Here is a 144,179-nt window from a genome sequence, read left to right as displayed (position 1 = left end):
TAATTGAAATACATGCAATTTATTTTGCTCATTTCACAATCACATCACTTGTGTTTCCTTTGCTTAGGTATCTCATTGTGCAGATGTAGTCTAGCATATCAAAGAATACGCAGAAGTGCAGCACTGCATGCAACAACTTTGACACTTACAGAAGCCTCACCTTCTCCATGCCTTCTACACAGTTCTACATATACATCATAAATGCAAACAGTACAGAATTAATTATACATGTTAAATGGTTTATTTTTGCTGTTCTCAGAATGTATCAAAATTCACTAAAAACAGTGACTTGAAGGTATTCATCATGTAACAGCGGGGAAAAAAAAACACAATCAAAATGATTGTGTTTAAAAAACCCATACAACATCAGAAATCAAAAATCAGAACTCCTTAAAGTTAACTTACTTTCCATGACGTCCAAGGATGTCCTATGAATAGCTTACACTCTTTTGTGCTGTTATTACTTTCAGCCCACCACTTTCTGAAAGAAAATCTCCATCGTTTTTAAAAACATGTTACATACAATAAATGACTTCTTGCTCTCTACCACAAGATTCCACAAGGCCAAATCTTGTCAGAGCCATGTATAACTCTTGGATTTCTTGTTAGCCAATCCCATCATTTGGCATTCCCGCAACTTTCAGAATTAAAATGTTGAAGATCATTTTCACAATCCTGGAATAGTAATATCTTCCCCTTCTTGCTCAGTCATGTTCTACATTTCCTATGACACTGATACTGCTTAATATGAAGCAGACTTACACTACCTCTATGACTACAACAATTATTTAATTCTCTACATCACTTTTAATCACAAAGCAATGTAAAACAGTAGACAGCATTGCAGACTTACATTCCCTCTACTCCATGTTTTGATTGGCTGCTTCAATTAGCTTATAAAAAGAAACAGTTTTTCTGAACTCATTAAAAGTGCACATATATCTCCATGATGTCCAGTCCTATGATTAGAAGTTATGTCTCTGAACTACACTTATCCTCAAGGCCAAATTGTGTAGGAGCCATTAGAACTTCTTGAAATTCCACAGAGCACAACCCGAGATTATTTCCCTAAAATTTTGGTTTTAAAAACACCAGGTAAGAGTTTTTAAGGTCATACGGCAATTTTTTTTTGAAAATTAAAACAGAATCATTGCAGAATGACCAGCCATTTCTAGACTTTAAATAAGCTGTGTAATGTCCTGATGATATTGAAGGGCCGTCATGATATATAATTGCTATAGTTACAAAAGTCCTTCCTGATATTGACAACTGCGAAGCTACAAAAATTTTTATTAAAGTTGTCAATTTTGTTCCATCAGGCCTACATCGTTGGAACATTAAAATGACGTACTGGCCATATGTTCGTATAAATAATGTGGACATCATTTCAGATTTACATTGGCTACACTCCATGTTGTGATTAGCAGCTTTTACTAGCTTATTAAAGGAGACTGATTTACTGTCTGGCAAAGTTAAATATATAAATCTTTCTGAGTCTACACTAGTAGTACTTGATATCATACAGTTCTCGCAGTCATGCTGCCATTGATAAGAAAGCCCAAACAGCTGATCTACATCTACACCTTCAGCATGTAATACATCAAGCATATACATTAAAAACTCCTGACAATCTTGCTGAATATTTTGAGAGAATTGTGTTTGGCCTGAACATCTGTCTAACAGATTTCGAATTTCAGACACACTTTCTATGTTTCTTCTATCAGTGGTACATTTCTCTAACACAGAATTTAACAAACCGCAAAATCTTTGATCAGAATTGACCACAATCTCTTCTTTTACATTTTTTAGAGAAAACAAAACATTAATTACTACATTAGCATAGCAGTTGACACCAGAACTGTTTTCAAACTGAAAACCAACAACATCTTCAACAGAATCCTCTTTGTTTCTGCTTGTAATTTTAGGTTCATTCACTTTTTGTCTTTTTGCTACAACCTCCCCAGTATTGTTCTCATTTCTTCGTTTCCGGCCTACCAGACGTTTCTCAAACAAAGGAAACTGAGGCAAATGTGGCGCATACTCTCTTCTTAATCTATTGTATTCCTTAACACAATCTAGATCTGCACAAATGTTTCTGACATCACACTCAATCAAGTACAATCCCGATAAAGTTCTAACTCGTGACAATGCCACATATGCCATACCCTCCTTGAACACAGAACTGCCAATATTCACCAATGCACTGTCTACACTTAAACCTTGCGATTTATGGATTGTCACCGCATATGCCAAGCAAACAGGGAACTGTTTACGGCGAACATATAAGTCTTTTACAAGCAAAAATCTAGCAGAACAACGAGCAATTAGCTGTACTTCCTCAATGCCATCAAATTTAATTTTTAAAAATTCAATTCCATCTCTATTTCTGTATTTCACAAAATCAACAACATTACCCATTGATCCATTTACCAGACCTCTTTCAACATGTAAATTCCTTCTTAAAATTATACGGCAGTTCAAGCACACATTCAGAGTCTTTTCAAAACCTGCAGTTTTAGATATACTCTTCTCTAATGAATCCAATTTAGTTTTCAGATTCTCAGACAAAATAATTGTTGATCCCATATGCTCTACTCTATCAATAGCTTCCAGTTTCACAATCTCTTGCTTTTCTAAATGCAACATTTTGTTGTTAAATTTGGCACATTCTGCAAGAGTTGGCATCAAACATATTCCAGATTTCTTTTCAGTAATTTTCTGAAAAATATTCTCAGGCACAACATCTTGTTCTGGATATAAATTTGACAGTAATCGTGCATTTAAAACTTCTTTCCCATGCTCAGTCACTTTTCCAATTCTAACATCTTGTAGAATAGTCTTGTAAACTTCATCCTTCGCCTGACGCATATTTTCATGCAGTTCAGCATAATTGAAGTTTAACCATATATTGACGTTGCCAATGCTGCCTAGGCACTTCCTGGTATCTTCATGCGTGAGCATTTTGAACACAGGTTGCCCTTTCACTGGTGTCAGCTGCAGAAGATCTCCGAAAACAATGATGTGTTTGCCACCAAATAACACATCATACTCTGTTTTGAGAACTTCTTGCATCCTCAAATGCACAAAGGCAAGCATGACATTGGAAACCATGCTTACTTCGTCAATGATAAGAAGTTTCATTTTCCTCAAGATTCTTGAAACTTCAAAACAAGCATCTCCAGATAGCTTGTGATATTCTAATTTGTTGTCATGCTCCACTGGCAGCATCAGTAAACGATGTAAAGTAATCCCTTTAATATTATGTGCTGCCAGTCCAGTTGGAGCAGTGACAACACAAGACAGCGATGACTCTGTCCTTTCCTGCAAATAGCATGAAATTGCTTTAATGAGGAAACTTTTTCCAGTTCCCGCTTCTCCACTCACGTACAGTCGGACAGGCTTCAACGACGTACATGAGCACTCTTTCTTATCATGACTTAATCCATGATCAATTTGCATGGTAACTTCGTCATATATTTTCCTCTGCTCAACGTTGAGTTGCCTTTCCAACTCTTCTAAGTTAACCGCATCCTCTTGAGCATGTGCCATGGCTCTTTCCACTTCATTCATAGCAGTGGCAGCTTCATTTTCAATAAGAGGTCCTCCTAGTGGATCCTGACTCAATGAAGCAGAACTCTGACTGTCCTGAGAACTGTCTCTGGCAATCTCGGCTGCAATCGTTGCTTCCTGCTCAATTTCCGCATTCAACATTTCTACATATTTGGGAAAAGCAGGACATTCTATGGTCTCCTTGGCGGCATTGAAAGAGTCTTCGTAACAGAGGAAATCTCCAAGCAGTTCCTCTTCTGCACGCCAAGGCTTGAAAAGTTGCAAAAGTGCTAAATAGAAAAACTCCTTTTTTTCAGGAGATTCGCCACTCAATTTTCGATGGTTTATCAAGTGGCATTTTCTTTGCTTGACCAGACATCCCTCACTTCCTATTACAGCATACACTCCTTTCTCAGTATCTTCTTTGATGTTCCTCTTGAATATGTAATTTTGCAGAACCTCATACAGACAAACATTCTCTAGGTGACTGCTTCGATTTGGATAATATGTATCGAACATGTTTGTCTTCAAAATGTCGGTACTGTTTGGCTCCTTTTCCGCCAAATACTCAATTTCCCGCACAGGTTTGAGAACTCGATTACGCGTTGCAGCAAGACCAAGACTCGCCCAAACGATACTCCTGGACTTGGCATAGAGACTTGCTGAAGACAACCGGTCAGAACATTCGTACGCTCCGATTTCTCGATGCGACAACATCTTCAGACTGAAACTGTACAACTTCTTGCTGAGGCTCTTTTCATGGGAAATGTCCTCCCACATATCCTTCAATTCTGTCTTCTCTTTTTTGGTGATGTAAGACATCACATACCGAGCCACAGCCATACAGTTATCAGCCACAAACTGTATATCCATGTTAGCATTCCACATGGACAAAATCACCGGGTTGTAGTCGTTGATGTACTTGGACTCTTCATTCCTCTTCAAATTGTATGTGTTTTTAGGTGATTTCTTCATCACATTATGTCGCAGCGAAGACATCAAACTGTTTACTCTTCCTTTAGAAATCACCGGTCGTGGAAAGCCGAAACGACATTTGGTGTAGAACTTGTCCTTGTTTCGGAATTTACGACGGCAGTACTTTCCACATCGATGGCTTTGGAAACGCAGAACTTTTTCTCTTAGGCTTTTCTTCTCCTTTGCGTTTGGAACAGCACACGTAGAATACTGTTGGATGAAACTCATCACTGAGTCTTCTGGATCCGTTCCAAATTTAGGTGCATCCTTGATCCACAACAACATATGTATATGAGGAGCACCTCTTGCTTGGTACTCCTTTCTCCAGAAGAAATCCAACACCTCTCCAAGAGGTGGATTCTTCTTATTCATGATGAAAGACATCATAGCTTCAAATCTATGATTGAAGTACCTACATACATTGACTGGATCCAAAGAGCACAGTTCTCCGGGTGTCTTGAATTCAATGTTATCTACGTTAGCATTTGCCTCTCGTAGAAATTGAAGTAAGTCTTCCCAGCCATACTCGGCACAACTCAGAGTGAGGAACCATGTGGGAGTACCTAAGTTCCTCAGCATACATTTTAAATCACCATGACGACGGTACCAGTACTCATTAGTACCACGCTGACACGCCATGAGATTAATCAGGTGAGAATCCAAAATACTATCTTGGACATTCACTTTATCCATAAAATCACTTGCCGAGATGTTTTGCATGTGTATACCACTTTTCAAGATGTGGTTCACTGCATATGACAGTCCAGACAGATCGCTTTCAAACAGGAGATGAAACAAATAAGGAATGCATTGTCGAAACCTAGCATCTCCTGCATACAATCGCAAAGTCCGGTATTCAGAAGCAGGAATTTGATGAGGTCGCTCATCATATCTTCCTCCCTGACCTGTTGGAAAAAGCTGTGGGAAACACCGAGCTTCCAAACTTTCCTCCCAAACACTAATGGGACTCCCTTTGGCTTGTTTCATTTGAAACAACTCAATAGCATTCCCCATGACTTCCTTGGAATGCAAAGGATGAACACTATAATGTTCATATATTTCCTCACTAGTAGAGGGTTCTACTTTCTCAATTTGACCAGCACACAAATCGCTATCCTCTTCCTCACTTACTTCCTCTTCTGCAACATATACATTCTTATAGTATTTATTATTTTTTTTTCAAATACAATGTTGCCTTTTTAACTTTCCTAACATCTACTAAATCTTGCCATATTTTCTTATTCTTTGTCGGAACCCCATTAACTAAGATAACCAGAGGTTCCTCTTCCACTTTTTCTACTCCAATTGTGTTAATGTTTTTCTTCAAATCTAGAGGCAAATAAACAACTCTTCCCTTTAATCCTCTCTGTAAATCTGATGGAGGCAATTTCCCTGTCTTTGGCTCCATTCTTACAATAGCCTGAAAGGGATGGATACTTTGAATCAAAATAGATTCATAAGTATTTAAGTCCTTCAATTCAGAAGGAATCTCAACCAATTCCAGATTATTATGAACTGCTCTAGCAGGCATCTGGTTTTGTTTTAATTTGTTACAACAATAAGTACACACACGTTGATCCAATCCCAAATCAAAACAATTTTCTACCATCAAGTATGTTGCAAAATCCTTCCATTCACTATTATTTTCCCTTTCACTTTTTGCATATAAATCCACTAACTTAGTCTGATTCTTATAATAAGTGCGTCTACAACACACACAAGTGAAATTAGGCCTCTCACTTGATTTCATGTCAAACGTCGCAATTTCCCTCTGGAAATTATCTGTACTGGAAACATGTACACTATCTTCCAAATGACCCTCTACTTCTTGCTCAATTTCAACATTCTCCTCTTTACTTCCAAAGTAACAAAACTCAATTTCTTCACATATATTCTTCACATCTATTTCAGAACCATGCAAAAGAGCAGCGCATAATTGTTTCAGCATAATTGCTGGACTCTTAGCATAATACAACATTCTAACTAATTTCCTCACTTTGTTATGATGCACTGCTAGCATCCTGAAATGATGAAAAACACTCTGGCATACTCTCCTGGAAAGACAAGCCAGTGAATGACCATGCAAACCTGTCACTTCTCTTACTCTGCAAGGATCTAATTCTTGCAACAACCTCATTTTCTGCTTCAAACTTTTTTTGTTAAAGGACCGTACAAAATCACAAAGCAAATTGATGGAATCCTGTCGCACACTGCAAATACTACTACACTTCCAGGTGTACACAGGACCCTTAGCACGTCTTCCTAAAACCTCATTACCTAACAACTCTTCTGCCTCTGTTGTCACAAGTTTTTCTTTTTCAACTGGACAACCATCTTTCACTTCATAAGCACGACCACTGATGTCAACTGCATGCACCAAATCATTATCCTGGAAATAACTCTCTTCATTAAAAAATGCCTCACAGCTTGAACTATGCATCCATTCTCCAGAAAAAACTTCACAAAAATTACTACGATTAACTATTCTCTTCCATCTACTATTTCTTTTGAAATCAAAAATTGCCTTGTTTAGTTAACTAATTCTATTGATTATCAAAATAAATAACTTACGTTTAATTTCAAATGCCTGATCAATAACTTTCTCAACTTTTTTTTTTCTCTTATAAAAAACTAGTTTCTGTTGACCTTTCTTAATATTTTTTAACAAATTGCCAATTATCCTGTTGCGGAACATTCGTTTACGAATCTCCCTAAACTGTTGTTTCCTTCTACTATCATGCACAGATTTATCTCTTGCTCTAGCAGTAACATTTTCCATTGTCCTTTTCTTTCCATTTGATTTACTCCTCGTGTTATGGACTGAAACATTTTCTGTAGTAATATTTTTTTTATTACAAATATTTCTTATGAAATATTTAGAGCTCTTACCCGGTGCTTTCTTCGTGGCTTGAGAAATCTTTTTGTTAGAGGACTGCTGCATTTTTTTTTCTCCTGCTGTCTTTGACGTTTTGCAGCCTTTATCTGTCTTTGTGTTGTAGGCATATTAAAATCTTGAAATGATCTGCAGTTGAATCTGAGGAAAAATATAATAAAAAATGTTAATAAACATTATTATCAAACAGTAAATCAGTAATAGTGATCAAAAACATAACACACTACTTGACATTTTAATTTGAAGATTTTTTAGTCATTGCCATTTTTACAATACAGAAATACCAGAAAAGAAATGACATTTATATTTATGTTACCTATGCTATTTTATATGTGAATCTGATCTAATTTTATGAGCATATTTTAATATTTTATTGAAGACACTACACATAACCTGTTTTTGAAGGTGTCTTTATTTTTAAATTAAACGGTTTACCTTTTTACTTTTTATTGATTATAAATTTTAAAAATAAATGTTTATAATTCCAAAGGCTCAAGCAGGTCAGCTTCCCATCCTATATCATATAATTCGGACAAATCTGCATCCTCATCACGCTCTTCTTCATCCTCAGGATTTAAATCATCCAAGGGATCAACATCCACTGATGTTTCAATTACGAGTTCAATGATGAGGTCAAAATCAACTGATTGCTGATTGTCGCTCATGTTGATGTTGTCTTTATCTTTAAAGAAAGATAACAACAATGAGATGTTGCAGAGTAAGAAACAAATCTCAGAGATTATAATAGTAAAATTGTTTAACAAGATTAACATTTTGCAGCTATTATTTAGCCATGTCCAGCAATGCTGAGCAGGTGAAGCCTATGTCTAATTTTTCACTGAACAGGACTCATCTCTTCTTAACCTTGGATAAGCCTCAACGACTCTGTGTCCCCTGCACATACTCAAATGTTAAAGTGCAGATTTATATTAAATGGCACATCCCCAGGCATGCACCAGTTAATGTGCACCACTGCTTTACCACCCATGGTGTGCCGCATTTACAATCAGATAGGAGAAAGCTGCGTCAAAACCCTGCGCCTGATTGAAGCTGGCATAGGTCTTGACGCAGCATTGTGGAGATGGGGCACCCCTGAGCCTTGCTGGAGCTGCATCGCACTTGCGATACAACTCCAGCAATGCACCACCTTTACGGCACAGATGCGTCACGCATCTGTGCCGTTTTTGCCCCATGCTGCGCCACATTGTAAATGCAGCACAACATGGGTGGCGGAACAGTGGCGCAGGATGACTGTCACATCCCTGGTGATGCGCCAGTCATCATAAATCTATCCCTAAGCTTCTTATCTTGTTACAGATGAACTGCCATATGTATCATCAAAATATTTTACATTTTCTAAATAGCGAATTTTAAGGAATAAATAGCGATTCTTTACCATTCCTAATTTGCGATGAGCAAATTGCTAATTGCAAGTTACCCATTCATTTCCATGGCCTAGGAGGCTAATATGAATGAAGGTTTAATTTGCGATTAGCAATTTGCTCATCACAAAGTAGGAATTTTTCCAAGGGTGCAGGGGTGTCTCAAGAACACCTGCTGCACCCCTGAAAAACAAATTTGGGGGCATATGGCACACATACATGCCCTAAGGGCATGTGTTGGCGTCATATGGCACCTTTTGTTTTTTTGAAAAAAAGCTTTTTGAAAAGAATTCACAAATTACCACTAATTTACCACAATAGTTTCCAAATCCTTAATGTCATTTTTTACATAGTTTTTGTTTGATACATTGCATTTAAGTAGTCACAAAATTTACAAATGCTTCAGTGCAATCGCAAAATAAGGAATAGCAAATTTTGCTACTCCTTATTTTGCATCAAAGTTGTTTGATACATACCATTTGTCTAATTAACATTCGCAAAGGCCGAAATTCATAGAATTTTGATCTTTGCAAATGCTAATTAGCTTGATACATATGGCCCCAAGTGAGGCCTGTCTTGCGACATGGTGCATCTTTTGCATTACTGCTGATTGGGTTTTATGTGGTACGTTTTTTTTTTACACCATGACATATCTGGCTAAATGCATCAATTTTTAATGTTGTCACCTCATAGCAAATATTTTGCACCACCGCTGCATCATAAAAGTGACGCACAGTGGCAGAAAAAAGGCATACACCTATCATAAATCTATCCCTAGCATTTTAAATGATTAATCCAGGATGACAATAAAGTGTGTCCTATCCAGAGGTTTGTTTAAGGTGAGGCCTACTCAGGATTGCAGATCAAAGTTACGCTTGATGAAGAATACAGAGGAGATAATACATATAAAGGACTACCAATGAAGTAAGTAATGTGCACTTTATTGCACCAGTCATCATAAATGTATCCTTAAGCTTCTTATCTTGTTACAGATGAACCACCATATGTACCATCAAACTATTTTCCATTTCCTAAATAGCAAATTTTAAGGAATAAATAGCAATTCTTTACTATTCCTAATTTGCAATGAGCAAATTGCTAATTGCAAATTACCCATTCATTTCCATGGGCTAGGAGGCTCATAGGAATTAAGGTTGCAATTTGTGATTAGCAATTAGCTCATCACAAAATAGGATTTTTTTCAAGCGTGCAGGGGTATCTCAAGAACACCCTGCTGCACCCCTGAAAAAGAAATTTGAGAGCACATGGCACACCTACATGCCCTAATGGCATGTATGGGCGTCATATGGGACCTTTTTTTTTGTTGAAAAAAATGCTTTTTGAAAAGAATTCGCAAATTACCACAAACTAGAAGTTGGTGGTAGTTTCCAAATCCTTAATATCATTTTTTACATATTTTTTTTTTGATACATTGCATTTAAGGAATCGCAAATTTTGAATTATTGACATTTTAAGTAATTTCCACATGTGCAGTGTTTTCAAAATATAATTTGAAAATCGTTTTTGGGGAAAAGTAATGGTTTGCAAATTTATGACAAGGACATAATGGTGTATGCTTCTCCATAAGGCATTTCAGTGTCTCTAATGTCATTTTTCCCATATTACATTATAAGACCTTTCCCCATGAAGCACATTCCTTGTAAATATGCTCCCACCTGTGCATTGCAAATTTAGATTTTGACTGTTTCAGTCACATAGCCATGTTGAAAGTGACCCAAAAAAATTGCAAACGTTTTAAAATAACACATTCATGTGTCTTAAGGACATTTTAAGTCATTTCCCCATGGACAATGTTTTCTAAGTGGCACAAAAGAGGTATACACCTATCATAAATCTGTCCCTAGCATTTTAAATGATTAATTCAGGATGACAATAGGATGTGGCCTATCCAGAGGTTTGTTTAAGGTGAGGCCTACTCAGGATTGCAGATTAAAGTTACGCTTGATGAAGAATACAGAGGAGATAATTCATGTAAAGGCCTACCAATGAAGTAAGTGATTTCTACTTCATTGCGCCAGTCATCATAAATGTATCCCTAAGCTTCTTATCTTGTTAGACATCAACCGCCATATGTATCATATAACTATTTTGCATTTCCAAAAAAGCGAATTTTAAGGAATAAATAGCGATTCTTTACCATTCCAAATTTGCGATGAGAAAATTGCTAATTGCAAATTACCCATTCATTTCCATGAGCTAGGAGGCTCATATAAATGAAGGTGCAATTTGCGATTAACAATTTGCTCATCACAAATTAGGAATTTATTCCAAAGGTGCAGGGGTGTCTCAAGAACACCCTGCTGCAACCCTAAAAAAGAAATTTGGGGGCATATGGCGCACATAAATTTTAACAACATTCCTTTACCTCAACAACGATTTTCAAATCATAACTTCAAAACACTACACATGGGAAAATTACTTAAATTGTCCTTAAGACACATAAAAGCGTTTTTTGATTGGCTTTCCTGCATGGTAGGGTCACTTTTAACATGGCTATGTAACACAAACATTCAAAATTAAAACTTTCCATGCACAGGTGGGAGCATATTTACAAGCAATTTGCGCCACAGAGAAAGGTCTTACATTAAAATGGGAAAAATAACATCAGGGACAGTTAATTGCCTTATAAAGAACCATACACCATTATGTCCTTCTCATGAATTTAAAAACAATTCCTTTTTCCCAAAAACGATTTTCAAATCATAATTTCTAAACATTGCACATGAGAAAATGACTTGAAATGTCATTGAAACACATGAAAGCGTTTTTTGATTGGCTTTCCTGCATGGTTGGGTCACTTTTAACATGGCTATGTAACACAAACATTCAAAATTAAAACTTTCCATGCACATGTGAGAGCATATTTACACACAATTTGCGCCACAGAGAAAGGTCTTACACTAAAATGAGAAAAATAACATCAGGGACAGTCAATTGCCTTATAAAGAACCATACACCATTATGTCCTTGTCATGATTTTATAAACAATTCCTTTTCCCCAAAAACGATTTTCAAATCATAATTTCTAAACACTGCACATGGGAAAATGACTTAAAATGTCATTAAAACACATGAAAGCGTTTTTTGATTGCCTTCCCAGCATGGTTGGGTCACTTTTAACATGGCTATTTAACACAAACATTCAAAATCTAAATTTTCCATGCACATGTGAGAGCATATTTACAAGCAATTTGCGCCACAGAGAAAGGTCTTACACTAAAATGAGAAAAATAACATCAGGGACAGTCAATTGCCTTATAAAGAACCATACACCATTATATCCTTGTCATGAATTTAAAAACAATTCCTTTTCCACAAAAACGATTTTCAAATCATAATTTCTAAACACTGCACATGAGAAAATGACTTAAAATGTCATTAAAACACATGAAATCATTTTTTGATTGACTTTCCAGCATGGTTGAGTCACTTTTAACATGGCTATATAACACTAACATTCAAAATCAAATTTTTCCATGCACATGTGAGAGCATATTTACAAGCAATTTGCGCCACATAAATCATAATTTTCTCCTTAAAGCACACTATTCTCTATCTAAAATAAAGAAATATTTTCTCACCTTAGCAAATACTTTGAGTTTGAAAACAGTCTAAGAAACACACCAATTTGTCTTCAGCAGAGCAAAAGGTATGCACTCCAGAGTCTGCAGCTATCAAAAGCACAGAAATGCTGTAATTCTTCACACATATTTCTCATGTCACCCAATCAAAACTCTTCCCTCACTTTTTTTCAAATGAAAACCCTTCCCCCCTCTGCCATTTCTGGCTATTTTCCATAGCAACCACCTCTTGGAGAAACTCTGGTGTTTGCAAGTTCACACAACAATGTTGCAATTGAACTCTGAACTCTCAGTGCACCTGCATATCCAGTGCTTTCTTTCATTTAATGATTTTTTATTGACCACTCAAAATACATCTCTCAAACAACACATCTGTACACCCTAACTTTCTGTTTTCATCAATCAAAATCCACCAATCACTGTTACTGCTTCATGAACACAGAAACTCCATAGTTTTTTTCATTTCAAACTCTCATTTTTTCAACTGCCATTTCATTGCCACACTTCATCTGACTGCAGGAGAACCTTCTCTCACCATGTTTTCTGTCTGGATTGTTGGTCATAGTTATATTCACTGGGCTCAAAGGTACGTTGAAAGCAGGAATTTACCTAACCTCAATTTACAAGATGTGGAAATTAAGTGGTTTGGCCACAGAGGATTAAAATGTCACCAATTAATACCATTGGTGAAAACCTTTATGCATTTGCCCAAACCTGACCTGTTAATTGTGCACTGTGGAGGTAATGACTTGGGCACTTTGACTGGGGTAGGTCTGGAAATGCTTTTAAAGGACACCTTTGAGCAATTGATGGCACTTTTTCCTCAGACTGCCTTGGTATATTCAAATATATGCCAAAGACAGAAATGGAGGTGGTCCAACCAATTTTGTCCACAAATTGAGAAATCGAGGAAGCATGTAAACAAATCTGTTTCAGCTTACATGAGAGACCATGGAATGGGCTCCCTGTACAACAATAACTTGCGTTACTACATGCAAGATATCTACAGAGGAGATGGAGTTCACTTCTCAGATGAGGGCAACAGAGTTTTCACTCTGAATTTAAGAATGTGCATTGGTACCTACTTATAAGTACCTAAATGTACCATAAACCCAAAAGCTCTTCTCAGAGCTACCCTACATCTGATCACTCACAATTATTATTTAACTCTAACATTTTTCACTAATTTTCAACAAAATACGCTACCGGGGCCGCTACCCGGTACGCGAACCGGGAGCTAACCTCGCGAATTTTTTTTTGAAATTTTTTTTTTTTCGCACATATAAGCCTCCTCAGCCACCCTCAGAAAACCTAGGGGGTCAAGATAACTCTACCGTGCCCCCTTCTACCCATTCTGAACATTATTTGCCCTCCATCTTGTATCTTAATTCGACCGAAACACAAAATGGTGGACTCCTGGAACGCTTAAGGTCCGCGAACCGGGGCGCTCAACGGTTCGCGTACCGGGTCGCTCCCTGGGAAGCGCACCATCAAAAAAGGTGGGAAAGTAGTTCACACAAAAGCCACTTGAGATAATTTCACCAAATATAGATTAGCTCATACTACATACCAATCCCTACCATTTTCACAAATTTGATTGGAATTCCATTTAGCCATTTAGCCTGTAGACCTCTCTAAATACCGTGAGGTAAATTACTTCACAAAACACATCTGAAGTGTTGGAATTCACAACCAATTAAAATGTTACTTTCATTTTCTACTTTTTTTACCTGACATTTGATTGGTTATGTACCCGAATATATATAAAGGAAGAGAAGGAAACACAGCCATTTTGACTACTACTTCCTGGTGTACATTTCAATAGGATTTTCATTAATAACTTCAACTTATTTTTAAAGGTAAGTTGTTATTTTTAAAACTGAAGTATATTGTGCACTTTAAGTTAATATGGCAAACTTTTTCTGTTAGTTATATACTATCCCTCTGTAGTACTTATAAATTTAGATACAATCACTCTGATACTATACACTGCCCAAAGATAAATTCACTGTTAAAAACTGCCTATCTAAAATTAATCCCAACATTGCCCTACCTCTACTAATATATATTTTTTTTATGCAAATTTCAGGGAAAATGGAAAGCGAACAAAAAATTTCATTTGAAATTGTCCTTCCAGAGTCCAACACAGAAATCATTGATCCAAATGAGATTGAATTTATGGATGAAACTTGGGACCAAGAACTACTGCAATGTGTACAAGCAGTAGATAACCTCCTTGCAAACGAGGACATTTTACAACCTCAGAGACTACAATGTATATTCCATGATAATTTTGAAATTTCTGACAATGAAATGTTAGAAAGTTTAATAAAATATGAAACACAATAAAAAATGCTTAAAAAAAAAAAAAAAAAAAAAAATAATCAACAAAAACAACAATCAATTAACATACAGCATTTGAAAACTCTATCATTCATTTTTCATTGCAGTACGCTGCCCAGAACGCTTCCCGGTTCGCGTACCGGGCGCTACCCACGCAAAAAAACAAAAAAAAAGTTGTTTTTTTTTTTGCCCCGCGGGGCCCTTTTAAAGCCTCCACATTAAACCTAAGGGGTCAGGGAGGATCTACTATGCCCCCTTATGGTTATTTCCCCTTTTGTTTTGGCCTCCTCTTGTCTCTCAATCCTACCGAGAGACAAGATGGCGGCCGCTCCGGACTGTTTGGAATGTTTACAGACGCCGGAGAGCCAATCAGCTTCGCTACGCGAAGTTTTGGTACGCTCCCCGGTCCGCGAACCGGGAGCTGCCCAGTCCGCTGTTACAGATATATATCTTTTTTTAAATGTTAATTTCTCAAAATCCACTGGAGCACATATATTGAGACCTACAAAAGGCACATCGGGCTACCAGTCTCTACAATTTTGCCAAGTTTCGTGCAAATCCATTCAGCCGTTCGGGCTAAAAGTGCGACAGACCGCCCTATGGAAAACTCAATGTTAAAAACACGTTTTGGGACCCCCCTTTTTTATCGGCCCCCCCTGGACGAACCCCCCCCAAATTTCCAGGGGCTGCTCAGAAACAAAATGTTCCATTTTCCAGAAAATTTCAGCCAATTCCGTCCACAAACGCCAAAGTTATTAGACATAGAATTTTCAAAAAACCCATAGGGAAAAAATCCTAACTATATATACCTACTGGCGACCGCCAGTAGGTAATATATATATATATATATATATATATTGATTTAAATATTTATATATATTTATATGTTCTTAGGTATGGTTCTGTCAGACCTAGGAACATATATATATATATATATATATATATATATATATATATATATATATATATATATATATTACCTACTGGCGATAGCCAGTAGGTATATATAGTTAGGATTGTTTTCCATAGGGAAATCGTAACATTCTATTGGGAATAACTTTGGCGCCGGTTGAGGAATCTTCCTGAAATTTTCCTTAACTTTGCCTCGCGGCGCTCCGCTCCTTCCCTGAAAGTTTGGGGGGGATTCGTCAAGCGGGGGCCGAGATAAAAGGGGGGTCCCAAAACGTGTTTTCTCCATGTTAATTTCCATAGGGCGGTTGGACTCACTTTTAGCCCGAATGGCTGAATGGATTCTCACCAAACTTGGCAAAATTGTAGGGACTGGTAGCCCGATGTGCCTTTGCTATGTCTCAAGATATGTGATCCAGAGGATTTTGAGTAATTTAGGTTCAAAAAAATATATATATCTATAGCCGCGCCCCAGTACGCGCACCGGGGAGCGCTCCGGGCGCGCCACACAACTTGCGCACGGAAAGCTGATTGGCTCTCGGGTGTCTGTAAACATTCCAAACAGTCCGGAGCGGCCGCCATCTTGTGTCTCGGTAGGATCGAGACACAAGAGGTGGCAAAAACAAAGGGGGAAATAACCAAAAGGGGGCAGGGTGGACCCCCCCTGAACCCCTAGGTTTGATGTGGGTGCCATAAAAGGGTCCCGCGGGTAAAAAATGTTTTTTTATTTTTTTCGATTTTCGCGAGGGGAGCGCCTGGTACGCGCACCGGGGTGCGTACCAGGGAGCGTACTTTGGTGAAAAATAGTGACAATAATAGTGCAAAAATAATCATTTTGAGTGATTACAGGTAGGGTAGCTCTGAAAAGAGCTTTTGGGTTCTGTGGCTGTTTTAGGTACCTACAAGTACGTCCCACACACACCCACACGCACACAACCCCACACCCCCACACACTCCCCACACACACCTCACACACGCACACCTCCACCCACACCCAAGCACCCCACACCCCCACACCGACACCTTACACATCCACACCCACACCCACACTTCCCACGTACCCACACTCACACACACACCTCACCCCCAACACACACACACACACACACACAGATACCTCACAGACACACCCCACACATCCCACACATACACACACATCCTAAACACATACCCCCCACACCCACACACCCCCCACACACACCTCACACACCCACACCCCCACCTACACCCAAACACCCCACACACCCACATCCCCACCCACACCCACATACCCCACACACCTATACACCTCACCACCCCAGACACACACACACACACACACACCTCACAGACACACCCCACACATCCCCCACACACACCTCCCCCCCACACATGGGGAAAACTCAGTGAAACAGTAAAATAATAATTTAAAGTGCTTAGAGGTAGGGTAGCTCTGAATAGAGGTGTTGTGTTGTGTGGGTGATTTAAGTACCAACATGTAGGTACCAATGCAGAGTCTTAAATTCAATGTACACCGTTTTTTCTGTAGATATCTTGCATGTTGTTACAGAAGTTATTGTGGTATATGGAATCCATACCATAGTCTGTCAGGAAAGCAGAAACAGATCCTTTAAGTACTCCCTGAGAAGATCTAGGGGATCATGGGTAGTCTACCCTGCTCCCTTATGATGTTTTATTGATTGCACAGTATACTGTAAGTTTCACTTTATACTATAATATAAACATAATCATTTTGGTACTATTTCATGAATTACATATAAAAAAGAATAATGTCTAGAGCAATTTTTAATTAATAAATAAAAATGTATTGCTCTGATTTTTCAAAATGTAATAACACTTCCAACATTATTTCGTCAGGAATGTCCTAATTTTCAGTCCATGATTCGATTTCTTCCACACAATTAACAAATTCTTCGTCTAGAGACTGATCCATAAAGTCCAAGTCTTCCTCAGGATTGTTTTGAAGAACTATTTCGAAAGAAATATTTGCTTCTCCTTCCATTTTCTTGCTGTAAATTGTATTAAAAATAAATATATCAGTAAAAATAGGGCAGTGTTGGGTTTAAGTTCAGACAGGTAGTTCTGATTTTTTAACAGTGAAGTTAACTTTGGGCAGTGTATGGTATCAGGCAGGAAGTAGAAATATAAAAAAGTGCCTGTGAAGAAGCGTAAGTAAATTCATAATTATAGCAGAGAAGCCTAAGTCAATCCATAAATATAACAGAGGACCCTATCTCTATCTATAACTATAGCAGAGTGACAGTAAATAACTATCAGAAAACGTTTTTACAAATTAACTTAAAGTGCCCCTTACAAATGAACAACTTACTTTACAGAGAGGTGAAGAAGAAAAAATGCGAAAATCCTTTCAAGATGTACCTCAGGTAGTTGTAGTCAAAATGGCCGTGTTTCCCTCTCATTTTTCATTTATATTCATGTACATAACCAATCAAATGTCAGGAAAAAAGAGTAGAAAATGAAAGTAACATTTTAATTGGTTGTAAATTCTAACACTTCAGATGTGTTTTTGTCATGTAATTTACCTCAGGATATTTAGACAATGCTACAGCTCAAATGGCTCAATGGAATTCCACCAAATTTGGGAAAATGGTAGGGATTGGTATGTAGTAGGGCCTATTCTATATTTGTTGAAAGTGTCTCCAGTGGTTTTTATGTAAATGAACTTTTAAAAAATTTTGGGAGCGCTTCCCGGTGCGCGCCCTGGTACGCGTACCGGCAGCGCTACGGGAGTCCTCCATCTTGTGTTTCGGAAGAATTGAGACACAAGATGGAGGACAAACAACGTTGGGAATGGGTAAAAGGGGGCACGGTAGACACTCCCTGACCCCCTAGGTTTTCTGAGGGGGGCTTAGGAGGCCCATATAGGCCCAAAACCCCCAATTTTTTAAAAAATTTTCGCGGGGGGAAGCGCCCGGTACGCGCACCGGGAAGCGTACCGGGGAGCGTACTTTAGTGAAAAACAGTGAAAAAAGTTAGAGAAAAATAATCATTTTGAGTGATCAGAGGTAGGGTAGCTCTGAAAAGAGCTTTTTGGTTCTGTGGCTGATTTAGGTACCTACAAGTAGGTTCCAATGCACAGTCTTATATTCAGGAGGAATATTCTATTCCCCTCATCTGAGAAGTGTACACCATCTCCTCTGTAGATATCTTGCATGTTGTAACGCAAGTTGTTGTTGTATATTGAACCCATTCCATAGTCTCTCATGTAAGCAGAAACAGATTTATTCACATGTTTCCGTGCTTTCTCAAATTGTGGACAAAATTGGTTGGACCACTTCCATTTCTGTCTTTGGCATATATTGGAAAATACCAAGGCAGTTTGAGGAAAAAGTGCCATCAATTGTTCAAAGGTGTCCTTTAAAAGTATTTCCAGACCTACCCCAGTCAAAGTGCCTAAGTCATTTCCACCACAGTGCAGAATTATGAGGTGAGGGTGTGGCAGATGCAAAAAGGTGTTCACCAATGGTATCAATTGATGACATCTCAATCCTCTCTGGCCAATCCATTTAATGTTCACATTTGGTAAATCAAGGTTGTGAAAATTTCTGGTAGCTGCATACCTTTGAGCTCAGTGGATGTAGCTATGTCCAATAATCCAGACAGAATACATGGTAAGAGGAGGTTCTGGTGCAGTCAGATGAAGTGTTGGAATGAAATGGCAGTTGGAACAGTAGGAGTTTGCAAAAAAAAAACTGTGGAGTTTCAGTGCTCTTGAATCACAAGCAATGATTGGTGGATTCAGAAAGTTGAAAACTGAAAGTTAGGGTGCATAGTTCTGTTCTGTGAAAGAAGTAATTTGAATGGTTCAGAAAAAGTCATTTAAAGAAACATTGCACCTCATAAGCTGGGGTATTGAGATGTCAAACATCCTTGCTGAGTTCATTTGCAACATTGTAGAATACACTTTTAACCCTGAGAGCTCAGTGAGGAGGGAGTTGCTATGGTAACAGGTAGAAAGGGCTGAGGGGAGGGAAGGGTGTTGGTTTGAAAATAGAGAGGGAAGAGTTTTGATTGGTTACCATGAGCATTATGTGTGTAGAATTAGAGGTTTTCTGTGCCAATAATGGTTGCAGTGCCTGGAGAACATACCTTTTGCTCTGCTAAAGAAATATTGGTGTGTGTATCTGACACTGTTCTCAATCTCCCAAAGCATTTGTAAAGGTGAGTTATGATTCATTCAATATAGAAAGAGAGTTCAGATTAAGAAGCACATTGAGTTTCTTTGCTGTTGGTTTCTGTGATGCTTTTTGAAAATGCATGGTTTCAATATTTGCAAGATAGAGGATTTGTATTTTGTGAAATAGTCATGTTTCAGTAGTGAAGTTGAATGGTTGTACATAGGAGCTGTGCTCTGTATCTAAAATGTTAATTGAAAAACGATTTTAGTGCAAATCAATGAGTTTCAGTAGTGAAAATGAATGCTTGTAAATAGGATCTGTGCTCTGTTCCTAAAATGTTAATAAAAAAACGATTTTAGGGCAAATCAATGGGTTTCAGTAGTGAAAATGAATGCTTGTACATAGGACCTGTGTTCTGTTCCTAAAATGATAATTTAAAAACGATTTTAGTGCAAATTAATGGGTTTCAGTAGTGAAAATTAATGCTTATACATAGGATCTGTGCTCTGTTCCTAAAATGTTAATTGAAAAACGATTTTAGTGCAAATCAATGGCTTTTACATTTTTAAGAAGGAATAAATAGTTTGTGCATAATTACATAAAAATATTTGAATCTTTTACAAACATGTCACCTGTGTTACCTCAGATTGGGAAGTAGACTGAGTTTCTTTGCTGTTGGTTTGTGTCATTTTTTGGGTAATGCTTGGTAGGAATGTTTGCAAGAGAGAGGAAATGTATTTTGTAAAATAGTGAGTTTTCAGTACTGAAATGGAATGCTTGTACATAGGATCTGCACTCTGTTTGTAAAATGTTATTCAAAAAACGATTTTGGGGCAAAGCAATTGGTTTTAGATTTTTGAGAAGGAATAAATAGTGTGTGCATGATTACATAAACATATTTGAACCTTTCTCAATCATGTCACCTGCGTTACCTCAGATCAGGAAGCAGACTGAGGGGCATATTATCAAGGGGGTTTATCTCTGCTTTTTTGGCTTTAAAAGCCAAGAAAGCGGAGATAAAATTATCTCCCTATTACCTAGCTGTCGCTAACACCAGTGACCGACAACATCTCCTTACAAACAGTAAGCCCAAACGGGATGCGAGTCTGGTGTTTGTCACTAGACACTCCCTTTTGAACAATCAGATCCGTCAAATTCTGTATTCAAACTGGCATCTATTAAATGTAAATAGATCCATCAATGATATAATTCCAAAACCTCTTTTTGCATATAAAAAGAACAAAAACTTAAAAGATCTAGTAGTGAGATCACGAATGCCAACAACAAAGGATAGCACTCTAAGAGACATTATTACTGGGGCTCCAGTAATAGGTAACCACAAATGTGGAACTTGTAAAATCTGTCCTGAAACAATTGAGACGAATGAGCTACACTTTCATGGGACCAGCATTTCTCTGACTTGCTTAACAAACTGCAAGACAAAAAACATTGTATACTTGCTAATCTGTCCATGCGGTAAAGGCTATGTGGGAGAATCCTCCCGCTCAGTATACACTAGAGTTACTGAACATAAATCAGCGATTCGCACAAGAAAAACGAATGCCCCACTAGTAGCTCACTATGTAGAATTTGACCATAAGCCATAAGAAATAAAGTGGATAGTGTTAGAAAAAATCGTGGCAAAACCTGGAATATGTGTAGACAAAATCCGCCGCAAACGTGAAGTCTATTGGATATTTACACTTGATACAGTAAGATCCGGATTGAATTCCGAAATCCCCTGGGAACAAGCAATTATTTAATTGTACCCAAAATTCTCCTTGATTATTCACATATTACAACTAAGGTTGTGCTTTTCTGAATCCAATTCCATCACCTAATAAATTAATCTAAACCTCTCACATTCATGTATACTACTATATCTATATGTTTAAATTACCATCTATAATATCCGACGTTGTAATGTTGATGAAGAGACTAACAGAACTTACAATAAAAATACTTAAGGTCTGTGCGTTGTCCGTCTTTTATTTTTATCACTGATCGAGCAGATAGCGTCCTTGACTACCATTGAAGTCTAAACACATACGTCAGATGCGCGCGTCAGCTCACTACCTTTTAGCTGACTCACACTAGCTCTACGCGCATGTGCCTGTATATGTCCACTATCCCCCTCCAGAATTGATTGGGCAGAAATCGTCTCCGAGTACTGACGCATAACATTCTCATACGTCATTTACGCGCATCAGCCTACCATCACTCCAGCTGATAATTATTAAACGAAAAACGCGCGAAATTGCAGCTATATATCAACTCCCGCATCACATATCGTTTTGTTTTCTCACCATACGGATGGAGGCGAACGTGTATGGATGCCAGCAGAGTCCCGTATAGTGCAATTAAACTAAAGGTATGGTTCAATATCGGTGCACTCTAGTTCATATCCAATATCGGATAAGAGGCAACAGTCAACAGAAGAGTAGAAACTTAGTATTGTGTTTCGTGTCATTTTAATCCCTCAGATAAAGCTCACTGACAGACGTTAAATAGCGGGAATACCCATTTAAACAAAGAAATAAGCGATAAAAACCATAATATCAGGTAAATAGCAGCTACTAAAACTATCTCTTGTATTACATAAATTCAAGTAGGAGCAACTTAGTAACGAGTGGCTAAAAATGTTTTCCGTTTAGAACAATTAACATCAAGGTGGGGAGTGTTGGCTGGCTTCAGTTATTAAGCGACTATAGAAAAACGAGTGAATCCTTTTTAAACTCACAATAAGGCATTGAAAAAGGTACTATTTATTACTTTTTTTCATTGTTGCATCAGAAGATAGCCAATATATCTATATGTAAATGCAATCAGTTTACCTTTACGCTTGGTTACATATAGAGGAATCTTTGTGTACATTTGTCTAATTAAATAATATCCGCAACAGATAATTGTTATATATCCTATCTTTAGTTTAGATTACTACCGTAATTAATGACAACCAGTTTAGGTTCATTCTTAGCTATCCATCTAGGAACCTGTGACCTATAAGTGTGGTTTCCTTTAAAATAAATTGACTCACTGAAGGTACATTACACAAGATTTATGCTCTCTGTGCAACGTAGAACAAATGATTCAGTTTCAGTTAAATACTGTTCACCCTTTATCTCTTCTTATTTTAGGCTGATATGCAGCAGTGAAATTAGAATATATTCCCGGTTCTCCTTAGAAATAGCCTATTAAGTATCGCCTCCTATACGTGGATACCAAAGATCGTGATCCAGGACATATATCCTCACAAGGTATCATTTACAACGTGCTGTAGAAAATCAACTTATCACCATCGAGTAAAATTAATTTTTCTGTTTCTAAGCAAAACTCAAACCTAATCAACTTGTGTATGTTTATATCTTTATCTATAGTATAAAAGAAGTACACATATATGAATATAGAAGAACCAGGTATCACTAAATATTATATCTGTAAGTGAAGATCGACATCTAAAGTGTTCTCTGTTTAGTATATCTACATTCTACTGTTTAATTATCTATTCTATTCACCCAGAACTGTTAGCTTATAATAGAAAGGGCAGATATTTATACAGTATGTCATGATATAGAATCATGTGATGTTATATAGTGAGCAGCACATAGGAATGGAAGAGATTGTTTTCTTGTCAAACTCAACTCGAGATGAAATGGGACGATGTAGATATGGAAATTTTTCACAGTTAATTATTAAGGATATATGGAACACATTGATAACCCTTTATTGTTGTTACAAATATCATGTATTGTAATGTAATGAAAAGACCCTGTAGAATGGTGAAAATATGTAAATTGCTGTACATATATTAGCGACCACTTATACTTATACATATATATGTTTCATGTTTTGTTCCCACTTAGGTTTCCTTTAATTCCAGACATTGTCGTGTCTCTAATATGCGATTGACGGTCACCTGATGAAGGCCACTGGCCGAAACGCGCGTTGTGTTCTATTCTACCGCATTGCCTTCCTTTACATGTCCATCGACCGAATATACCGCATAACACTGTTTATTTCTTATTTTTTTGTTATGTGAATATATGTAATGTATATAATTGTATGTAATTTTATGTAAAAAATACATTTCTAGTCCATGTTCAAAAAAAGAAATAAGTTAAAAAAAGCAAATAAAATGAACATAAGATTTTGATACATCATCAAGTCTCATGGAATACTCATTGATGGTCGCTTGATGTCATAAGGGCTTCATAATTATTGGTTTGCTATTTTATTCTTTTTTTCCCTATATGCTAACACCAGTTAGCGACAGCTAGTAGGAGATAGCGACCATCTTGGGCCCCACTTTGCATGTCAGTGATATTTATCACTAATGACATGCAAAGTGGGCGTGCCAAGATGTTAGCGACTGGAAACAGTCGCTAACATCGCTATCTCCTATTACCAACCTTTGGAGATATTCGCGCTAAGCGCGAATATCTCCAAAAGCTAAAAGCTAACACCTGCTCTGAGCAGTTCTTAGCCATGTTATCCAATGGGAGGTGGATAACATGGCTAAGAGCATTAGCTCGGTAATGCATGAATACCGCTGACTTTTCAGCGATATTCATGCATTGCGGCTGTTAATATAATAATAATTATCGCTATTGCTTGGTAATATGCCCCTGAGTTTCTTTGCTGTTGGTTTGTTTCATTTTTTGGGTAATGCTTGGTAGGAATGTTTGCAAGAGATAGGAAATGTATTTTGTAAAAAAGAGACTTTTCAGTACTGAAATGGAATGCTTGTACATAGGACCTGCACTGTGTTTCTAAAATGTTATTGAAAAATCGATTTTGGGGCAAAGCAATTTGTTTTAGATTTTTGAGAAGGAATAAGTAGTGTGTGCATGATTACATAAAAATATTTGAACCTTTCTCAATCATGTCACCTGTGTTACCTCAGATTAGGAACCAGACTGAGTTTCTTTGCTGTTGGTTTGTTTCATTTTTGGGTAATGCTTGGTAGGAATGTTTGCAAGAGATAGGAAATGTATTTTGTAAAATAGAGACTTTTCAGTACTGAAATGGAATGCTTTTACATAGGACCTGCACTGTGTTTCTAAAATGTTATTGAAAAATCGATTTTGGGGCAAATCAATGGCTGTTACATTTTGGAGAAGAAATAAATAGTGTGTGCATGGTTACATAAATAAATTTGAACCTTTCACAATCATGTCAGCTGTGTTACCTCAGATTAGGAAGCACACTGAGGGCCTTATTTATGAAAACAGCGATGCGTCATTTTTCACTGCGCACTCCTTGTGACACCAATGATGCGTTATATTTAATGTATGACGCATCATGTTGCAAGGACTTACAGATAAGTCAGTATTTCTGATGTATCTGTAAGCGCAAAAGTGACGAATTGCTGGAGTGTGTCACAAAAGTGACGCAACTCCAGCAATGCATCCTTTCACATGGGGAAAGCCCCATGTGAAAGCGTTTGCCTCAGTCTTAGCCTGCTGTGAGGCAGGCGCAAGATTTTGATGTAATAGTTTCCTAAAAGTGACGCCGTGAAATCTCATAGATTTCACTGTGTCACTATTACGAGGCTTTTTGCGGGGGAGTGCCCCCTCTGTGTACATTACACCTGACAGAGGTATAATGTGACGCAGAGGTTTAAAAAGTGACGCATCTACCTACATGCGTCACTTTTTAAATATGGCGTAACAGGGCACATGTTTTATGCCGCTGATGCGTCACAAAAAGTGACGCATCAGCAGTGCAAAACTGACGCAGGGCCTCATAAATGAGGCTCATCTTTTTTTGCACACTACTCCAGTTTAGTCTTGTCCACTGCACTCTTTGACACAGGCGTCAATTTGACTCTTTCACAATGATGTTACCTGTGTTAACTCAGTGTAGGAAGGACATTGAGTTTGTTTGCATAGAGGAATTGTATTTTGTAAAATAGTGAGGTTTCAATAGTGACATGGAATGGTTGTACATAGGACCTGTGCTGTGTTTCTTAAATGTGAAGTGAAAAACGATTTTGGGGAAAATGAATGGCTTTTACATTTTTGAGATGGAATAAATAGTGTCTGCATGGCGAAATGAATAAATTTGACCTTTTCAGAATGATGTTACCTGTGTTAACTCAGTGTAGGAAGCACATTGAGTTTCTTTGCATAGAGGAATTGTATTTTGTAAAATTGTGAAGTTTTAGTAGTGACATGGAATGCTTGTACATAGGACCTGTGCCGTGTTTCTTAAATGTGATGTCAAAAACAATTTTGGGGAAAGTGAATGAATTTTAGATTTTTGAGAAGGAATAAATAGTGTTTGCATGCTGAAAGAAAGACATTTGACCCTTTCACAATGATGTTACCTGTGTTAACTCAGTGTAGGAAGCACATTGAGTTTCTTTGCATAGCGGAATTGTATTTTGTAAAATTGTGAAGTTTCAGTAGTGACATGGAATGCTTGTACATAGGACCTGTGCTGTGTTTCTTAAATGTGATGTCAAAAACGATTTTGGGGAAAATGAATGGCTTTTACATTTTTGAGAAGGAATAAATAGTGTGTGCATGATTAAATAAATATATTTGAACCTTTCACAATAATGTCACCTGTGTTACCTCAGATTAGGAAGTAGATTGTGCAGTTGAGGTGAGGCATGTCCAGAGGTACAGAGGAGGGGAGGCCTATGTTCAAGACTGTAGTGGGAGAGAGGCCTTTTCTGGGAAGCATAGGTGGTGAAGCCTGTGTGTAAGAGTGCAGTGGACTAGACTTCATGAAGCCTATCCCCTACTGCACTCTTAGACACAGGTCTCACCTTCTTTGTACCTGTGGACAGACCTCTCTTACACTACACTCTTCAATACAGGTCTCACCTCTTCTGCACCCCTGGAGAATCCTCACCTGATCTGTAACCCTGAATAGACCGTTTGCTTTTTGTCATTGCTTTGTTGTTTGGTAATAGTGGTCTATAATGTGCTATTTTTTTCTTTAACACAGATTGAAATCAAGATTTCAAGAGTAAGGAAAGATGCCCTCAAGGGAAAGGAGAAGAAAAGATGATAAGAGCCGAAAAACAAAAACAGCAATGGAATTACAGCACTCTTCCACAACAAATACTTCAAAAAACAGGAAAAAAGCTCCTGGTAAGACAACTAAGTCTTTCCTACGGAACATATGTAGATCAAAAAAAATGTTGGACAGCATGTAGAAAAAGAGAATGAGAGAGTAAATTTTAAAAGGAAGGAGATGCCCTCAAAAAATCTTACTACTGGAGCAGGAGAGAATAATACGTATAGGAATAGAAGGCAGAATCAGTTTAGAGACATTCGTAAATGAATGTTTCGCAATAGGGTGGTTTTAAATTTGTTAAAAACATTAGGAAAGGTAAACAGAAAGCTGCTTTTTATAAGAAAAAGAAAAGTGTAGAGAAAATTGTTGATCAGGCTTTTGAAGTTAAGAAAAATTATTTATTTTAATAATCAATAGAATTAGGACACTTAACAAGACAATTGATGTTTTCAAATCAAACAGTAGATGGAAAAGAGTAATTAATCGGACTGATTTTTGTAAAGTTTTTGCAGGACAATGGATGCACAGTTCAAGTTGTGAGCCATTTTTTAATGAGGAAAGTTACTTCCAGGAGAATGATTTAGTGCATGCAGTTGACACCAGTGGTGAAAGACGGTTGTCCGATTGAAAAAGAGAAACTTGTGCCTAGAGAACCAGAAGAGGTGTTAACTGATGAAGTTTTAGGGAGACGTAGTAAGGGTGCAGTGTACACTTGGAAGTGTAGTCATATTTGTAGTGTGCGACAGGAATCAATTGATTTGTTTTGTAATTTCTTACATACATATAGTAAGAAAAGTCTAAAGCAGAAAATGAAGTTGTTGCAAGACTTAGATCCTTGCAGAGTGAGAGAAAACACAGGTTTGCAAGGGCATTCACTGGCTTGTCTTTCTAGAAAAGTCTGTCAGAGTGTTTTTCATCATTTTAGGATGTTAGCAGTGCATCATACCAAAATGAGGAAATTAGTGAGAATGTTGTATTATGCAAAAAGTCCAGCACTTAAGCTTAAACAATTAAACAGTGCTCTTTTGCATGGAACTGAATTAGATGTGAAGAAGATTTGTGAAGAAATTGAGATTTGTTATTTTGGTGAAAAAGAGGACAGTGTAGAAATTGACACAGAAATTAAAGGTAATGAGGAAGACAATGTACAGATTTCAAGTACAGAATAGTTTGACCAGGAAATTACCAGGTTTAAGGTGAAATCAAGTGAAAGGCCGAATTTTACTTGTGTGTGTTGTCGACGAAGTCATTATAAGCATCAAACTAGATTAGTTGATTTATACGTAAAAAGTGAAAATATAAATAATTATGAGTGGAAGGATTTTGCAACTTATTTGTGGGTGGAGAATTGTTTTGATTTGAGTTCTGATCAGCGTAGTTGTAAATATTGTTATGATAAGTTAAATCAAAACAGAATGCCTGCTAGAGCTGTTCATAATAATCTGGAGTTGGTAGACATTCCCCGTGAATTGATGGATTTAAATACATATGAGTCTATTTTGATTCAATGTGTCCATCCTTTTCAGGCTATTGTTCGCATGGAGCCTAAGATAGGGAAATTGCCTCCTACAGATTTGCAGAGAGGATTAAAAGGAAGAGTTGTTTATTTGCCTCTAGATTTCAAAAATAATATTGATACAATTGGTATAGAAACAGTAGAAGAGGAACCCTTAGTTATTCTAGTTAATGGGGTTCCGACAAAGAGTAAGAAAATCTGGCAAGATTTAGTGGATGTTAGGAAAGTCAAAAAGGCAACGTTGTATTTAGTGAAAAACAATGAGTATTACAAACATGTATGTTTTGCAGCAGAGGAAACAGCTGCAGATGAAGACAGTGATTGTTCAGCCAGCCAAATTGAAAAAGTTGATGTGTCTAGAAGTGAAGAAATATATCAACATTATACTGTTCATCCTTTGCATTCCAAAGAAGTAATGGGGAATGCAATTGAATTGTTTCAAATGAAAGCAGCAAAAGGAAGTCCCATTAGTGTATGGGAAGAAAGTTTGGAAGCTCGTTGTTTTCCACAGCTATTTCCAACAGGTCGAGGTGGACGATATGAAGATCGACCACTTCAAATTCCTGCATCTGAATATCAAACTGTAAGATTATATGCTGAAGATCCAAGGTTTCGTCAATGCATTCCCTATTTGTTTCATCTACTGTATGAAAGTGACTTGTCTGGGCTTTCTTATGCAGTAAACCATATTCTGAAAAGTGGAGCACATCTGCAAAATGTTTCGGCGAGGGACTTTATGGAGAAAGTGAATCTGCAAGATAATATTTTGGAATCTCATCTAAGCAATCTCATGGCATGTCAGCGTGGTACAAACGAGTATTGGTACCATCGTCATGGGGAATTGAAATGTATGCTAAGAAACTTAGGAACTCCTACATGGTTCCTCACTCTTAGCTGTGCCGAGTATGCATGGGACAACTTACTTGAATTTCTACGAGAGGCAAATGCAAATATACAAAATATAGAATTCAAAACACCTGGAGAACTGTGTTCTTTGGATCCAGTGAATGTATGCAGATATTTCAATCATAGATTTGAAGCTATGATGTCTTTTATTACCAACAAAAAAAATCCTCCCCTTGGAGAGGTTTTGCATTTCTTCTGGAGAAAGGAGTATCAAGCGAGAGGTGCTCCTCACATACATATGTTGTTGTGGATTAAAGATGCACCCAAATTTGGAACAGATTCGGATGAGACAGTGATGAGGTTCATTGAAGAGTATTCAACATGTGCTGTTCCGAAAACTACAGACGAAAACAGTTTAAGGCAACAAGTGTTACGCTTTCAATCCCATCGTTGTGGAAAGTACTGTCGTCAAAAATTCAGAAACAAGGACAAGTTCTACACAAAATGTCGTTTCGGCTTTCCACGACCAGTGATTTCTAAAGGAAGAGTAAATAATTTGATGTCTTCTCTGCGACATACTGTGATGAGGAAATCACCAAAAAATACATACAATTTAAAAAGAAACGAAGAGTCCAAGTACATCAACGACTACAACCCAGTGATTTTGCCCATGTGGAATGCTAACATGGATATTCAGTTCGTTGCTGACAACTCTATTGCTGTGGCTCGATATGTGACGTCTTACATCACAAAAAAAGAAAAGACAGAACTGAAGGAAATGTGAGAGGACATTTCACATGAAAAGAGTCTAAGCAAGAAATTATACAGTTACAGTCTGAAGATGTTGCCGCATCGAGAAATGGGAGCATATGAATGTTCTGATCGATTGTCATCAGCAAGGCTCTATGCCAAATCTAGAACCATCATTTGGGTGAGTCTAGGTCTTGCTGCAACACGAAACCGAGTTTTAAAATCTGTACAAGAAATAGAGTATTTGGTGGAGAAAGAACCAGAAAGTACAGATATTTTGAAGACAAATATGTTGGATACATACTATCCAAATAGAAGTTATTACCTTGAGAACGCTTGTCTCTATGAAGTTCTGCAAAACTATGTTTATAAGAGAACCATCAGAGAAGATATCAACAATGGAATATATGCTATCATTGGGTGTGAAGGATGTCTAGTGAAGCAGAGAAAAGGCCATTTGATTAATCATCGAAAAATGAGTTGCAAAAATCCAGAGAAAAGGGAATTTTACTATTTAGCTCTTTTGCAACTCTTTAAGCCATGGCGTACAGAAGAGGAACTACTTGGAGATTTTCTCTGTTACGAAGATTCTTTTAATGCAACCAAGGATACCATAGAATGTCCTGTTTTTCCAAATTATCTGCAAATGTTGAACCAGAAATAGAGCAAGAAGCCACAATTGCTGTAGAGATTGCTAGAGACAGTTCTCAAGATAGTCAGAGTTCTGCTTCATCGAGTCAGGATCCACTAGGAGGACCAATTATCCAAAATGAAGCTGCCACTGCCATGGATGAGGTGGAAAGAGCTATAGAACAAGCTCAAGATGATGTAGTTAACTTAGAAGATTTGGTGAAACAACTAAATCTTGAGCAGAAGCAAATATATGACGAAGTCACAGAACAGATTGAACATGGATTCACTCATGAGAAAAAAGAGTGCTCATGTACATCATTTAAACCTGTCCAACTGTACGTGAGTGGAGAAGCGAGAACTGGAAAAAGTTTTCTGATTAAAGCAATTGCAACTTATCTGCAGAAAAGGACTGAATCACCGCTATCTTGTGTTGTTACCGCTCCAACTGGGCTGGCAGCACATAATATTAAAGGGATTACTTTACATCGTTTACTGATGCTGCCAGTGGAGCATGATAACAAATTGCAATACCACAAGCTATCTGGAGATGCGTGTTCCGAAGTTTCGAGAGTCCTGAAGAAAATGAAACTTCTTATCATTGATGAAGTAAGCATGGTGTCAAATATAATGCTTGCTTTTGTGCATTTGAGAATGCAAGAAATTCTTAGGACAGACTATGATGTCTTATTTGGAGGAAAACATATTATTGCATTTGGAGATCTACTGCAGTTGACTCCAGTGAAAGGACAACCTGTGTTCAAAATGCTCACGCATGAAGATACCAGGAAGTGCCTAGGAAGCATTGGAAACGTTAATATATGGTTAAACTTCAAATGTGCAGAACTGCTTCAAAATATGCGGCAGGCAAAGGATGAAGATTATAAAAATATTCTACAAGATGTAAGCATCGGAAAAGTAAGTCAGCATGCGAAAGAAGCTTTACATGGACGATTATTTTCAAATTTGTACCCAAATGAAAACATTCTTCCAGAGAATATTTTTAAGAAAATTAACGAGAAGAAATCTGGCATATGTTTGATGCCAACTCTGAAAGAATGTTCCATGTTCAACAACAAAATGTTAAAGTTAGAAAATGAAGAGATAGTGAAACTGGAAGCTATAGATAAAATAGAGCATATGGGAGCAACAAATATTTTGTCAGAAAATTTGAAATCAAAATTGGATTCATTAGAGAAGACTATATCCAAAACTGCTGGTTTTGAAAAGACTCTGAATGTGTGTTTAAATTGTCGTATCATTTTGAGAAGGAATTTAAATGTAGAGGTCTGGTAAATGGAGCAATGGGTCATGTTGTTGATTTTGTGAATTACAAAAATAGAGATGGAATTGAAATTTTAAAAATTAAATTTGATGGCATTGACGAAATAGAACAAATTTGTCGTTAGTCAGCTAGATTTTTGCTTGTGAAAGACTTATATGTTCGCAGAAAACAGTTTCCTGTTTGTTTGGCATATGCGGTGACAATCCATAAATCTCAAGGTTTAAGTGTAGATAGCGCTCTGGTGAACATTGGAACTTCTGTGTTTAAAGAGGGTATGGCATATGTGGCATTATCACGAGTCAGAACTTTATCAGGATTGTACTTGATTGAATGTGATGAAACAAAGATTTGTGCTGATCTAGATTGTGTTAAAGAATACAATAGGTTAAGAAGAGAGTATGCTCCACATTTGCCTCAATATCCTCTGTTTGAAAAACGTGTGGTAGGCTGAAAAAGAAGAAATGAGAATAATTGCAGTGAGGTAGTAGCAAAAAGACAAAAAGTAGATGAAACTGTAATTGTAAGCAGAAAGAAAAAGGATTCTGTTGAAGATGTTGTTGGATTTCAGTTTGAAAACAGTTCTGGTGTCAACTGCTATGCTAATGTAGTGGTTAATGTTGTTTTTTTCTTCAAACTTTACAAGAACAGATTGCTGAAAATCGGGATGAAACACTCTGCTGTTTATTGAATTCTGTGTTTGAGAAATGTAGCAGTGATAGAGCAAAAATAGAAAGTGTTTCAGAAATTCGAAATCTTCTAGACATATGTTCTTGTCAAAATCAATTTTTCACAGAATATTCAGCAGGATTGTCAGGAATTTTTAATGTATATGTTTGATGTATTGGAAGGTGTAGATATAAAAAATCTTTTTAGCCTTTCTTATCAATGGCAGCATGACTGCGACAACTGTACTTTATTAAGAACTACTAGAATAGACACTGAAAGATTTATATATTTGAGTTTACCAGACTGCAAATCAGTGCCTTTTAATAATCTTTTTAAAGCAGCGGATCACAATATGGTGTGTACCCAATGTAAGTCTGCAATGCTGTCCACATTATTTATACAAAATTATGGTCAATATGTCATTTTAATGTTCCAACGATGTAGACCTGATGGAAGTAAATTGTCAACTTCTATTAAAAATTTCGTGGCTTCTCAGTTATCAATATCAGGAAGAACGTTTGCAACTGTAGCTATTATTTATCATAACGGTCCTTCAACAACATCAGGGCATTACAGATGCTATTTAAAAAGTCGTAAAGTTTGGACCCACTGTAATGACACTCATTTGACTTTCAAACGTTTGCCTTTTGACTTAAAAAATTCATACCTGGTGTTTTTAGAACCAAAATGTAAGTAAAGGTAATTGGCCTATGAAGACGGGAGCAGTTAATAAAGGTTATTTTGCTGTTTAATAATATATTCTGAGTAAAAGTGATCCAGGTAATATAAAAAATTGACTTGTCATATAGGTACTGTAAGTGCATCTCAAAGTAAGTGATATCAGTATTATACAAAATGATGATCATGAGTGAGTCAGAGATGGTTTTACAAATACTTAAATATTGTGAAAATGTTGTATGAGCCTTTCTTTCAGAACGTCGGAAAAACTGTAATTTCAGAGTTTCTTAGAATTAATTTGAAAATATACTCATACATCTGACACTATTTGGCCAAAAGGTAAGGTATAGGAATGAGTAAAGAGTCATGACTGAAAAAAAGGAGTATATGAAAATAATGAAAATATTTCAGATGTTCTTGGAGCTTTTCTTCTAGAAAGTCGATGAAATGTATTTTTTAGTAAACAGCAGAGTACTTTGCAACGAAAAAAGGACCTCCATGATATACTATTTGGCCTAAAGGAAAAGTAAGTCAATCAAAGATTAGTGTACATTTGTCATTTGTCAATATCTAAGGTTTTTTTTTAAACACAATCTTTTAGATTGTGTTTTTTTTCCCGCTGTCATATGATGAGTAATTTGAACTCACTGTTTTAAGTGAAATTCAATATATTCTGAGAACAGCAAAAATAAACTATGTAACATGTTGTACAAGTTATTCAATACTTTGGATTGTGTAAATTAAATTGTATTCCCTTGTCTGACACTCACTTTCCTTTTTCCATCCTCTTTCAGCTCTTTTTACTCACTTATAATGTCTTTCTCTCACTCTCTGTAACTCCCGTTCCTTTACTCCACTTCTTTGACAACCCCTCATTCTCATTTCAACTGTCTGCATCCCCTCTCTCTCTTGCATAACTTTTCAGCTTTCATTCTCTCTGCTTTACTTCCCTTTTCCGTATTTTCCTCCTTTGCTCTTTTAGTAATTCCTGTTTACTCACTCAGCAGTATTGTCGCACTCTATCACTATAAATCACCCACTCTCCCTCGCTTATCTTTGTTTGCTCCTTTCTTTTGACCTTTTCTCTCTATTTTTCGTTCACTACCTCTATGTCCTCAGTGCCTCACTCTCCTTGTGTTATGTTCACTTGTGTTTATCTACCTTCTATCATTTCTTTTACAACAACTTCACAGCTCCTCTCTCATCGTTCTTCATCCCATTTCGTTTACTCTGGTTCCATTACTATCCCTCATTTCCTTTCTTTCAATGTCCTTCTCTTTACTTTCATCACAAAATTGTTTTCTCTCAGTACCACTGTTTTAGTCGTCTTCTCCTCTCTTTCCTTTTTTTGCTCCCTTACTCATTTCCTTTGCTCACTCATTGTACTCCACCTCACTCAGTTTTTCTCTTAGTGTGTCTGTCTACTAACTTCCTCACTCCATTTCCCTCAATCGTTGTATATTATCCTCTCTCCCTTCATCCCTTCACTCTATGACTGTTCTTCACTTACTCTCAGTTATCTTCTATTCCTCATTCTTCTAAATGCATCCTTAATTATACTCTTTTCTGTCTCAGTCATTATCTTTTTACTTACTACTGTTTCCTGATTTAGTTTTGCTAACTCACATTGTTTTAGTATCTTTCTTACCTTCAGTTCATTTCTCTGTTCTTCTCTTCCTCTCTGTTAGTGAAACTATATGCCTTACTCTTAGTAATTTGCTCTCCTTCTATTTCATGTTCTCTCTTTTTGTCCTTCTACCTTACTTTATTTCCCTTTCTGTGTCCTTCACTCTTACTTTATTTCTAAATACACTGTTATGATTTTTAACCTCTTCATTTGTATCTTTTAATTTAAAATACATATTTTACTAATTATAACTTATTTTTTCTTCTCTCTTTCACAGATACAAAGTGTAGTAAAAACATGTAATTAAGTTTACATTAATTATATGGTAAGTGTGACTAAAAAAATGTAGTTTGTCATCACCCTTTGCTTTAACCTCACTAATATTTTCTCAACGAACGTCACTCCTGTTTCTTTACTCTGCTTCCCTCACTTATTCTCCATGTTTACTCCCCTATCACTATTTCCCCTCTCATATTCAACTTCTTTCAGTTCCCATTCTTTACTTCACTTACCCTCTGTTCCCTTCCTTTGCTTCTTCACTCATTCTCTTTTTCTTAATTATTTACTTCACTCCTACACACACACCTCATCCCCCTCCCAACACATACACACACCTCTGACATACACCCCACACACACGCCACACACATCTCATACACACACACCCCCCACACACACTCTTCACACACACACCCACATTCCATACACACACATACATCCCACACACATACCCCCCACACCCACACACCCCTCACACAAATCTCACACACCCTCACCTCCAACCACACCGAAACACCCCACACACCCACACCCACAGACACACCTTACACACCCACACCCCGACCTGCACCCACTGACTCCCTATAAGTCACACACACTGCATTACTTACCTTTCTTTGCTGTTTCACTCAAACCTATTCAGGCACTGTTTCCTTTACTCTCTTTGTCCTTTCTCTTTGTCACTCCCCATGTCTTATCCTAATTCAATTTTTCACCCTCTTTCACCCCTCTTTACTTACACTAACTGGTCTTTTCTCACCCTCCTTCACCGTTCTTCATTTATCCCGGTTCCGCCACTACCCTTCATTCTCCATTTTCTACTGTCCTTTCTTTTTCTTTCAACACCCACTCACATTCTCCCACTATCTCTACTTGTCAGGTCCCCATTGGATTCTGGTAGGAAGCTGGGATTTGGAGTCAAGCGCAGAGTTCACAGCCTATCAGCTTCCGTTTCTTCAGTTTGGAATTGGAGACAGAGATTAGCTCGTTCTTGGAACTTGTAAAGTTCCACTACCCTTCCTGGTTGTGCCGCAATGCTTTGACATTAGCGTTCTAGTCTTTCTGGCAAGGCGGCCATTTCGTGCGCTCGTGTTCTATACGCGGCGCACTTCAACTGAAGAATTTCGACGGTTGGACGCGTCTAGAAGTGCGCGCCCAAACCTTCATAGTATTGAGTCCCAGAGTCATTCTGTTTTGACATTATAGTTATTTCATAGTCCTTAGTCTCCACAGCCCCCATTTCCAGAGTCCCTTCGTCATTCGAGAAGTATCGAGTTTTCGAGTTCGCACCTTCTGTGAGTGCGTTCTGAAGGAAACTCTCATTCCCTCTGCGCAGTTCATCATCAGAGTGGTAAGAAGTTTCCATGGCGCTCTCCGCAGTGTAGTCAGCACTACGTTTCTCTGAGAGCTCTTGCATCTGTAAATATTTATATTTGGAAGTCAAGAAACCTTCCCTCTGTGAAGTGATGACAGTCTTTTGAACTTTCTAAGACTAAGGCAAGTTGGCATACCAAGACTCAAGCATTGTACATAGTTGCCATTCGCTAGCCGATTGAAAAGACTGAGAACTGTATTCTATCTGCATGTGTTGCCGGAGTGGTGAAATCTTCAAGCAGGAAACTGAATCTATAAATTGCAAGGTTCTACAAGTATATTCGTGTATTTAAATGTATGCATATGTTGAATACAATTATATACCACCTGTGAAAGCAGCTTCATTACTTCGTGCAAATCTAGCAACAATTCTCAAGCAGTATTAGCGATTTTGAGAGAGGCTAATGTCCACACATCTTCAGGTATAAGGGTTGAAGTTCAGAGTGAGTTTAGAAGTAACTAGGCAGTTGGTGGGAACTGTACTAATGTTGTGCTTACTGTTTTAGGTGATATTCAACTAGCTGTAGACGTTGAAGAACACACCTGTGTGGCAGTCTCTCTTGTTTATCCACTTCCCCTTTCCCTTTCATTTCTGGACTTAGAATTTTCTGGGTTCAGAGGTGTAGGGGAGTAGGGAAAATATCTTCTGGGTATCCAGCCTTCAGTCGTCAGCTCCCACGGAACCATAGGAATTCAGGTACCACTTCTTGACAGATTGAAGTGCCTTAATTTCTTCCTTCTGGGCGAGATGGCTGAGGGATTAGATGTAAAGTCCTTGTCAGCAATTCTAGAGGGGTTGCAGAAACAATTAAGTGAAACCAGGGAGGAAGTTAGAAAGTCTAACCAGGAGGCTAGTTTCTTGAGGCAGAGGATTGATGAGCTTTCAGTCAGCCCTAGTCCTAATTTTGGGGGAATAAAATCTCCGACCTTAGCTCCTTCCCCTTCCTCTTCCTCAGCTTTGACCACTCAGGTTGTGCATGCTATGTCCCCTACAATTCCTTTGGCCCCTCCGGAGAGGTTTCAGGGTGATCCTCATAAGGCTCAAATTTTCTTGACACAGTGCTCGCTGCATTTTTTATGCAAACCTATTTTGTTTAAGGAGGATCAGTCCAAAGTGGCGTTCGTGCTGTCCTACCTGAGCGGTGACGCAGCCGCTTGGTCCCTGCCTTTGGTCTCCTCTAATGATCCAGTTTTGTACAAGTTTGAAGATTTCAAAGCAGAATTTTTGAGAATCTTTGATCGAAGAACTATCTCACAGATTACGGACAACGAACTGCTGGATTTGAAGCAAGGCAATAGAGAATTGGTGGTTTATCTGGCGCAGTTCAATAAACTTATTGTTGAAACCAATTGGCCTTCTGAAAAGAGAGCTGTAATTTTTTATAGGGGTTTAAAGGATGAACTGAAGGATGGATTGGCTCAAGTTCCAAAGAGGCCGACAGAGGTATCAGAGTTAATTGATTTAGTCCTGCAAATTGATCAGCGCTTAGCGGAAAGACGCAGCGAAAGACGAAAGGATTATAAACCCGTTCCACCTCGATTTGATCGTGTTCGATCGGAACCAGTAAAGAGCAGTGAAGGAAATTCAGGAGAAGAGCCAATGCAGATTGGCACAGTCCGAGGTCCCCTGTCTCAAGAGGAGAAGGAAAAGCGACGTGCAGGAAAACTCTGTATGTATTGCGGGCAGTCGGGTCACTTTGTTAAAGAGTGTCCGAAGAGATCCAAAGCCAGCGCATGGGTAAAAGACAGGCTCCACCAGTAGTCGGAGTTGCTCTGGTGGGAGCAGCCAAAGAGTCAACTCCCAAATCTCAGCTTCTGGCCAACACTCTCCAATCATCAGCCCCACATTTAACCTGGTTTTGTAAAATTAAGTTTGGAGGTACACGAGAAGAGGAAGTTTCTGTGATGGCGGATTCGGGTGCAACAGGAAACTTTTGCGACATCCAGTTTGCAAAATCTTTAAGAATTCAGTTTGAAAGGAAACAAAGACCTGAACCAGTGCGTGCAGTGGATGGCACCACTTTATCCTCTGGTCCCATTGTCTTCGATACAGAGGTCATCACGGTGATCGGTCCAGGGGAGCATCGGAGTAATATCAGTTTCAACTTAATTGACGCTCCGCAGTTTCAAATGATCTTAGGTTTGCCTTGGCTCACGGAGCACAACCCACAAATTGATTGGGCCAAACGAACTGTGGAAATGAATTCTAAGTTCTGTCTTGAGCATTGTTTTCATGATCATTCAGCGTTTATTCAATCCACCCCATCGTCGAGCCTGGCTCCTCAAGCGCAGATGATTTGCGCCGTGGAAGTTCCTGAAATTCCGGAGGAATATTTGGATTTGAAAGAGGTTTTCAATGAGAAGGAAGCTAAAAAATTACCCCCTCACAGGGAATATGATTGCAGGATTGAGTTGGAGCCTGGAGCATCTCTACCCTGTAGCCGTATTTATGCTCTATCGGAACCAGAAAATCAGCACTTAAAAGAATATATTGAGCAGAGCTTGGCTAGTGGTTTCATCCGGCCGTCCCAGTCGCCGGTATCCTCTCCTCTCTTCTTCATCCCCAAGAAGGACGGGTCCCTGAGAACCTGCATCGACTATAGGGCATTAAACCTGGTCACGAAAAAGAACCGTTACCCTTTACCCCTCATTTCGGAGCTTCTGGATCAAGTGAAGGATGCCTGTATATATACCAAATTGGATTTGAGGGGTGCATATCATCTGGTGCGGATGGCCGAGGGAGAAGAATGGAAGACTGCTTTTCGGACTCGGTTGGGGTTGTTTGAGTATCAAGTAATGCCCTTTGGATTATGCAATGCCCCAGCCGCGTTTCAACATTTTGTAAATGATGTCCTTCGAGAATTCCTAGATCGAGTTGCTGTCGTGTATATTGACGACATCCTGATTTTTTCAAAGAATTTGGAGGAGCACGTAAGACATGTTCGAGCCATTTTGGAACGTCTCATGGAGCATCAGTTGCTTGTCAAACTTGAAAAATTTGTTTTTCATTCTTCCCGAGTGGAGTTTTTGGGTTTCATCCTTTCACCAGAAGGAGTTTTTATGGATGATACTAAGCTACAGGCAATACAATCTTGGCCTGCCCCAAAATCCGTCAAGGAGATTCAGAGTTTTTTGGGGTTTGCAAATTTTTATCGACGATTTATCCAGAACTTCTCAGAGAAAGTAAGTCCAATCACCAGATTACTGAAGAAAAATGTGCAATTTATCTGGGGAGAAGAAGCAGAAGAGGCCTTTCAATCGTTGAAATCCGCCTTTGTGTCAGCCCCAATTTTGCAACACCCGGATTTAAAGGAGCCATTCTTCATCGAAGCAGATGCTTCAAATTTGGCCATTGGGGGAATTCTATCCCAGCGTCAGAAGCAGACTGGTCAGCTCCATCCAGTTGCTTATCACTCGCGAAAATTGTCGCCTGCTGAAATAAACTATTCAATCGCTGACAAGGAGCTATTGGCAGTTAAGGATGCTTTTAAAATTTGGAGGCATTACTTGTTGGGAGCCAGTCACGTGATCACAGTATTCGCAGACCATCGTAATTTACAATTCCTCAAATCTGCTAGAACACTCACTCCACGGCAATTGAGGTGGTCTCTTTTCTTCACAGATTATGACTTTGTCTTGACCTACAAACCTGGTTCTGCAAATGGAAAAGCAGATGCCCTTTCTCGACTTAGTTTTGGTGGAGATGTTGAAGAGTCAGTGGAGGGTCATATCATTCCTCAAGAAAGGATTGTGGCTGTAGTGGTTGAGGATGGAATTGGAAACCGAGTCCAAACAGAATTTCAAGGAACAGAATTCACCGATTGGGAAAAGAAAGGCCCAGATCGAGAAGTCAAGGATGGGAAGCCATATTTTCAAGGCAAGATGTTTGTTCCCAGTGAAGATTTGCAGCTTGAGGTCATTCGTTCTTGTCATGAACATACTCTGGCTGGGCACAAAGGGGCCGTGAAAACTCTAGAATTGGTGAAGAGGACCTTCTTTTGGCCTGGTATGGAAGCTCAGGTGAGGCAGCATGTCGCCACGTGCGAGCAATGTGTCAAGGGTAAGAGTTCTAGGCAAGCCCCACAGGGATTATTGATGCCTTTGCCAGTTGCCCCATCCCCGTGGCACACCATCTCTATGGATTTTATAGTGGAACTACCTTCCAGTCAGGGTTTTTCGGTAATCTGGGTGGTGGTAGATCAGTTCACCAAAATGAGCCATTTCATTCCCCTGAAGGCCCTACCTTCCGCTCCACAATTGGCTTCCATGTTTATTCAGCACATTGTTCGGTTGCATGGAATTCCCAAGGTTGTCATCTCTGATCGGGGATCACAGTTTGTTTCTCGATTTTGGAGATCTTTCTTAAAAGGTTTAGGGGTCGATTCCCGTTTGTCCACCAGCTTCCATCCGGAGACGGATGGGCAAACGGAAAGAGTGAACCAGGACTTGGAGCAGTACCTTCGCATGTATCTGATGGACCAGGAAGGAGAGTGGCCCTCTTTATTGAGTACTGCAGAGTTTGCGTATAACAACGCAGTTCATTCTGCTACTGGGTTTTCCCCATTCTTCTTAAATTCTGGAAGACATCCAAATATGCAAGTGGGTAGAGTGGAGGTAGAGGTTCGAGCAGCAGAGGTAGTTATTCAAGATTTACAGAAGGCCTTTCAGACAGCTTCCCTTAATCTCACTAAGGCAAAATCAGATTACAAGAAGCAGGCGGATAAGAAACGCAGATCTAACCCAGTCTTTGAAGTTGGGGATTTGGTTTGGATTTCCACTCGCCACATGAGATTGAGTGGGAATAGGAAATTTCAGCCACGATATGTGGGACCCTATCCTGTAGAGCAGATGGTAAATCCAGTAAGTGTTAAGGTAACCCTTCCAAAGTCAATGAAAATCCATCCCACTTTTCATGTCTCTCTTGTCAAAAAGAATCCTCCAAATCTCAGACAGGAGCTTCCACCCACTCCAGTTCAGGTTCAATCCGTGGAAGAGTTCGAGGTGAAAAGAATTTTGGACTCCAGATGGAGAAAGAACTGTCTCTTCTATTTGGTTGACTGGAAAGGTTTTGGCCCAGAGGATCGATCTTGGGAGCCCAGTAGAAATGTTCATGCTCCAAGACTGGTAGCCGAATTCCATAAGACTCATCCCCAGAAGCCCAGAGAGGGGGTTTTGGTGGGGGGTACTGTCAGGTCCCCATTGGATTCTGGTAGGAAGCTGGGATTTGGAGTCAAGCGCAGAGTTCACAGCCTATCAGCTTCCGTTTCTTCAGTTTGGAATTGGAGACAGAGATTAGCTCGTTCTTGGAACTCGTAAAGTTCCACTACCCTTCCTGGTTGTGCCGCAATGCTTTGACATTAGCGTTCTAGTCTTTCTGGCAAGGCGGCCATTTCGTGCGCTCGCGTTCTATACGCGGCGCACTTCAACTGAAGAATTTCGACGGTTGGACGCGTCTAGAAGTGCGCGCCCAAACCTTCATAGTATTGAGTCCCAGAGTCATTCTGTTTTGACATTATAGTTATTTCATAGTCCTTAGTCTCCACAGCCCCCATTTCCAGAGTCCCTTCGTCATTCGAGAAGTATCGAGTTTTCGAGTTCGCACCTTCTGTGAGTGCGGTCTGAAGGAAACTCTCATTCCCTCTGCGCAGTTCATCATCAGAGCGGTAAGAAGTTTCCATGGCGCTCTCCGCAGTGTAGTCAGCACTATGTTTCTCTGAGAGCTCTTGCATCTGTAAATATTTATATTTGGAAGTCAAGAAACCTTCCCTCTGTGAAGTGATGACAGTCTTTTGAACTTTCTAAGACTAAGGCAAGTTGGCATACCAAGACTCAAGCATTGTACATAGTTGCCATTCGCTAGCCGATTGAAAAGACTGAGAACTGTATTCTATCTGCATGTGTTGCCGGAGTGGTGAAATCTTCAAGCAGGAAACTGAATCTATAAATTGCAAGGTTCTACAAGTATATTCGTGTATTTAAATGTATGCATATGTTGAATACAATTATATACCACCTGTGAAAGCCTTCCTGTGAGACTCGACAGCAGCTTCATTACTTCGTGCAAATCTAGCAACAATTCTCAAGCAGTATTAGCGATTTTGAGAGAGGCTAATGTCCACACATCTTCAGGTATAAGGGTTGAAGTTCAGAGTGAGTTTAGAAGTAACTAGGCAGTTGGTGGGAACTGTACTAATGTTGTGCTTACTGTTTTAGGTGATATTCAACTAGCTGTAGACGTTGAAGAACACACCTGTGTGGCAGTCTCTCTTGTTTATCCACTTCCCCTTTCCCTTTCATTTCTGGACTTAGAGTTCTCTGGGTTCAGAGGTGTAGGGGAGTAGGGAAAATATCTTCTGGGTATCCAGCCTTCAGTCGTCAGCTCCCACGGAACCATAGGAATTCAGGTACCACTTCTTGACACTACTTTAGTCTTCTTCCTCTCTCTTCCTTTCTTTCGCTCCTTTAGTCATTTTACTTTTCTCACTTTCACCCTATTACACCTACTCTGTTTTTTACTATGTAATAAACAATCCCTCTGTGTTTCTCCCTGTAGCTCTCTTTCTCTTAACATTACTCTCTTTGTGTTCTTCCCTCATGCTAACTCCTTCATTAATTTTTTTTTGTTTTTTTTGGGTGCGCGCCCCGGTACGCGTACCCTAAGGAAAAAAAATTGACAGAGATTCTTTAAAAATATAGGTTTATTTTTATAAATTAAAGGTAGTTCTAAAAAGAACTGTTTTTTTCTTCTTTTTGTTGTTTTATATTTTTTTTAATGTTTTTTTGAACATTTTGTACTTTTTTTGGCTTTTCAACAGTTTTATATTTTTTTTGTATTTTTTATGGGGAGAATCAAAAAAAAGGGAATTGAAAATGGCTCAACTGGAGCAAAAAACAAAAAACTGAAAAAATTCGGGTTTTTTGGGGCAATTGTGATTGTCACCAGCAAGGACGACGAGCTTTACGCTCTTTTCACCATAGGAGATGAGCTTGCCACAATGAATACATGTAATTCTAAAATCTGCAAATAGTGGTTGAATGCAAGGCATCGTCTCCGTTGTTTCTGGTCCCGATGGAGTGGGTTGCTTTCTTTTGGAGGAGGTCCTTGAAGACTGGGGGAGGTTATTGGCCAGTTCCCTGATCTCTGCAGCAGAATAGTTGTTTTGATGCTTGCGGGTCATATGTCTAATCATGGTATTATTACCAAAAGAATATTTTTGTTTGGGTTGCCCCTTGAGAGTTCCATGCCACAGATTAGGCAAGTTACCTTGACTTTTTTCTTGCCCTCTGGGATTGAAAAAAACTCCCCTACAATGTGTGGCCTTGGCTTGTATGGGGTATTGTCTTCAGGCAGCCATCTTCTCCCCTCCTCCTCTTCCTCTTCCTCCTCCTCCTCTTCTTGACCACCAATGTACTGTTGTAGTGGTCCTCTTGGTGGTGGTGTTAGTGGTGGTGGTGCAGATGCTCCAGCTGTTGCTGCTACAGTAGCCATTTGAAAGTACAAAATAATTCTCTTTATTGTTGAAACAGGTCTTCCTCAGTCCAAGGACAAAGTCAGAATAAGGAAAAAAGGTGGGGTCTTTCATCATTTGGAAAAAAAAAACTGTCCTGAACCAATGAGAAGTGTTATTTTCAGGTCACATGACCCGGGCTTTCATCATTTGGAAACCAAAACTGTTCTGCACCAATGAAAAGTGTTATTTTCAGATCACATGACCCAACGCGCTTACGCTACGTGCCCCAGGGCGTGCCCGTAGTCGCGCTCCGGGGCACGCCCGGGGGTACGTAGCGTAAGCGTGTCAGGATGTTGCGCGATCATATGCACTCGCGTGCTTCCAGGTGCGCTTACGCAGTGCGTCATATGACGCATCACACGGTTACGCGAAACGTCATGATGTTGTTTTCGTTCGCGAGAATAGCGCTAACGGGACGCTCCCCGGTACGCACCCCGGGGCACACCGTAACATTGCGCTTACCCGTGCGTTCACCGGTACGCGCCCCGGGAGCGCCCCTTGGGCAAAAAATAAAAAATACATTTAAAAAAAAATTACATAATTATACAATATAAAATTCATTATAACATTTTTTACTTTTTATACCTGTAGAGATTTGCTATTAAAAAACCATTGAAATTCACTGAAAAAACCATAGGTTTCACACCAGTTATAGTTAGGAATTAGCATTTAAAAAACCTATTAAATTCACTGAAAAAACCATAGGTTTCACACCAGTTATAGTTAGCTGGAAATTTTACTCGCATAAAACCATTGAAATTCCCACGTTATAGTTAGTTGGACTCACTATAACTTGCGCTTGCAATGCACTGCTGATGACATCACATATTACATCACTCATGACATGGTCAGTGACATCACTCATGACATCACTGATGACACCATCCTTGTGACAGAGTTACAGACCTCCTTTCACTGTAATGTAACCCTTGAAACACATATTCAAAAATAGAAACTAAAATTTTCAAAAAAATGGAGATACCCATACCAGTTACAACAACCAATTCAATAATTCCGCCATCTATATACACATCCACTCATTCACCAACAGTTCTATATAGTCACTCATACATATACTCACTCATCATATGTAGTGATACACCTATACATCCTGTTAAACACCGACAGTCATCTAAAAAATACTGTGACACATACTCACACATGCAAATAAACTATTAAACATCCATGTATTTGCATATACAGCTATACACACACTAGCAATTTACTTCTAAAGAAACTTACACATACTTACTCTCTTAAACAATCACTTATAGAATTACATACTAATTTAAACAGGAACTCTTACAATCTCTTACTCTCACATATACTCACTTATATACATCAATATTCACATATACTAGATTAAAACATATGTAGTTACTGATAAAGACACTAGTGAGACAGTCATTCACTCACTAACATACACATATACACACTCATCCACCCATACAGTCCTGCACATATGCTGTCTTTAAAACACATACAAAGAGAGAGTCAGTCATTCATGCATCTATGTGCTAGGTAATACCCCCACCAAACAATACAGACACTCATACTGATACTAAGAAAAACATCTAATAACCCATATACATACACATGTAGCTACTCACCAACCCATGCAGTCACTTATACACAAAGTGAAACACTAATACATATATTTAAATATTTAAACATTACTCACTAATATATGTATTCACTAAGATACACTTAATAAGCCAGTTAACCAATCAATTTTTTTTTTAAATCCATGTAAACACTTATTTAAACATGTATTCTTCCATCAACTTTTACATATACATATATAACATATATTTATTTTTCAGAAAGACACACATTCACTGGATGGTATCATCAGTGATGTCATGAGTGATGTCACTGACCATGTCATGAGTGATGTAATATGTGATGTCATCAGCAGTGCATTGCACGCGCACGTTATAGTGAGTCCAACTAACTATAACGTGGGAATTTCAATGGTTTTATGCGAGTAAAATTTCCAGCTAACTATAACTGGTGTGAAACCTATGTTTTTTTCAGTGAATATATATATATATATATGTATTTGTATATATATATTCACTGAAAAAACCATAGGTTTGACACCAGTTATAGTTAGCTGGAAATGTTACTCGCATAAAACCAATGAAATTCCCACGTTATAGTTAGTTGGACTCACTATAATTTGTGCGTGCAATGCACTGCTGATGACGTCACATATTACATCACTCATGACATGGTCAGTGACATCACTCATGACATCACTCATGACACCATCCAGTGAATGTGTCTTTCTGAAAAATAAATATGTTTTATATATATATATGTAAAAGTTGATGGAAGAATAAATGTTTCAATAAAAGTTTAAATGGATATTTAAAAAAAAAAAATTTGATTGGTTAACTGGATTATTAAGTGTATCTTGTGTATAAGTGGCTGCATGGGTTGGTGAGTAGCTACATGTGTATGTATATGGGTTATTAGATGTTTTTCTTAGTATCAGTATGAGTGTTTGTATGGTTTGGTGGGGGTATTACTTAGCACATAGATGCATGAATGACTGACTCTCTCTTTGTATGTGTTTTGAAGACTGTATGGGTGGATGAGTGTGTATATGTGTGTGTTAGTGAGTTAATGACTGTCTCACTAGTGTCTTTATCAGTAACTACATATGATTTAATCTAATATATGTGAATATTGATGTATATAAGTGAGTATATGTGAGAGTGAGGGATTGTAAGAGTTCCTGTTTAAATAAGTATGTGTTTCTATAAGTGATTGTTTAAGAGAGTAAGTATATGTAAGTTTCCTTAGAAGTAAGGTGGTAGTGTGTGTATAGCTGTAAATGCAAATAAATGGATGTTCAATAGTTTATTTGCATGTGTGAGTATGTGTGAGAGTATCTTTTGGATGACTGTCGGTGTGTAACAGGATATATAGGTGTATCACTACATATGATGAGTGAGTATATGTAAGAGTGACTATATAGAACTGTTGGTGAATGAGTGGATGTGTATATAGATGGTGAAATTATTGAATTGGTTGTTGTAACTGGTATGGGTATCTCAATTATTTTGAGAATTTTAGTTTCTATTTTTGAATATGTGTTTCCAGGGTTACATTACATTGAAAGGAGGTCTGTCACTCTGTCACAAGGATGGTGTCATCAGTGATGTCATGAGTGATGTCACTGACCATGTCATGAGTGATGTAATATGTGACGTCATCAGCAGTGCATTGCATTTTCAGTGAATTTAATAGGTTTTTTAAATGCTAATTCCTAACTATAACTGGTGTGAAACCTATGTTTTTTTCAGTGAATTTCATAGGTTTTGTAAATGCTAATTCCTAACTCTATATAGGGCCTCAAACCTAAGTTTTTTTCAGTGAATTTCATATATTTTTTAATAGCTAATATCTATAGCTATGATATATAATATTTTTTATAATAAATCGTATATTGTATATTTATATAATACTTTTTTTATGTAAATTTTCCCTTTTTTTTTTTTGCCTTGGTGCGCTCCCGGGGCGCGTGCCGATGCGCTCACCGGTAAGCACAGCGTTACGCGTCCCGTTACGGGTGCCAGTGAGCTTCCCGTTAGCGCTATTGCCGCAAACGAAAAGAACATCGTGACGTATTGCGTAGCCGCGTGATGCGTCTTATGACGCACGGCGTAAGCGCACCCGGAAGCGCCCGAGTGCATACGATCGCGCAACGTAAGCACTGCCAGGCGCGCCCCAGGGCGCGCCCTCGGGAGTGCACCGGGGCGCGTAGCGTAAGCGCGTCGGGTCAACTGACCTGAAAATAACACTTTTCATTCGTTCAGATCAGTTTTGGTTTCCAAATGATGAAAGCCCGGATCATGTGACTTGAAAATAACACTTTTCATAGGTTCAGAACAGTTTTGTTTTCCAAATGATGAAAGCCCCCACCTTTTTTCCTCATTCTCTCTTTGTTCTTTGAGTGAGGAAGACCTGATTTTTGCTTACAGATATGGCTACAGTTCTATCAGCAGCTGGAGCATCTGCCCCACCACCACCACCACCACAAGGACCACCAGAACATCACATTGGTGGTCAAGAAAAGGAGGAGGAGGAGGAGGAAGAAGAGGAAGAGAGAAGGCAGTTCTTGCCTGAAGACACAACCGCATACAAACCTAGGGAGCATTTCATATGGGAGTTTTACAAAATCCCAAGGGGTTCCAAAAAAGTGAACGCTGCGAAGGTAACCTGTCTGATCTGTGGGGCTGTGCTATCCAGGGGCAACCCTGCAAAAAACATTCCTGTGGGATTCATACAATGATTCGGCACATGCAGCGTTTGCACCCAAATAACTATTCTGCAGCAGAGGTGAGAGAACTCTGCCGAAACCTACCTCAATCATCATCCAGAACCTCAACAACCAAAGAACCCACTCCATCGGGTCCAGAGGCAAGTGAGATGATTCCAAATATACAAACAAAGTTTGGGGGATACAAAATTGTTTGTATATATTGTAACAAAGCAATTAGTTATGGTCAGCAGAGCATTACACTAATCAATGTTGCTATTGATAACCACAAATGCCCGAGGAAACCTTACTTTTTCCTGGTTTTTTTTGTGCTCCAGTTGAGACATTTTCAATTCCCTGTTTTTTGTTTCTCCCCATAAAAAATACAAAAAAAATATAAAACTGTTCAGAAAAGCCAAAAAAAGTAAAAAATGTTCAAAAAAACAATAAAAAAATATAAAACAACAAAAAGAATAAAAAAAACAGTTCTTTTAGAACTACCTCTAATTTATAAAAAAAAACATTTTTAAAAAACTCTGTCATTCTTTTTTCTCCACAGTACGCGTAACGGTACGCTCCCCGGTACGCGTACCGGGGCGCGCACCAAAAAAAAAAGAAAAAAACAAGAATGAAGGAGTGAGCATGAGGGAAAGGGACAGAGAGAGTTATGTTAAGAGAAAGAGAGCTAGAGGGAGCAACACAAAGGGACTGTGTATTAGATAGTAAAACAGTGAGGGAGGATTAGAAAAGAGCAGTGACTCTAAGTAAAGAGGGGTAAAAGAGGGTGGATAAAAGTGAATAAGGGTAAGACATGGGGAGTGACAGAGAGAAAGGAGAGAGAGAGTAAAGGAAGGAGTTACTGAAAGGGATTAAGTGAAGCAGCAAAGAAAGGTAAGTGAAGGAGTGTGGGTGAGTTGTAGGGAGTGAGCATGACGAAAGAGTATTGACAGAATGAGGGGACATAGACAGCGACATTAAGAGAGACAGACTGAGGCAACGGAAGTGAGGAACTGTGAGGACAGACGGACTGAGAGAAGGAGTGACAGGAGTGAAGTAAATGATTAAGGGAAAGGAAATGAGTGAGGGAGCAAAGGAAGGGAACAGAGGGTAAGGGAAGTAAAGCAGGGGGACTGAAAGAAGTTGAATGTGGAAGGGGAGTTAGGGAAAGGGGAGTAAACATGGAGGATAAGAATAAGTGAGGGAAGCAGAGTAAGAAAACAGGAGTGAGGTAGGGTGAGAGAATAATAGTGAGGTTAAAGCAAAGGGTGATGACAAACTACATTTTTTAGTCACACTTACCATATAATTAATGTAACTTTAATTACATTTTTTTACTACACTTTGTGGTCTGTGAAAAAGAGAAGAAAAAATAAGTTATAATTAGTAAAATATATATTTTAAAAAAAAAGATACAAATGAAGAGGTTAAAAATCATAACAGTGTATTAAGAAATAAAGTACGAGTGAAAGACACTGAAAGGGAAATAAAGTAATGTAGAAGGAAAAAAAGAGGGTAAAAGAAATAGAAGGAGAGCAAATTACTAAGAGTAAGGCATATAGATTCACTGACAGAGAGGAAGAGAAGAAGAGAGAAATGAACTGAAGGTAAGAAATATACTAAAAGAATGTGAGTTAGCAAAACTAAATCAGGAAACAAGAGTATGTAAAAAGACAATAACTGAGAGGGAAAGGAGTCTAATTAAGGATGCATTTAGAAGAATGAGGAATGGAAGATAACTGAGAGTAAGTGAAAGAGAGTCATAGAGTGAAGGGATGAAGGGAGAGTGGATAATATAGAAGGATTGAGGGAAAAGGAGTGAGGAGGTTAGTAGACAGAGAGACTAAGGGAAGGAGTGAGTGAAGTGGAATACAATGAGTGAGGAAAGGAAAATGAGTAAGGGAGCAAAAGAAGGAAAGAGAGGGTAAGAGGAGTAAAGCAATGGAACAGACAGAATGTGATTCGGTGATGAAAGTAAAGAGAAGGACACTGAATAATAGGAAATGAGAAGTAGTAATGGAACCGGAGTAAAAAAAAAAAGGAGATGAAGAACTATGAGAGAGGAGCAGTGAATTTGTATTAAGAGAAATGATAGAAGCTAGATAAACATAAGTGAGCATAACACAAGGAGAGTCAGCGACAAAGGCCTTAGAGGTAGTGAAGGAAAAAGAAAGAGAAGAGGACAAAAGAAAAAAGCATAGAAAGATAAGTCAGGGAGAGCGGGTGAGTTATAGTGACAGACTACGACAAAAGAGCTGAATGAGTAAAGAGGAATTACTAAAACAGGAAAGAACGAAAACACGGAAAAGGGAAATAAAACAGAGAGACTGAAAGTTGAAAACTGATGCAAGGGAGAGAGGGGATGCAGACAGTTGAAATGGGAATAAGGGGTTGTGAAAGAATTGGAGTAAAGGAACAGGGGTGAAACAGAGTGAGAGAAAGACATTATAAGTGAGTAAAAAGAGCTGAAAGAGGGTGCAAAAAGGAAAGTGAGTGTGAGACAATGGGAATACAATTTAAATTGCACAATACAAACTATAGAATAACTTGTACAACATGTTACATAGTTTATTTTTGCTGTTCTCAGAATATATGAATGAATCAGAATATAGGGGAGAGGGGTTGGCCTAACGGCTAAGGCGCTCGACCTCGGACCTGGGGAACTGGGTTCGAGTCTCGGTAACTACGCCAAAAAAACCCCTGTGATTCTGGGCAAATCACTTAATCTCCCCGTGCCTAAAAAAAATGAAAGTGTCCTCATGTAACGTAACTGGTGCTATGTAAAGCGCTCTGATAACTGATTCGGTTCGGTTCTAGTTTGCGCTATATAAAACTCTGCAAAATAAAAAATAATAAAAAAAATATTGAATTTCACTTAAAACAGTGAGTTCAAACTACTCATCATATGACAGCGGGAAAAAAACCACAATCAAAAAGATTGTGTTTTAAAAACAACCATATAAACTTAAAAATCGCAAATGTGCACTAATCTTTGATTCACTTACTTTTCCTTTAGGCCAAATAGTACATCATGAAGGTCCTTTTCTTTGGAAAGTACTCTGCTGTTCACTAAAAAATCCATTTCATCGACTTTCTAGAAGAAAAGCTCCAAGAACATCTGAAATATGTTTCAATATTTTCATATACTCCTTTTTTTCAGTCATGACTCTTTGCTCATTCCTTCACCTTTCCTTAAGGCCAAATAGTGTCAGATGTATCAGTATATTTTCAAATTACTTAAAACAAACTCTGAAATTACCGTTTTCCAAACGTTCTGAAAGAAAGGGTTATACAACATTTTCACAATATTTAAATATTCATAATTCCATCTCTGGCTCACTCATGTTCAACATTTCGTATGAAACTAATATCACTTACTATGTGATCCACTTACAGTACCTATATGACAACTCAATTTTATATATTATCTTGATCAATTTTACTCAGAATATAATTTTAAACAATAAACTAACTTTTATTAACTGCTCCCGTCTTCATAGGCCAATTACCTTTACTTAAATTTTGGTTCTAAAAACACTAGGTATGAGTTTTTTAAGTCAAAAGGCAAACGTTGTTTGAAAGTCAAATGAGTATCATTACACAACTTCCACCCTTTTTGACATTTTAAATAACATGTGTAATGCCCTGATCTTGTCGATGGACCTCAATGATAAATAATAGCTACAGTTGCAAAGGTTCTTCCTGAAATTGATAACTGAGAAGCCACAACATTTTTAATAGAAGTTGTCAATTTCGTTCTATCTGATCTACATCGTTGGAACATTAAAATGACATAGTGACCATAACTTTGTAGAAATAATGTAGACAGCATTGCAGACTTACATTGGGTACATACCATATTGTGATCAGCTGCTTTAACTAGATTATTGAAAGACACTGATTTGCAGTCTACTAAAGTCAAACATTTACATTTTTCAGTGTCTATTCTAGTACTACTTGATAAACTACAATTGTCACAGTCATGCTGCCATTGATAAGAAAGGCCAAATAGATTTTCTACATCTACACCTTCATTTTCTAATACACCAAACATATACATTAAAAATTCCTGACAATCCTGCTGAACATTCTGTGAAAATTGATTTTGACCAGAACATATGTCTAAAAGATTTCGAATTTCTGAAACACTTTCTATTTTTGCTCTATCACTGTTACATTTCTCAAACACAGAATTCAATAAACAGCAGAATGTTTGATTTCGATTTTCAACAATCTGTTCTTGTAGATTTTGAAGAAAAAAAACAATATTAACCACTACATTAGCATAGCAGTTGACACCAGAACTGTTTTCAAATTGAAATCCAACAACATCTTCAACAGAATCCTTTTTCTTTCTGCTTACAATTACAGTTTCATCTACTTTTTGTCTTTTTGCTAGTACCTCACTGCAATTATTCTCATTTCTTCTATTTCGGCCTACCACACGTTTTTCAAACAGAGGATATTGAGGCAAATGTGGAGCATACTCTCTTCTTAACCTATTGTATTCTTTAACACAATCTAGATCTGCACAAATCTTTGTCTTATCACACTCAACCAAGTACAATCCAGATAAAGTTCTGACTCGTGATAATGCCACATATCCCATACCCTCTTTAAACACAGAACTTCCAATGTTCACCAAAGCACTATCTACACTTAAACCTTGAGATTTATGAATTGTCACCGCATATGCCAAACAAACAGGGAAACTGTTTCGGCGAACATATAAGTCTTTTACAAGCAAAAATCTAGCAGAACAACGACTGATTTGTTGTACTTCCTCAATGCCATCAAATTTAATTTTTAAAAATTCAATTCCATCTGTATTTCTGTAATTCACAAAATCAACAACATGACCCATTGCTCCATTTACCAGACCTCTTTCAATATTTAAATTCCTTCTCAAAATGATACGACAATTTAAACACACATTCAGAGTCTTTTCAAAACCAGCAGTTTTAGATATACTCTTCTCTAATGAATCCAATTTTGATTTCAAATTTTCAGACAAAATAATTGTTGCTCCCATATGCTCTATTTTATCTATAGCTTCCAGTTTCACAATCTCTTCATTTTCTAACTTTAACATTTTGTTGTTGAACATGGAACATTTTTTCACAGTTGGCATCAAACATATTCTGAATTTGTTGTTAGTAATTTTCTTAAAAATATCCTCTGGAAGAATGTTTTCATCTGGATACAAGTTTGAAATTAATCGTGCATGTAAAGCTTCCTTCCCATGCTCACTTAGTTTTCCGATTCTTACATCTTGTAGAATATTTTTATAATCTTCATCCTTTGCCTGTCGCATATTTTGAAGCAGTTCTGCATATTTGAAGTTTAACCATATATTAACGTTTCCAATGCTTCCTAGGCACTTCCTGGTATCTTCATGCGTGAGCATTTTAAACACAGGTTGTCCTTTCACTGGAGTCAACTGCAGTAGATCTCCAAAAACAATATTGTGTTTTCCTCCAAATAACACATCATAGTTTGTTCTAAGAATTTCTTGCATTCTCAAATGCACAAAAGCAAGCATTAGATTTGAGACTATACTTACTTCATCAATGATAAGAAGTTTCATTTTCTTCAGAATTCTCGAAACTTCAGAACACGCCTCTCCAGATAGCTTGTGGTATTGCAATTTATTATCATGCTCAACTGGTAGCATCAGTAAACGATGTAAAGTAATCCCTTTAATGTTATGTGCTGCCAGCCCAGTTGGAGCGGTTACAACACAAGACAGCGGTGATTCAGTCCTTTTCTGCAAATAAGTTGCAATTGCTTTAATCAGAAAACGTTTTCCAGTTCCCGCTTCTCCACTCACGTACAGTCGGACAGGCTTAAATGATGTACATGAGCACTCTTTTTTCTCATGACTGAATCCATGTTCAATCTGTTCTGTGACTTCATCATATATCTGTTTCTGCTCAATGTTTAGTTGTTTCACCAAATCTTCTAGTTTGATTACATCCTCTTCAGCTTGTTCCATAGCTCTTTCCACCTCATCCATGGCAGTGGCAGCCTCATTTTGAATAATTGGTGCTCCTAGTGGATCCTGACTCAATGAAGTAGAACTCTGACTGTATTGAGAACTGTTTCTAGCAATCTCTGCAGCAATTGTTGCTTTTGCTCTATTTCTTCGTTCAACATTTGCAGATAATTTGGAAAAACAGGACATTCTATGGTATCCTTGGTTGCATTAAAAGAATCTTCGTAAAAGAGAAAATCTCCAAGTAGTTCCTCTTCTGTACACCATGGTTTAAAGAGTTGCAAAAGAGCCAAATAGTAAAATTCCCTTTTGTCTGGATTTTCGCAACTCAATTTTCGATGATTAATCAAATGACCTTTTCTCTGTTTCACTAGACATCCTTCACATCCAATGACAGCATATATTCCATTATTGATATCTTCTCTGATGTTCCTCTTATAAATGTAGCTTTGCAGGACTTCATAGAGACAAGCGTTCTCAAGGTGAGGACTTCTATTTGGATAGTATGTATCCAACATGTTTGTCTTCAAAATATCTGTACTTTCTGGTTCTTTCTCCGCCAAATACTCTATTTCTTGTACAGATTTCAAAACTCGGTTTCGTGTTGCAGCAAGACCTAGATTCACCCAAATGATGGTTCTAGATTTGGCATATAGACTTGCTGATGACAATCGATCAGAACATTCATATGCTCCAATTTCTCGATGTGACAACATCTTCAGACTGTAACTGTATAATTTCTTGCTTAGACTCTTTTCATGTGAAATATCCTCCCACATTTCCTTCAGTTCTGTCTTTTCTTTTTTTGTGATGTAAGACGTCACATATCGAGCCACAGCAATAGAGTTGTCAGCAACGAATTGAATATCCATGTTAGCATTCCACATGGACAAAATCACTGGGTTGTAGTCGTTGATGTACTTGGATTCTTCGTTTCTTTTTAAATTGTATGTATTTTTTGGTGATTTCCTCGTCACAGTATGTCGTAGAGAAGACATCAAATTATTTACCCTTCCATTAGAAATCACTGGTCATGGAAAGCCGAAACGACATTTTGTGTAGAACTTTTCCTTGTTTTTGAATTTTCGACGACAATACTTCCCACAACGATGGGATTGAAAGCGTAAAACTTGTTGCCTTAAACTGTTTTCCTCTGTAGTTTTCGGAACAGCACATGTTGAATACTCTTCAATGAAACTCATCACTGTTTTATCCAAATCTGTTCCAAATTTGGGTGCATCTTTAATCCACAACAACATATGTATGTGAGGAGCACCTCTCGCTTGATACTCCTTTCTCCAAAAGAAATCCAAAACCTCTCCAAGGGGAGGATTTTTTTTGTTGGTAATAAAAGACATCATAGCTTTAAATCTATGATTAAAATATCTGCATACATTCACTGGATCCAAAGAACACAGTTCCCCAGGTGTTTTGAATTCTATCTTTTGTATATTTGCATTTGCCACGCGTAGAAATTCAAGTAAGTCGTCCCATGCATACTCGGCACAGCTAAGAGTGAGGAACCATGTAGGAGTTCCTAAGTTTCTTAGCATACATTTCAATTCCCCATGACGACGGTACCAATACTCGTTTGTACCACGCTGACATGCCATGAGATTGATTAGATGAGATGAGATTCCAAAATATTATCTTGCAGATTCACTGTCTCCATAAAGTCCCTCGCCGAAACATTTTGCAGATGTGCTCCACTTTTCAGTATATGATTTACTGCATAAGAAAGCCCAGACAAGTCACTTTCATACAGTAGATGAAACAAATATGGAATTCTTTGACGAAATCTTGGATCTTCAGCATATAATCTTAAAGTCCGGTATTCAGATGCAGGAATTTGAAGTGGTCGATTGCCATATCGTCCACCTCGACCTGTTGGAAATAACTGTGGAAAAGAACGAGCTTCCAAACTTTCTTCCCATACACTAATGGGACTTCCTTTTGCTGCTTTCATTTGAAACAATTCAATTGCATTCCCCATTACTTCTTTGGAATGCAAAGGATGAACAGTATAATGTTCATATATTTCTTCACTTCTAGATACATCAACTTTTTCAATTTGGCCGGCTGAACAATCACTGTCTTCTTCTGCAGCTATTTCCTCTGCTGCAACACATACATGTTTGTAGTACTCATTGTTTTTGACTAAATACAATCTTGCCAAATTTTCTTACTCTTTGTCGGTACCCCATTAACTAGAATAACTAAAGGTTCCTCTTCCACTTTTCCTACACCTTTCTTGAAATCTAGAGGCAAATAAACAACTCTTCCCTTTAATCCTCTCTGTAAATCTGAAGGAGGCAATTTGCCTATCTTAGGCTCCATGCGAACAATAGCCTGAAAAGGATGGACACATTGAATCAAAATTGATTCATAAGTATTTAAATCCATCAATTCAGCAGGAATGTCTACCAACTCAGGATTATTATGAACAGCTCTAGCAGGCATTCTGTTTTCATTTAATTTATTATAACAATATTTACAAATACGCTGATCAGAACTCAAATCAAACGAATTCTCCACCAACAAATAAGTTGCAAAATTCTTCCATTCACTATTATTTTCCATTTCACTTTTTGCATATAAATCCACTAACCTAGTCTGAATCTTATAATGAGTCCATCGACAACACACACAAGTAAAATTAGGCCTTTCACTTGATTTCACCTTAAACTTGGTATTTCCTGGTCAAAATTTTCTGTTCTTGAAATCTGTACATTGTCTTCCACATTACCTTGTATTACTGTGTCAATTTCTACACTGTCCTCTTTTTCACAAAAATAACAAATCTCAATTTCTTCACAAATCTTCTTCACATCTAATTCAGTTCCATGCAAAAGAGCACTATTTAACTGTTTAAGCTTAAGTGCTGGACTTTTTGCATAATACAACCTTCTCACTAATTTCCTCATTTTGTTATGATGCACTGCTAACATCCTAAAATGATGAAAAACACTCTGACATACTTTTCTTGAAAGACAAGCCAGTGAATGTCCATGCAAACCTGTGTTTTCTCTCACTCTACAAGGATCTAAGTCTTGCAACATCTTCATTTTCTGTTTTAGACTTTTCTTACTATATGTACGTAAGAAATTACGAAGCACATCGATTGAATCCTGTCGCACACTACAAATACTACTACACTTCAAAGTATACACTGGACCCTTAGTACGTCTCCCTAAACCTTCATCAAAAATTTACAAAAATTAGTTCGATTAATTACTCTTTTGCATCTACTGTTTGATTTGAAAACATCAACTGTCTTGTTAAGTGTCCTAATTCTATTAATTACTAAAATAAATACGTTTTTTCTTAACTTCAAAAGCTTGATCAACAATCTTCTCTACATTTTTCTTTTTTTTGTAAAAAGCAGCTCTCTGTTTACCTTTCTTAAAGTTTTTTAACAAATTTAAAACTACCCTATTGCGAAACATTCGTTTACGAATGTCCCTAAATTGATTTTGCTTCTATTCCTATACATATTATTGTCTCCTGCTGCAGTAGTAACATTTTTGGGGGACCTCTCCTTCCTCTTCAAATTTGCTCTCTCTTTCTGTAAATTCACATGTATATTATCTTTTTTTTTTTATCTACATATGTTCCGAAAAAAAGACTTAGTTGTCTTACCAGGAGCTTTTTTCGTGTTTTTTGAATTATTTGTTGTAGGAGACTGCTTTAATTCCGTTGCTGTTTTTGTTTTTTCCGCTTAGCATCTTTCCTTCTCCTCTGCCTTGAGGGCATATTTCCTTACTATTGAAATCTTGATTTCAATCTGTGGTAAACAAAAAGAAAAAAAAACACATTATAGACCACTATTACCAAACAACAAAGCAATGACAATAAGTAAACAATATAAACACTATAATGCTTATACATATGACCTTATCTCTGTTTTTTAAATGTTATTCTAAAAAAATATTTCGGGCACATGAATTGGTTTTACATTATTGACAAGGATTAGATAGTATCTGCATGATTAAAAAAATATATTAGCACATTTCACAATCATATCACCTGTGTTTCCTCAGATTAGTAAGCAGATTGTACACATGAGGTAAGGCCTGTCCTGGGGAGCATAGGTGGTGAGGCCGGTGTCTAAGAGTGCACTGGACTGCACTTCATGAAGCCTATCCCCCACTGCACTCTTAGATACAGACCTCACCTCCTTTCCACCCCTGGACAGACCTCTCTTCCACTACACTCTTCAGTACAGGCATCACCTCCTATGCACCCCTGGACAATCCTCACCTCATCTGCAACCCTGAATAGACCTCAACTCATCTGCACCATTAGACAGGCCTCAGTTCATCTACACCCCTGGACATGCCTCATCTCATCTGCACCCTGTTACCATCAATTATACTCAATGTATTGAGGCCTGTCCAAGGGGCACAGATTAGATAATGCTTGTCTAAGGGTCAGAGGAGGTAAGTCCTCTCCATTGCACTCATGGACACAGGCCTCAACTCCTTTGCGCCCCTAGACATGCCTCACCTCATCTGCACAATCCACTTCCTAATTTGAGGAAACACAGGTAACATACATTTCCTCTCTCTTGCAAACATTCCTACCAAGCATTACCAAAAAATGACACAAACCAACAGCAAAGAAGCTCAGTGTCCTTCCTAATCTGAGGTAACACAGGTGACATGTTTGTGAAAGGTTCAAATATTTTTATTTATTCATGCACACACAATTTATTCCTTCTCAAAAATGTAAAAGCCATTGATTTGCCCTAAAATCGTTTTTTGAATAACATTTTAGAAACAGAGCGCAGGTCCTATGTACAAGCATACCATTTCACTACTGAAACCTCACTATTTTACAAAATACATTTCCCCTCTCTTGCAAACATTCCTACCAAGTATTACCAAAAACATGACACAAACCAACAGCAAAGAAGGTCAGTGTGCTTCCTAATCTAAGGTAACACATGTGACATGATTGTGAAAGATTCAAATATTTTTATGTAATCATGCACACACTATTTATTCCTTCTCAAAAATGTAAAAGCCATTGATTTGCCTCAAAATGGTTTTTTTAATAAAATTTTAGAAACAGAGCACATGTCCTATGTACAAGCATTCAATTTCACTACTGAAACCTCACTATTTCACAAAATACAAATCCTCTATCTTGCAAATGTAGATACCAAGCATTATCAAAAAACATGACAGAAACCAACAAGAAAGAATTTCAATCTGCTTCCTAATCTGAGGTAACACAGGTGACATCATTGTGAAAGGTTCAAAAATATTTATTTAATCATGCAAACACTATTTATTTCTTCTCAAAAATATAAAAACCAATGATTTACCCCAAAATCGTTTTTTGAATAACATTTTAGAAACAGAGCGCAGGTCCTATGTACAAGCATTCAATTTCACTACTGAAACCCATTGATTTGCCCTAAAATTGTTTTTTAAATAACATTTTAGAAACAGAGCACAGGTCCTATGTACAAGCATTCAATTTCACTACTGAAATCCATTGATTTGCTTAAAATAATTTTTTAAATAACATTTTAGAAACAGAGCGCAGGTCCTATGTACAAGCATTCAATTTCACTACTGAAACCTCACTATTTCACAAAATACAAATCCTCTATCTTGCAAATATTGATACCAAGCATTATCAAAAAACATGATACAAACCAACAGCAAAGAAGCTCAGTATGCTTCCTAATCTAAGGTAACACATGTGACATGATTGTGAAAGATTCAAATATTTTTATGTAATCATGCACACACTATTTATTCCTTCTCAAAAATGTAAAAGCCATTGATTTGCCTCAAAATGGTTTTTTTAATAAAATTTTAGAAACAGAGCACAGGTCCTATGTACAAGCATTCAATTTCAGTACTGAAACCTCACTATTTCACAAAATACAAATCCTCTATCTTGCAAATGTAGACACCAAGCATTATCAAAAAACATGACAGAAACCAACAAGAAAGAATTTCAATCTGCTTCCTAATCTGAGGTAACACAGGTGACATCATTGTGAAAGGTTCAAAAATATTTATTTAATCATGCAAACACTATTTATTTCTTCTCAAAAATATAAAAACCAATGATTTACCCCAAAATCGTTTTTTGAATAACATTTTAGAAACAGAGCGCAGGTCCTATGTACAAGCATTCAATTTCACTACTGAAACCCATTGATTTGCCCTAAAATTATTTTTTAAATAACATTTTAGAAACAGAGCACAGGTCCTATGTACAAGCATTCAATTTCACTACTGAAATCCATTGATTTGCCCTAAAATAATTTTTTAAATAACATTTTAGAAACAGAGCGCAGGTCCTATGTACAAGCATTCAATTTCACTACTGAAACCTCACTATTTCACAAAATACAAATCCTCTATCTTGCAAATATTGATACCAAGCATTATCAAAAAACATGACACAAACCAACAGCAAAGAAGCTCAGTGTGCTTCCTAATCTGAGGTAACACAGGTGACATGATTGTGAAAGGTTCAAATATTTTTATGTAATCATGCACATACTATTTATTCCTTCTCAAACCCATTGATTTGCCCCAAAATCGTTTTTTGAATAACATTTTAGAAACAGAGCGCAGGTCCTATGTACAAGCATTCAATTTCACTAATGAAACCCATTGATTTGCCCTAAAATCGTTTTTTAAATAACATTTTAGAACCAGAGCACAGGTCCTATGTACAAGCATTCAATTTCACTACTGAAACCCATTGATTTGCCCTAAAATCGTTTTTTAAATAACATTTTAGAAACAGAGCACAGGTCCTATGTACAAGCATTCAATTTCACTACTGAAACCCTTTGATTTCCCCTAAAATCGTTTTTTAAATAACATTTTAGAAACAGAGTGCAGGTCCTATGTACAAGCATTCCATTTCAGTACTAAAAACTCACTATTTTACAAAATACATTTCCTCTCTCTTGCAAACATTCCTACCAAGCATTACCAAAAAAATTACACAAACCAACAGCAAAGAAGCTCAGTGTGCTTCCAAATCTGAGGTAACACAGTTGACATGATTGTGAAAGGTTCAAATTTTTTTATGTAATCATGCACACACTATTTATTCCTTCTCAAAAATGTAAAAGCCATTGATTTGCCCCAAAATCGTTTTTTAAATAACATTTTAGAAACAGAGCACAGGTCCTATGTACAAGCATTCAATTTCACTACTGAAACCCATTGATTTGCCCTAAAATCGTTTTTTTAATAACATTTTAGAAACAGAGCGCAGGTCTATTGTACAAGCATTCAATTTCACTACTGAAACCCATTGATTTGCCCTAAAATCGTTTTTTAAATAACATTTTAGAAACAGAGAGCAGGTCCTATGTACAAGCATTCAATTTCACTACTAAAACCTCACTATTTCCTAAAATACAAATCCTCTATCTTGCAAATATTGATACAATGCATTTTCAAAAAGCATGACACAAACCAACAGCAAAGAAGCTCAATGTGCTTCCTAATCTGAACTCTCTATCTATATTAAATGAATCATAACTCACCTTTACAAATGCTTTGGGAGATTGAGAACAGTGTCAGATACACACACCAATATTTCTTTAGCAGAGCAAAAGGTATGGACTCCAGACACTGCAACCATGAATGGCACAGAAAACCTCTAATTCTACACACATATCCCTCATGTTAAACAATCAAAACTCTTCCCTCTCTATTTTCAAACCAACACCATTCCCCCCTCAGCCCTTTCTACCAGTTACCATAGCAACTCCCTCCTCACTGAGCTCTCAGGGTTAAAAGTTTATTCTACAATGTTGCAAATGAACTGAGCAAGGTTGTTTGAGCTCTCAATACACCAGCTTATCAGGTGCAATTTTTCTTTAAATGACTTTTTCTTAACCATTCAAATTACTTCTTTCACAGAACAGAACCATGCACCCTAACTTTCAGTTTTCAACTATCTGAATACACCAATCTTTGCTTGTGATTCAAGAGCACTGAAACTCCACAGTTTTTTTTGCAAACTCCTACTGTTCCAACTGCCATTTTATTCCTACACTTCATCTGACTGCACCAGAACCTCCTCTCATCCTGTATTCTGTCTGGATTATTGGACATAGCTACATCCACTGGGCTCAAAGGTATGCAGCTATCAGAAATTTTCACAACCTTGATTTAAGCAAATGTAGACATCAAGTGGATTGGCCAAAGAGGATTGAGATGTCATCAATTGATACCATTGGTGAAAACCTTTTACCATCTGCCACACCCTGACCTCATAATTTTGCACTGTGGTGGAAATGACCTAGGCACTTTGACTAAGGTAGGTCTGGAGATGCTTTTAAAGGACACCTTTGGGCAATTGATGACACTTTTTCCACAAACTGCCTTGGTATATTCCAATATATGCCAAAGACAGAAATGGAAGTGGCCCAACCAATTTTGTCCACAATTTGAGAAAGCACGGAAACATGTGAATAAATCTGTTTCTGCTTCCATGAGAGACTATGGAATGGGTTCTATATACAACAATAACTTGCGTTACAACATGCAAGATATCTACAGAGGAGATGGTGTCCACTTCTCAGATGAGGGGAATAGAATATTCCTCCTTAATTTAAGACTGTGCATTGGAACCTACTTGTAGGTACCTAAATCAGCCACAGAACCCAAAAGCTCTTTTCAGGGCTACCCTACCTCTGATCACTCAAAATGATTACTTTACTCTAACTTTTTTCACTGTTTTTCACCAAAGTACGCTCCCCGGTACGCTTCCAGCTGCGCGTACCGGGCGCTCCCCCCACGTAAATTTAAAAAAACCTTTTTGTTTTTTGACAATATGGGCCTCCTAAGACCCCCTCAGAAAACCTAGGGGGTCAGGGGGGTGTCTACCGTGCCCCCTTTTACCCATTGCCAACGTTGTTTGTCCTCCATCTTGTGTTTCAAATCTACCGAAACACAAGATGGAGGACTCCCGTAGCGCTGCCGGTACGCGTACCGGGGCGCGCACCGGTAAGCGCACCCAAAAAATGTTAAACGTTAATTTACATAAAAACGACTGGAGAGACTTTCACCAAATATAGAATAGGCCCTACTACATACCAGTCCCTACCATTCTCCCAAATTTGGTGGAATTCCATTGAGCCATTTGGGCTGTAGCCCTGTCTAAATATCCTGAGGTAAATTACATGACAAAAACACATATGAAGTGTTAGAATTTACAACCAATTAAAATGTTACTTTCATTTTCTACTATTATTTCCTGACATTTGATTGGTTATGTACATGAATATAAAAGAAAAAAGAGGGAAACACAGCCATTTTGACTACAACTACCTGAGGTACATCTTGAAAGGATTTTCGCATTTTTTCTTCTTCACCTCTCTATAAAGTAAGTTGTTAATTTGTAAGGGGCACTTTAAGTTAATTTGTAAAAACGTTTTCTGATAGCTATTTACTGTCCCTCTGTTATAGTTATAGATTGAGATAGGCTCCTCTGTTATATTTATGGATTGACTTAGGCTTCTCTGCTATAATTATGAATTTACTTACGCTTCTTCACAGGCACTTTTTTATATTTCTACTTCCTGCCTGATACCATACACTGCCCAAAGTTAACTTCACTGTTAAAAAATCAGAACTACCTGTCAGACCTTAAACCCAACAGTGCCCTAACTCTACTGATATAGTTATTTTTTATGCAATTTACAGCAAGAAAATGGAAGGGGAACAAGAAAACATCAATGTTTCTTTCGAGATTACAAATGAGGAGATTCTTAATGAAGATTTTGTTGACGAGGATTTTATGGATGAGTCTTTGGACCAACAATTTATTGACTGTTTACAAGATATTGAATCATGCAATTTTGAGGAGATTCCAGATGAACTAATGCTGGAAGTTTTATTAAACTATGAAAATTCTAACCAATACATTTTTATTTCATAATTAAAAATTGTTTCAGACATTATTCATTTTTATATGTAATTCATGAAGTACTACCAAAATGATTATATTTATATTATAATATAAAGTGAAACTTACAGTATACTGTGCAATTTTAAAACATCATAAGGGAGCAGGGTAGACTACCCATGATCCCCTAGGTCTTTTCAGGGAGTGCTTAAAGGATATGTTTCTGCTTTCCTGACAGACTATGGTATGGAATCCATATACCACAATAACTTCTGTAACAACATGCAAGATATCTACAGAAAAAAAGGTGTACATTGAATTTAAGACTCTGCATTGGTACCTACATGTTTGTACTTAAATCACCCACACAACACAACAACTCTATTCAGAGCTACCCTACCTCTAAGCACTTTAAATTATTATTTTACTGTTTCACTAGGTTTTCCCCATGGTACGCTCCCCGGTACGCTCCCCGGTGCGCGTACCGGGCGTTCCCCCCCGCGAAAATCGGTGTCCTTTTATGGCCCCCACATCAAACCTAGGGGGTCAGGGGGGGGCTACCCTACCCCCTTTTAGTCATTTCCCCCTTTGTTTTTGCCACCTCTTGTGTCTCGATCCTACCGAGACACAAGATGGCGGCCGCTCTGGACTGTTTGGAATGTTGACAAGACACCCGAGAGCCGATCAGCTTTCCGCTCGCAAACTCGCGTAGCGCGCTGGTACGCGCCCCGGTGCGCGTACCGGGGCACGCGTATAGATATATATATTTTTTTGAACCTAAATTACTCAAAATCCACTGAAGCACATATCTTGAGACATAGCAAAGGCACATCGGGCTACCAGTCCCTACAATTTTGCCAAGTTTGGTGAAAATCCATTCAGCCGTTCGGGCTAAAAGTGAGTCCAACTGCCCTATGGAAATTAACATGGGGAAAACACGTTTTGGGACCCCCCTTTTATCTCGGCCTTCGCTTGACGAATCCCCCCCAAACTTTCAGGGAACGAGCAGAGCGGAGCGGGCCATCTTCTTTGAAAAATTCGCGAAGATTCGTCCACCGGCGCCAAAGTTATTCCCAATAGAATGTTGCGACCGCCAGTAGGTAATATATATATATATATATTCACTGACAAAAACCATAGGTTATACACCATATATAGTTAGGAATTAGCATTTAAAAAACCTTATTTTACTCACACAAAACCAATGAAATTCCATATATAGTTAGTTGTACTAACTATATATCACGCACCCGCAATCCACTGCTGATGATGTCACATATTACATCATTCATGACATGGTCAGTGACATCACTGATGACATCACTGATGACATCTCAAATGACATCACTGATGACATCACTGATGACAAAATCCAGTGACTGTATTTTTCTGTAAAGTTAAAATATGTCTTACATATTTATGAATGAGTCAATGTATAAGTGTCTGGACGAAGGATTTAGTAGGTGCATGACTGAATGTATGAGTGAGTGATTAAATGTGTCTCACTGAGTGCATGGGTTAGTGACTAAACTGTCTTAATTTGTGCATCATTATGTCTGTTGTTCTGTAAACTGCTGCATGTGTTGATCAGTAGCTATATGAGTAACTATATAGGTTATTGATTGGTTGCCCAAGCATTTGTATGGGAGACTGAGTGTGTGTGTGGGTGGCTGGGAAGTGTATGACTCTGTGCATAGATGTATGGATTCAAAAGTGCATGTTGGAAACAGCTGTATGGGCGGTTGACTGTGTGCATGACTGTATTGGTGAGTGAATAGATATCTCAGTGCTACATGTCAAATTAAGTACATATGTAAAATACAGTACATGTGAGAGTTGACATATATAAATAACTGTGCATAAGAGCCAGTGAATGTGTGAGTGGCTGTATGGATCATTGTGAACTTGTATCCAGGATTGTATAAGTGAGTAAATATGTTTTAGTATATGTTTGAATAAGTAAGGTGTGTTTAACTGTATAGTTAAGGAAACGGAGGTGTGATTGATTGTTTGCATGACTGTCTAGGTGTGTGTGTAACTTCATGGATGAGTGACAATCTGTGAGTCTGTGTTTACACTGAGTGTATCTAAGGTTATATTAGAGTCTGAAGAGGTTCATCGTATTATCACATGAATGATTTTATCAGTGATGTCATCAGTAATGTCATTTGAGATGTCATCAGTGATGTCATCAGTGATGTCATTTGAGATGTCATCAGTGATGTCATCAGTGATGTCACTGACCATGTCATGAATGATGTAATATGTGACATCATCAGCAGTGGATTGCGGGTGCGTGATATATAGTTAGTACAACTAACTATATATGGAATTTCATTGGTTTTGTGTGAGTAAAATAAGGTTTTTTAAATGCTAATTCCTAACTATATATGGTGTATAACCTATGGTTTTTGTCAGTGAATTTTTAAGGTTTTGTAAATGCTAATTCCTAACTATATATGGTCTATAACCTATGGTTTTTTCAGTGAATATATATATATATATATATGATATATATATATATATCGGCTCCACAAATCCAAGGACATTTAATCCAAAAGGAAAGCAGCACTCGCAGGGGGTAGTTCCAAATCAGTTTATTCGTGGTGGAACTAAACAGCAACGACGCGTTTCGCCGTGGGGCTTTGTCAAGTTGTGCCATATATATATATGACAATGACGGCGCACCCACCTGGGACCAAGAGGCACGCACTAAAACATCCAGAAGGCCAAGAGGGTGGCCATGCCCATCTTGGCAGGTGTTTTACATTTGAATAGGCGGCAATGCACAGCGCTCTCATTTTGTCTGAAAGAAACGCTGCTGAAGAAGAGATTCACTCTCGAAACGCGTACGGCGTATGAACTTTGAAAACATGCTCTGTGTGGGGGTCATGCTGGCAAGCTGTGCATTAAATTTGTGAGCGAATCAAGTTTCCAGTAGCTTCTCTTCACTTGGGTCTCCTGTTATGTTGGATATTAATCGCCTTTCCCGGTCGAGAAGAGAAGCTCACCTGCTGCGGCAGGGTCCGCGACGGCACTACGGTAGTGCTGCAACAGTCGGAAGGAAAGCAGACTGGTGTCATTGCAGGGTGACGCCAGGGCTCGGCTCAGATGGACAGCTGAAAAGCGGGGCTGGTCCCCATTTGAACTTTGTTTTCACCACTTGGAAAACTATATGTTTTAATATGACAATGACGGCGCACCCACCTGGGACCAAGAGGCACGCACTACAACATCCAGAAGGCCAAGAGGGTGGCCACGCCCATCTTGGCAGGTGTTTTACATTTGAATAGGCGGCAATGCACAGCGCTCTCATTTTGTCTGAAACAAACGCTGCTGAAGAAGAGATTCACTCTCGAAACGCGTACGGCGTATGAACTTTGAAAACATGCTCTGTGTGGGGGTCATGCTGGCAAGCTGTGCATTAAATTTGTGAGCGAATCAAGTTTCCAGTAGCTTCTCTTCACTTGGGTCTCCTGTTATGTTGGATATATATATATATATATATATATATATATATATATATATATATATATATATATATATATATATATATATATATATATATATATATATATATATATATTACCTACTGGCGGTCGCCAGTAGGTATATATAGTTAGGATTTTTTCTCTATGGGTTTTTTGAAAATTCTATGTCTAATAACTTTGGCGTTTGTGGACGGAATTGGCTGAAATTTTCAGGAAAATGGCACATTTTGTTTCTGAGCAGCCCTTGAAAATTTGGGGGGGGTTCGTCAAGGGGGGGCCGAGAAAAAAGGGGGGTCCCAAAACGTGTTTTTAACATTGAGTTTTCCATAGGGCGGTTGGCCTCACTTTTAGCCCGAACGGCTGAATGGATTTGCACGAAACTTGGCAAAATTGTAGGGACTGGTAGCCCGATGTGCCTTTTGTAGGTCTCAATATATGTGCTCCAGTGGATTTTGAGAAATTAACGTTTAAAAAAAGATATATATCTGTAACAGCGGACCGGGCAGCGTCCTAGGACGCGTACTTTTCGCGCAACGGAGCTTTGTGAAGCGAAGCTGATTGGTTCTCCGGCGTCTGTCAACATTCCAAACAGTCCGTAGCGGCCGCCATCTTGTCTCTCGGTAGGATCGAGAGACAAGAGGAGGCCAAAGCGAAGGGGCAAATGACCATAAGGGGGAATAGTAGATCCTCGCTGACCCCCTAGGTTTGATGTGGAGGTTTTAAAAGGGCCCCGCGGGGCAAAAAAAAATAATAATAATAATAATCGAACACCTGAATGGATTTGCACGAAACTTGGCAAAATATTAGGGACTGGTAGCCCGATGTGCCTTTGCTAGGTCTCAATATATGTGCTCCAGTGGATTTTGAGAAATTAACGTTCAAAAAAAGATATATATCTGTAACAGCGCTCCGCTTCGCGTACTTTTCGCGTTACGGAGCTTTGCGAAGCTGATTGGTTCTCCGGCGTCTGTCAACATTCCAAACAGTCCGTAGCGGCCGCCATCTTGTCTCTCGGTAGGATTGAGAGACAAGAGGAGGCCAAAGCGAAGGGGGAAATGACCATAAGGGGGCATAGTAGATCCTTCCTGACCTCTTAGGTTTGATGTACCATTTTGCCAAGTTTGGTGTAATTCCGTTCAGCCATTCAGGCTGTAGACGTATGTAAATGTCCTATGGAAAATTGCATGGGGAAAACACATTTGAAAGTGTTGAAATTTAGAACCAATTAAAATGTTACTTTGGTTTTGTATTTGTGTGTGATGAAAGTTAATTGGTTATGTATATATGTCAAATGAGAGGAAACCACAGCCATTTTGTGATACTACTGTCTGAGGTACATTTGTGAGGAATTTTTGGTGGTGAATTTCTGGTGTTTGATTTACACAGTACTAACACTTCTGCTACTTTTAAAAAGGTGAGTTGTTAATTTGTAAGGGGAACTATGTTGTACACTTGAAGATAATTTGAAAAATGTTTTCTGTTATTTATTTGCAGTCCTTCTGTTATACTAAATACTTGATGAAGTTAGTTTTATATTATGTATTACTAAAAACGATAAATGAAAGTGATTATTTTTTTCTGCAATTTACAGCAAGCAATTTCAAAATAAAATGGCTCACAATGAAGAGACCGTGGCAATTTCTTTTGAATTGTCCACTACATTGATTGAAATTGAGAGCACCAATAATGAAATATTGTCACAAGGAGGACATGACTTGTATGATTCCATTAGATTGATTGAAATGGACAGCACCAAGAATGAAATATTGTCACAAGGAGATGACTTGAATGATTCCACTACATTGATTGAAATTGAGAGCACCAATAATGAAATATTGTCACAAGGAGGAGATGGCTTGTATGATTCCATTAGATTGATTGAAATGGACAGGACCAATAATGAAATATTGTCACAAGGAGGAGATGACTTGAATGATTCCACTACATTGATTGAAATTGAGAGCACCAATAATGAAATATTGTCACGAGGAGATGACTTGAATGATTCCACTACATTGATTGAAATGGACAGCACCAATAATGAAATATTGTCAGAAGGAGGAGATGACTTGAATGATTTTTTTGATCAATCTCTTGATGGCGAATTTATCGAGTGTTTGGAGACCATAGAGTTACAAGAATCATCATTGCAGACTTTTAATGAGGAGATTCCAGATGAGATGATTGAAGAGGAAATTACTGATGAGGACATGTTACTAGTTGTTTCAAATTTAGAAAATTTTGAAGAATAAATTTATATTTAGAAATCAAAAATTGTTTGAGACATTATTTATTTTTATTTTTAATTTATGAGGTTGTAGCGAAGTGATTGTAGTATAAAATGAGACTTATAGTATAGAGTGCAACATTTTTATGTTACATGGTAAGTTTACTCATATTTACTTCCCTTCTGCCACTATATTATCTCCAATGTGTATTTGACATGTCTTCTTCATCTCCGGCCTCCTTTCTCTCACTGTGTGTCTCCGATGCATCTTATCGCTGGTATTTTGTGTAATTACAGAAGAGAGTAAAATAAAATAGTTCGGAACGTGAAAAGGGGGCAAAGTAGAGTACTCCTCACCCCCTAGGCCTTTTTAGGCGGTCCCAAAAGGATCAGTTTCTGCTTTCCTGAGAGATTATGGTATGAGTTCCATATACCACAATAACTTGCATTACAACATGCAAGATATCTATCTCCTATTACCAACTTTTGGAGATATTCGCGCTAAGCGCGAATATCTCCAAAAAGTAACACCTGCCCTGAGCAGTTCTTAGCCATGTTATCCAATGGGAGGTGGATAACATGGCTAAGAGTATTAGCTCGGTAATGCATGAATATCGCTGAGTTTTTAGCGATATTCATGCATTGCGGCCGTTTATTATCGCATTTGCGATAAACCTTGATAATAGTAAGGTTTATCTTCGATAATTTCTGACGATGCTTAGTGGTAAAAAATTGGTTGGTAAGCATCGTTAGCGATAAATATCGCTTAACTTTGGTAATATGCCCCAACGTCTGTTAACGTTCGATTCGAAGGAAATGAGGAAGTGTTGAAAAACATTGTCTGCGCCATCTTGCCTTTTTTGAAATGCCACACTTTTGTCGTGCACGGCAGCCATTTTAGATGTCTTGACCAGACCCACTCTCTGCACGCTGTCGATTCGTAGCATGGCTCCTCACCCTCGCAAGCATCTTCCCCAGGCACTGGTCACCCCCGCTCTCTGTCTTATGCATGGGCAATAAACCTCCCCCCATCTGCGCTGCTCTTCCCTGAGAATCACACTGTGCCCGCCCGACACCTCCCTTTCGCCCTATTCACTACCGCACCCTGTGACACTCCTCTTCCTCTGTGTCCGATTGTCCAGGCTATCAGCTAGCCCTGCAGATGTAGTTTATGGCCCCAGCTGTAAAGAATCACCCCTCTTCAAAGGAGTTATAGTAGATCAAGGCCCACACCCGATGAGATCCGTCACACCACACGTGTTCCTACTATCTGAAAACTATCCTGTATTGTGATTGGGGAGGGGACCGAGCCTGAAGCGGAAGATTCCAGGAATGACTCTTTGTACATCAAAGTTTTTACAATTATGTGTCACATAAAAAATATATAGCACTCCAACAAAGTAGTAGGAATATAAAACTTTAATAACATATAAATATATACAACAAAACAAAAACAGTAATAGATTTATTGAAATTGACAGCACCAATAATGAAATATTCTTGTCAGTAGCGGTCTGTTGTGCGAATAGTTCCAAGGCAGCAGAACGCGCTGAAATCTGGATGTCACGAAGGTGATGTCTAGCAAGTTGCCGCCCAGCAAATAACGGCGTGGGGCGCCGCGGGGGTGAGTGAGTCCAGTAGGCACCACAGCTATTCTTACCGGCATTGCAGAATTACTGCTGGGGACAATGCCTGTGCTGGAGCAGGGTCACAGCAGAAACAAAAAGGATTCTGTTGAAGATGTTGTTGGTTTTCAATTTGAAAACAGTTCTGGTGTCAACTGCTATGCTAATGTAGTGGTTAATGTTTTGTTTTCTCTAGAAAATGTAAAAGAGGGGGAGGCAGTCCAAAGTTCCGTTAAAAGGGCAAAGGAAAGGATCGGTGGTTTGAACTATCAGTCAAAAAGGGGAGGGGGTGCAACAATTTTTCCTACCGGGTCACACTGTGCTTTCACCGGAAGTGAGGTCTGCAGGATTCTAGTAATTCAAAGTGAGGCTGGCGCCGACGTCCCGCGGATACAGTTTCGTCACTCCACGGGTGATCATGGCAGTCATTCCCCATCGGGGGTGGGAGACTCCCGCGGCTCCTCTAGAATCTTCAAGGTCGTGGAGGACTACGGTGGTGGAGTCAACCAGTGACCGGGCCATTTCTTTATGCTGGGCCCGCTCTTGCCAGGTCGACCGCCATTTTGAGAGTTCGGTAGCTACTGGCGATCGCGGGGTCAAATGAACGGACGGGCTCCACCCTGCCGGGCGAGACGTTGCAGCATGGCCACAGTGGAAGAACTCTTTTCCGGGCGCCTGGACCGCTGAGGGTGCAGCTGGGAAGCCTACACTGGGGAGGCGGGAGAGGCCTGTTCGCACCGTCTCTCCCTCCCAGTGCACCCCACGGCGTCTCGCTTGAGATTTGTTATGGCCGGACCAGGCGATGAGGACGAGGGGGGGGTCGGAGGCATGTGCAAGACATCCCCCCCCAGTGTTGTCGCAGCCATTATAAAAGAAAGAAGTGTCCCGTCCGTCTTCGGGCCGGGCTTCCGGTGGATGTCGGCCGGACGCCCCTGGCTCTGGCCCCATGAACGGGTTTCTTGGTTTATCGGCTGCAGCCGGATTCCGTCGGCCTCGGCCCCCCGACCGTTGGTGGCCGGACCGGAAGAGCATGTGGCGGGAGTACCTGCAACTCTCAAGGGCCACCGCGGCCGGACTGGGAGAGAGAGGGGAGGGTCGAGGAGACATTCCCCCCCCCCTGCAACTGTTCAGCGTTGTAAAGGCAATCCCCTGGCCGGGTCCCGTTGGTCTCGGCCTCTCCTCCGGCTACACCCTACGTTAGGATCTCCTGGCCGAGGCGTGGCAGCAGGACCTGCCTTATATGGGCTGCTCCCGGCTGGGCGTAGCCGGAACCCTGCCCCACCTTGGAAGTTTCCAGAGTGGGGGCGGATGTTCTACTGACTTGCATTTTCCCTAGTCTATCGATTTTTTTGGCGTGGCAGGCGGTGGGACAGCGAGGGGTGATTTGGTTTCTCTTACTGTTTTTCTGGTCTCTCACCACTGGCATATTTTAACGTTTTCTTGTTTCTAGGACATTAATAGGTTTTATCATTACGTTATGTTATCGTTTCTTTGTTCGTTGTTTAATAAAAGTTCATGTTCATCAGTGGCCTACTGATTTTCGTTTTCCTATTCTTTTCTTTCCAGGTTGTTTCATGCTAAAGTTTCTGTTAACAGGATACAGTGATCACTTCGTTATTATTGCATATGTCCTTTTCACTAGGGGTGCTCTCTGGTCGGGCCAGATGACGTATGTCTAGTAAATGGTCCGGGTGAAACAGGTGCATCAATCAGTGGGGATAGGCATGATAGATTACAACGGGGGAGAAAGGTCCGCATTACGTACCCTTTCACTACTTGCAAAGATTTTCCTACGTTTATTTGCAAACAGGGAATACCTCCAAAAAGAACTAATTCCCAAACAGTCAATGTTCGGACAATCAATCAATCAATGAGGAATGAAATAGGTACGACGTGTTAAAGGCTTGCGTTACCTACCCTTCACTATCTGCGAAGGGAGAGAGAATATTCCTATTCTTCCTCGTTTGCAGGTAGAGAAGATCCTTAAGAGAATTAACATCGAACAATTCAATGCTCGATTGAAACAATCAACAAGGGGTACTGTGAACACAAATGAACGCCGCTTATGTACATACGCATTGCTATTTTCAACAGGTTGTTCCTAATGTTTCTATTTTAGCGAGGTCAAAAAGAGATCCCATTAGTGGCCTACTGATTTTGCTCGATTCCTTTTGTTTTTTTACACGATTTTTCGCTATCTGCAAAGACTAAACAGAGTATTGCGACTCTGTGCTTGTTTGTAAATAGAGAATGAACCAAAGAGAACAATCAATCAAATGGAGAGAGAAGCAGGCACGACGGATTACAAAGGGGGAAAGGGCTGCGTTAACTACCCTTCACTATCTGCAAAGAGAGAGTACTCCTAATAGAAATGAGGGGTGGGGGGCAGCAATCAAAGCAGATCAGTGTGCATAAACACGAAAAAAAAAATTCTTACCACGTACTTGACATTCGACAGCTTATGATATTTGCTATTAAAAAACCATTGAAATTCACTGAAAAAACCATAGGTTATAGACCATATATAGTTAGGAATTAGCATTTACAAAACCTTGAAAATTCACTGAAAAAACCATAGGTTATAGACCATATATAGTTAGGAATTAGCATTTAAAAAACCTTATTTTACTCACACAAAACCATTGAAATTCCATATATAGTTAGTTGCACTAACTATATATTGCTCACCCGCAATCCACTGCTGATGATGTCACATATTACATCATTCATGACATGGTCAGTGACATCACTGATGACATCACTGATGACATCTCAAATGACATCACTGATGACATCTCATTTGACATCAATGACCACATCACTGATGATATCATTCATGTGACAATACAATGCATCTCCTCACATTTTAATATAACCTCTGTTTCACCCAGTGTTAAAAACAGAGTATAATTTTTGAAACCATTGACACACCAATACTAGTTACTACATACGTACTCACTGATTCCTACGTCTACACACACATTCACTCATTCACCCATACAATCATTCATACATACAATCACTCATGTTTACAACACAATCATATGCACTCATACACCTATACAGACACTCACACTCTGCCACTCATCCATGGAGTTACTCACACACCTAGTCAGTCCTGTAAAGAATCAATCACACTTCCATTTTCTACTCTATACAGTTAAACATAGAGCATCTTACGTTTTCAACCATATACTAACACATACTTACTCTCTTATACAATCATTGATACAAGTACACATTGATCTGTACAGAGTCACACACCTCCCATCCAGCCACACACACACTCAGTCTCCCATGCAAATACTTGGGCAATCAATCAATAACCCATATAGTTACTCATATAGCTACTGATCAACACATGCAGCAGTTTACAGAACAACAGACATAATGATGCACAAATTAAGACAGTTTAGTCACTAACCCATGCACTCAGTGAGACACATTTAATCACTCACTCATACATTCAGTCATGCACCTACTAAATCCTTCGTCCAGACACTTATACATCCACTCATTCTTCAATATGTAAGACATATTTTAACTTTACAGAAACACACAGTCACTGGATGTTGTCATCAGTGATGTCATCCGTGATGTCATTTGAGATGTCATCAGTGATGTCATCAGTGATGTCACTGACCATGTCATGAATGATGTAATATGTGACATCATCAGCAGTGGATTGCGGGTGCGCAATATATAGTTAGTGCAACTAACTATATATGGAATTTCAATGGTTTTGTGTGAGTAAAATAAGGTTTTTTAAATGCTAATTCCTAACTATATATGGTCTATAACCTATGGTTTTTTCAGTGAATTTTCAAGGTTTTGTAAATGCTAATTCCTAACTATATATGGTCTATAACCTATGGTTTTTTCAGTGAATATATATATATATAAAAAAAGCTTAAAAAAAAAATAATCAACAAAACCAACAATCAATTAACATACAGCATTTGAAAAGTCTATCATTCATTTTTCATTGTGATACGCTCCCCAGAACGCTTCCCGGTTCGCGTACCGGGCGCTAACCACGAAAAAAAACAAAAAAAAAATTTTTTTTTTTTTGCTTAGCGGGGCCCCTTTAAAGCCTCCACATCAAACCTAGGGGGTCAGGGAGGATCTACTATGCCCCCTTATGGTCATTTGCCCCTTCGCTTTTGCCTCCTCTTGTCTCTCGATCCTACCGAGAGACAAGATGGCGGCCGCTCCGGACTGTTTAGAATGTTGACAGACACCGGAGAGCCAATCAACTTCGCTACGCGAAGTTCCGTTACGCGTCAAGTACGCGTACCGGGGCGCTGCCTGGTCCGCGCTTACAGATATATATCTTTTTTTGAACGTTATTTTCTCAAAATCCACTGCAGCACATATATTGAGACCTACAAAAGGCACATCGGGCTACCAGCCCCTACAATTTTGCCAAGTTTCGTGCAAATCCATTCAGCCGTTCGGGCTAAAAGTGAGGCTAACCGCCCTATGGAAAACTCAATGTTAAAAACACGTTTTGGGACCCCCCTTTTTTCTCGGCCCCCCCTGGACCAACTCCCCCCAAATTTCCAGTGGCTGCTCAGAAACAAAATGTTCCATTTTGCTGAAAATTTCAGCCAATTCCGTCCACAAACGCCAAAGTTATTAGACATAGAATTTTCAAAAAACCCATAGGGAAAAAATCCTAACTATATATACCTACTGGCGACCGCCAGTAGGTAATATATATATATATATGTATATATATATATGTATTTATACTCGTATCCATACATATATATATATATATATATATATATATATATATATATATATATATATATATATATATATATACATATGCACCTGTGAGTCATCAATTATAGGCTCATTTTCAGTAAGGTCACTGATAGAATTCGCAGTTGGGAATAGATCATGCCTGTAGCATTTGTAAATAGTTAAACTCCAAGAAAGTAAATGTAGTTCAGGAAATGTTAGGTCTATTATATAAATTGCAAAGGACGGACCTTAAATAGGTTCCGACATTTTTTACAATAGAGACTCAGAACAGTAATGCTAAGATACTCATTAAAATCACACAGATCACCACACTTCTACTGTTCTATAGGTCAATTACAGAGGTGGTCTATTGACCGTCCATCCTTGTCAAAGGAGGACCATCAGGGATCAAGTCTGTAGCTGTGGAAATCTTATTCTTGATCAAGCCAGTATTGGAATTCTACATCTACAAGTGTTTCCTTAGGAGTCTTGTATTGCAGGATTATTTCACTGTCTCTTCCCCGAAGTCTGTGTTCCCGATTTTCTCCTTGTATATTTTTGTGTATTATTTTGATACCCAAAAGGTGAATGTTTTGTTGTGTGGATGTGTCTCATGCAAGTGATCACTCAATGGGTGGCCTGAGGTGTATTTGTTGATATTCCTGTAATGCTCTTGGATTCTAGTTCTCAGCAAACGGATTGTACTCCCAAAGTAAGGCTGATTACAGGGGCAGATGATTATATAGACCGCAAATTTACTGTTGCAATCAATCAATTCTTGTATCTTGATGGGTGGACCTGAGCTCATAGAGAGCTTTGTTGTATTGTTTTTGACCAATTTACATATTTTTCAGTTTTGGCAAGTATGGAAGCCAGATGGTCTCTCCAAAAAGGTTCTCACAGTTTTCCTTTTGACCACAAACTACGATTTATATAGAAGTTGTTTCAGATTTGGGGTTTAGCGAAAGCTTAATTCTGCGTACTCACGTAGGTGTCCCCTAGTACCTGGTGTAATTTGGAGGCGATACCAGTGTCATTTTAATACCATTGTGATGTTGTGTTGACCATTACAGTAATCTGCAAGGAAGCAAATTCAGTCTTCGTTTGTAGTAGAAGATGGTTGTTTCTTGCATAATGTGGAGGATCGATCCATCTTTGAGACGGTATTCATAGCTGCCCATAGTAGATGTTTTTGTATCCGCAATTGTTTAAATGTTTAATTGCTTCTTGGTCTTCTTGGCCTTTTTGTTCGAAGATTGTGTCTTCACTGCAATTGTGTTTGATTCTAGGGAACTCCCCCTTGAGTATGTAGTCAATTTTGTGTCATGAGTGACAGCTGTCAGCTCCTAGAATAGAAATGACTGAGGTCTCTGTAAGAAATATTTTACTTTGTAGTAGATTATTTTGTCCATACAGTGTGAGATCTAGAAAATTAACCTCTAATTTGGAAAAAGTATATGTTGTTTTAAACTTTCAGGGGTTATCGTCCAGTGGTGTAGGAATCTCTGTAGATCACCCCGCTCTCCCTGCCAAATGCAAAGTACGTAATCTATATAACAACCCCTAATAATGATGTGTGAGGTGATGTTAGAGAACCTATAGTCCCATAGCCAACATTTCCCTATGTTGCTCATGAAGATGGATGCATATGGTGGCACAAATTTGGCTCCCATTGTGGTACCACATACTTGCCGGTAACGTTTCTGGTCACAGCTTAAAATGGTATTTGTCAGGCAGAGTTCAGGCATCTCAAGCAGCATTCCATTTGATTTTAGAAAGTTGTCTGGTCTGGTTCAAAACGTGCGTTTGATTGCTGCTTGGTCATCTTGGTGTTCAATAGACATGTACAAGCTCATAATATCAATGGTCACCAGAATGAAATTGGATTCTCAGGTTATATTCACTAGTTTGGTAAGAGTATCTTTAGTGTCTTGAATAAAAGTTGGTATGTCCTTCATGAAAGGTTGGAGTTTCTTATCAATATATTCTACCAATCTAGAGCAGGGTGAGTTAATTCCTACTATAATAGGTCTTCCTGGGTGTGGGTTAACTCCGTTGTGTATTTTAGGCACTAGGTAAAATGTCGGCATTGTAGGATATGAGATAAGAAGATATGTTTTTCGTCAATGCTTAACAGGCCCTGTGTACCATTCATTCGATTTGGTCTTTATCTTGCTTTGGATTTCAGAGGTTGGATCCTGGGTCAGTAGTTGGTAACACATATTGTTTGACAGTTGCCTATTTGCTTCAAGAATATAGTTGTCAATATTTAGAACTACTGTGTCGTCTTCTTTGATAATTAGCTCCTTGTGTTGTTGTAGGTAATTGATAGCTGTTCTTTTACCGGAAGTGATATTTTGGGGTAAGTATTTCTTCTTTTTTATAAACCGGAGATGTTCCTTTTCTAAGTTATGTGCAACTGCTAGAGGAAAGGCCTCAATGCTATTGCCTGCTGGTAGTTGTGGTAATGAAAGAGGGGGGTCCCAGTGAAATTATGCTAATGAATCAAAAAATTATATCAGAAAATACACACAAATAATAATGCACTAAATGAATCTACGATGTTTTAATCACACGGTAGATGAAGCCAGGATATGGTATCAAACAATTTGTCAAATTCTTGACTCTTAAGTGGTTGGATAGTGCCCAAGAACAAGGGTAAGTGATAGGTGAGGATAGTGCAAGTTGGGAAGGTGACATAAAAATCAGAACAAGATCTGATACATTTGCATATGTGTGAAAATAATGAAGAGATAATAAATCACAAAAATCATTCAAAACACATGCCCCACAAATACATGTTATGTCATATTTTTAGATGGGGCTGCGGAGCAGGAAAGTGTTGTCGACGTTTCGACCCTCAAACGAAGCAGGACTTATTGTACCCTTGCGATGGGGTCTTCTTCAGGACGGGGGTTGGGACTAGCAACCTATTAATGTTAAGAATAGAGGAGTCAAAATTAGTGACCCCAATATGAAACTAGCATAATATTAAGACAGTGTTATTATCTGGCACACACTAGAAAGAAGAGAGCATACCAATTAGTTCGAGGCTCATCATCTTATCATCGCATAGGGAAACCCTCCATGGAGACGAAATTAATCTAAATAGAGTAAACATACATGGCAGAGGTATTTAATACTAGTTTGATAGAAGAGGAAAAAGCTGCAACATCAATGATAGATGTATGCCCCATGAGACTTACATATGAGTGAGTACATATAAGAGGCGAGCGTCGAGGCGTAGGTCATGCGCAGCCCGGGGACGTTGGGCAATGGTTATCCTGGTTCAATCTAAGGCAATAGGAAGACTGATTCAGGTGCCGACCTTGATTGTGGCTAGGAAAAGAGTCATGTGACAGTTAATAGGGCTTACCGTATTGTTAGGCAAAATGCGCGGTAGTCCCCATTCGTGTAAACGATATCTCACTAAGTTTACAGGGGGGAGGTGGAGCCTCACACGTGGAGGTCGGGTCTGATGCAGCCCGGGGACGGCAGGCACGAAGTTGCACAAATCGATCTGAAAGATTAAATAATTGGGGAGATTGCGTCAGGGGAGGACGAGCCCCGAGACACGGTAAGAGATATAGGCTGGTTCCAGGACCATGGCTTACCGTGATTCAAAGTCGATGGTGCTGACGTCCCCATAAATCGCCGAGCGCTGTGAATAAATCGGTGCTAACCCGCTGAAAGAAAGCAAGGATAAATGAGTATCCACGGCATTGGCGGGGTCTTGGTACCATTACAGTACGGAAAAACGGTCAGAGCAGCCATCAGGAGTACCTAGTGAATAGTCGAGCGTGGCGTCTTCACAGAAAGCTGGAAGCTGACTAGCCCGCTTCCTGTTGAAGTTGTTACCATGGTAATCAGACCAGGTGACCAAACAAGATGGTCGATATGGTGGAAAGACTAGGCAGCAAGCATGCCACATGGCTTAAACGGAAGACAGATTTCGTTTCAATTTGGGTTAGTACTGCACTGAAGCATTATTATTAGTTTGGGATGACAATGAAATTAGTCAAAGAACTATACACAGATGGAAATTAAAAGCTTATTTTAAAATGTAATATTGTCAGACGGACGGGCATGTCATTAATTAATGAAATGTGGGTATAGTGCACCCAACATTATATACATGTGTATAAGGCTAAATGCAGCCCAGGGATACGGCTTCAAGCTGCTTGGAATGGAGTTGACTGTACCAGTACTTCACAACCAGCTTATCCAATGCCACTTCTGAATTGGTTTATTTAACATATGTTGATGCACCTATTTTGACATGTAAATTGGTCTTTACTATAATGTGGCAGGGTGGGAATAATGACAGTATTTGACTGTGAACCTTCAAGAGTTTGTTTGTTTGGTTTTGAGCTATCAAGGTCTATACCGTCTTGTGACAGGTACACCTTCACCTATACAAGCCTTTAAATGCCAAGGTGGGGGCTTTTTAAGGATTTGACACGGCCAACTTTTTATTAAACTATGAAAATTCTAACCAATACATTTTTATTTCATAATTAAAAATTGTTTCAGACATTATTCATTTTTATATGTAATTCATGAAGTACTACCAAAATGATTATATTTATATTTTAATATAAAGTGAAACTTACAGTATACTGTGCAATTTTAAAACATCATAAGGGAGCAGGATAGACTACCCATGATCCCCTAGGTCTTCTCAGGGAGTGCTTAAAGGATATGTTTCTGCTTTCCTGACAGACTATGGTATGGAATCCATATACCACAATAACTTCTGTAACAACATGCAAGATATCTACAGAAAAAAAGGTGTACATTGAATTTAAGACTCTGCATTGGTACCTACATGTTGGTACTTAAATCACCCACACAACACAACAACTCTATTCAGAGCTACCCTACCTCTAAGCACTTTAAATTATTATTTTACTGTTTCACTAGGTTTTCCCCATGGTACGCTCCCCGGTACGCTCCCCGTGCCATTAAGTGAGTGCCCTTTCATCCCTCGAGATGACCATGAACTTTAGGAATACCCTTTATTAGCACACGGCACCTGTTATAATAACTGGATACTTCACTGACCATTACGAACTGATGAATTTCTCAGTGATTCATGTAACTTAAGGGATGTGTGGAATGACTTGCACTACTTCTATGCGCATTTTAATATGGACGCTATTTTTGATACCCTGAGGAAGTGACCCTTTTCAAGCTAGACAAGTTAGCACTCTAGATACTATCGCTCTAAACGCAAGTGACGCATGTGACATCACCTCCGTGATCTTGGTCCCGCACTCATTGGGAATAGTATATTTTCACGTGAGAGACGTCCTTCGCCATCACCCAGTTCCGACGGGGATGGGTAAGTCGTAAGTATTTCGACATCAATTTTTGGGTAAGTAGGGTGTAATTTAATAAGGCCCATCTGTGAATTCTGATTTGCTTGTGGCTATGTGCCAGATGAGACCCAGTGGTTGGTCCTTCCCCTGGGCAGGCAGCCGATATTTTGCTGTGCCGTGTTTCTGCCTACAGTTAGGTATAAATACCGCATGTGTTCCCATATCCTGGGTTCACATGTTCTCCTATTAGAAACTTGTTGCCTACACCCCCATGTTTATACTTGCAGGTTATTACGGTGGGATGCCTTCAACAGGGCCTACTACTGTATGTATGTAATGAGCTATGAAACACTTCTTTCCCTCCCGGGTGTTAATGCGCGCTGTTTTCTGTATCAAGTAACACTGTTATCTGGCTGGTCTGCATTATGTAATACTGCTACTTGGGGGGGGGGGGTTTGTTGCAAATGTGTGAGAAAGTGTTTTTCTCCTCCGTAGCTTTACCACCTGGCTCCATTACTCCTAATTAAACCCTGGTAGTTCTACCATTATGCTGGGCATACATTTGCCACTTACTATGTTTTTAGTTGGGTCTTTGTGTGTGTGGTCGCCTTATTTATCCCACTTATATACACCCTCCAGGATACTGTGCCCACTGGTGTCTTAGCCCGCTGGATACTGTTGAGGCGTGGCTTTATACAGAGAATAGGTGAGTATATAATCTTCGAAGGAGCTAATGTTTTAATTTGAGCTTTGTTCATAAATTCTATGGCTGGCGACTAGATCACGGGTGCAGTTTTTAATAATAAATACAATTTTAGGGGTGATTATTCCCTTTGTTTGAAACAAAGGGCTTCTTCTTTTTTGGTAACTATCAATATTAGAGAGATATTGAATGCAAGTATACGCCACAATTTATGTATATGCTGTAAACCCTTCTCTTTAAAAACACGTTTATAGGTATTTAATCTGCAGCAATACTATAAGTGGTAGGTCGTTTTTCCACTTATACTATGGTGTGTAGGTAGTTTCACATACTGGTTTTGCTTCTGATGAATTGCCATAGACCCAGTAGGGCTGTCAAGGCAAGAAACATGTTGACCTATTGGAGTAGAAAGCTATCCTGTTCTGATCCATTAAGTCAGACAAAGCCGCCTCTCATTTTTCTTTTAATCAGGTAGTAACCAGAGCCAAATAAATTATATTGGTTACCTAACCTGTTTTGACCTTCACTTTTCACACAGACCTACACTTTTTAGGCCATTGACTCACATCTCACTAAATGGCAAGGAACAAAAGATCTCCGCCAAAGAGCCCCTCATTGGATGCCCGGGTATTGCAGCGCCAACCCAACGAGGAGCAGGTCCAATGATGAAGCATGACACCTAGCTGGCTTGGTGTGTGAGGGCCCTAGTTCTGAAGAAGGGAATTCCCCTTCTGGACCCACATTATTGGCTTAAGGTGTCGGGTATAACTGTCCTCCTGGTATGCATTCTTATATATCTGTCTCTTTACTTATCATGTTAACCCTTGAGGAACAACATACCTTTCTTTTGAGTGATTTTAATGAGTTCCTTACCTTACTGTTCTCAATCTCTATTTTAAAAAATCTCAGAACGTACGTTAGGTCTGTCCTTTGCATATTTGTGTAATATACCTAACATTTCCTGAACTACATTTACTTTCTTGGTGTTGAACTACTACAAAGGGTACAGCCATGATCTATTACCAACTATGAATTCTATAAGTGACCTTACCGAAAATGAGCCTATACTTGATGACTGACAGGTTCTATATATAAATGTCTTGCCCTCCTTTTATACCTTACTATAGTTCTATCTCTCTATTTTTCCTTATCTAAATATTTAAGGCTGCATCTGACTTAGTAATGTCATAACTGGACCTATACAATTTTAATTGGGCGGCAAAGACTTTTCTGGCTCTTTAGAAATGATTAATTTTCACTTTACTGATTTCCCATAATATATTTTTAGGCTGTGTAATAAAATGTCTTTTTAATTTTTTTCAATCAACTATTCACGCCACCAATTGTCTCACCATTGAGACACGAGTCCCGCAATACGATGGGAAGCACCTTTCCAAGATGGTGCTTCTTTTTCGCCATCGACTAGTGTTGTCTGGAATCGGAGGCCTTCATCTGTAAAAAGGTGAAGTGCTTCCGGGTTCCCTCCTTTAAATTCACCCAGTAACAGGGATGATTTACCCATGCTGACAGACTAGGACTAATGCAGCCAACAGTAAGATACAGCAGGCCCAGGTGGCTAGACGCTTCACATTCATGAAGGGACACATTAGTAATCACATTTAAAATCTTTTCCACAGACTTCTGTTCTCTGGTTAGCTTTCAAGCAGAACTCGCCATACGATTAACCCTTGCAATCTCGACCATAGGTATGGCATCCTGATTTTTGTACAAAATATTGAGATTGAATAACTTAGAGGAGATATACAAATATACAGGACTAATTGTAGTTTTGGGCCTTTTCTCTTTCCTTCCTGCATAGTTACAGAACTATATTAGATGCTTGACATTCTGCGATACTTGTATAACTAATTGCCTTAACGGTAAGACCAAACTCTGTAGATTAAGGGTGAGGAGACCCATGAGGTTCACACTGTCCACCCGCAACTTACATATGAGAAACGTGGTGGTAGACTTAACGAGTTTGGATATGTTATTCTGAAATTAAACTCCCCACACGATGGCCTGCAACCTTGCCTGATTGTGAGGCATGGATAAAGAATCATATGGTATGTCCTGACCACAAACACTCTCAATATCATATTCTGTATCCCATTCACACCGTGGAAGGGTGATAACAGTGATGGGAAAGATATGTTGTGAGGAATTACTTACCTACAGTACTTTGTCCATCTTTGTTTTCTGCTCTTGCTTTTTTCCTTACAATTGACCTCTCCTGAATGTATGATGACTGATGATATCTGAACGGAGCAACTGAATATATGTATATTACCACCATAACTGACCTGCTGTACGTAGCGTATTTTAACTACAGTGCCTTAACCAATTAGTGTCACTGGCAGCTATTTCATTTGTTGGAAACTCATGTCCTGATGCCCTACATGAATTATAACCTTTGGAAATCAGGGCACTATTGGAACCTCTGTTCTGAATCAGATAATTGTAAAAATTTTTGATATTCAAAGCTGATTCCTTCTTACAAATCTTATTTTCTTGTGTGGTGATTAATGTATATTAATCTATTTTAATGCATTTCTTCCCTTGCCTTTCCCCTTCCTCTCTTTCTTGCTCTCTACACCTGACCTTGGTTTTGATAACGCTTCTCTTTCTCATACCATAAAAACCATTCTTTCACTCCCGTCCTCTGCCCCCTTTCCTCTCCTCTCCCCTTTCCCTCCTTCTTGTTTTTTCTTTTCCCCCTTTATGTTTCTTTTTTCTCTTTCTATTACTTTCTGCCTATTTCTGGATATTTCTCATTTGTTCTTTGCACTTTTTGATTACTGTAATGCTGCATATTATGACAATATGGGAATGGGGACGTTTTCTTCTTGTCTTTTCTTTTCCACCTGAGTATTGAGAAAGCCCGGGTTACGGGACGTAGGGGGTGAAACATGTGTTGGCTGTGCCTCACAACAGTATTCTCCTGTAGAGATCACAAATAACTTCAAATAAATTTGGAGAAACTTCGAGTTTTGAATTTTCATTCTTGCCAGTCATAAAATGATGCTAGAAACTGAATATGGATCCTACTGGATTTTCATAAATACCAATACTTGTCCCCATACTAAGAATCTGATGCTTCATGCAATCTTTCATTTGCCTCACATACAATAACTTTCAATTAATGTCAGTTTGCATTTAAGCATTCCACTTTTGTATAACTCTATACACCCATCCCATGTTTTTACTTGTAGTCTTGTTTTTCCCATTATACAACAAAACTGCAAGCCCCAGAGTTAAAATAAAAACAACTGGACTGGAGCAGCACATTACCCACGGACCTGAAAAACTTGGCAGCTGTGTCTACCCTCCCTCATTTGGGTTATACACTCCATTTGATGGGGAGGAATATGAAGGGAATCTTGTGCTTGAGTTTAGTACTGAAGGATGGCCATTTCAATTGGACTCTCTAAAACAGGAATTAAGTCTGTTCGATGATCAGAAATGGAAATATCTCTAATTCTCCCATTGCCTGAGATTGTTCCTGCTACATCAAAGTCATATTTTGCAGGACTCTGCAGTTTCTTTGTATATGAAAATCTAGGTACATTTTGGAAGAATAGGTGCAGGCCATTGTAACACTATACTCCAATGACTGTTTAATCTCAAACAGAAATAATGCTGAAAATAAAATGACAGGATCAGCTACAGACCCAATTATCTGTAGAAGACTAGTGTGGACTTTTGCTACTACAAAATGGAGACTTGTGAGTGGCCTGTTTGAAGCTCACCTTATTTAAGTATTGCACAGTGTGCGCTGATCTTCATTACATTTACAAAAGGCAGGCATGTTCTTTTTTGGGGGTGTAATCAACCTGACTCGGTACACATATTGTGGTCAGGAATTGCTTTACACATCTCCTGGAAAAAGAAATAATCTAACCATTATGCCCATTGCCCCTTGGCTTGAAAGCTTTAAAAATAAAAAAAGAAGAAAATAAGTCTGGGCTCCATTGGATGGGGTCTCCGGGGCCGCAATCGGCCTGGGGAGGGGGGCCGCAAGGGCCCACTTCTCATTTATAAAAAACAGCAAAGGCCCAGCCCCAGGGGATGAGGTCCTTGGGGTAGAAATTGGCGTTGAGAGGGGGGCCTCGTGGCCACCCACCCGTTATATTATAAAAGTTAATGGGTCATGCCCTGGGGAATGGAGTCCCCAGAGCCCAAAAGTGCCATGGGAAGGGGGCACAGATCCCCCTTTCCTAAATTAACAAAAAAGGAAGCCGGTTACTCATTGGAGGCCTCACCCTCTTTGTCCACTACTCTGAAAACGCGCCTCCTGGCACGCTCTTGGTTGGGGGAGGAAGTCCCCTTCACTGCTGAGGGTCCTTAGAGGCCCACTAGCTCACTTGGTACCTACAGTAAGCCCCACACAGTGGGATTGCTAAGAGGTGGTTGAACGTCATGTCCCTTTTTATACCACTCAGCAAAAGTGCCTCTTGGTGCACTGCTGGTGGGGGGATGAGGTCCTCTTGCGTCCTAAGGTCCTCAGGACTAAAGTGGAATTTAGTCCCCCTCACAAGGACACATCCACTCACTTACTCATACAGATGCGAACATATAATCAAAGACCCATACAGACCCTCACACACACGCTCACTAATCCATACAGGCACTACCACAATCTGTCACTCACACATACAATTACTGATATACTCCAGCACTTACCTATACTGCCTTTCACATATCCACTTACTCCCTCATATACCACAGACACATCCATTCACTCACAGACACAGCCTTAGACACCCTCATTCACTTATGCAACCCTTCTCTTACACTCACTAACCCAGTCAGTCAGTCAAAATACTTTATTGCGATAACTTAATATCATATAAAGACAATGGCAAAATACAAACATACATATACAACAAATACATTCTTCTAAAAAACAGTTAAGATACAATACAATAAAAATCATACATCAATTTACAATTCATAATGATGTAATGATACAAAGTGCAAAGTGCTAAAGTGCTACAAAAAAAAAAAAATACTAAGGAGGGAAAATCCCCAGCAAAATAGGCGTTACTAACACCAATAGTCCCTGTAAGAAAACCTTGTATGATTACAAATCCTAATATAAATACATATAAGGTGCCTATTTGGGAGAAATAGCCGCATTTTTTAATCTAATATTCCTACTCCTAATAGCTCTAACCAAGAAACTAGCTACATAAAACATGATCTTGGGAGTCTGTAGAAGCTGTAAATAAATAAGAGCAGGTTTGACTTGGATAAATCCAGCTTCCCTAAGAATAGGCACCAAAAACTTTCTCCTAGCATCAATGTAATGGCTACAAAACATCAGGAAGTGCATAGTATCTTGTTCGGAGAAATGGTCACAAGAGCATGGTGACGCCTTATCAGGGGTACTCCATACAGGATAAAAACCAAGATTAAAATGTATCAAGTTAAAACGAAAACGAGTTAAAATAAACCTGTGGTATGGATAGGTCACCGTATTCAAGTAATTCTCTGGGCCATCGGGTATGGACAATATTAAACTAACCCTGACACTGGGTTTTTTCAACTCACATTCTTCCCTCTCCAAAGATAAGAGCTCTTTCATTGCAAGTTTTGTGGACTCTATATCTTTAGATGTTATAGAGTCAATTTCAGAATAAAGCTCAGGCCTCCCCAGTCTTATGAAATTTTCCTTGATGTATGTCAACCACCTAATGTTGTTAACTTTGTCCAAACACAAACAATCTCTCATAATAATATGGTTTAAGGGAATTTCCTTGTTAAGCCACAACCTCAGCCAAGCAACTAACGGTGCTGTTTTTATCAGGTCTGTGATGTAGCCTTCCCCTAGTTCCATCTGAACAGTGTAGGACGGGGTTGACTGTGGAACACCGAGGACAGATCTGAAAAATTTATTTTCCATCGTCTGTAAGGGATCCAGTCCCCTATATCCCCATATTGAACCACCATAAGATGCCACTGAAATACATTTGGCCTTATAGATTTTCAATATGGCTGCGATAGGCCTAGCCCCAAGTTTCTTAGAAAACCCCTGAAGGGCTGCAGATGTTCTAGCTAACGAGATTACTCTATTCCTTACATGGGGTCCCCAGTTGCCCTTCTCGTCGAAGGTAATCCCTAAATAGGGAAAGGAGGTTACACGAGCAAGTTTTTCTTGTCCACAAAGAAAAGTTTTATGATAAAAAAAATTTCTAGCTACCCTGCCCATGAGCATAATTTGCGATTTTTTCGCGTTTATTTTCAAGTCAAGTGAAGCCATGAAGGATTCAAAGGCATCCAGGAGGCGTTGGAGTCCCACCCCAGTACGCGCAAGAAGAACCGTGTCATCCGCGTAAAGGAGAACAGGAATCCCCTGTTCCCCTGCACGCGGAATATCGATGGTCACGTCCCTAAGGGTAGGCTCCAAGGCGTTCACATATAATGTGAACAACAGAGGTGCCAAAATGCACCCCTGTCTAACTCCTTTTTCAGAGGCGAAAGCATCAGTACACCTTCCATCTGAGGAAACTCTGATTTTTGCAGTAAGGCCAGAGTGCAGGTCAGCCAATAAGTTAACTATTGACCTATCCAAGCCCATTTCCAGCAATTTTGACCAAAGCTTTGATCTATTAACCAGATCAAAGGCTGAGGAGAGGTCCATGAAACCAAGGTACATGGACCCCTCCTTAGCCCTGGTATATTTCTCGATCAACAAGTGGAGATTAAGACATTGGTCCTGGGTACTTCTTTTAGGTCTAAAACCATATTGCATATTTGTCAAAATGCCATTCTCGTTGACCCACTCATTTAGTTTTACTAATATAACTCTTCCTAAGATCTTAACTGATGAATCAATCAGTGAGATTGGTCTATAACATGCAGGGTCCTGCCTGTTTCCCTTTTCAAACACAGGGATAATTATAGATGTTTTCCATGACTCAGGGATGTTGTCATGATTCAATACATTAAAGACCCTTCAAAGTAGTCTTGACCAAAAATTAGGAAAGCATTTAAAAGCGTCTGCGGGAACACAGTCGGGTCCTGGCGCCTTTTTCTTCAGGGTACAATCAATGGCATGTAAAACTTCCGTTACTTCAAAGTGCAAATGATTCCCAATGGCATTTATGTCAACCACCTGAGCCCCAGGATCTCCACTGGTATGATCAGAAAAAATATCACTAAAGTGTTTGATCCAACCTTCATCAGGAATATTAGTTTCAAGGGGCGAGTTTTCCTCTCCTGTAAATAGAGGTTGATTGACAATCTTCCAAAATTCTCCACTGTTTTTCAGAATTACTGGATCTGAGAGCTGTGTCCAGGCTTCATCTTTAATCTGTTTTTTCCTATCTGCTATGGCCTTTTTATACTGGGCTCTACAAGTGGTGATAAGTTCACGATCTTTCGGGACAACTTTTAAAGCATTTAACAAAGGAGAATGTGCTTTTGAACATCTGCGATCAAACCATCTTTTAATGGGCATTTTCTTAGGTCTAGAGCCAACAGATAGCCTACAATCAATCTTACTACATATACTAGCGAATGCAGATATCACATCCCTGTCTTCCGATTCACTAGATAGGCACACTCCAACCTCACCCTCAGCCTCAAAGAGTACCTCTTGTACGAAGGATTCCGGTGTTATACTATCCCATTTCAGTCTGCGTCCTTGATCTTTAACCTTGAGTACATGTTTAAAGTTACAAGGGCCATATTTACGCCCTATAAGATCTGGAGGCAATAGATCCAAGGAGACAGGGTTATGATCGCTGAAAGCGGAAACCACAGTTTTATACATTAAAACCTTAGCTAAAAAGCATGCTGAAATAAAAATGTAATCAATAATAGAGCCATTGTCTGTTCCCTTAAATGTAGGGGCCCTATCCCCCCCTCCCCGCACCCAGACTCATATAGGTTCCATCTAGCTAAAAAGTTCTCTAAACATTCCCCCTGTTTATTATGTTCAAGATGAATAGGCAAACAGTTTGGGGGGGATTCTGCATCATCGCAAACACACATTAGTGAACACGGGTGTATATTAAAATCACCCAAGAACACAATTTCAAAAGAATTAACATTTTCACTATAGACTGACAAGAAAAGATCCAATCTATCTAGACTATATATAGTACCGCCAGATGCATTGGAATTATAAAAGTTTATAAATAAAATGTTGGGGAATTCTACTGAGTTCAACAATTAAACATTGCTCGGAACCCGAATCACATTTCTTTAAGCTTCCTTTAATATCCAATTTAAAGAGGCTTAACAAACCTCCCTTGGCTCTTCCTGCAGTGCTAGACACTGCAGGTATACAGAAATGGCTATAGCCATCTAAAGAAAAGCTATTGTTTGTGTCCCACGTTTCCTGCAATGCGATGATGTCGCACGTATCCATAAAATCTGTCCATGCCACATTGCCTACTTTGGCCTTAATTCCCGCAATGTTCCAAGTAAGTATACTAAATACTGATGGATAGTTCTCATCGCAACTTATGTGTTCAGGCAGAAGTCAATCATTTTGACCCAAAGAGGATGGAGGTGCATATCGATTGGACAACAAAAGGGGTTGTACAAAAGGATTTTGGTAAACGGGGAGAGCTGGGTGGTTTAAAGTATTTCGATGTTGTTCTCGACCCCATCTATTGTTTGTATCCCAGTTATTATCCCACCCAAAAGCTGGAGTCCTAGGGTAGGTGACATTCTGTTGTTCTCCATAAAAAAATTTTAAGTTAGAGGGACAACAGTGCCCTGCCTGCGTTGGGGCGGGAGTAGGTTAGTGAGGATGTTTGGCAACACGCCTATATGTGAAAAACTTACCGCCACACAATCCCCTTTAAATTTTTTGGGACGGTTTCCTAGCCAGGAAACCCTTTTTGCATTCTTAATCTCCTGAGCCAATTGCTGACCCCGCCCCCCGGGGCTAACCTCGTGTTATTTGTAAGCCATTGCAAAGCTTTATTAGATAAGGTGGTAGGTGTTTCTATTATACCAGCTTCTAGAGGGGGAACATTAGCTAGTACTAGGACAACAGGTGAAGCTTCCACTATAAATTGTAAAGGGTCCGTTAACTGAGGCTGAACTGGGGGAATTTCAACTGTTATGGGAGCATCCCCTATGCCAACTTTTTCATTAGCTTTTAAAACCAGTAACTGCGTTGGGGGGTTATTAGAGGATAATTCATCTGTAGCCTCACCCTCATAAACAACATGCTCTCCATGATTATTGCTCATGTTAACGACCAGAGTGGTAACATTTTCAAGACCCTCCACTAGCTTGTTCTGCTGGCCACCTAGCTTTTTAACCTCAGTTTGTAATTTGTCTATTTTAGCAATTAGGGGTTTAACAATGGCTTTAATTTTACTTTCAATTAATTCAGCAATTTTAACAAACAAATCATCATCAACGTTAAACGTTGCCCTTCCCTCCCCATGATCCTTTAAGTTGACCTTTGGAGTATTTTCCCTCTTCTTCCTTGCCCCCGATCTTAACCCTCCCCGTTTTGGCTGGGTTTTTGCCCTAGAGTGTTCTGACCGGAGATCCTGATCAGATATGGACTGGTCCTCATCTGAAAGACAAGCCTGTATCTCCACTTGAAAATCACTGTCTATATGGTTTACAGAGTCCACAATAAGTAACTCAGGGCTTGGCACAATATTTTCAGTAAAGTTGCCGTTATCTTGATTAGCGGGAGATATAGAATGAGCTTCAAGATCAATTTCCAAGGATGTAATATCATCTGTGGGGGGAGGTTTGGTAGGGCTCAAAAGTCTTAAGTCTGGTGATTGACTCAACTCCAAAGATTCTCTCCTCTGTATATTTATTTTTTTCACAGTTTGAACCATATAGTTTTCCATCGTATTTGCAGTAGAAACAGCACCTTTTTTCGGCATCCTACCACTGGGGACAGAAGCCTAAGTCCACAGTCAATAGTAGATAACAAAAATGAGTACAACTGTATCTTACTTGAGCAATGGTATATACCACGGGCGTCCAACAGAGTTTCTGGCCCTGTCCCTGTCGCCTCCTGCCGCTGAGGGCCGTAGAGGGCCCGCCCTTTGCCCGGGCTTCGCCCCGGGCGTCCCGCGAGGCGGGGGTGTCAGGGAATTTATTGCGCCTCCTGGCGCTTGCTCCCCGCGTCTGTCGTCAGCAGCTACGCGCCGCCGCGAGGCCTGCCGGGTGTTGTGGTCCCCGGAGCGGCGGCGCGGTGTTTGTAGGCTTCGTGACTCTTGGCGGTGGCGGCTGGTACCTCTGGCAGCTTTCCGTGACTCTCGATGGTGGCGCCGGTAAGTAGAACTCCCCGCTCTGCCGGGGTGTCAGGGAATTTATTGCGCCTCCTGGCGCTTGCTCCCCGCGTCTGTCGTCAGCAGCTATGCGCCGCCGCGAGGCCTGCCGGGTGTTGTGGTCCCCGGAGCGGCGGCGCGGTGTTTGTAGGCTTCGTGACTCTTGGCGGTGGCGGCTGGTACCTCTGGCAGCTTTCCGTGACTCTCGATGGTGGGGGCGGTAAGTAGAACTCCCATATACCCACTGACTTATGCACTCACTCATCCGTGCATGTAGTCACACACCCTCTCACCCACCCAGACACTCATACACCCATAAAGGTACTCAGACAACCGATCAATCACCCATCATTGTGTGTTTGCCATCTTGGGGGAGGAACGAAGAGGTCACAGACCAGTGTTTGCAGACTCGCCTGCCTGGCCACCTCCGGGGCTCCCATAAAAGAAGTCACTCAGGCGCCCGCATAGTTATCAGACTCCTGAGGCATGAGTCGGGAGCTTTGTTAGCGCTGCACTAGTAATTTCGCTGCTCATTTTTAACTGTTGGAGAATTCATGGTTCTCATTATTTTGCACATTTGCGCCGTGTTTTTAAAGTTGATTGTATTGTTGCTGCCCTCAGAGAATCACTGCTCAGGGCAAAGGAGGGAGTGTGTTTGCCATCTTGGGGGAGGAACGACGAGGTCACAGGCCAGTGTTTGCAGACTCGCCTGCCTGGCCACCTCCGGGGCTCCCATAAATTACGTCACTCAGGCGCCCGCGCAGCGGTCGCGCCGCTTGCGGGCCAAAGGCAAGCCCGTCTGCGCCCGTCCACGCCGGGCCATTGCCAGTCGCCAGGACCCCTGCCCTTTTCACTGCTGCTCGCATTTTGTATGCGCGTGATGAGCTATTGGCCTGGGAAGTTAAGTGTCCCACTTCTGTCTGGCACCCAAGGGAGGATGCTTTTAGCTGCAAGTACTGTGCCTGCCAGTTTCCTTCTAAGGACTTGTATCCCCGTTTGGGAGATGGTTCTGACCTGAAGTTTTTGAGTTTGAACTGTAGATCTATTGTCAAACATCATGGAGAGGTCTTCGATCTCCTAACTGAGGAGGCCTTGGATAATCTATTTCTGACCGAGACATGGCTTACGCCTGACTCGGTGGCTGAATCCTGGTTGGCCCTCCCTTTGGGATATAGGCTACATAGTATCTGCAGAGAGGCCGGCAGAGGGGGGGCATTGCAATTATTGCAAAGGACATCTACAACTGTTCCCTGAGCAAAGAGAACATCGCTGGCTGTGAAAGCGCTCTGTTCAAAATTACACTGAATAAGAACTTCACCATGACCGGCCTCCTTATTTACCGCCCGCCAGGTCCATCTTGTCTCTTTAGAGAAGATTTGCTCAACAAAGTCGCGCAATATGCATGCAGGATGGCAAACTTCACTATTCTTGGGGACCTCAATCTCCTTCTTGATAATTGCAGGAAGGCTGAAATCGCCAGCTTTTTGGCAGATTTGGAGGCCTATCAGATGATCCAACAGGTTCAAACAGGTACCCATGTGGCTGGTCACCTTCTGGACCCTGTCTTTTTGAACCTTCGCTCTCTCATGATTCTACCGCCCGTTCTACAGGCATGGACCGATCACTTCTTGGTCCCCTTTAATATGCGACTTCAGGCAAAAGGCGATTCGATCTGCCCAACTCCTGTCCTAAAGTGACCTTGGCATAAGCTCGACTCTGTCTGTCTTTCTGAATGGCTACCTAGCCATAGGCCCTAGCTGCCGCCGGATATAGAAACAGCGAATTCCTGCTTTACTGAGTGGGTAACATCAGGCCTGGATAGCTGTATTTCGGCGAGGCTGGGAGGGAAATTCCGCAGGCCATCGAACCCCTGGTTCAGTGACTCATTAGTCACAGCCAAAAAGGGCTGAAAGCAGTTGGAACGCGTCTGGAGGCGCTCTTATGACCAGGCGGCAAAAAGGGAATACCGTGCCACAATTAAGCATTATCAGAAGCTTATTCAGCGAGCTCGAGCTGAGTTTGTGGTCAATAAAATTCTGGCCTGTACTAACCCTACCAAAATGATCATGAAAAAAGAGCATGAAGAGTGGAGGCCCCACGGGGACTTCCGCGATCTCCTCAGATCAGCAGTTGGCCCTGTTCTTTGTGAATAAAGTCGATAAGATTTATCAGGGTTTACCCTCCCCTATTTCACCCTCGACGGTGGGGCACCCGGGGATTCTTTGTCAAATGGGGGTTAACACCCTGACATCTTTCCCTCCGCTGTCTCAGATGGAGTTTGAGGCACTCTGCTCAAAGATCAAATCAGGCTCACCAGCAGATCCACTGACGCCTGCCCACTTTTGTCAGTTCCACTCTCTTCTTTTTCCGCTGAACCTTAACCTGGTCAATTTATATCTGGCCTCAGCGTCTGTACCTAGGGCCTGGAAACATGCCAAGGTTATTCCTTTGCTCTAAAAACCCTCGTTGGACCCTGCAGAACCAGCTAACTACCGCCCGATCTCCCAATTGCCGTTCTTGGCAAAGGTGGCTGAATCTCATGTGAATGCTATCTTATCCAATTTATCGGAGCAGAACGCCATCTTTGACCCATCCCAGCATGGCTTCCGGGCCCGCCATAGCACTGAGTCTGCTCTTTTGGTAGTCACGGAGGCCATTCGGGTGAGCTTGGATGTTGGTGACTCAGCGGCCTTGGTCCTTTTGGGCCTAAGTGCCGCCTTTGACACAGTCTCCCATGCGATTCTTTTAAACCGCCTGCAAGAAATAGGCATCATGGACACGGCGCTGGAGTGGCTCCGGTCTTTTCTGGAGGGAAGGTCCTTCCAAGTGCTCGCCCCTCCTTTCCATTCTCAAGAGCTTGCCTTGTGTCGGGGTGTACCGCAGGGTTCAGTGTTAAGCCCCTTATTGTTTAACATCTACGTCCAGCCTTTGGCGGTGTTGGCGAAGGGAAGGGGCCTGTCACTGGTATCATACGCTGATGACACACAGCTAGTGATAGCATTTTCTAAAAAATGCTGTACCAACTTGATCAAGTTTAAAGAGGACCTCGCTGCGATTGCGGACTGGATGGCGACGAACTGCTCACGGCTTAACGCCAGCAAATCCGAGATCTTGCTGTTTGGGAAAGACCAGGGGTTGTGGTCCGAGAAGTATTGGCCGGACCGCCTGAAACCTGCCCCCTCGCCAAGGAGACAGTAAAAAACCTAGGTATCTGGTTTGACAATGGCCTAACATGTGACGTTCAATCCAAGGCAGCAGCTGGGGCTTGTTTCGGGCTTCTGAGGGGCTTACAGCCATTGTTGGGCTTCTTCCCTCCTAAAGTTCGCCAAATCATCCTTCAATCGACAATTTTGTCTAGACTGGATTATGGGAACTGCCTATACTTGGGCGCAAACAAGGCTAGTGTCAAGCATCTTCAAAGGGCTCAGAATGCAGCTGCCCGTTTGCTGATGGCCCTTCCGTATACTAGCTCTGTTTCCCATGTACTTCAGAAACTCCACTGGCTGCCGGTCGAAAAGTGCATTCAATTCAAGGCGCTTTGTTTAGCGCACAAGATCTTATCCCCCCAGGCACCGGTGGGATTGGCGGGGCTGCTAGAGTTCTAGATCTGCCTCCTTAGCTCTGGTGTGCACCCCGAATGTTTGGAAAGCCAGAGCGGGTGGCGGTTCCTTTCGCAGCCTGGCTGCGCAACTTTGGAATTCACTTCCTGTGTCCATCAGAGTGATCCAGAATCATCTGGCATTCCGGAGGGCCATAAAGACCTGGCTCTTTCCGGCTCAAGCTCTTTTCTCTGGTTCTTGTCCTGGAGTCTGTGACCTGCGCTGGGACGTCCCGTCGCTGGGGCAGCCATGCGCACTATAAATCTGACAAATAAATAAATAAATATACCGATACATGTACCCACTCACCAACCCATACAGACACTTCAACACCAAACGACAGCCTGATACAGACATGCATACAACCTAGTGGTGACCCATACATTCACTGAGACACCTAATCACTCATTTATACAGTCAGTCACACACCTACTGAAGCATCAGTGCAAGCACCCATACTCCCACTGATTCATCAATACACCTTGGTATATATATTTAACACTCACAAATATTTTAAAAACACTCACAGTCACTGGATGATGTCATTAGTGATGTCATCAGTTATGTCATTTGAGATGTCATCAGTGATGTCACTGACCATGTCATGAGTGATATAATATGTGATGTCATCAGCAGTACATTGCGGGGGCATGGGTTATAGTCAGCTCAGCTAACTATAAAGGCTGAATTTCTCTGTATCAGTGAATCTGCGATGGATCAGTGGATCAGGAACCCAATGAAAAAAAATACACCCACTCCCACACCAAACCCTGTTGCACACAGCCTCTGCCATGCGCAACATGGGGTGGGGTGCAAGTGGGGGAATTGGCTGCAGGGCCTGACCTGTGGCCAATTCCCATCGCACAATGCTTTTTGCCTTGCACGAAGGTGTCTGTAATAATGTACACTAAATATATATTACCCTAAAAAGAACAGAAATTTGCTGAAAAAAGCAGAGGTTACAGGGACGTTATAGGTAGGTTCACACTTTGCCCACATAAACCCATGAAATTCAGCAGTTATAGTAATACTGATCTGAAAAAACTCTAACTCATGCTTTTGAGTAATTATAATATATACTTACTGAAAAAGCAAAGGTTATAGGGACGTTATGATTAAATTCACATTTTAGCCACACAAGGCCATAGAAATTCAGCAGTTATAGTTATACTTACAGCTATACTTATGCAAAGAAATTATAACTCATAGCCTAAAATTACTTGACAGCATGAGTTATAGTTTTTTCAGATAAGTATAACTATAACTGGTGAATTTCATGGTTTTATGTGGGTATAATGCGAACCTAACTATAACGTCCCTATAACCTCTGCTGTTTTCAGTGAATTTCTGTTCTTTTTAGCTTAAAGTAATATATAATTAGTGTATATTAATACAGCCACCTCCGCGCAAGGCAAAAGGCCATGATCCACTGATCCATCGCAGATTTACACTGGGGCGTGCATTGAGCGTTGCAGTGGATCTACAGATCTGCGGATTGCCCCCAAAACATTAGTTGGGCAACCTCAGAGACACCTTCATGTGTCATATGGGGTCAGGATACCTCTATCCTGACCACTTATGCGTGCCTTTATTTATAGTTCCTCCCTGAGGGCCCAGCCAGAAACAAAATGTCAGCCACAATGTTCCTTTCAGGTTGCTGCCAGCCAATTGGGGCCTTGCTTTCAGCTCTGGATCCGCGGATCACCCACAAGTGTTCTTAACTATAACTGCCTACTGGATATCGCCAGTAGGTAATATATATCTATACATCTATATTTATATATATAGATATATAGATATATACAGGTATAGACATAAATGTATATACATAAATGCAATAAAGAACTTGTAATTCGACTTGGTGGTCCGTCTCCTGCTTGCTTTGCCGATCCGAGCTGGGATTGGAGGTGGTGTTTGGAGTTTTCGTGCATATATGTTTGTGTGTGTGTGTATAGATATATATCTGTATATGTGTGCATATATACAGATATATAAACACAGATATACACACATATATATATGCATAAGGCTTTATACAGGCTTTATACTATATACTTACCTACAAAATACTTATATTTTTGTTGTAAAGGCATGCACGGTAAAGGCATATGTGTAGCAATATACGCATTGCAAAGGCATGCGTGATAATGGCAAATGTTAAAGGTGTTACCTTTTTGTAAACAAAAAAAGGGTATTTGCATAGTTAACAATCTCTACAAAGGCATGTGTAAGGTGCTTATTTATTAGTTTCTAACATCGCTAATGTGTACCAATAAAAGTGTGATAGTGTAACTTTTCTGAAAGTTAAAATTAACCCACTTTATAGCCACAGTATACCTTGGGGCTTTGGTATTGAAGATTCTAGTAATACAAGTTGGCAGATCTGCTTAGCATCACAACAAATTAAGTGTTTTAGTTCATGGTGGTTTGTCAATCCTGTCTCCTTGACTTTGAGGGGGCTGCTTTACTGATAGCGTGGCAGTATGTGGAAGCTAAAGGTTAATGAAAGGATTTTAAACAAAGTCATGAAGAATTATGGCATGGTGCTCCAGGGTGGGACTTGGAAGGGACAAATGATGGACAGCTGAGGGAAGCAGTGAGTTGGATAATGTGAAAGTACTGAGTGACACATCAGAAGCAGGGAGAGGGAACAGTCTTAGACGGTATGTGTTATAGATGTCCAACACTCTGCAGTTTGATTGATTAAGATATTTGCTGAGTTTGCTGATTCACTAACAGTCACTCTGTGCATTTCCGGCTTTAGAAGTGATACAGGAAAAGATACTGCCACCCATTCTGACTCACCAAGTATTAGGATCAAGAGGATTTGGAGACTCACAATGCAAGGATTTGGTACCCTGGCAGGGACAGAAAACCCTTTGACTAAAGGAAGTTGCACTTTGATGGCTTGCCTTGTGTCAGAATATTTAAAACACAGTCAGGCAGTCGATGAAGGGGCCAAAGGTGGATGGGATTCCTCAAGCTTCCACTCAGATCTAATAGTAAGAATCCTGAATGAGCTGCATAAAAAGAAGAAAAATTGAGAGAAAAACACAAGTGTTTATTTACAGTTGTCAAGCACTGAAAGATTCAGAGAATGACTCACTGTTTTCTGAAAATTCAGGGGGTGAAAAGGGCAGTATGTTCCTTAATGACTTCAGGAGTACAAAAAAGGGAGAAGTAAGCTTGGTGACATGGCCATTAAAGAAAGATTTATGTCAAAGATAATTCCCAAATTGTGTACAAAATCAGATGGATGGGGTAAAGGAGAAAACTCACAAGGCTACCAGTAAGAACTTCAAGCAGAGCCATTCCAAAAAACAAGAACCTCTGCCTGGCAGGTGTTCAGCCACAATGAGTTTGAATCCATTATATCACAATGGAATTTATACTGTCTCTTCATTGACCAGGGATATTTTCGTCATAGCCGTATAAGTAGAGTTTCATCGCAGTACCAAAATTTGCATTCTGAAGTATCGTATGAATACTGTAAATGTAAATGTACAGGAATTTATATAGCGCAAATCACCGAGCGGTTTCTAAGCGCTTGCTTAGGGAACCCGTCCTGGTATTCCCCTGTGAGATAACCCCGGTAGGGTATCCACAAGGTGAAAGCCAGGCATCCCGCCGCGAGGGGCCGTTGTGGAGATTAAGCAAGCTATTGCCCAGAGTCGCAGAGTGTGAACCTGTGAATCGAGTAGGCACCGGAGCGAGAATTGTCGAGTCCATGGAAATTTTAGGACTCAAGAACCCGCCGAGCCGGGAATTGAACCCTGGTCCCAGGCTGACCTCTGCTTCCAGGTCTGCCTCCTCTAACCAGTGAGCCACACTTCTCCACATACTGCCAGGAGCTCTGCATATATGGTAATAAGACTATGTCTTAGAAAGTAGGCATGGGGCACAGCACACACATTTTTACTTAACTCTATAAAAAATAGGGTAAGCATGACTGCCTGAGAACAGTTTTCAGCAAAGGAAGAAAGCCAATCGAGAGGTCTGTCCCTCACTCCAACCTGATAGAGCCTGTGTGTTGGGAATGAGTGGGAAACTATGTGGAAAGCTATGGAGAGGTCAAGTAGGATTGAGGTGGCTTTGTCTCCAAAATACAGCCTCAAGCGATTAGCATAAGGGTTTTAGCTACCAAAGAGGAATTATAATAAAGTGATGGAAGTTCAGGATTTGATTAGTCTGGTCAATAAGACAGAGTTGAGCATTGATAGTGATCTATGTACCCTTGGCCAAATTCAGACCTCAACAGATAGGTGTATTAGTAGTTTGAATACTAGAGTGAGCTGTACGGACGACTTTTTTAACAGCAAGATGACCAGAGCTTTCTTTCAGGAGTGTTAGACTTGGCATCTCTGCTGTTTTTTTCCTGACTTTTTGCCTCTACCTCCTGTATTTCTGCTGCTGTGCTGGATTTCGTTTTTACTGGCTTAGATGCTTTGGGCACTTTGCCACTGCTGATCAGTGTCAAAGTGCAAGCACTCTTGGTGTAAATTGCGTTTCAAATTGGTTCACAATGATTGGCATATTTGATTTACTGGTAAGCCCCTTGTAAAGAGCACAAAGTGTGCCAGGGCCTGTAAATCAAATGCTACTGGTGGGCCTATAGTACTGATTGTTCCACCCACATAAGTAGCCCTGAAAAGGTATCTCATATCTGCCACTGCAGTGTCTGTGCGCAGTTTATTAACTGCCATGTCAACTTTGCAAGTGCACCCACTTTCCAGACCCTAACCTTCCCTTTTCTTACATGTAAAGCACCCCTATGGTTTGTCCAAGTTACCTTCCTGGGCAGGGTGTGGTATGTGAAAGGTTGGACATGTACTGGTGTGTGCGGCATGTCCTAATAGTGAAATAATGCCAATTTCATTTTTCACTAATGAAAGGCTATCTTGCCCTATAGGATAGATTGGAAAATGCTTTGTATCATCTTACAAGCATAACTTCCCATTGGGACAAGATAGAGAAATAAAGTTTAGGTTCTCTGAACTCAGAATTTAATAACACATCTTTTAGTAAAGATGGTTTTCAATTTGTGTGTTTGAAAATGCCACTTTGGGAAAGTAGACATTTTTCTTGGTTAACCATTCAGCGTGCCTTTGCCTGTTTGTGTATTGACTGTCTGGTTTTGGAGTGACAGGGGCTGGGGATGTGCATTCATTGTAGACAGCCACTGGGGGGTTGAGGGGTACATGAACCTTCCTGGATGACTCAGAGCTGAGCCGATTGGGGCATGGCTGCATTCCGAGTAGTGGAAGGATATTTCCTTGCACCTGAATAGGGCCTGTCTCATATGCACAATTGTGTCACCACCCCCGTGGTCATACTGCACCAGTTAGGACAGAATTGGTTTGGACTGGGCTCAGAGACCTTTGCACAAAGGGAAAAAAGACAATTTGGGATATAAGTATTAGACCTAAAACCCCAGAAGTTTAGACTACTTTTAGAATCAAGAGGAACCTTTGCCAAGGAGAAGAGCTGGAGAAACTGGAGGAGGAGTACAGTCCATTTGTTGTGTGCTGTCTGGGGTTAGGCTGAAGTAGCTGTTTCTGCTGAGGAAAGGACAAGGACTTTGCTGTGTGCTGTGTTCCCCTGCTTGAGGAAGATCTCCAAGGGCTTGAGTAGAGCTTGCATCCTGTTCTGAAATATCAGGGACACAAAGACTTCACCCCCAGCTCCCCTGAACTTCCTTTCTGGAATCTCTGACCTGCGATTGTGACTGTGGTTGGCCCTTGAGGTTGTCCTGCTGTTGGGAGTTGGAAAAGCAATAAAACTACAAGAAAATCAACGCACGACTCTTCTTGCAGCTGTTTTTCTGACGCAGCACCGCTGTGTGAGAAGAATCTCCATGCATCGCTGTGCCACTGCCAAAACCGACGCAGCACCTGTCACTGCTGCAAAAACCCGATGCATCGTGGGATTGTGGCTGAAGAAAGTGACACAGCGCTGGGGGATAAGCCGTCTGCTCGTGCCAAGCTTCCAAGGGAGTGAGCAGGGGTTATCTAATATGTGTAATCCTCTTACCTTGACTAGAAGCAAGGGCCCCTACTTGGACAAATGTACCTACCTCTGCCAAGTAGAGACCACCATATTTAACATTGGTGGTCAGCGGTGAGGATTTGAACTTGTATTCGTACTTGACCCACAGTGATTGGTGTACATCACTAGTTAGTGCAGACAACTACGCAACCACATACTGTGTTTTATTTTTGGTTCTATTTTTTATCTGATCCTTGAGTTATCCATGCATCATGTCTCTGGTAAATAAGCAAGTGAAGCTGCAGAATTGGAGTTTGACATCGAAATTCTAAGTAGTTACGAAGTAGAGCAACTCAAGTAATTTTGCAAGAACTTTAGATGTTCCATGAAGAGCAACTCTATGAAAGAAGAGCTAAAAAAGGCCTATGGGGCCTGGTCAGAGGCCAGGCGAGCTGAGGAGACAGGGGATGCAGATGTGGATGGGGATGCACCAGAAAATGGTTTCAGATCCCAGGATTCGCCTGTTGGGAGAGCAGCCTCTAGGGCTGGCAGCAATCATTCTTCCAGAAATTGGGCGCCAGAGGAAAAGAAGGAAAGGCGGGGATCATGAGTTGGAGGTTTTAAGGCACCAGGTCAAGGCTTAGGAAAGTAAGAATGCTTGTGCTTTGATGGAAATAAAACTGATCTTGGCACATGAATTGAGCATGAGAGCCCTCGACATTAAAGTCAAACATGAAGAGTCCAATACAAATGATGGCAGCGCAAAGCCAGTGCAATGGGGTAAGGTTTACATTCCCAAGGACCAAGTACAACATTTCCAGAAAGGGGGAGACATTCAAGCATGATTTGCATCTTATGAGGCAGGACTGCGAATTAATGAGATACCTTAGAAGAATTGTGGGGCAGGCCTGTGGAGACACTTTACTGCCAATGGAAGGAACACCTTGACACCTTTGGAGGAGGCAGGTGCTCTGACCTATCCCAATATGAAGGAGGCTTTATGCCTCAGGCATGGGCACACATCTGAGCAGTATGGGGAAAAGTTTAGATCCTTCAAGAAACTTGAGTCCAATACTTGGGTTGAGTGTGTGAACATGTATTGCAGAGCACGGAATGGTTGAATAAAGGGGAGCAAGGTAACTGATTACCGGGGGTTGTACAACTTGATTGGTTGGGAACACTTGAGTACTGTTTGTGTTCCAGAGCTGCGCCAGCATCTGATTGATAGTAAGCTGACTGACCCCAGGAAGCTTGCTCAGGAGGCGTGCCACTGAATGACTACCAGGGTCCACAAGGGGTATGTGAGAAACCCTGCCAAAAGTGGGCAGGGTCCCCAGAAGAAGAGTGGGGTGAACAAGAATAACCAAAAGGACTTCTCTAAAGGGCCCCAAAATAGTTCCCAGGGTATAGATCCCCAGCCCCCAGTTCTAAGAAGCCATGGCCCCATAAGGGTAGGCCAGGCGACCGGGTCCATCAAGTGTTATGGATGTGGTCAGGATGGCCACCTTGCGAATTATCTCATGAGCCCAAGGCACCACCAGCACCCAGTGGTGCACCGTCACTGGGGTTAGTTAGTGTAGTGATGGGGAGGAGTTGGTTCCTAGTGAGGGTGGGGAGCCGGCAGTGATGACCTTTGTCTCATTAGGAGACAGAGAGATGGGCCAGAAAACCTACCTGCCATACAACACTACAAAGTACCTGCAGTGGGTTACCATCAATGGGAGGAGGGTGGAGGATCTGAGAGACACAGGAGCAAGTGTGACATGTGTCAGGTGCCAATGGGTGTCTGAAGAGCAGGTCATCCCAAATGTACTTTACCCTGTAGTTGCTGCAAACAACTCTGAGCGCCTGTGTAAGGTGGCGCAGTTTCCCTTTGAGTGGGGGGTTCTAAGGTTCCTTGAAAGTTGTTGTAAGTCCATCCATGCCTGTTGACTGTCAGCTTGGCAATGACCTGGAGAGCTCACCTTGGAGGGAGGTGGAGTGCCAGGTTAATTTAAAGATGTTGGGACTGCCTGAGTGGGCCTGCGTGACCACTCGTTCAATGGCAGCCAGTAGGGGTGATCAAGAGGACCTGGAGCCTGAAAGAGTGGCCCAGGTGCCAGCCAGAAAGAAGAAGGGAAGGGGGGGGAGCAGCCCCCAAAGTTCCAAGTTCCCATTGTCCAGGTGAAGTCATAACCTGAGGGGGATGCCCTGGAACCTACAGGGGAGCAAGTGGCTGAACTGGGTGACTTGCCTGAGCTGACCCATTGGCAGAAGGAAGGAGGTCCCTCCAGGGAGGAGTTCTGCAAGGCGCAGTTGGAATGCCCTACTCTTGTTGGTTTGCGGCCGACCAGGCAGCAGGTGGTCCGTCTGGATCACATTTGATTTATTGGGAGAATGGTCTCCTTTACAGTGAGCCTAAGGTTGCTGGGCTCGGGGCGGACTGTGTGCTGGTGGTACTTGCTTGCTACAGGACCTTCCTACAAGGTCTGGCTCATGACGTGCCTTTGGCAGGATATTTGGGGTGCAATAAGACCTATCACAGGCTTATCACCCGCTAATACTGGTCCCAAATGTAGAAGCACATTGGCAGACATTGAAGGTCTTGTCAGACCTGCCAGGCAAGTGGCAAGATTGGAGGCAAGTGTATGGCTCCCCTCTAACCTTTTTCTGTGGTGAGCACCCCTTTTGAGCGGGTGGGCATTGAAATTGTGGGGCCAGTGGAACCCAAGACATCCTTAGGCAACAAGGTTATCTTGGTCTTTGTTGCCCATGCCACCTGGTACCGGAAAGCTGTCCCTCTGAGGACAATCATGGCCCCTGTGGTGAACTGTGCATTAATTGGGATCTTTACAAGCCTGGGGTTCCCCAGAGAGGTGGTCTTTGACCATGGTACAAACTTCATTTCTAGGTATATGAAGTCACTTTGGGAAAAGTATGGTGCAATGTACAAATTCACCACTTTTTACCATCACCAAGGGAATGGGTTGGTTGAGATATTCAACCAAACCCTGAAAGGCATGATAAAGGGTCTTGTAGAACCCATGAGATACCACAGCCAGACTCGTCCTCGATATCCCACGACATGAGCATATCACCCAGCACCTGCCAGACCTCCACTGGCTCCCCGTTGAGAAGAGAGTAGCCTTCAAGCTACTTACCCTCGCATTCAAATCTCTCCACAACACTGGACCCAAATACCTCAATGAAAGATTCTCCTTCCACGTACCCAAAAGAAACCTCTGCTCCGCCAACCTCCCCCTAGCAGAAACCCTGCAAATCCGCAAAACCAGAGTGCATGGAAGAGCCTTCTCCGTTATCGCGGCTAATGCTTGGAACGAGCTCCCGGTCAACATCAGATGCTCCCCTACCCTGCACACATTCAGGAAAAGCCTCAAGACCTAGCTTTTCAGCTAACTTGGAGCTGCATCTCCCCAAATGCCTTGAGACCCTCAAAGGTGAGTAGCACACTTCATAATTCCCTGATTGATTCATTGATTGATAAGTGGAATGTCTTTCTACCATGCCTGTTGTTTTCCTATTGGGGGTGCTGAATAAATCCTTAGGGTTCAGTCCCTTTGAATTGCTGTATTGGCACCCTCTGAGGACCTCTGAGTCTGGTGATGGAGGGCTGGAAGCAAACTCCTGGTAAGACCCCCTAATATGTGTTCAGCTACATGCTGGCCTTGAGAAACCAGACTTAACGTTTCAGGAAACATGCTCAGGCGAACCTGGAAGCCAGCCAGGAGGAGATGAAATGATGGTACAACCAGAATACCACTCTGGTTGAGTTTCAGCCAGGCCAAAAAGTTTGGGTGAGGGCACTAGTGGAGCCTTGTGTGCTCCAAGACAAATGGACTGGTCCATTTGAGGTGGTGGAGCACAAGAGTGATGTGACCTACATGTGAACCATCTCAAAGCTCATTTTGAGAGGTCTGAATTAACAATGCTCTTGGCTACAGATGATGGAATGGAAGAGGAGAGGGAGCCTCTTCCTGAACTCCTGTCAGCCAAGGAAAATGATGGGTCAGTGGATTGAGTGAACCTCTCTCCCACCCTGACCCCAGAGCAGCAGAGAGACTGTTGCCAGGTGCCGGGACATTTCGTCTCCTTGTTCTCCCTGACTCCAGGAATCACTAATTGGTGTGTCCATGATGTGGACACTGGGGACAGTTTACTTGTAAAACATAAAATTTACAGAGTAACTGACAAAGTCAGGCCCAGCATTAAGGGAGAGGTTTCCAAAATGTTGGTGTTAGGGGTGATAGAGCCCCTGGGCTAGCTCAGTGGTCTTGGTTCCGAAAAGCTGCTTCACTGGGTGCCACTCCTGAAGCCCAGTTCTGCATGAACTACTGTGGTCTCAATGCCATCACCAGGAATGATGTGCACCCCATCCCCAGAGCTGATGATCTAATTGATCATCTGGGAGCTGCCCGGTACCTTGGTACGTTTGATCTAACGTCTGGGTCCTGGCAGATTGCCTTTACTGAAGGGTAAAGAGAGAGGTCTGCGTTTGTAATGCTAGAGGGGCACTACTAGTTCTGTGTCGTGCCCTTTGCCTTGAGGAATGTCTGCGCCACATTCCAGAGACTTGTCAACCAGGTACTGTCCGGGCTGGAGGAATTCAGCGCCGCCTACCTGGCTGACACTACTGTGTACAGCTGCGAGGAACACTTGCTATACCTCTGTGAAGTGTTGAAGGCACTGCAGAAGACAGGCCTCACTATCAAGGCCAGTAAATAGGTCAGAGATCTGTGGTGTACTTAGGGCACCAGGTTGGAATCGACCTGGTGACGCCCCTACAGCCTAAGATCACTACCATTCTGGCTTGGGAGCTCCCCAAGACCCAGGCTGAGATGAGAGCCTTTTTAGGTCTCACCGGGTACTACAGACGGGTTGTCAAGGGATATGGCACCATTGTTGCCCCCTTGACAGAGCTGATTTCATGGAAGCAGCCATGGAAAGTGATCTGGACTGATGCCTGTCAAACCACTTTTGATGCCTTGAAATCTGCAATGTGCACGGCACCCGTGCTCAAGGCACCCAACTTCTCCCAAGAATTTGTTATACAGACGGATGCTTAACAGCATGGCATGGGAGCAGTACTCTCACAATTGAACAACGAGGGCTTGGACCAACACGTAGCTTTCATTTGTAGGAGGCTACTTCCCAGGGAACAGTGGGGGAGTGCAATTGAAAGAGAATCTTTTGCTGTGTTCTGGGCGCTGAAGAAGCTAAGACCTTACTTGCTTGGGACTCACTTCCAGGTTCAGACAGAGCACAGACCCCTCAGATGGTTGATGCAGATGAGAGTTGAGAATCAAAAACTGTTGAATTGGTCAATCTCCCTACAGGAATGGACCTTACGGTGGAACATAGCCCTAGTACAGAACACGCCAATGCTGATGGTCTGTCCAGATTCGTCTGCCTTAGCGATGATAACTCCCAAGAGGGTGGGTAGTTCTCCCCATCTTTCAGCTGGAGGGGGCACGTGTTAGACTTGGCATCTTTGGTGTGGTTTCTCCCGATTTCTTGCCTCTACCTCCTGTATTTTTGAGGCTGTGCTGGATTTCGTTTTTGCTGGCTTAGATGCTTTGGCCACTTTGCCACTGCTGATCGGTTTCAACGTGCAAGTGCTCCCTGTGTAAATTATGTTTACAATTAGTTTGCGCTGATTGGCATATTTGATTTACTGGTAAGTCCCTGGTAAAGTGCACTAGGTGTGCCAGGGCCTGTAAATCAAATGCTACTAGTGGGCCTGCAGCACTGATTGTGCCACCCACCTGAGTAGCCCTGAAAAGGTATCTCAGACCTGCCACTGCAGTGCCTGTGAGCAGTTTGTAAACTGATATGTCAATTTGGAAAGTGCCCACACTTGTCAGGCCCTAACCATCTGTTTTCGTACATGTAAGTCACCCATATGGTAGGTCAAGGTACCCTCCTGGGCAGGGTGCAGTGTATGTGAAAGGTAGGACATGTACTAGTGTATGTGGCATGTTCTGATAGTGAAAAACTGCCAATTAAGGCTATCTTGACCCATAGGATAGAATGGGAATTGCTTTGTAAGTTCTTACAAGCATACCTTCCCATTGGGACAAGATGGAGAAATACAGTTTAGGCTCTCTGAACTCAGAATTTATTAACACATCTTTCAGAGGAGGAGCACTGCTCTTTGCTGTGTTTTGTCTGGGGTTGGCCTGCAGTAGCTGTTTGTGCCAAAGAAAGGACAAGGACTTTGCTGTGTACTGTGTGCCCCTGCTTGAGGAAGATCTCCAAGGACTTGAGTAGAGCTTACCTCCTGTTCTGAAGTCTCAGGGACACAAAGACATCCTCCCAGCTCCCCTAAACTTCCATGCTGGGAGTTCTTACCTGCCAAGAGGTGCCTGTGACTGTGTTGGGCCTCTGGATGTTGTTCCTGCTGTTGGGAGCTGGAAATGCAAGGCAGCTACACGATAATCAATGCATTGCTCTTCTTGCGGCTGTTTTTCCGATGCAGCACTGCTGTGTGAGAAGAATCTCCAAGCCATGCCGCTGTAGAAACCAATGCAGCGCCTGTTGCCGCTGCAAGAACCAATGCATCGAGGGATCATGGCTGAAGAAACCGACACAGCATAACATAGCAAACTGGTGTGGTGATCATGTGTGGTGTTATCCTATATTACTGTGCATTTGAGTACAAATACATTGCTGGTACATCACCAGCTAAAATGGAACAGTTATAGAGTTCCCTGACTATTATTGTAAAATCTTTAAGCACTTTAGGAGGACCAAGGCCAAGAGGGGAAGAGGAAGAAATGGAAGTTACTTTCATGGCGACCTCGATCTTCATGACTTGCAAGTAACAAGGACCCCTTGAAAGTGGATCAAATTCCTGGGTCAGGGTAAGGCATATAATGACAAATTACAAGCCCAGGCAATACATAACGCAAGGCAATGCAAACAGGCAAATCACAAAAGTAGACTATTAATTAAAAAAGTCGTAAATTTTAATGCGTTTCATAAAAATGTAATTAAAGTTTTTTTTTAAAACAGAAGCCACTTTACAGATAGTCAGAACTGCATATTAAACATGTATTATAGTATACAGATCAGTACAAGAAATGACGGTTTTCTTCAACGCGTTTCGACACAGGGGTGTCTTCATCAGGAAAGTACCATCAATAGTGATCAGTCTAAAATTAAATAAACAATTTTTAAAACAAAGAAAATAAATATATGTGTACACATAATACAAATATATAATTTATTGCTAGTACATTGCCTTTGACAGGATTAGTTTTCTGATATGCCGCTATCACATACTTAAATTTATGTAACCATGATGTGGGTCATAAAGAGAAAAAAAGGTAGAAGAAACAGAAAAAGGGCAGGATATGCAACACAATAAGAGGAAAAAGCCTGCAGAAATCCTAATAATAATAAGGCAGAACTGAACCTAACTGTCGCTTTTTATTTATAAAGTGATTTTAATGAAAACGGGGGAGTGATTAATGACTGGGTTTATGTGTCACCTTATGAAATGCATTAAAATGTACGACTTTTTTAATTTATAGTCTACTTTTGTGATTTGCCTGTTTACATTGCCTTGCGTTATATAATGCCGGGACCTCGATCTTCATGACTTATTGACTCTTACCCAAAAAAGAGCTTCATGATCTCTTTCCAATATTCTATTTGTGTAAAGCCTGGAACGGGCTATATAATCTCGGGGGTTTAGCAGCAGGTTTACACTCTCAGTTTCCTTCCATGTTTTGATTCAGTTATAAATACAAAATGTAAACCGTTAGGCTCTCATTTAGTACCATGGATGCATGCTAAAACACAAAAAAATCAATTGGTTCCCTCTAGGAGTGTTGAGTCCTAGCTTGCAACCTCCAATTAAAGGCTGTGTTTTTAATTAATTAATTAGCTTCTTTATTTTATTTTTGTGTTGGTACAAAAATATTCCAAATGGGAAATTAATAATTGAAGATCTTTTCTAAGGCCCTTATTTCAGCTGTGTGTGTACTTAACATAAGAGTAGTCTGTAAGTGGTGTTACTATGCCTCACAGTACCATTTTCTCTCACAGGTAGACCTCTCATGAATGTGTTACTGTTCTGCTGTTCTCCCATATATGATTCATAAACTACACCCAAAAAGTGGTCTAGAAGGTGCATAGGGGCAACATTCAATCGATAATTATGCGTTGTGATATTGTAATTTTAAGTGAGTAAGGTTAGAATTGACTATGTAAAAAATTAATCAGTCGACAAAAGTAGCTGTATATTAACTATGGGGCATATTTACAAGCCCCATTTGCCACAGGAGTGTCACTTTTTTGATGGTCTAGTGGCATAGCGCCATTTCCCATATTTCTAAGGTGGCGCTAAGCCACTTAACATGGCTTAACGTCACCCTGTAATTATGCTCCATTCCGCCGCAGTTCTCTGTGGAAAAGGGGCGTGCAATGGGTGTTGCAGTGGGCTTCCCACCACAGTACCCATTGATTTTCGTTTAATATCTGTTTATTGAGTATAAGCAAAGAAAAAGTGACACATGTCACAAAGAATGGAGGGCAAGGGTGGGAGGGCAACAGAAAATGGTTATAGAATAAACAATCAGCCCCGGGCCCCTGCATAGGGGATACATCCAGATCCAGTTCAATAGGATTCAAAACACAAATGTGAAGAGGGCAAAGCGACTTTCCAAAATACAAGGGACAACAACTAAGAGAAAGTCCTCACCAAGCCCAAGGGGGAAGTCATGCAGGGGGCCAGAAGGCAGAGGCCCAGCTAGAGTTCCATTGTCCAATAAAGGGAGAATACAACAACAAAACCATCGAGTCAAACAGTTGGTCAAGGTTAACAAGGTCTGATCAAGGCGAGGCCCCCCACGCACTTGGAAAATACAATTTGTACTGTGACAATACTAATACACTTTGCAGCAAATAACACAAAAACCATCATATAACAAAAAAAAGACAGAAACGGAAACCTGTGAAAGGTGAGGACAGGAAGAAAAAGAAAAGAACAGTGGAAAGTACATCCCTCAAAGGGGGAGAGAAAGGAAAAGAGGACAGAAGCGGATGCGACAGGAGGATGGGGAGGAGGGCGAAAGGCCAAGGCCCAGAATGGAGGCCAGCAGTCACAAGCCCCGAAGTGTCCGCCCAGCAGGCCAAGCAGGTTACTCCGGGGAGATCGGTCTCGTGCCACGAGTGAAAGGTTCCAGGGGATCATCAAACAGCTGTAGAGCCCACAGTCTATGGGGCATCAAGCAGGAGAGTTCGGTTTTAGTAAGATAGTGTATAAGTGGACACCAGATGCGGTCAAAGCGTGTATCAGTGTGAGTGAGGTGGGCCATAAATAGTTCCAGTGAAAGGACATCCCACAGCCGGAGAAACCACGCAGCAATAGGCGGAAGGGTGGGGCCGCTTCCAGCAGGAGGCAATGGACTGTTGAGCTGCTCCTAGTAAGTGAAGGATTGAATACCAGTGTACCGAAGTCATGAACTCCAGCATGCCGGGCCGAATGCCCAGAATCGCTAGGGACGGGATAGCAGGAACCGGGAAACCCACCACCTCTTTAATGTTACTGAGGACCTCCTTCCAAAACATAGTGAGACCCAAGCAAGACCACCAAATGTGCAGGAAGTCCCCTCTATCAGTCTGACATCGCCAGCAAATCGGAGGTGTGTTTGGGAACATCTGATGGAGATGGGTAGGAGTATAATATAATCACGTCATCAGTTTATAGGCAGATTTGCGCCGAGGAATTCTATGGTATACCTTAAGGATGTCCCTCCACAAGCGGTCCCACTCCTCCGGGGAGATGTCTGCAGCCAGATCAGATTCCCACCGTTCATGGTAGCCATGGAGCGGAAGCTGCGGAGAGGTGTTGGAGGACAGAGTAGGTTTTCGAGATGAGGCCTCCTCTTGAATCTACGGACCAGGGACTCGAAGGGGTGAGCTGTCGAGTCAACTCCCGGGAGTACGCTGGAGAAGACAGCCAATGACGCAATTGACAATACTGAAGGCGCACATTATTGGTGAGATGGAAAAATTATTTGCATAGATCAAAGGTGAGGACCCATTGCTTTGTGATGCTGGCCTAAATTTACAAGGGTGAGGCAGCGGCAAAAACCAATACCAGGGAATACATGGTCCTAGAATGGCGATACGAGGAGAAATTATTAATTTCTCATCGTTTTTATCTCTTTCTATGTGTGCTATATTCTGCAGCACACATAAAAAGAGCAAATCGCCATTATTGAAGGTTTGTGTTCAGGAACGTGTCCCTTCCTGCACATAAACAATCATCTCTGCAGCACAAGCACCCTTACAACATGGTGGCAGGGAGCCTGCACTGGCTCTAGGTAGCATTTCTTGAGCTACAGGAGACACAGGGGTGCACCGTATTCTTGTGAATACGGTGCATCCTTGCTTTTAAAGCCTCATTTGTCATAGCACTGTGCTCCTACATTTGTTTTGCGAACCTGCTCCTATATTTGAAACTTAATCACAATTTCAAGAACGAATTCCTTTTGCCGGGCTATAATATGTGCTCTAAAGCTCTCCGGGGCAGATTTACAAGCCCCTTGTGCCACTTTTGCTTCACTTTTAACTTGGGAAAAATAAAGCAAAAGTAGCACAAGGGGCTTGTAAATCTGCCCTTCGGTCTTTACAGAGATTCTGCATCACTTTGACAAGAGGTCAATTAAACCATGCACCCATTTTTAGACAGATTGATATAGGCAACCGAAGGATGGAATAGTTAGGAAATCGATAACAGACCACTCAACGCAGTCCAATGCGATTGCCTCTTCACGGGAGAGTCCACCTGCTTGTTCGTCTTCTATCCTAAATTCTTATGTTTAAGATTTCATTGGCCCTCAATATAAGAGTTCTAGGAACTCTTGATGCAGAAATAATGCACCTAGTAATCCTGATATTGTGAAGTGCAGTAATTTAGACGTGACCCCTAGGAATGGTGCATAAACTCAGAAGTTGGTGTTTCTACACCAAGTTTCTCATGTTTCACCTGAATTCTGGGCCACTTTCCACACCGATTTCCCCACGTTTTCTATTTGAAACGCGCTCTTAGCAAAATAAGTCTGTAGTGCGTTGTTTTTGAACAACTTGTAACATGATTTATGCCAAAATGTGTTTCCTATCCTACTACCTTGTGAATTTTCTTTTTTGTAAAGCCCTTCTCCATGGTTAATTAAACCAGATAATTATGTGCACAGGAATGAATCATCTGTAATTTATCAGAGAAATATTTGTTGTTTACCATTCTTTGTTTGATTTTCTGTTCAACATAGTTTATCCAATTTGCAAACCCCCCCCATGAACAAATTGCAAATATTACATTTAAATAAAAAAATTAAAAACATCAATATATTATATAAATATTGTAAGAAGAAATGCATTGTATTTTTGTTTAAACTGTTAAAAATTACACTTGTACAGTGACATGAAGAAGTATTGTACGCATTCCACCTGTATCAACCCCTCCTGGTGGAGGAATAATTCAGGCATTCATATTAATATATGGTGGAAACAGGTTTTTGGATGCTTGGGAAAGTCACCCCCTACACATGCTGAACACTCCAGGCCTATAACCACACGCTTCTACCATATGGGGCCTACTGGATGCTGCACTCTGTCGGGTTCCATTGAAACTGCTGTATTCGCTGGTTGCCTGTGCCTGGTGTTCCACCACTCATGAACCAACTCCCCTCCCGCCCGTCCTCCAATGCCCACATGCATTTTCTCCTCCCAAAGCAAACTGGTTGGTGGGATGAGTCCACCCAGTTACAGTGCTTTCACACCAGGATCTGGTAATACATGTATAACTAGCACTTCTTCAATGGCACATGTCATCAGGAGATTCATTAGCGTGTATCTAATTTTAACTACACCCTCCTTTTTTTTACAGTCCCTGATACACAAAGTTTTGGACATTTTAAAAAAAAGTGGCTTTGTAATGCTTTCCAAGTCCTTATATGAACAACCGCACCTTTGTGAGCCTCCTGGCGATAGACCTCCTTTCTGTCACAGCTTTATCTTTGCCATGAGATGGAATCGGTTGAGTCAGAAACTCTTATCTCTCATTCCAGATGGCACAGTAATACATATTTCAATGCGAAATCGGGAAAATAATTTCCAACTAGTGTCAAGCCACATCTGCTTTCTAAATTAACTATTCTGTTTCCTTTGACTCCTCTGCACTTAACATTCCACGTTTGTTCACATTTCTCATCTATTTAATACTTCGTGGAAAAGATCTCATAACAGATTTGATTTTTTTTCAAATGCAATTGCAAATCTTCTCTGCACAAACAACGCGCAGATTTAGCCGCTGATATAATGTATCCTCAGATCATGCATATCTCCAAGAAAAATATGTTCGGTCTGCAGCCCTCGCACAGCACCTCGTTGTGACACATTTGCATAACATTAAATCCGACTAGTACAGCTTGACATTTTATTTATCTGATAATAACATTAACGTAAATATATTGTTAGTCAACCCCTTGGACATTCGTTTCATTTTGAATAATGTCTGCAGCTAGCTGTTGTGGGTGCAAACAGCTGCAGGTAGATCAGCGACGTTTCCTGCCTGTTCAACAGAGTAAACACACATTAATTTAGCTTCAACGATTTTTCTTGGTTTTAGGATCATCTCTTGCTACCTATAAGTGCCAAAAGCCTCTTCTACTTGTTTATTCCATGTATTTATTTAGGGCACGCAAACCTGAAGGTCTCGGAGATATAAAGCTCACGAGGGTTAAAATGACAGGTTTTGTGCAATTTCCGGAGAAATAAGGAAAAAAAGGTTGCTGCATCTTCCACAGAAAAGTCACAACCTACTGTCGGGAATTTATAAGGTAGACGAACATGAAGAAAACTTTGATTTGATAAGTTTGAATGACGGACATCACATAGGGTTTCATTTGTTCACCAAAAGCTCAGGTGTCTATCCCATGACGTGCTTCTGGTATTTGCATAAGGCCCATGGCTTTAATCCCCTGCGGCACCGGGTTAGAGCTAAATAAGTCCATCTATTTGTAATAGTTAATAAGATTTTACTAGTGCTCCACACAAAGCGTCATCCAACAGAATACCCAAGTTCCATACACCCAAGTTCCTTCCACCTACTTGTGTAGTGTAGCTCCTATTTTCCCAATAGGCTCTGCGCATTGGAATAGTACCTACAGCAGTAAAGGCCTAGACCAGACGTTAACTAGGTCTACTACTGTCGATACTAGACTTAATTTTTGGGTTTGCCAGCTAAGCTCAGAGTTCGCTAGAAACTTTCTCGAATGTTCAAGGAAGGATTAACTCCCCTGATTAGACAAGAAGGGATTTAGTTTCTGACAACCATAGAACATGACAACTTTGCTCTCCCCTAATCAAGAGTCAATCTCAAGAGTCGTGTGAGCACAAGGCAATTATTTTACTCAGTCAGTACGTGCATTCTTAGTCTCATCAGAATGTAGAGAAAAGGAAGAGACGGGCGTGTTCAATAAAAAGGTGTTATTTATTGATCAGTCTCTTTTCTCGTACAAGAGAAATGGATCGATATTATTGCAATACTTATAGTTAAGTAAAGTGCATACATTAAAAGCAATAGTATAAAATAATACTGTAAAAACATTGATAAGGTTTCTGAGCCATATGATGTTTTAAAATGATTAAAATATATTTACATACACATATACATTTGACTAAACCTACTCAACTGGTGTTTCTAAATACGCCTACCCCGTGTACCTGACCTAAGTCTAATGCGTGGGCGGGAATAGAAAGTTACAGTTTAAGTTAAGTTTGTTTTTGCCAAGTGAATAACTAAAGAATTCTCTGTGAGGGGTTATTCAGTTCTGTACCTGGAATTTAGGATGGATGAGGAATGGTATCTCTTTCTTTGCTCTCGATATTCCAGGCTGCCTGCGAGGGCTACCCGGAAGCGCCGGTGCTGGGTCTCTCGGCTTGAGATAGCAGCGCGTCTCTCAGCGCGTCAGGAAGGCGGGGCTGCTGCCAGCGGGGTCTGCTTCTGCTCTCGGCTTCGTCAAGTATGGCTGCTCCGTCTTGTCACCACGCGTGTGTTTGCATAGGGCAAGGTCGGCAATATTTATACCTTAAAGGTGCCGGGATTGACGTAAGGATGGACATAGGTACGTCAATAAAGATGTCATACGACTTGCTCGTTAGCACATTCTTTACTAAAGTTCTCTGTGAAATCAAAACAATGGCCGCACGGATTATCCAGGTTGTCATAGGTTTGATTTGTTATGAGAACGTCGTATGCCTTATCAGGGGCTGGAGGAATGTCGCTTGTCTAATTAGATCTCAAGCGTTATGACCTAATCAGATAACACGTTCCTGTGCCGTAGTGTGACTGCGTCAGATAACGGTATCTGCATCATGGGGGATTTCTTGCCTCATGGGCTGACTGTTAGTTAACTAGATAGTTAGTTTAACCAGAATAGGGTCAGGAATAGGGGGACTGATTCAGAACCTATAGAAATACACGACACCCACTCCACGCTAACTATGGTCATATCTACTAAACTATGCATAGTATAACATAGTACAACATACTATAGAGTATAGTGTACACCTTACCACCCCAAAATACATAAATGCATTTCGAAATTTTCAAATATACTGAAAAATTGCAGTCACATATATTGTATGCACTTAAGCTATGAATTAAATGCAAAAGTAAACACGCATTGTTATGCATTATTGCTTTTTGGTATATGAGAAATACACATGAAATGGCTCTTAATATAGCTATACAGAAAGGAAAGTCGAGACCATTTCATCACATAATAAAATATTTGTGAACATACCAGCGGGCAGCTAAAGTCTATATAAAGTATCTAAAAATAGAAATCTTAGTTCTCTAGGAATAGTTTCTTACTTTAAGCAGAAGATCAGTGTCCCGGAAAAAAATATATAGAAAAATATTTTAAGGGGCTTGCTGAAAAAAGTTGCTGTCCGTGAACTGGATTGTAATTGTTCATGTGACTTTATTTTTTAAAAGTTGAAGGCCGAATTCAGGGAACGCCGTGTGCGAGTTTACTCAAAAGTCTCTATTTCTGTCCCGGAGAGAACATCATATCATTCAGGCTTTCGAAAAAACTGTCAACAGCTTCATGGGAAAGTTCCACTAAGTCGGAAATAGGTGTAACCATGCATTCATGCGCATGATTGTCTGCATTGACATTCTGATTTGCATTGCTGACAGAAGGTCGTACCTGTTTGATGCTGCTTTCATCTTGAACTTCACTACCCTTCAATCGCAGTGGTGAAGATTCCAGGAATGCCGTCATCAGGATTGGCAGCCTTTGAGGGCAGCACAAAGCGTGAACCTTGGTAGGAACCAACAGTGTATCTGCATCCACCGGCGCATCCGATTGTAGCGTCAGACAGGTGTCTAACACGCATTCTTCTCCGCATAGCAGACACCTTAGTACAGGTAAAACACACCTTTGCCACATTGGTCGAAATGATAGAAACCAAGTCATGTTTAGGTCTCTAAGCCGGGAGAGTCCCAGGATTTTTGATATCCGGTCCCGGTATCCAATGGCTAGGATCGTATCTTCCATTGTCGCGAGAGTTTGATCTGTGACATGGGTTGCCGTAACGAAAAATAAGGACTAGGAATAGGATTCCTGCAATTAGTCCCAGGATCAGGGGAAGTCCGCCAAAAATCGAATGGACGAAATCTGGAAAAATACCCAGTATGGCTTTGAATGGTGTTAATGCCATCGAAAATACTGTATTAAATACCTTTGAGACCCCAGTGGTATCAGAAATATTTAAGATTTCGCTCAGGATTTCCGCGAAATGTACGGGGGAATTGGTTGATAATAATGTATGTATCTCTGCAGTCGTCCTTGCGACTTGTAGATCATACGTTTCTTTTGATGACGTGAGCCTTGTAGGCGTCTGAAGAAGCACTGTTTTCATTCTGCTTAAAGTGTCTATTCGAATAGAAGTAATTTTCAAACTGGGCCATGCCCTCGCCTCCCTGTCTGGAAAGGAGCTGGGGAACAAAGCACGTCCACAGCACTTGACCTTCGCCGTCGTAGTGACGAGATAAGGAGTCCCGGGCATAAGACTACAACATCTGCGGTCTACAATAAGAATGTAACTCCCATTATAGAGTCTTTGAAAGAATGGTTCTATTTCAGTTGCAGGTGCGCCTTGCTGGTGACATGAAAGGTTGTATGAATTCCCTTCACAGGCTCCATGCAAACTAATTCCGTTACACAGAAGCATGCCGCTTAGTGACATAGCACAATTGTTGCCACTAAGAAACACTTTCTGTCCTTTATTACTGACACATGCATGTGAATAGGGCAGGTTCCAAGTTGTTTTAAGGTACCCCTTTCCCAATTTCTCGTACATGCCAGCCTGTATATATTTTTGGCAGTATTGAAACCTGAAGGTTGAGATTGGAATATTTATGATTCCGTGTATTATCCATTCACTGACAGGTCGTTCTGACATTCTCATTGGTAATCTTTCTAGTTTTTCAATGCTCAAGATTGTATAATCAGCACCCTTCTGTGCCATACCGATTTGTCTATCAGTAAGGTTAAAGATTTGGAATAGTGACGTTGTGTTGATTAAACGCCAAGGCACATAGCCTGAACGCAGATTTTGTAACGTCCAGCCAAGCTGTACAATAGAACGCAATTGTGACTGACCATGTTGTAATAACAGTAAGTCTTGCGATAATATATCGATTGCTGAAGACACAATGCTGTCCAATGAAAATATTCTGGAGGACAGAGTCATTAACCCATTGTCCACTACAGAAAGTGATTTTTCCAAATTAATACGGTCAATTTCCCGTATTCTTTCTGCTGTTTCAATTTGAGTAACCTTCCAGGCCTCATTGTATGCTGCATATACAGAGGCTGCTATGAAACGCTTATGACGCTGTTTGCGTGGTCCCAGTATGAAATCACGCAAGTCAGCACCATCAGTAAGTAAAGTTAGGTGTTGCTTAATTTCAGGCAGTGTGGAAGTTTGCAGCCATTGAAGGCATAATTTGCCCACACTGTAGGTTGTTATTATCCCTGGGTGATGTCTTTGGGGATATCTAGGGTCTGGCCTTGTCATTATGAAACCCTGTGTTTTATTCAGGAATCTATCTTGACAGTGATTTGTATCTGTGGGCCAGATCAACCATTGTTTCCAATCAGGATGTGTTCTGTTTTGGTTAAGTATATGGTTTATGTCTATTTCTTCATCTGTTTCAGAGCTATTGCTAAACATTGTTGGCTTTGGAATAGACGGGTTATTTAAATCTTTGATTTTGGCTAAGCCAAGACAGGTGGTTTGTTGAACAGTGTCATTTAAAAATATCATTTGTTCTGGGATCATGCAGGCTCTAAACAAAGCTTCTAAACCCTGTACTTGCCATTCTTTTGTACCCCAAACACTTTTCAAATCAACATTTTTGTCCCAATAATCAAATCCAAAAGTATTCATCTTTTCAAAGAATATGTCTGAATATATCAATTTTGTGTTGGTTATCATGGTTTTCATCCCTGTCTTGTTTAACAATTTATAATAAAATGTTTCAGCATTACTAGTGTTAAAACCTTGAAAGTATGAATATTTGTCATAAACGGTTCTAGAGCTCCCTTTTGGAGGTGTAGCACAATGTTCCCATTGATTATAATTTAAAACATTTCTCGGTTGTGCAGATTTATGCAAAAAACTGTTACCATAATGGTTATAGCAATACATACTATCATAATTTGTAGAACCTTGCAAATAATCATGTTTTGTAAATTTAGCAGACATTACTAAGTCAGACATCATATTGTTTATACTTTCAAAGTCCCAATCATCAGAAAATGAGTTTGGTTTTGCAAAGTCACTCAAGGAGATCTTGATTTGGTGTGGATATTTCAGGATCTCGACCGGACCATAAATTTCATAGTCAGTGTTGTCCCAGGCTACCCCACCAGGTATTGGAATTGCTGTGAAGTTGGCTAAAGAAAGTTCTGAAGAAAGTTCTCTTTTCTCGACGTGTGAAGATGTGTGTGGTTTGAGGACCAAGTTGATGTTCTGACTTGCTGTGTCCATTTTAGCATATTTTCCCTCAATGAAGCGTCCCAAAGTAAATACCATGATGAGCCAAAGTATGAGGATAAATGCACCAAAACCCACCCAAAATTCAATCCATGGGGAAACCAGATATGTTTCTTTCAGTGGTTTCAAAAGTTCCTTAGCTTTGTCTTTAAAGGATTTTGATGATGGCTGTGTCTTTTGTTCGCTGAAACCTTCAGAGGAATCATCGAAGTTGATGAAGTAACCAGATGCAGTTCTGTCAATTGTTCCAATTGGTTCAGGATTTTTGTTTCTTGCATTTTCACTTGGAACTTCATTGTAGATTGGTGTGTCTCTGCTAAATGTTTTTATTTGGGTTTTCAGAGGTCTTAGTTCTATTGCATTGTTGCATAGTCCTTGTTGTTCTTCTGTAGGCGTTTCGAATGTGATGAGCCTCTTTGATAGGACCTCTGTACTGGTAGCAAACCTTGGTGTTCTGCTACTCATTGGGAGTCCACTTGGCCTACTGTTTGTTATTGGCCACATGTTGTGGTTTTACCAGGTCGATGGATACAACTCGGTTCTCCTTTTTTCCAGCAAGTGGCGGTAGTACAACTGATCTTGTCCCGTTGACAGACAAGACAGGAACTGCTTTTCTGTAAGAAGGCCCAAATTCCTTCTTTACCGCGATCTTCTCCCTGACTAGATCCCCGACTTTTGGAATCCAGACAGGTCTTGCTGGGACAGGTGGTGATTCTTCAGTGGTTGTTGGCTGTTGTTTCAACTGTATGTTGCTCAGGTCTTTTCTTGTTTTGTTTAAGTCCTGTAAAATAGCGAAACGGTCTTTGACATCAAAGTTTTTTTCTATTACCACTGAAGTCTGACTATCAAGGTCAGAGATCAACATCCTAGTTCCGAATAATAATTAGTACGGACTGAATCCCTTCAGAGAATTTCTTGGCAAGTTATTTAGACTACGTTGGACACTTATTAGATGTTTGACCCACCCAGCTCCCGAACCTAATATCCTTTCTATTATAGATTGCTTTCTGCCTTGGTTTTTTCTTTACACCATCCCATACCCTCAGGAAGGAAGTGAGAAGATTCCCGCTGGGCTGTGCTCATTTGGCCATGTTTCCCCCCCAGGCTGGTTTGCCTGAGTGAAAACAATGGTCGAACGTAGCATGCTCTTAGCGTATATGCCATTTAGACTCGCAAATCTTGTATAACAGTCCGGACGTCAGCCGAGTGCCGTGGATCTACATTATAAGTGGAAACTAGCCTGTATATGTTAATCACAAGCCATTCTTTTTGCTGGTAATATTGTCTGCCTTGATTCGACGAGGTATTAAACTGCTTCTCTCCCCTCTGCGATCTCTGTTGCAGTTTGGGCAGTTTTTTACAAACATGGTGTAGTGCAGGCTCATGCCTGGCCACCAGTACCGTGATTGTAATTCTTCCAGAGAATCTTTTAATTTAAGGTGTCTGAGACCCTCGCCCATGTGTGCGTCTGCGATTAACAACTTTCTCCTGTCCATGTTTGGAATCACTCTATCCCCCACTCCAGGGATTCGAGCAAAAGGGACGGAGTTTGCATCGATTATGTATGTATAATTGAGTGGATAGTTGATCGGTAACGCTGAGCAGTCGCCTTTTGATGACGTTTTCACCGCCAGCAATGTTTCACCGTCAATGTATTTTAATGTACGCTTTTTTCGATCTACGGGAGCCGATTTAGTGGCTGCCGCTGCGGCTGTTTCAGCCAATGAATTCCCTACAACGTGAACGCCATCACGTTGATGACTCAGTGAGTGTGTCACGTGAGTCTTTGGTAGTTCTTTTTTCAAAAGAGCTACTTGTTCCCAGAGCAGTCTCTGCTTTATTGGTGCATCTGTGTCATCTTTGTAACCGTTCTGAATCCATGTCTGCAAATCCTTGTTATATGCTTTGACGCAGTAATATGAATCTGACACTATAAGTGTCGGGAATTCGCGATCCGCATTATCTAGCGCCATTTTCAAAGCTATTATTTCAGTTTGTAGTTCTGAATTAGTTTCTACTGAGTGTGATGTTGTTAATAGAGGTCTTAGTTTACCTCCGCGCCACACTTCTTTTGTAATCTCACATGTGGGATTGTATGCATGTTCTCCCCAAACCGAGGGTTGAGCATGTCCGTCTGTATAGATTACACAGGCGTAATGTCGTAGAGGCAGAATGTCGATTGGCAGAGGATACGTCTTTTCATATTTTAGATTTTTTAATTCTTCTAGTTCTGGATCAAAGTAGTAGTATACTTTGTCCGTTGTGATTGAATTCACCCATTGTATCCATTCCGGATTCAATGTTGTTGTTGGTAAATTACACGGTGTTGTTAGTGCCTCAAAGGCTGATTCTGCTGTTCTGACTGTGATATGTCTACCGTCAGCTATGTCTTTTTCTCTAGCTATTGCGGTTTGAACTGCACGAATGATTTTTCCTGTATTACTGAATTTCTGTTCAGCTTCTGTGTACAAGTGTGATTTGAATGCAATTGGTACCTTTTCTCCCTCATTAGAGGTCAGGTATGTGAATCCGCATCTCCCTGGGATGACTCGGATCACAAGGTTGCGTGTATTATCAGGGGTTTCTAATTTTGTCTTAATTAGCATGTCTGTTTGTAAGGATCTCAAAATTTCTGTGTGTGTTTGAGTCCAACTGGATCTTTTAAAGTCTGGTTTAATTAGATCGTAAAGGGGTTTCACCCTTTCTGCGTAATTTGCAATGTATGTACTTCCGAAATTTAGGAAGCCTAAAATTGACTGTAGGTTTTTTAGTGTTTTAGGAGCTTGGATTACGGCACATTTCTCTAGGAAATTGTCTGCCAGGCTTTTACCTTCACTTGATAGCTCATATCCTAAGAATAGGACCGTCAGATGGGCAATTCTGGACTTTTTGAAGTTGAATTTGTAACCCTCTGCAGCGAACCCAAGTATTATGGTGTTCACTCTTTTCAAGTGAGTCTCCAAGTCATCATCTGTTAAGTAAATGTCATCGACATAAGATAATGCTTCATCATCATATAGTTGTAGTAATTCTGTTACTCTCGCTGAGAATACCCCCGGGCTGTTCTTGTACCCCTGGGCTAACCGACAGAATTGTTTTTGAGTGCCATTTACTGAGAATGCAGTTAAATATCTGCTCTCTGGTGCTATGTTTTGACAAAAGAATCCATTGGAAATGTCCAAGGTAGTTTTGTATTTTTTGCGCACTATGTTATTCATTAGTGCAGCACTGTGTGAGTTTTGCACTGCAAAAGTTTTGCAACATGTGTTAAGGTGTCGGTAATCCAAAACTAGACGGTATGAATTGTCTGGTTTGGAGACCGGAAACAAAGGATTGTTCATTTGTGAGGTGCAAGTTTCAATCACCCCCTGGTATTCTAGCTGATCTAGTATTTCATTTACTTGTTTTTTAGCTTCTTGCTTAATTGGGTACTGCCTTTGTGCAGTTGGTTGTGATTTTAACTGGATTTTGTGAGGAGGAGAATCCTCATCCCATCCTACATGATTTTTATATAAAGCAGGTGCTAAGGCCACTGCCCACTTTCTAGCAAGTGTGTATTTTTTATGAATCGGTATTTGATTCGAGAAGGCAGGCATAATTACCTCTTCGCCATGAGGGCACTCCCTGACAAATTCTGGTGGCCAGTCTTTTTCAGCTAGAAGGATGTCATAGCCCTTGGATAGGTTATCCCAAAATAGTCCCCTTATTTTCCTAGTCTTATCTCCCTCTATACGTAATGTTATCTCGTATATCTTGTGGGGCTTGCTAACTCTGGTATCTGCAGTTTCCACTTGAAGGTATTCATTCGTGTCCACTGTCTCCAGATGATTCATAAGGACTTTGCGAGCTATGCTCACCTCTGCTGCGCTGTCTAGCATTGTCTGAGCCCACTCTCCGTTTTTCAGTTGTGTCCTCAGTATTCTCGGCATTGTTAACTACCTTGATACTGGCTACCTTCTTTTTTGGAAATTGTAATTTCTTTTTCAGTTGAGCAGGTTCCTTGTCTTTGGACTTGGCGTGCTCTTCTGATCGTCCTCTTCTTTCCGATTTCTGCGAGGAATTCTGAAAAGATTGAGAGGGACGTGTATCAATGTCTTGATATCTATCAGGTTTTTTAATATTATCCCTATTTCTAAGGTTATATCTATTCCCAGAGGGGTCACTCTGGGGTGACCTTTGTCTTGGGTTTGGAGATTTCTCTCTTCGCCTAGGCGACCTTCCTCTGGACTGGAATTTCTTTTCTTTAGGATTGGATTGTTTGTTTCCATCCCAGTTCTTTTTTGGTGAATTATTATTATTGTTAAAAAACATTTTTTCTGGACTTGTAGTCAGTTGCGGTTTTACTGGTATTCCACCTAGACTATCTCTGCCTAGTTCTTCATAGGATTTTTCTATGATTCTGGCAATTTCAGCTGGTTGGTCTGCTATATCTGTCTCTTTTAACCTCTGGCGGATCGCCACGTTTGCTGCTTCACCCTTTATGTTGGCTAGTAATATAGCCGAGACCTGCTTGAAGTCTTTCAGTAATTTCATACCAAGAGTTAAAGCAGGTTCTGGACCGTATTCATCTTGAATTTGTTTAAGCACATCTGGTATTACCGAAATGGATGGAACACCGTGCGTTTTTGTGTAGATGGAAGCAAAGACTGTACCCCAAGTGTCACAGTCCTCAATGTGTGGTGCGATTCCCATTGGGAGACATATAGTCAGAATCCTGTGTTTTTCCAGCGGGGTGGTGTCAGGAAACACCGCCTCTATTTGGGTAATTTTCTGTGCCAACCAGAATGGTATCTGTTCCCGTTTAGCTGGAACTTTACCTAGGCAGGATTGGATGTTCTGTGGTGTAATTTTATTTGTGTTCCCCTGGTGTGGGGTCAGCTGTGGTAGTTTAATCGCTGGCTGAATTGTTGAAGTCCGCATTACATACTGAACTAATTGTCTATGAATTTTTAGTAATTGTTTCAGCTGTGTTAATAATTCAGCTGCAGGCATCCTATCGATGTCTGGATGTGGTGTGTATCCGGCTAGGACCGGCCACGTTGCTCCTGGTCTTCCTAAAGGACCGAGCCTTGTAATGTGATTATTGTGTTTTAGGGCGCCATCAAATAAGAGCAAATGCTCTTGGAATTTGAGTGGTACTTCCACCTCCTCGAAAGGAGTGTATGTTTCAGGAGGTTCCTCTACTTTGTAATAGTGGAAGTACTTTGTTACAGCATTAGCTGCTGGAAAATGTATCCATGTATAGTATACCTCTGTCTGCCGATATTCGTGTGCATCAATTACGAATATGACTGTGCCACCTCTAGGTGTCAGTCCATTTTCTATAAGTTTTAAGGTTATAGATCTCCTTTTGGCGACCTGGATGAGTATTATATCCGGGTCTGCTGTTTGCATGGTAGCATCAGCATCTGCTATTTCAGTAGCTAATCTAATTGCCTCTCTTTCATCATCACTCTCTGCCATTTTACAGACAGGATGGTATTATGTTTGTTTGCAGATCAGGTTTCTTATGGAGACAGAGATTAGATGCACAATATTCTGGAACTGTTTTATCCTTCAACGTTGACTTGACCAAAAACCATACATAGGAGTTCCCTCCTGCGAGGTTTTGGAGGATATAACCTTTCACCCACTCCAGACGTCTTTGGAGTATTTGGGAAAAGGGGTCTGAGTGAGAAAGCACGACTGAGTTACTCTAAATGTCTTACGTTAGTTTTATCGCCCTTTCCAAACGCGTTGGGCGCCATGTAGTGTAGCTACTATTTTCCCAATAGGCTCTGCGCATTGGAATAGTACCTACAGCAGTAAAGGCCTAGACCAGACGTTAACTAGGTCTACTACTGTCGATACTAGACTTAATTTTTGGGTTTGCCAGCTAAGCTCAGAGTTCGCTAGAAACTTTCTCGAATGTTCAAGGAAGGATTAACTCCCCTGATTAGACAAGAAGGGATTTAGTTTCTGACAACCATAGAACATGACAACTTTGCTCTCCCCTAATCAAGAGTCAATCTCAAGAGTCGTGTGAGCACAAGGCAATTATTTTACTCAGTCAGTACGTGCATTCTTAGTCTCATCAGAATGTAGAGAAAAGGAAGAGACGGGCGTGTTCAATAAAAAGGTGTTATTTATTGATCAGTCTCTTTTCTCGTACAAGAGAAATGGATCGATATTATTGCAATACTTATAGTTAAGTAAAGTGCATACATTAAAAGCAATAGTATAAAATAATACTGTAAAAACATTGATATGGTTTCTGAGCCATATGATGTTTTAAAATGATTAAAATATATTTACATACACATATACATTTGACTAAACGTACTCAACTGGTGTTTCTAAATACGCCTACCCCGTGTACCTGACCTAAGTCTAATGCATGGGCGGGAATAGAAAGTTACAGTTTAAGTTAAGTTTGTTTTTGCCAAGTGAATAACTAAAGAATTCTCTGTGAGGGGTTATTCAGTTCTGTACCTGGAATTTAGGATGGATGAGGAATGGTATCTCTTTCTCTGCTCTCGATATTCCAGGCTGCCTGCGAGGCCTACCCGGAAGCGCCGGTGCTGGGTCTCTCGGCTTGAGATAGCAGCGCGTCTCTCAGCGCGTCAGGAAGGCGGGGCTGCTGCCAGCGGGGTCTGCTTCTGCTCTCGGCTTCGGCAAGTATGGCTGCTCCGTCTTGTCCACTCAAAGTGGTGGTGATCCCAAAAGATGGGGAACACACAGTGTTGTATAAATGCCCCTCACACACCAACAGGCCCCTTGGTGTCATGCTTCATCATCGGGGCCTTCGCACCCCTCTACGGGATGCGGCGTGCTACGACTCGCGAATACGCAGGAGCACTTGAAAGTGAACTATGTGAGGGGGTGTGTCTGCAAAAGTGTGAGTGAGGTGAGGTGAAAAAATGGTTAAAAAATACCTGGCACGTGGGTAAAACAAATTTATTAAATCCCCGGCTGGTATTATTAAAAAAAGTGCAAGGCGTGGTTGAAGAAATACAAATTAAGGTATTACAACCACTGTGAAAAGTGTCAACATGTTTCGGAACTCAGAGGCTCCTTCTTCAGGACAAGGATAGCACTTACCCTCCCCTTACTCACATGTAAATGTAAAAGTGTAAAATAGATTACAACAATGTGTAATATACCTAACAATGTTATATATGTTGGTTGATGTTGTTGCGCCCAATTGGCGATGAAAACCTGTGAAAAGAAAGCATACATAAACACCTTGGTCTAAGATGCACAGGCCCAAGGAGAAGAAAATAACTTCCCAAAATATAACTTCTCAAAATACAACAGGGTCAGTCCAAAAATAGTGGAACCCTGTGATGAATGAAAAAATGAAAAAAAAATTTAAAAATAAAATACATACACCAGGACATAACACAACGCTCACAGATATGTCTATGTATATATATATACAAACACAGAACACACAATAAATCTCTACTCTGATGGAAATAGAGCACACAAAAGATATTTTCACAGCTTACTTAAAGTTTTCAAAATTTAGACCTCATGAGCCTGTGCGTGTTATTGGGGGATCCTTCCTTTCTGTTCAGAAAAAGACCTATAACAACATTAATATATGGGATTCAGTTTGTTGTAGGTACAAATGTACCAAAGCGCCATACTCAAGCTCCTTTTTCAACCCAAAACTCACGGTTACTGCAATGACTAGTTGCCTGCCTTCCCTCAACGCGGCTCCGGTGAAGTGAGCGTGCATCGCGTTAGTACCCTTCTTTATACTCTGCCACTAGGTCATTATTGGTGGTTAATTGAATAATGAGGCCCGGAAGAAGCCCAAATAGGGACTAGGTAAACCGAGGTGGTCCGGTGTTGCGCGTTCTGCCACCGCTATACCCTGCGCATGCGCCTCCCCCGCCGGACTGATGTTAACTGCGCATGCGCGGAAAAGTGAAGTCACCGCGCATGCGTCAAGGAGCAGCACTGCCGCTGATGTCGGTACGCAAGCAAAAGAGACATGGAGGTATCTTGAGCATGCGCACTGCGGCGGAACATCACAGAATAAGAGCTTTTATTCAAATGTACCAGGAAGAGTGCGAAAAAAGGCTATATGGGGGTTAATAAAACAGTAATTATCCATACAATCTGGAAGTGGTAATTGGTTTTTATGTGGGAACAGGAGGCATACTGGATTGGGGTGTGTCATTAAGAACCCTGACTGAGTTATAGCCCCATCAGCTATCTGTTGTTCATCATTCAAAACGGCAATAACAAACAAGGAAAGGATTAACCTATTGGTGATGATATAATTTGATACACCCCAACATAGGAATTCTCAGAGGTCATTTGACTGAGGTTCTATGAACAAGGTCCAATGACGTTCATCTCAAGAGGTTCCAAGGAATGGAATCATTGAGCCCAGTGACATCAGTGCCAAGACGGTACACCCATCTTTGTTCTTTTTCCAGGAGGCCCACATCTGAGGGCAGTTGTTCTATTACCGTCCACTGTAATTCGTTGACACAGTGTTGGTGTTCGATGAAGTGGGCAGACATTTTTGTTGTAAGTTTTTTGCACCTGATATTACTTTTGTGCTCATTGAGTCTGATTTTAACTTGTCTCGTAGTCATCCCCACATACTCTTTTCCACAGGGACACGTGATCAAGTATACAACATTCTTACTGTTGCAATTCGTAAAAACACGTTGGTCCCACTTTGTCCCGTTCGAAAAAGTCAAGGACAGGCTTTTTTTGGTGAGGTGACAATTGTTACAGTTGCCACATGGATGGTGGCCGTGAATGCCCTGTAGTCTTGGCTGGTCACTTCTTTTAGGCAACGGTCTCGTGTGGACAAGCATGTCTCTTAAGTTCCTACCCCTTCTGTGTGCAAACAGAGGTTTTTCCAATGTCAGACTTCCGCTCGTCAGTATGCGCCAATGTTTATTGACCAGTTTAGTCACCTGGTTAGTAACTGGGCTATAAGTTGTGACACACACTGTTCTTTCCCCTTTATTGTCACTCCTTGGATTATCCTCCAGGAGGGCCTCACGGTTGTTATTTCTTGCCCTTTTCATCGCTTTTTGGATCACAGTTTCCGGATACTGTCTCTGTCTCAGTTTTGTACTGAGGTCTTTTGCCTGGGTTTTGTATTTGTTGATGTCACTACAATTCCGACGTAAACGGAGGAACTGTCCATAGGGTAGATTCTCCCTCAGATGACGCGGATGAAAGCTGTCAAATCTGAGGAGACAGTTCCTGGCCGTCGGTTTGAAGTGGGTCTCTGTTTTTAGAATACCCGCTTGATGATAGATGTTTAAGTCCAAGAACACCATGCTATCTTTCGACACCTGATGTGTGAATCTAAGAAATGCATTCTGGGTGTTCAACCAGTGGATGAATTCAGACACCGTAGTCTCGTCTCCTTCCCAGATGACAAGAATGTCATCTATATACCTTCGCCAGGTATGAATCCTTGCCCTGTGTGGATTGTCTGGATGCAGAATCTTAGTAGATTCAAGATGATGGACATATAAACCCGCCAGACTTGGGGCGAAGGTGCTGCCCATACTCGTACCATGTTTCTGCCAGTAGAGGGTGCCCTCGTACTCGAAAAAAGTTTTTGTAAGGGCCAATGAAATACATTCCAGTACTACACTCCTGGGAGTGTGGTATTCCCAATTGGTAGAGTGCAGTACTTCCTCCATGATTTGTAGGGTCTCATCGTGTGGGAGGCTGGTATAGAGGCTCTCTACGTCTAGACTCAGGAGCACCCAGGCCTATGACAAAGAGTGCAGGAGATTGCTCTCTGATAATAGGAACTATCAGATCTTAATTGAAGACCCCACTGAATCACTACGAGTGCGAATAGGTGGTATGGTAGAAGAGGCTGTTGCACATGACTGGATAACCAAAAAAGAGTCTGAGTTTTTGATTCAGAATAATCCACGTATTCCCTATTTTTACACCATTCCAAAGGTGCATAAAAACCTGGACAACCCTCCAGGACGGCCCATCGTGTCGGGCATATCATCAATCTTGGAACCTCTGTCCAAGTTTGCCGATGCCTTTCTGAGACCTATTGTACAAGCCACTGACACATATCTGAGAGACACAAAAGCGGTACTCCAACTATTACAAAACCAAACTTTTGACTCCACCTCTCAAATGCTCCTGAGTCTAGACGTAGAGAGCCTCTATACCAGCCTCCCACACGATGAGACCCTACAAATCATGGAGGAAGTACTGCACTCTACCAATTGGGAATACCACACTCCCAGGAGTGTAGTACTGGAATGTATTTCATTGGCCCTTACAAAAAAATTTTTCGAGTACGAGGGCACCCTCTACTGGCAGAAACATGGTACGAGTATGGGCAGCACCTTCGCCCCAAGTCTGGCGGGTTTATATGTCCATCATCTTGAATCTACTAAGATTCTGCATCCAGACAATCCACACAGGGCAAGGATTCATACCTGGCGAAGGTATATAGATGACATTCTTGTCATCTGGGAAGGAGACGAGACTACGGTGTCTGAATTCATCCACTGGTTGAACAGGGCAAGGATTCATACCTGGCGAAGGTATATAGATGACATTCTTGTCATCTGGGAAGGAGACGAGACTACGGTGTCTGAATTCATCCACTGGTTGAACACCCAGAATGCATTTCTTAGATTCACACATCAGGTGTCGAAAGATAGCATGGTGTTCTTGGACTTAAACATCTATCATCAAGCGGGTATTCTAAAAACAGAGACCCACTTCAAACCGACGGCCAGGAACTGTCTCCTCAGATTTGACAGCTTTCATCCGCGTCATCTGAGGGAGAATCTACCCTATGGACAGTTCCTCCGTTTACGTCGGAATTGTAGTGACATCAACAAATACAAAACCCAGGCAAAAGACCTCAGTACAAAACTGAGACAGAGACAGTATCCGGAAACTGTGATCCAAAAAGCGATGAAAAGGGCAAGAAATAACAACCGTGAGGCCCTCCTGGAGGATAATCCAAGGAGTGACAATAAAGGGGAAAGAACAGTGTGTGTCACAACTTATAGCCCAGTTACTAACCAGGTGACTAAACTGGTCAATAAACATTGGCGCATACTGACGAGCGGAAGTCTGACATTGGAAAAACCTCTGTTTGCACACAGAAGGGGTAGGAACTTAAGAGACATGCTTGTCCACACGAGACCGTTGCCTAAAAGAAGTGACCAGCCAAGACTACAGGGCATTCACGGCCACCATCCATGTGGCAACTGTAACAATTGTCACCTCACCAAAAAAAGCCTGTCCTTGACTTTTTCGAACGGGACAAAGTGGGACCAACGTGTTTTTACGAATTGCAACAGTAAGAATGTTGTATACTTGATCACGTGTCCCTGTGGAAAAGAGTATGTGGGGATGACTACGAGACAAGTTAAAATCAGACTCAATGAGCACAAAAGTAATATCAGGTGCAAAAAACTTACAACAAAAATGTCTGCCCACTTCATCGAACACCAACACTGTGTCAACGAATTACAGTGGACGGTAATAGAACAACTGCCCTCAGATGTGGGCCTCCTGGAAAAAGAACAAAGATGGGTGTACCGTCTTGGCACTGATGTCACTGGGCTCAATGATTCCATTCCTTGGAACCTCTTGAGATGAACGTCATTGGACCTTGTTCATAGAACCTCAGTCAAATGACCTCTGAGAATTCCTATGTTGGGGTGTATCAAATTATATCATCACCAATAGGTTAATCCTTTCCTTGTTTGTTATTGCCGTTTTGAATGATGAACAACAGATAGCTGATGGGGCTATAACTCAGTCAGGGTTCTTAATGACACACCCCAATCCAGTATGCCTCCTGTTCCCACATAAAAACCAATTACCACTTCCAGATTGTATGGATAATTACTGTTTTATTAACCCCCATATAGCCTTTTTTCGCACTCTTCCTGGTACATTTGAATAAAAGCTCTTATTCTGTGATGTTCCGCCGCAGTGCGCATGCTCAAGATACCTCCATGTCTCTTTTGCTTGCGTACCGACATCAGCGGCAGTGCTGCTCCTTGACGCATGCGCGGTGACTTCACTTTTCCGCGCATGCGCAGTTAACATCAGTCCGGCGGGGGAGGCGCATGCGCAGGGTATAGCGGTGGCAGAACGCGCAACACCGGACCACCTCGGTTTACCTAGTCCCTATTTGGGCTTCTTCCGGGCCTCATTATTCAATTAACCACCAATAATGACCTAGTGGCAGAGTATAAAGAAGGGTACTAACGCGATGCACGCTCACTTCACCGGAGCCGCGTTGAGGGAAGGCAGGCAACTAGTCATTGCAGTAACCGTGAGTTTTGGGTTGAAAAAGGAGCTTGAGTATGGCGCTTTGGTACATTTGTACCTACAACAAACTGAATCCCATATATTAATGTTGTTATAGGTCTTTTTCTGAACAGAAAGGAAGGATCCCCCAATAACACGCACAGGCTCATGAGGTCTAAATTTTGAAAACTTTAAGTAAGCTGTGAAAATATCTTTTGTGTGCTCTATTTCCATCAGAGTAGAGATTTATTGTGTGTTCTGTGTTTGTATATATATATACATAGACATATCTGTGAGCATTGTGTTATGTCCTGGTGTATGTATTTTATTTTTAAATTTTTTTTTCATTTTTTCATTCATCACAGGGTTCCACTATTTTTGGACTGACCCTGTTGTATTTTGAGAAGTTATATTTTGGGAAGTTATTTTCTTCTCCTTGGGCCTGTGCATCTTAGACCAAGGTGTTTATGTATGCTTTCTTTTCACAGGTTTTCATCGCCAATTGGGCGCAACAACATCAACCAACATATATAACATTGTTAGGTATATTACACATTGTTGTAATCTATTTTACACTTTTACATTTACATGTGAGTAAGGGGAGGGTAAGTGCTATCCTTGTCCTGAAGAAGGAGCCTCTGAGTTCCGAAACATGTTGACACTTTTCACAGTGGTTGTAATACCTTAATTTGTATTTCTTCAACCACGCCTTGCACTTTTTTTAATAATACCAGCCGGGGATTTAATAAATTTGTTTTACCCACGTGCCAGGTATTTTTTAACCATTTTTTCACCTCACCTCACTCACACTTTTGCAGACACACCCCCTCACATAGTTCACTTTCAAGTGCTCCTGCGTATTCGCGAGTCGTAGCACGCCGCATCCCGTAGAGGGGTGCGAAGGCCCCGATGATGAAGCATGACACCAAGGGGCCTGTTGGTGTGTGAGGGGCATTTATACAACACTGTGTGTTCCCCATCTTTTGGGATCACCACCACTTTGAGTGGATTCTACTTTGTTTATTCATGTAACTAGGGAGGCCGAATCCACTGACTCTCTCTCTCCCCCCTCTTGTTAAATTTGTGCTCCGTCTTGTCACCACGCGTGTGTTTGCATAGGGCAAGGTCGGCAATATTTATACCTTAAAGGTGCCGGGATTGACGTAAGGATGGACATAGGTACGTCAATAAAGATGTCATACGACTTGCTCGTTAGCACATTCTTTACTAAAGTTCTCTGTGAAATCAAAACAATGGCCGCACGGATTATCCAGGTTGTCATAGGTTTGATTTGTTATGAGAACGTCGTATGCCTTATCAGGGGCTGGAGGAATGTCGCTTGTCTAATTAGATCTCAAGCGTTATGACCTAATCAGATAACACGTTCCTGTGCCGTAGTGTGACTGCGTCAGATAACGGTATCTGCATCATGGGGGATTTCTTGCCTCATGGGCTGACTGTTAGTTAACTAGATAGTTAGTTTAACCAGAATAGGGTCAGGAATAGGGGGACTGATTCAGAACCTATAGAAATACACGACACTTGGAGGGGGCTGGAGGCCGGCCCTTAACACATCAGGACAAAAGTCTTAAGGTTTTAGACAATGGTTTCTGTGTAGATGCTATTAACTTTTAAGAAGTTGTGGTGCTTATAGTTTGCCAAAGATACGAGATAACAATGATCTCACTGTGCACCATTTATGCAAGATAGAACAATTTGGAGAAATAGATGCACTGCCCATACATATTCGAGCGGTTGCATGATGGAACTGTTTTTTTTAAAGGCATCTCTTTCATTTATTTGTTAGGATTTGTAATGGGATGCACCTGATGGGATTGTCTTGGGATAAAAAGGAGGGGTTTTAGTGGCACACGACTTCATTAGTTTCACACACGGAAGAACGCAAGCTGAGAGCACCGGGTCACTGTGATGAGAGGTTGCACAACGGGGATCGTGAAAGTTTTGATATTCCATCTTTGAGGCACTGACTCCTTTTCTTTTAGTTTTAGTTTTATTCATTTCTAGGAGGGTGTGCACACTGTTGTTCAGTTTCACTTTGGTATACAGCATGGAGCACAAGCACGTTCAGATGGGGAGTTCACTGGTTATGGGGAATTTAAGGTTGCACCAGAGGTGTAATTTAGAACGTGATGGGTTTGTTTGGCTTCCCTGGTATTTTATGTAATCACTCAGAGAACACATTTGTATTTTCACAGTGAGCATGTTTGTTGTGGAGCCAGTTGTGTTAGTGCATTATGGTTGTTGTAGGAGTGTTTTTGATATATCTGATTCCCTACATCGCTCATATGTGTCCTTATGTTACAGCTACCCCTGAAGAACGGTCTTCGGCCCGAAACGCATTTGGTTTATGACATAATGATCAACCTGGACATTGTGGGAATTCTGTTGTGCTATGGATGAAGGCCTAGATGGGCATGTCTCTGGCATTTAAAGCTCAGAATTCTCCAGCCTTTGCTTGTAATGGATCAATAAAACTTTTGTAATAAAGAAGGAGTACACAGATGAATACTCTACTACGTTGAGCATTGGATCATTCTAGCTTAGCAGTCTTGGGACACCACCTTTCCCAAAAGAACAAATCAAGAGTCTGGGTGTATGGCTGGACCGCAATCTTGATTTTAAAGAGCAAGCACGTAAGGTGGCAACCTGCTGTTATGGGATTCTAAGAATGATAAGAAAGATCCTTCCCTTGCTACCTTTCTCTGCTAGAAGATTGCTGGTCCAAGCAATGATCCTGTCATGCCTTGACTATGCTTATACTTTATATCTGGGAACTCCACTCACCACCACAAAAAAATTGCAGATAGTGCAAAACTGCACAGCACGTCTGCTTACGAATACTTCCAAGCTCCTATCAGCTAAGCCTGCACTTGCATCGCTTCATTGGTTGCCGATTCAAGAGAGAATCCAGTTCAAGGCTTTGTGTATTACACGCAAAGCACTCTCAGGCAAAGGCGGCCCATTATCAGCTCCATTATTCAACCCTATCGCTCTAATAGGTCTCTAAGAGCAGATAATAAACAATTGGCGGTAGTCCCAAAATATGAAAAATACGCAGCGGAGGGCATGGCTTCTCGTACATCGCCACAAAACTGGGCAATCGTTTGTCTCTTGGCATTCGCCTTGAGCCAAATTACCTGACCTTTCGAAAGCAGTTAAAAACTTATCTGTTTCCCTAATTACAGCCCGAACTGAAGCTGCGCTGCTACTAACTCTGGGATGCTTTCGGGTACCCATGCGCTTTAGAAATGCCTTTTCATTCATTCATATTGGAATTCAAGTTTCTTGTCTAAATTGAGGAATAGAGCAGTGCAACATAAAGCAGGAGCTTTATAACGCTCCAAGATATGTGTAACTTTTTAAAAGTGGCATTTTTAGATGTGCAACCTAAAATCCAACTTTAGCATATGAGACAACAAACTTGAAATAAATATATTTTTCTGATTGGCAATGGCACACATAAAATGTAATAACGTAATCCCAATGTTAACCTATGAAAGATATAGGCTTTGCAGTAGTGAATAACTAAATTAAGAGTTTTTCATTACCTGAACATATAAAACTGAAAAGTACATGTCCAACTTTTAAAATACACAGCTTCCTGCCTTTGGGGCTGTCCAGGACCTACCTTAGGGGTGAATTATATGTATCAAAAAGGGAGGTTTGGGCCTGGCAAGCTCATCTGTTATAAGTCTTCGCTCATTCAGAGCTGATGTAATCGTTAGTTCTACCACTATGTCTGCAGAAACCTATTTGTCCTGGATGTAAAAAGCTATTTGAAGACATATAACTAAATAGTGGCTGGAACACTGCCCTGTTGGACTGGCACTTTTTGCAGAGTCTTCCCTAAATGTTTGCCTTCTGTTGATGAACCCATTTTTGTGGCATTCTGGGTGTGTGCTCTTTTTCTCTGCTAACCAGTGGTAAAGCGCTCTCTCCCTAAAACATTGTACAATTGGTATCTATCTGACTGGTACATTGAATTGACTTTTAAGTCTCTAGTAAATGGTATTACATGTACCCAGGGCCTCTAAATGAAGTGCTACTCTTTGGCCTATAGCACTCATTGGTCACCCACTAAAGTAACCTTTTAAAACAAGTCTCAGAACTCATTGGTCACCCACTAAAGTAGCCTTTTAAAACAAGTCTCAGACCTGCAACTGCAGCTGATGGTACAGTTTTTAACTGCCGTTTCAACATGGCAAAACACACCTCTTGCCAGGCCAAATCCTTCCTTTTTATTATTTAAAATATCGTCCCTAAGGTAGGCCATAAAGGGTCATAGGGCAGGGTGCATTGTATTCAAAAAGTAGGACAAGTGTTCTCAAGTTTCACATGTCCCAGTAGTTAAAAACTCATAAAGTAGATGTTCACTGCTGTAAGGCCTATCTCACCCACTGACTAACAATGAGTTAGCTTATTACATTTAATAAGTGATAACTTTTGATTGGAAACAGATAGAAACATGGTGTTTGCACTCAAATTATTCATGATTTTATGTCCGCTTTAATGATAAGGTAATTATTTTTTTTTCCGTCAAAAGTATTTTTATTGATTAATGAAAAAAGGGGAAGGGGGAATCATGGAAGAACAAGCGACAATCCCGCACATCAACCCACACAGGGGTATGCCGTTCATGAGTCCAGGGGCGACCCGGCTGAGCCCGGTCCAGCTGTCAAATAAAAGGCAGTGTCATCAACTGGACGCCCAGGGTCATGTAACGCCGTTAGCATATGCGAAAATAGTCAATGACCCTCCAGACTATGTACTAAAAGTCAATAGTGCGTCAGAAGCCAGCAACAGGGCGCCATGAGAGTTCAAGGAATCTTGCTGTGAATATAGGGCTCTATGTGTTCAGTGCAACAGCGCACTTAGTGGGATGAAACATTCAACAGAGAACACATAAAAAAACTATACCCCATCCCACCCTCACCCTCCTCCTTCCCTCCTTTAGTGGTGGTAGCTAAGCATTTGGGGTGTAGAATTAGTTAAGTAGTGTCAGGAGCTTAAACCTGGAACAAGTGGAGCTTACGAACGCTGGGCGGGTAGACTGCAGATGGTAGGCCCTTGGTGAGGAACCTCACCAGTGGCCCCCAGCGAAATTCAAAATTCTTGAAGTCATCCAAAAAGATATTGGCCATTCTTTCTTGGTTTTTTTGTTGGTTGGACTTCCAACAACAACCACAACACATCTGGTGGGACTGCCCAGTTATACGCCCGTTCTGGGAAGAGATCCTGGCACAAATTAAGGATGTACTGGGGTACCCCATCCCTACCACAATGACTGCCACCCTGCTGGGCCTGCGGGTCCCCGAGCTCCAACACCAGACTAGGGCTGATAAGAGAATAATGTAGCTCTGTGTTGGGGCAGCCAAAATCACTCTAGCAGCAGCCTGGAAAAAGAAAGAGGCCCCGGCCATCTCGCTCTGGCACTCGAGAATGTGGAAACTACTCAGTTTGATAAGGTAATTTTTTTAAGTCACCATCCTTAATATGCCATTTTTAAAAACTTTGTCATTTTCTTGTCCTAACCATTTGTGCCTTCGGCAATTGTCCTGGGTATAATGATTGTAAATGGCTCTGTTGTTGGAGTTCTATATTCCTTCCAGGCGCTGACACGAAGGACGTTAGGTGTGGACAAGATGAGACATCTTGCCAGGATGGCTGGGGGTATAGGTATGCCTTTCCTTACTTATTCTTCAAAGGGCTTACCTCCAGCACACACAAAAGAACCAGACACTAGTCTTTTGTCACTCTAGACATCTTGTAGCCTTAACAGGGGATAAGAATTATTTTACAGAACCAGATTGTAGGTTGTATAGGGAATCCCCTCACTTCAAAGGCTGGCACCAGGTATAACTATCTGACCCCCAGAACCACTCACCAGTACACTCCTGTATCTGAGGATATTACAGAAGGACGACTGCCTTGCTCCCCAGAGGACTGCCCTTCTGCTTGAGGTCAGCCTTGCTCCCTAGAGGACTACGTTGTCCTACCAGAGAACTGCCCTGCTGCTTGAGGACTGCCTTGACCCCCAGAGGACTGCCATGCTGCTTGAGGATTGTCCGGCTCTCTGAGAAAGAACACTAGACGTGTTCCCTTCATCCCAGGCTACCTGCGGAACTCCATGGGTTAGCTGCTTTAGGACTGCAGCTGGACCTGCCTGAGCCATGCTGGCCTCTGCTGTAGTGAGTTCCTGAACCTCAAGAGGTGCCGCCCCAGGACCTGGACAATTGGCTAGCATCAGGTGAGCTCCTCCTGTAAAGAAAGGTGAAAATGTATTTGCAACAAATTACAATAAACAACAAGATCAGTAAACAAATACAAACATGAATCAATACCAAATAATATTTAAAGCTTGCATCATCTGTGAAAAACACAAAAGTGATTGTGAAAAGTGTCCAATTTTATGGACTAACTTATTATTTCAGCAAGAATATCACAAGAGTATTAGAAATAATGAATTATTCTTGAATACATCCAACACTGAACACATTTAGATTTAACTAAATGCCTCTCGAAATGCCAACGCGTTTCAGACCCAGGCTGGATAGTACTGGGACTCTTGTCAGTGCTTCAAACAAATGATCGGGATGCAATAACAGCATCAACCCCAAACGGCCTTACTCTCCCATATATATCGCTGATTTATTATGTACCTGATTCTTGAAGTAGGAGCAGCCGCTCCAGTTTGTTGATTCTATATGACAGTGGACTCGTTGTACTACAGCTTTAATGCACCACATGCACACTTTTAAACGTGTGTAATTCTGGAAGAAAATATCATTCATGGAATGAAAACTTCAACTCTATTCTCAACTTGCCTCTACACCTTTAAATGCCGGTAAAGAGGAATTTGTTTAAATCTACCTTGCGCAAAGGCTGCGGAGCTGTACTATGCGATTTAAAATCAGTTGTCATGTGGACTTACTATATGTGAATTTGTCCAATATTAAACTCTGCAAAAGGCAGGCTTTTTTTCTGCTCAAATGAGAGCGTACTCACATTCACCGGAAATGTTTCTAGAAAGCAAGCGTAAATGTGTTAGGCTTGCAGTCATATATTAGATTTATATTCATGGACTCACTTATAATCAAAGAATTGCAGGGAAGAAGCAAACAAACTTACTAGTATCGACTTCATTAGACAAACTGGATTAACTCTCACAAGGCATCTCTCACTAGAACAGTTCCTGGTTGTGAAAGCTATGAATCCTGGGTAGCAAATTTGTCAACCAATCAAAGACTAGTACTATTACTCTTTCTGTGCATGACAAAAAAATGCATTGTGGGACATGTGGTAACTAAATAAAATTCTACTTAATTCAGTCATGCCATTTAGCCCATAAGAAGCACTATTAACTTTAAGATAAGGTAGGCTTCCTTCCTCAAAAAAGCACAGTTGATGTCAAAATGACATTTAGATGTGTCAATGAAAGACAACACGGTCCATTTAAATCTCTTTTCACAGTGGGATTTATCAATAAAATGTTGCACCATGGGAGCATTCAGACCTTCTTTTTGATCCTTGAACGGTGCTGTGTGAATCTATGATTTATCTGTTGGTTTGTTTTGCCTATATACAGCAATTATACACATTTAATAGTGTGCACATGGTGCTTTAAAGCTATAGTAGAACGAGTCCACTGACATATAGAATCAAGGAACTGGAGCAGCTGCTCCTACTTCAAGAATCAGGTACATAATAAATCAGCAATATACATGAGAGAGAAAGGCAGTTTGGTGTTGATGCTGTTGTTGTTTCATGTTCTCCAATTTTTGTTTCTTGAGAATATCCCGATCATTTGTTTGAAGCCCTGACGAGAGTCTCAGTACTATCCAGCCTGGGTCTTGAAATGCGTTGGCATTTCAAGAGGCATTTAGTTAAATCTAAATGTGTTGAGTGTTGGATGTATTAAAGATTAGTTTATTATTTCTAACACTCTTGTGATATTCTTGCTGAAATAACCAGTTTAGTCCATAAAAATGGCCACTTTTCACAATCACGTTTGTGTTTTTCACAGACGATGCAAGCTTTAAATGTTTTTTGTATTTGATTTATGTTTATATTTATTTAGTGATCTTGTTGTTTGTTGTAATTTGTTGCAAATAATTCTTATTTTGATGTATGTCCCGTTTGTTTCTATCTGCGAATTGTGTTATTTATATGTGATGGTTTCTGTGTCAATTTGAGTAATATGTGTTTCTTTTCCAGTCTTTTGAAAAAATAGTTTTGGATCAATCTCAAGACTATTGAATAATAATTCTATTCCGACAGATAAATGAATAGTCTGCCCGTTACTCCATAAATAGTAGGAGTGTAGGCTAGTACGGAGCCAGGTGTTTGTGTTCTGTTTTGAACTTTTAGATAGCTGGCATGTTCCTGCCCTTAGCCATTTGGTGCCTGCAGACTCCCCTGGGTCACTTGACTGGGTGTAATTAACAGTTAGACTGTGAATTCCTCCCAGACAATCACACAATAAAGGGATTCAAATGTTCTTGAATGGGCCATCTGCTGGCAGGATGAGGGGCAGAGCTGGACACACTCCCCCTTGCATCTGAATGGGCTGTGCCGTCACACAAAGGGCTTGTAACCTCAACAGTGTCTCTGCAGCCAGCATGTAGTCAGGACAGGGAAGTCAGGACATTCCTAGCACTTCAATCCTGGCAGGGAAATTTCTCCAAAGAAGCAAGGCTGGCTCTCTCATACAAAAACACTGGGCTACATTATAACAACTTGAATGAATTCCTTCAGATTGGGAATAGCTAGAACCATCGTTCAAGGTTTCAAATGAAAAGGAATGTAAAATCCAATCAGATGCTAAAGTTGGATTTTTTTATTAGTCTTTAAAATATCACTGTTACAAAGTTGTCATTTTCCAGCCTAAATCCTCTAATAGTCCTTTCAGAGATAAAACCCAACTGTCAGCCTGCAGCGAGGTCTGTATTGCTCTGAGGAGGTGTGATCTTCTCCTAGAAAGATGGCCTGGGGTTTACTCACCAACTGTAGAAGCTTTAAAGGGATGGCAGCTTTATCACGCAGATGTAACTCACACTCAAGCCTGCCACTGCCATTGTCTAAACATCCAAAGTTGCACCAATCTCAGTGAGGGTAAAAACGATTTCAGAATTGGTTGCAGTGGCAGTCCCCCATTTTCCTAAACATGCAACGAGGGTGTGCCCAGAGCACTGACCAGGGGAAGAAATATTATGCCATGTTGAAGTTTGGCAGAGTAGGACACTGTTGGATTGTTTTGCCCAACCCTACAAGAAATGATGCCAAAGAGGGTATGGCTCCCCTGGAAAATGTTTACGTGTTGGTGTGTAGTGTAGTTACTATATTCCCAATAGGCTCTGCGCGTTGAAATAATATATCTTATAGATTAAACGTAAGACTGAGGTCGACTAGGTCTCTATCGAATATACTCAACTTAGTGAGTGCCAGCAAGCTCAGAGGTCACTAGAAACTTTCTTGAATTCAGAAGAAGGGAAGAGTTTCTGACAACTGCATAAACATGACAACTTTGTTTCCCAAGGATAAGAAACATATCTCTAGAGTTGCGTAAACAATGGATAAGTATTTCACTCAGTCAATCGTGCATGCTTTGTTTCAAAATAGTTTGTAGAGAAAAAGAGAGACAGGCGTTTTCAATAAAAAGGTTTATTAAACAGTCTTCTTTCTCATACAAGAGAAGTGAACTGCTACAATCGTTAGGCAGACTGCAAAGTATAATGCGTACAGCGAGAATAATATTATAAAATAATATTGCAAAAGCATTGTATGGTTTCTAAGCCATATAAAAATACATACATAAATAACATTGACTAAAAATACTCAACTGGTGTTTCTAAATATGCCTTCAGTATTTTCAAGCGCCATCTTGAATGCTTGCAGTTCAGCTCGCTGAGCTGTACAATCTCCTAGAGATTGAGTTTCAGTGACCATAGGTTGAAATTTGCCATCTCGCCAGCGACGTTTAACGATCGCGCACGCAGCACAATAAGCTTGTTTACCCCCAATTAAGGGCTGTGCTGATCCGTCAGTATAAATGACACATTCATACTGTCTAGAGGCAGAATTTCAGTAGGCAGAGAACATTCTTGTTCCTATTGCAGAAATTCTTGTGTTTTCAAATAAGGGTCAAAAATGTATTCAACGTCTGTTGCAGCAAGAGAATTAACCCATTGTATCCATCTCGGATGTAAAGCTTTGGCATTTGGAACGCTCGCTTTCGTCACTGCCTCTAAGGCAGGTACAGGAGTAACGACCATTATGCGCTTACCCTGTGCGAGGGCTCTCTCTTTTGCTATCTTTGGTCTGCATAGACGAACACGGGCTTCTGGGCTGCTGCAGATGCTGCATTGGTTGCCAATCCGGAAACGGATTATGTTTAAATCCCTGACGCTTGTACACAAAGCTCTCTTTGGGTCAGGTGCGGGATATTTGCAGAAGAGATTGGCCTTTTATCGTCCTGCACGCTCTCTGCGTTCTGAATCCCTTTTTACTGTGGTGGTCCCACGGGTGAGGAAGGCCCGGACGGGGGGGCGCTCTTTTAGCCTCAAGGCCTCCAAGTTGTGGAACTCGCTTCCATTGGCACTTCGCAGCACTTCCAATCTGCTTCAATTTAGAAGGAACCTGGAAACTTGGCTTTTTAATCTTTCTGTTTAGGTGGATCTTTCTTTCTTCCTGCTTCTGGGATCTGTTATTCATGTTATGTTTTTACACTGTAGCTGACTGTGGAAAGCGCCGGGACACTCTTTTAGAGTAGCCGTGCGCTATACAAACGCATTTTAACATAACATAACATACTGCAGTTTGAACAGCTGTCAGAATTGTTTCTGTAGAGGTGAGTTTCATTTCTGCTTGTGTGTACAAGTGTGATTTGTAAGCTATTGGAACTTTTTCTCCTTCATTAAAGGTTAAGTACCTGAATCCGCATCTTCCTGGAATGATTCGGATCACTAAGTTGCGTACGTTTACACGTGTTTGCAAATGTTTTGTTGCTAACATGTCGGTTTGGACTGAATGCAAAATGTCTGTGTGTTTTCGAGTCCAATTAATTTGTTTGAAATCTGGTTTGATTAATTCGTAGAGAGGTTTAACCCTTTCTGCGTAATTTAGAATGTAAGTTCTTCTGAAATTTAGGAAACCTAGAATCGACTGTAAGTTTTTTAGCATTTTTGGAGGTTGGAGCAGCGCACATTTCTCTAGAAAGTTTGCTGCCTGGCTTTTGCCTTCACTTGATAACTCGTATCCTAGGAAAAGGACATTGAGGTGGGCAATTTGTGATTTCTTAAAATTGAATTTATACCCTTCAGAGGTGAATCCCAAAATAATGGGGTTCACTCTGTTCAAGGGCCTATGCAAGTTATCGTCTGTTAGATAGATGTCATCGACATATGATAATGCCTCATGCTCATAGGTTTGTAGTAACTCTGTTACTCTAGCTGAAAATAACCCTGGACTATTCTTGAATCCCTGGGGAGATGACAGAATTGACGCTGTGTCCCCATGATTGATAAAGCGGTCAAATACCTACTTTCATGTGCAATGTTTTGACAGAAGAAACCGTTAGAGATCTCTAATGTAGTTTTATATTTTTTACACACAATGTTATTCATTAGTGCTGCACTGTGTGCATTTTGTACTGCAAAAGTTTTGCAACAAGAGTTTAAATGTCAGTAATCCAAAC

The sequence above is a fragment of the Lissotriton helveticus genome, chromosome 2_2 (genome assembly GCF_964261635.1).
Source record: "Lissotriton helveticus chromosome 2_2, aLisHel1.1, whole genome shotgun sequence".
NCBI lineage: Eukaryota > Metazoa > Chordata > Amphibia > Caudata > Salamandridae > Lissotriton > Lissotriton helveticus.
Note: the sequence above shows the minus strand (reverse complement) of the source record.